This window comes from Sphaerodactylus townsendi, linkage group LG13, assembly GCF_021028975.2.
Source record: "Sphaerodactylus townsendi isolate TG3544 linkage group LG13, MPM_Stown_v2.3, whole genome shotgun sequence".
Lineage (NCBI taxonomy): Eukaryota > Metazoa > Chordata > Lepidosauria > Squamata > Sphaerodactylidae > Sphaerodactylus > Sphaerodactylus townsendi.
Window position 1 is genome coordinate 13350394 of NC_059437.1, and position 141382 is coordinate 13491775.

General features: G+C 53.3%; 4 protein-coding genes across 7 annotated transcripts; 1 reads left to right on the top strand and 3 right to left on the bottom strand.

The window, feature by feature from the left end:
- Positions 1 to 1082: 1082 nt before the first annotated feature.
- On the bottom strand, positions 1083 to 77626 carry F8 (coagulation factor VIII). Its single transcript, XM_048515065.1, has 26 exons — positions 77449 to 77626; positions 63386 to 63486; positions 61863 to 61985; positions 60039 to 60251; positions 58966 to 59037; positions 57529 to 57618; positions 56227 to 56448; positions 53956 to 54229; positions 50534 to 50708; positions 48315 to 48399; positions 44867 to 45078; positions 43341 to 43491; positions 40330 to 40539; positions 35260 to 38302; positions 33864 to 34029; positions 31455 to 31664; positions 28923 to 29151; positions 24000 to 24182; positions 21644 to 21760; positions 15699 to 15770; positions 10751 to 10836; positions 7633 to 7788; positions 5852 to 5996; positions 4963 to 5111; positions 3562 to 3738; positions 1083 to 1403 (listed from the first exon to the last, which is right to left on the bottom strand). Exons 1-26 carry the CDS (start codon positions 77583 to 77585, stop codon positions 1248 to 1250), a joined length of 6954 nt encoding a protein of 2317 aa, XP_048371022.1. The 5' UTR covers positions 77586 to 77626; the 3' UTR covers positions 1083 to 1247.
- Positions 77627 to 103723: 26097 nt separating this feature from the next.
- FUNDC2 (FUN14 domain containing 2) lies at positions 103724 to 113706 on the top strand. The gene is made up of 5 exons (XM_048513805.1): positions 103724 to 103886; positions 104911 to 105058; positions 105511 to 105586; positions 107312 to 107452; positions 108669 to 113706. The coding sequence occupies exons 1-5, from the start codon at positions 103724 to 103726 to the stop codon at positions 108744 to 108746; spliced, it is 606 nt and encodes a 201-aa protein (XP_048369762.1). The 3' UTR covers positions 108747 to 113706.
- A 1769-nt stretch (positions 113707 to 115475) lies between these two features.
- Positions 115476 to 120193, bottom strand: CMC4 (C-X9-C motif containing 4). Of its 3 annotated transcripts, none has more exons than XM_048513626.1 (3): positions 120144 to 120193; positions 118773 to 118840; positions 115476 to 116753 (listed from the first exon to the last, which is right to left on the bottom strand). In XM_048513626.1, the coding sequence occupies exons 2-3, from the start codon at positions 118828 to 118830 to the stop codon at positions 116584 to 116586; spliced, it is 228 nt and encodes a 75-aa protein (XP_048369583.1). In that variant the 5' UTR covers positions 118831 to 118840; positions 120144 to 120193; the 3' UTR covers positions 115476 to 116583. The 3 variants fall into 3 exon arrangements, with proteins under 3 accessions (XP_048369583.1, XP_048369584.1, XP_048369582.1); XM_048513627.1 differs by lacking the exon at positions 120144 to 120193 and adding an exon at positions 119862 to 119990; XM_048513625.1 differs by lacking the exon at positions 120144 to 120193 and having other exon boundaries at positions 118773 to 119841.
- On the bottom strand, positions 118778 to 121082 carry MTCP1 (mature T cell proliferation 1). 2 transcript variants are annotated; one of them, XM_048513628.1, is made up of 4 exons: positions 120569 to 121082; positions 120282 to 120452; positions 120144 to 120196; positions 118778 to 118840 (listed from the first exon to the last, which is right to left on the bottom strand). In XM_048513628.1, the coding sequence occupies exons 1-3, from the start codon at positions 120683 to 120685 to the stop codon at positions 120149 to 120151; spliced, it is 336 nt and encodes a 111-aa protein (XP_048369585.1). In that variant the 5' UTR covers positions 120686 to 121082; the 3' UTR covers positions 118778 to 118840; positions 120144 to 120148. The 2 variants fall into 2 exon arrangements, with proteins under 2 accessions (XP_048369585.1, XP_048369586.1); XM_048513629.1 differs by lacking the exon at positions 118778 to 118840 and adding an exon at positions 119929 to 120052.
- Between the last annotated feature and the right edge of the window lie 20300 nt (positions 121083 to 141382).

The following is a 141382-nucleotide window of genomic DNA, read 5'->3' on the forward strand; positions in this document are numbered from 1 at the left end:
CAGAACTGTCTTTTGCTGTGAGTCTCATGTCATCAATAAAATCCTTGAACCCATCAAGCGCGTTATTGTCTGAACGGGGAGCTTGACAACCACCCACTCTGAATGTTATGTACTTTCAGGCGTTTGAGCCATTTCGCCTCCCTCCTGCTCCCTCTTCAACCTCTCATCAGTGTGTGCCTCCTGCAGTACTCTCGGCCTTCGTGAGGCCATTCCCCCTCCCTTTAGTTTATTTATGCTTCTTGCTTCCCACAATAATTCCGAGGCAGTACTTGGAACTCTTAAGAGCTCATGGAAAATAACCATGAGTAATAGGCCGGCCTCGCTTGCTAATTAATTATTATCAGCTATTAATGCTGACTGTGTTCACCACGGGGACTTTCATGCTGAGGAAGCTCAGGAATCAGTCAAGGGAAGAAAAACAACAGGAGAAAGTACATACTGCAAGGAGACAAGAGCTCTTTAATTTCACAGCACTGCCCTCTGACAGCAGCACACAGATTTAAATCTGCCAGGCAGAGAAAGACATGGAAAATGTAATAACCTGAGGGAGATGGACATATCTTTGGCTGGAGGAAGATAATTGGAAAACAATGTTTGAGAGGATGAAATCTGCCATTACGAGGAAGCCGAGCGAAAGAAGGGAGAGGGTTTTTTCCTGCCATTGTGTATTCCAGTCATTCACACATTACATTTCAAAAGATTTCTCCTTGGCTTTCAATTCTGACCCTTGGATTGGTGAAATATCTTCTACCCTACACCCAGTAGTGGGATTCAAATGATTTAACAATCTGTTCCAGTGGTGGGATTCAAATAATTTAACAACTGGTTGTTTACAAGCACCATTTTAACAACCGGTTCTGCAGAAGTGGTGTGAACCTGCTGAATCCCACCACTGCCTACATCCTAGTTTGATGCATGTATTTTCAAATGTAAGCCCCATTGAATTCAGAGGGACTCCCAAGTACATGTGATTACGAGTGCAACCTAAGAATCAGAAAGCAGAAAAGACAAGTAAAGGCACAGACAGAGCAGGACCGTGACTAAGAAAATCAAGGATAGAACAATGTCCAGCAAGAGTGTTGTCATGTTTTGGGTCATTTTAATTCACAAAAGTCACAAACAGTTATCAAAAATATACAGGTTTTGGTTGAGTGTCAGCAATTTACGAATGTTGCAGTTGGCCCCACTGGAGGGCATTTCAGGTCCTGAGAAACTTCACCATCAAGGCAAAGGCAAGTCCATCTTTGCTAAACCATTTGCTGGGTGTCACAGCCTAAAAACTCTGTCCTCAGTGCAATGTGTTTATTCCAACGGAGCGGGTGTATTCTTAAATACCTGGCAAAGAGCGGGGGATCCAGGAGATTCACGACTGGGCTGAAGTAATCTTGATTGCCCTGGAAAATCTGAAAGTATGGAGACATGGTAATTCTTTATTTAGGTGTCCAAAGAAGTCAGGAAAAGAGTGGTTAGAAGGTTTTTCAGAATCCAAAGGAGATACAGAGACAATCAGTGGGAAAGAACAGTGCATATCACAGGAGGTGGTGATGGCCACTAACCTGGATGGCTTTAAAAAGGGCTTGGACAGATTTATGGAGGAGAAGTCGATCTCTGGCTACCAATCTTGATCCTCCTTGATCTCAGATTGCAAATGCCTTAGCAGACCAGGTGCTCAGGAGCAGCAGCAGCAGCAGAAGGCCATTGCTTTCACCTCCTGCATGTGAGCTCCCAAAGGCACCTGGTGGGCCACTGTGAGTAGCAGAGTGCTGGACTAGATGGACTCTGGTCTGATCCAGCAGGCTAGTTCTTATGTTCTTATATTTTGTATGCAGAGGTTCATCGGCTCACTTCCTAGCAACTCTAGTTGAAAGGCTGTCAGGAAGCTGGGATCTCAAAAACCCTTACCTGAGACCCTGGAGCAGTGGTGGCAAACCTATGGCACTCCAGATGTTCATGGACTACAATTCCCATCAGCCCCTGCCAGCATGGAGTGCCATAGGTTCGCCACCACGGCCCTGGAGCATTGTGCACAATTCCAACGCACACAATGCAGAGCTAGGTGGACTATGGCCAGCATGTTTTATGGCATAATCACAAGGCAGGACTTATGATTGTTCAAGTCCAAGATGCAGCGTGGTGATTAGAGTGTCAGACTAGGTCAGACAAGAGGAGTCCTAAGTTCAAGTCCCTTCTCAGCCATGAACTCACACGGTGACTGCGAATTCTGTGCTCAAGACAGACTACCAAGGCACAGAGGTCCCCAGTTTGGACAGCAGCCTCGTTGCAACAGGGTGAATGGATTTGTATGCCATTAATATGCTTGTGTTCCCTTCACATGGAACATATATTCCCTTTGGGTTGGATTTTCAGTTATGCACATCATGTTTCTCTCTTCAGAACTCACTGCACTGCAGATCTGAGAAGTCTCATGGTTTGTGAAAGCGGGCAAAGGGCAATTATTTCTGTATCTGTACCGGGAAAGCAAAGCAGACTAATACGTTCTTTGCTTTTTTTGGTTTTTTGACTCCTCCCCACCTTCCTCTGCCCATGCATGAGCAGTTCCCCACCCCCCATCCCCTGCCGGCATTTCTGGAGGATCAATGGGGCTTCTTTCCTTTAAAAGTTTTTAAAAATACTTTTGAGCTATCAAAGGAGTGCTGGATCATGAAAACAGCTTTAAAACAAAAACAGGCAGCAAATAACCTCCTGACCTGGTAGCAAAATAGAACTTAACAGGGCACCTCTTGATGTGTAAACAAAAAACAAGGGGGGACCCTACAGCGCAACACACAGCTGTGCCACGAACATTAAGTGCACAAAGGGCCATAGATTGGCATTCTGTTTCTAAGCTCTGCTAACCACGTTTCTTTGGGAAGTTCACAAGCTGGACATGTCATGAAGATGTACGCTTCACCCTGTCCCCAACATCTGGTCAAATAACCAGAGTTCGGAAGAAGAAGGCTCTCTGCTAATCATCCTTTCCATGCATCTTCCAAAATCCACTCAGTCTATCACAGCACTGCAGCAGGAATTCCATGCATTGATTATGCATGGCATGGCATGGCATGAGATATGCTTCCTATCATGTGCACACATGAATCCATGTACACATAAAAACAGAACAGCATGACTTCCATTTTTCCCTTGTGAAGAAGGCCCAGACTGTCTCAATGGGCCATTGAGGATGTGGGAGGTTATGACTCTATTCAGGGCGGGGCTGCCAGCCTGCCCATTCTCCCATTTGCTCTGCGGGAAATGGTTGAGGGATAAACTTGAACAGGGGTCTGCAACCTGCGGCTCTCCAGATGTTCATGGACTACAATTCCCATCAGCCCCTGCCAGCATGGCCAACTGGAGAGCCGCAGGTTGCAGACCCCTGAACTAGAAGCTTTGAATGGTCAGACACATGAAGTAGCCTTCCCTGCACAGACACCTGCTTAGGAGTAGACTAAGGAGTCATGACTGGGCACAGTAAAGTGGTGGGGTAAGAGGAATTCTGTGGGCTATTAAAAGCATAAACCTTTCCCATCAATGGCTTTAAGTTCTCTTGCAGTGTTTCCTTACCTTCTCCTTCCCATCTTGAAGAACGGGAGCCCAGTGCTTGCCATCCTGGCTGCTTGAGAGAGAAAACTCCTTCACATACATGTGGGTGAAGCCGCTCTTTGCCCCTTGAGTCACAATTCCCGTCACTCGCATGGTCTTCTGGAAGTTCACCTGAAGCCATTCCTTTGGGCTATTTCCCTGCGGAAGGGACAGAAACACCTCCAGCACAAGACATCCCTTCCTTTCCACCCCCCAGGACATTTTAAAACTACTCTTATATGTGTCATTTAGATGCCTTCTCAAGTTTATTTCCACTGCTATGTTGTGCGTTGACAGGCTGAAACGTACACAGAAACGTACCCATGCATGTTTCCTCTAATCAAACATTTCTTTCGGGCTTTGATGTTTTAAGAAATGCTCCACACTCTAAACATTGCTCAGAGAAGATAGGGAGATAGCTTCATGAGCAATACAGGTGCCAACCAATCAGGGCTGCGTGCAGCCAAGTCGGCTGCAAACCAGCAGAACTATTTCCCCATAATTTTGACCTGGGTGATGGCAGTTAGGAGAAGGAACAGCTTGGCTGCCATTTGCTTGCCTGCGCCCTGAATATGGCTGTGGCCACCACTGCTTCTAGCGGCCGTCACTGCTTGCTTGCTGGGCAGGTGAACAGCAGTGATGCCACCAAACGCCACAGTTGCTGCCACCTGGTTCCTCAGTTTAACCTTTAATGGCATAAAAGATTATTTACGTTTAGACATTTAAATATTGGTATTTAAAATGTTTTCCAAAAACTTAGCCACTGCCAAGGTAATCGATGGACTTCAGTCACTCAGCAAAAAACGAGTGGTCTGGAATTTAGAATAATGAAGCCTTGGAAGCAGCAAAGGATAAATTAAAATCATATGTGGGCTGTTATGAAGATGACATTCCAGGAGAATGTGGGATATGGTTTCAGGAGATCCACAACCACAATGGCATAGTCTCTGTTGTTTGGGGATCTGAAGGTATCTCCCAGAGGTTACCGCTGATGGGAAACTATTAAGACGTGCTAACATAAATAAACGACGTTGCTTAATGGATGACAGAGATGTGAGATATTTGGCTCTTTCTCTGTAGCATGGCTGTATTCCAAGGTAGCGGGGGCACCTGGTTCCTGTCGGGGTATGAAGGGGAAGGGAAACAAGGGGGAGGAGGAAGACAAGATGATAGCGATGGTGCTGCACAGAGCGAAGACTGGATCTTGCCCAAGATGCCCCCCACCCCCGCAAACGTAGAGCAGGCCTTGCCCATGGGATCGTAAACTGTCATCCGCTATGATGCGCACAGGCACACACCCATGCATACGGACCCCACAGTGATTCCACTGAGTAGAGAGCCAGCCATCCTCCTTTCCCCCACTTCCATACACACAGCAGTTACCTTAGGCCTCCACGCATTATTCCTCCCCTGCAGGTTAAGTCGGGCCAGAAAGGGAGGCCAAGAGGAGACAATGCTATCAATGTAGGAGGACGCTGAGAGCTGCTGGTTGGAGATAGCTTTGCTTTCCATTCCCAACGGCACAGAGCAACCTAGCAGAGAGAAAAGGAGAAGAGAAGTAACCCTCTGTGGTGAATTGTGGGTCTAAAGGCCCCCTGTTCAATATTATTTTCCCCATGTGGTTGGGTTTCGGTTCCTGTGGTCTTAAGGTAGCATTTTTGCATTGACTTAATGGAGGATTTTCCCTATGAAGGGAGAGACAACATTTCTCATTCTGTCTAGAGCTCCAGAGAAGTTTTGTGCTCAAGACTCGTTTCATAATGGCAAACCGTGGTTTGAGATTAGAAGAAGTGTTTTGATTTATACCCCACCTTTCTCTCCTGTAAGGAGACTCAAGGTGGCTTACAAGCTCTGTTCCCTTGCTCTCCCCACAACAGACACCTTGCGAGGTAGGTGGGACTGAGACAGTTCTGAAGAACTGTGACTAGCCCAAGGTCACCCAGCAGGAATGTAGGAGTGCAGAAACACATCTGGTTCACCAGATAAGCCTCTGCCACTCAGGTGGAGGAGTAAGGAATCAAACCTGGTTCTCCAGATTAGAATCCACCTGTTTTTAACCACTACACCACGCTGGCTCTCAAGATTAGGCTTGCACAACGCTGCTCGAAATAGCCAGTCTCACAGTAGCAGAGCAGGCTAGAAGCAACAGACACTTCACTAACAGTGAGATCCAAAGATTAACTCTAGTAGTTTTTTGAGGTTTCTGCCAGCTCTGCTCTCCTTGTTCCTAGCTACAGTGAATAGGAAAGATAAAAAGCCTTTGTTGCCGTACTGTTCAGGTCACAGCCGATGAGCTCCATGCGCAATGTAACACGTATGCTGTAATGTGTTGCGTGAAGGCGGATATAGCGGGCTATGATTGGGGGGTCAAAAACGTTGTGTTTCACACTGGCTGCATCTACGTTCCCAAAGAATATCTGCAGGCAGAAATAGAGAGAGAGAGATTCTAAGTAGCCTGTTTAATGCCTGGGGAGCAGAAAGGATGGCCAGGGTTAGTCAAATCATGCATGGGATCCCTGCTGTGGCGCAAAATGGACTCTGAAAAAGTCCAGACATTTCAGCAAGTCCAAAATGCAGCTGCCTGTCTTATTGTCACAAAGGGATATATCGTGCCCCTGTTGAAAGATATGCCCACTGACTGCCTGACTGCCTGTATCTGGTCACAATTCAGAGTTCTGCTTCCTCTTAATTTTCATATCAATAACCTGTAGACTTTTTTATGATTTGCTGCACTGTTTTTACTTTGTCAATTGCCTTGAGAAGGGTTTTTCAAAAATAAATAACGTTCATTGTTTTTACCAGTGAAAAAGATACAGAGAAGAAAAAACAAAACAAGCATATCAGTAATAACAATCTTCTCAATTAAAAAGTAATTAACACCTTTTATAAGTCACAATCAAAATGATCGATATCAAAATTAAGAATCAAATGGATCTGCATGCATAATCTTATTAATAAAAGACAAAACGAACATTTGCTGATATACTGGGTAAAAGTAGTTTTAACTGTCAGTCATTTGGACAACATAGTTCTATCTATAATTTTGTTCAGTATTATTAAAGATTGATTGATACATATTGTTGCACATATAAAGGGAAACATTACAATAATCTAATAAGTCTTTACGCTGGTCTAGCTATTAAAGTGCTATATATACTCAGTTTGATTAAAATATAAATGATATAATCGGTAATAATCAGGTAAATACATTAGTAAAACTTCCCATTGTGGCTTATTATTTAGGCAATATTGAATAATTTCTGAAACATAACTTCCATTTCTCATTGAATTCATGTTTTGGTCTCCTGTTTACAAGATAACAGCCAGATCCACGTTGCAGAGAGAGAAGAAGAAGAGTATGGATTTATACCCCACCTTTCTCTCCTGTAAGGAGACTCAAGATGGCTTACAAGCTCCTTTCCCCTCCTCTCCCCACAACAGACACCTGGTGAGGTAGGTGGGGCTGAGAGAGTTCTGAAGAACTGTGACTAGCCCAAGGTCACCCAGCAGGAATGTAGGAGTGCGGAAACACATCTGGTTCACCAGATAAGCCTCCGCCACTCAGGGGGAGGAATGGGGAATCAAACCCGATTCTCCAGATTAGAATTCACCTGCTCTTAACCACTATACCACGCTGGCTGTCATGCTGGAGGTGTGTGGTTGCGCTTATGTAGTAGTGCAGGGTTGTGCCGGCATTTTTACTGTCCGCCTCCCCAGCCCTCTGTAAGGGGTATCTCCACCAGCAAATGAGCTGGGGGTTGTCTGCTCCTCAGCTCTGTGGCAAGAGAACCCAGAACTCCTACCCGAGATCCTGGAAAGCCATTGCCATTGCCAAATAGCAAGTCTGAACTTGATAGTAGGAAGGTCTGGCTCAATATGAGTCACCTTTGCATCCCCACTCAGCTCCACTCAATATACATGTGGACAATACTGAATGTGAAATGGCTAAACATGCATTTTTAAAACAAGCCAGGAGTCAAATCTACTTTCCTTGGTGCCCCCATCCTTTCCCTTCTTCCTCAGTTTAAAGAGGTACGAAGAGAAAACACTCACCATTTGGGAGCTGGTGGCATTGCCCTTGTATTTTTTCCATTGTTGCCCATCCAGGCTGTGGAAGATGATGAACTGAGAGATGTAGAGGGTAGAGAGCTTTTGCCGGGCTCCTTGTGTCTTTATCCCATGGAGTAGCTTTGGGCGTAGGAGGTCCACCTGATCAATAGTACAAGAGGTGGGGAACTGTAGTAGGGTGGTCTAAGAGACTGCCCTTAGAGTCTAGGACAGTGATAGTGAACCTTTTTGAGACCGAGTGCCCAAATTGCAACCCAAAACCCACTTATTTATCGCAAAGTGCCAACACGGCAATTTAACCTGAATACTGAGGTTTTAGTTTAGAAAAAACGGTTGGCTCCGAGGCGTGTGTTACTCGGGAGTCAGCTTGGTGGTAGTCAGTGGCTTTGCTTTGAAGCAACCATGCAACTCTTCCAACGGGTGAATCACGACCCTAGGAGAAGCAAGCCCCATTGCCAGCAACTGAGCTTACTCCCAGGTAAAGCATCGTGCTTTAGTTCTTTGCATGAAAATCAGTGGGGTTTAACATCGCTTAACAGGGTTACCTACACTGCTTCCCCAAAACTGGGTCTTAGGTTTAATGCTAACAATCAAGCCCAGCGGCCCAGGCCAGCCTAGATGTGTGGGGGGGGGGATGGGGGCGACTCTGTTTGTGCGTGCCCACAGAGAGGGCTCTGAGTGCCACCTCTGGCACCCGTGCCATAGGTTTGCCACCACTGTCTAGGAAGTCTATTCCCAGGATTTCATTCACAGAAGGTTCAGAGGGCTTGGCACGCAGGAAGCCCCATGCTCAAAAGATCTCAGGAAACTAGTTCTCCAGTCTGAAAATCTGACTCTAACCCAGCATCTTGTCTCACACATAGACACCTTCTGCACATGCAGAATAATGCACTTTCAATCCACTTTGCAGTTGGATTTTCTATGTGGATTAGCAAAAATCCACTTGCAAACAATTGCAAGAGTGGATTGAAAGTGCATTATTCTGCATGTGCAGAAGGGACCTTAGAGTTGCCAGGTCCTCTCTGGCCACCAGTGGAATACTGAGGTGAGGGTAGGGTTTCCAGATCTAGGTTGGGAAACTCCTGGAGATTTGGGGATGGAACCTGAGGAGGAGCGGCATCTCAGTCGGGTAAAATGTCATAGAATCCCCCCTCCAAAGCATCCATTTTTCCCCAGGGGAACTGATCTCTGTAGTCTGGAGATGAGCTGTAATTCCAGGGGATCCCCAGGTTCTACCTGGAGGCTGGCATCCCTATTCACACAGTGGCCAGCTAGTTGCCCTGACGGGTCAATCAACAGGGCATAGAGGCAAAGGTGGGCCCCAGTGATGCCTCCCAGCACTCATATTCAGAGGCTTGCTGAGGCTGTGGAGGCCGGTTCCTCACTTTGGCTAGTAGCCATTCATGGATCCTTTCCTTCTTGATTCTGTCTAGAGCAGTGATGGTGAACCTTTTCGAGATCGAGTGCCCAAATTGCAACCCAAAACCCACTTATTTATCGCAAAGTGCCAACATGGCAATTTAACCCGAATGCTGAGGTTTTAGTTTAGAAAAAACAAGGCTCCAAGGCGTGTGTTGCTCAGGAGTAAGCTTGGTGGTAGTTGGTGGCTTTGCTTTGAAAGCAATCTCACAAAGTGCAAATCCTTCCCAATGGGTGGAATTCAATGCACCTTAGGAGGGTTTTACTTCCCAGGAAGCAAGCCCCATTTGCCAAAGTAACTGAGCTTTTACCCCTAGGTGCTGAAGTTCTTTGCATGGGAAAAATCTCAGGCGTGGGGGGCTTAAATGCCAGCACTCCTGGAACAGGGCTACTCTTGGCCACCGCTTCCCAAAAAACTAGGTCTTAGGCTTCTAATGCTAAGCCAATCGGCTCCAGTGGCCCAGGCCAGCCTGGATGTGTGTGTGTGTGTGGGGGGGCGCACTCTCAGAGCGCCCTGGGCAGAGGAGGGCTCTGAGTGCCACCCCTCTTGCACTCCTGTGCCAGAGGGCTCCTGCCACCACTGGCTCCAGGGAGCAGTGGTTCTCAACCTTCCTAATGCCATGACCCTTTAATATCGTTCCTCATGTTGTGGTGACCCCCAAGCCTAACATTTATCCATTTTACAGATGGAGAACACTGATGCAGAGAGTCTTAGGCGACCCCTGTGAAAGGGTCGTTCGAACCCCAAAGGGGTCGCAACCAGTGGTGGGATCCAAAAATTTTAGTAACAGGTTCCCATGGTGGTGGGATTCAAACTGTGGCATAGCGCCAATGGGACTGGGTGGGGCATGACGGGGGCATGGCCGGGCATGACGGGGGTGGGGCATTCCTGGGCAGGGCTGTGACAAAGACGCAGCCACTGCGCCAGTCCTTGGGCGGGAAACGAATGCACACAGGCGCTGGCTGCCACGCATGCCAGTGTACCTCTTGCTAGACTGCTTCAAGTTCTGCGCGCTACTGCTGAGAGGAGGGGCATAACTAAGGCAAAAATCATGTGGCAAAATCACCAATTAGTAACTCCCTCTTGGCACACACAAATAATTAGCAACCTGCTCTCGGGAACCTGTGAGAACCTGCTGGATCCCACCTCTGGTCGCGACCCACAGGTTGAGAACTGCTGGTCGAAAGCCATCTATGCTCATGGCCATCACTGGCAGTGAATTCCATAATTTAATTACTCATTTCAAGCAGTATTTCCTTCTGCCTTTCCTGAGCTCATTTCCCAACTCATTGGGTGTCCCTGAGTTGTGGTATTCAGGGATAGGTAGAAACATCTCCTTCTATCCACTTTTGCCATACCATGCATAATTTTATAAATGTCTATAATGTCTCCCTTCCCCCGCTTGTCTTTTTTCTAGATTGAAAAGTCTTAGGCCCCTTCCGCACACGCAAAATAATGCGTTTTCAAACCACTTTCACAACTGTTTGCAAGTGGATTTTGCTATTCCGCACAGCATCAAAGAGCACTGAAAGCAGTTTGAAAGTGCATTATTCTGCATGTGCGGAATGAGCCTTAGACTCTTCCGTCTTTGTCCTCACAGGAAAGGTCTCCCAGCCCCTCAACCATCTTGGTTGCTGTCATCTGTACTTTTCCTGCTGTACTTACTTACTGAAGGAAGCCTACCTGGATCCAGGAATTACCCCGCTCAGTGCTCCAGGCATTGATTGATCCTGATCTATCCAATCTGGCCAGACTGGGAACCCATTCACCTTGGAGAGAAGAATAGGAAATGTGTGACCGGAAAGGAAGCATCGTAGCACAAAAGGGTGAATGTCTCTCTGTCTCTCAGACATCCACCAGCCCGAGAAGAATTAAGAGATGAGATTGCTCAGATCCTCATAAAAAACACAGCTAAATGATTCAGTCATTTCAATGAAACCAATATGTATGTATTAGCAACAAATATAAGTAAGCCCCTTTTGGCATTGTGGGAAATGCGGGTTTAGCTACATTGATGGTCATGCGTATAGCATTTACCCTGTTTCCCCAAATATAAGACATCCCCTGAAAATAAGACGTAGTAGAGGTTTTGCTGAAATGTGAAATATAAGGCATCCCCTGAAAGTAAGACGTAGGAAAGTTTTTGTTTGGAAGCATGCCCAACGAACAGAACACAGAGAAATAAGACATCCCCTGAAAATAAGACATAGCGCATCTTTGGGAGCAAAAATTAATATAAGACACTGTCTTATTTTTGGGGAAACACGGTAGCTACGTGATTTGTTAGAACAGCCCTTCTGGGGCACGGCTATGTAAGCCAGTGTAAGTTTTTAATACTGCTTGTTAGGTTTAAGAGTAATAGCTTAGGCCCCTTCCGCACACGCAAAATAATGCGTTTTCAAACCACTTTCACAACTGTTTACAAGTGGATTTTGCCATTCCGTACATCTTCAAAGAGCACTGAAAGCAGTTTGAAAGTGCATTATTCTGCATGTGCGGAATTAGAGATGTTTTGAAGAAGCCTCTGTTTCGTAAAAAGCAACCTAACCAGGTTCAACTGTGCACAGACTGCAAAGCTCAGAAAGCGCTAAGAGAAATGCAAGTCATGAACTTTCGTGCCTGAACTTAAAACTCTACTGTTCAATAAACTCTGAATTTAAAGACTGTGTGGAGTCTGTTGATACTAAACTCAGAAGAGAAGCAAAGAGAAATGCCTCTCAGACAAGTAAAAAGCATACTTTTTATGCCCCTGTGAAGGGAGGCCAGCTTCCTTTCCTTTTTGCTCTTTAAATGGCACACACAAAGGACTCTAACCAAACTCTGATTTCCTAGACAGTTGAGTTCCATCATCCTGGTGGACCAACTGCCTTAAAATTATTTTTAGAGAGTTCTTCAGGCTACCTTACATATAAGCAATCATTCAGTGCTTTACAACCTAGTGTCATGATGCTAGGCAGAAGGCTGAGTAGCCTGCAAGCCACCAGGAAGATTCCCTTCCGCTCTTTGCATAAATATTTCAGCAGGCTTATAGTTCCCAAACACCTTTGGCAGCCTTATGATTTGGCTGGGGGGAAAAATGTTAGGAAAATCAGACTCACTCGTTGGTGAGGAGGTAGAGCCTAGATCAGTGATGGTGAACCTTTTTGAGACCGAGTGCCCAAACTGCAACCCAAAACCCACTTATTTATCACAAAGTGCCAACATGGCAATTTAACCTGAATACTGAGGTTTTAGTTTAGAAAAAACAGCTGGCTCCAAGGTACGTGTTACTCAGGAGTAACTTAGTGAAGCAACCGTACAACGCTTCAAATGGGTGAATCACGATCATAGGAGGGTTTACTCAGAAGCAAGCCCCATTGCCAGCAACCGAGCTCACTCCCAGGTAAAGGATCATGCCCAGGCCAGCCTAGATGTGTGTGTGTGTGGGGGGGTGATTTTCCAATCGCTCCCACATGATGAACTCTGCGCGCGAGTGCCCGCAGAGAGGGCTCTGAGTGCCACCTCTGGCACCCGTGCCATAGGTTCGCCACCACTGGCCTAGATAGAAAGCTTAATTCCCTGAAGCTGAGCAGTATTGAGGCTGCTTTTGGAGGGGAATTGTTGCCTTCCGGTGGGGTGAGTCGTGCCAACTGGAATCAGGCAGTGAAACTGATATAGAAACTAAGGCCCCTTCTGCACATGCAGTGTAATGCACTTTTAGTCCACTTCCAATCAGTGATGAAGCTGCAATGGGGCGGGGGAGGGAGGGCGCCGTGCCCCGGGCACACACCACTGGCATGACGTAGGGCAGAAAATCGCCCCAGACCTCCCCTCCCCAGGGGCGGGGCATGGGCAGGGCGTGGGCAAATCGGGGTGGGGTGCGTGCAAATCGTGCCCCGGGTGCAGTTCCCTCTCCCTTCACCCCTGTTTTCAATGCACTTTGCAGCTGGATTTTATTGTGCAGAACAGCAAAATCCACTTGCAAACAATTGTGAAAGTGGATTGAAAGTGCATTATTCTGCATGTGCGGAAGGGGTCTAAGTAAGGCTATTTATAACTTTTCTCAGTTTACCTAACATAGCATTTGTTTAATAAGCTCTCTTTGCATGTAGGGTTGTCAGCTCCGGGTGGGGGTTTATCTGGAGATTCTGGGGGTGGAGCCTGAGGAAGGCAGGTTTTGCGGAGGGGGGGGGGATCTCAGCAAGTATAATACTATAGAATCCAGCCTCCAAAGCAGCTGTTTTCTCCAGGGGAAACAGATCTTGGTCATTTGGAGATGATCTGTAATAGCAGGAAATCTCCAGGTGCCACCTAGTGGTTGGGAACCCTATCTGCATGGGCCCTTCGCACGTCATTATTTATGAATTTACTGAAATTGTATCCCATGTTTCTCCTCAATGGGGACTCAAAGTAGCTTACACCATTCTCTGTTTTATTCTCACAACAACCCTGAGAGGAAGTTCAGGCTGCGAATGTGACTGGCCTATGGTCACCCAGCCAGCTTCCATGGCAGAGTGGGGATTTGAAACCAGGTCTCCCAGATTTTTGGGGGAGGGGGGAGGGGGGTTCCTGTGGGCCTTTCTAGTAAAGTTCTAGAACCAGAGTGGTGTTCCCCTAGACCAGTGATGGCAAACCTATGGCACGGGTGCCAGAGGTGGCACTCATCCTCTGTGTGGGCACGCACACACAGAGTTAGACATGTGGGGGGTGGAAAATCACACACCCCCACACACACACCTAGGCTGGCCTGGGCCACTGAGCATGGCATGCGTGCACCATGGTGAGCAGGGAGGACTCGCCTGGCAGGCCTGGTGCCTGTGCTCTGGGTGGTTGCTACCCGAGGGGGGTGTGCAGAGAAGGCAGAGATGCTAGAGAGGCACAGAGCGGTGTGTGCAGGACTTGCTGGAGGCTAGAGCAGGCTGGCCCCTGCTCGAGCGGGTGGGGTGGAGGAAGAGGGAGCCAACCAGTTTTTTCTAAACTTAAACCTCAGCATTCAGGTTAAATTGCTGGATTGGCACTTTGAGATAAATAAGTGGGGTTTGGGTTGCAATTTGGGCACTCGGTCTTAATAAGGTTCACCATCACTGCCCTAGACCCCTTCCGCACATACAGAACAATGCACTTTCAATCCACTTTCACAATAGTTTGCAAGTGGATTTTGCTATTCCGCACAGTAAAATCTAGCTGCAAAGTGCATTGAAAGTGGATTGAAAGGGCATTATTCTGCATGTGTTGAAGGGGGCCCTAGAGCTGGATCCTCAGGGGGAAAAAATATGCATGACCAAATGTGCTAATGTAATTCCTAGAGCCACATGGCTCTTGTTTTTATGCACCATTAGCCTCTCCTGAAGGACACCCTGTGCTATTGATTTTGTACTGAATGTGATGGGCGAGAGACAGGGCCAAGGCAAAACAGCAAGTGAACACATTGTCCCTGACTGGGTGAAACGCGTGTGCGTAGCGTGAACGGTGATTAACAGCAACAAAACAGATGCCAATAATGTAAATGAAGTACTCTGGTGGAATTTGTCGCATGCTAAAATGCCCTTGTGGAACCTGCTTATCACACATCTGTAGATCTGTTGGAGTGAAAACCATGAGGTAGAAATGGGAGCTTCATTTTTGGGGATGCTTTGCAAATGGTCGGATTCAGGGACATATTTTTGCAGTGATTTCTGCCCATTCTTATAGCATCAGACGCTGAGGCCCTTCTTTTCAAAACAGAAGGCTGCCAGTCAGGGGCGTAATGAGGCAAACTGTAGCCCTGGGCAAAACCTGAGTTGGATGCCCCCCCCCCCGGGAAACTGTCCTGATGGGACCCCCCCCAAGTTTGGTGCAGTTTGGTTTAGGGGGTCCAAAGTTATGGACCCTCAAAGGGGGTGCCTCACCCCCCATTCTTTGCTAAGGAGATGGGGGCTACCCTTTTGAGGGTCCCCTGAACCAAACTGCACCAAACCTTGGGGGTGCCATCATGACAGCCTCCAGATGATACCCTGAAATGTTGGTGCTGATACATCTAAGAATGCCCTCCCTGCAAGAACATCCCGAAATTTGCCCAAGAATCTTTGTTCTGCATTGAGTTTTCTGCATTGATGTCAATGGGGTGGCAGGCTGGGGGGGGGGGGCACATTTCTGAAGGCACAGTCTCAAAGCTTTCAGGGTCTCATCAGGAGACTTCCCTAATAATGCCCCCCAGGTTTGGTGGAGTTTGGTTCAGGGGGGCCAAAGTTATGGACCCTCAAAACTGTAGCCCCCATCTTCTATTAGCTCCCATTGGAAACAATGGAGGATAGGGGCACCCCCTTTGGGAGTCCATAACTTTGGACTCCCTGAACCAAACCTCACCAAACTTGGGGAGTAGCATAAGGACAGTCTCCTGATGATACGCTGAAACTTTGGTGCCACTAGCATAAAAACTGCGCCCCCTGCAGGCCAAAAACGGAAAATCACTAAAAATACCCAAAAACGAACCCAGCATTTTGATGCCCCCCACAAGGTGATGCCCTGGGCAGCTGCCCACCTTGCCCAATGGGCATTATGCCAGTGCTGCCAGTGTGTTCTACAGAGATGACAACAACACCACTCTTAGCAACAGCTGCAAGGTGCAGCAGAGAACTGGATCCCATCAATGCCATAAGATTCTGGACCTTACCATAGTGATCTGAGGCTGTGATCTGAGAGTCAGCAATGGTCCCAGATGCTAGGCCCAGAGGAATCTGACACCCTGAGAACAAAAGTTGGGACAACATTTATTTTACTGGGAAGGTATGGAAGTGGGTTTTCATAGAATCATAGAGTTGGAATCATAGAGTTGGAAGTCCAACCCCCTGCAATGCAGGAACACACAATCAAAGCACTCCTGACAGATGGCCATCCAGCCTCTCTTTAAAAGCATCCAAAGAAGGAGACTCCACCACACTCTGAGGAAGTGCATTCTACTGTTGAACAGCCCTTACTGTCAGGAAGTTCTTCCTAATTTTTAGGTGGAATCTCTTTTGCACCCATTACTCTGTGTCCTAGTCTCGGGAGCAGCAGAAAACAAGCTGGCTACCTCACCAACATGATATCCCTTCAAATATCTAAACATGGCTATCATGCCACCTCTTAACCTTCTCTTCACCAAACTAAACATCCCCAGCTCCTTGTAGGGCATAGATTCCAGACCTTTTACCATTTTAGTTGCCCTCCTCTGGACCCGTTCCAGCTTGTCAATATCCTTCTTGAATTGCGGTGGCCAGAACTGTACACAATATTCCAGGTGAGGTCTAACCAATGCAGAATAGAGAGGTACAGTGATATCCCTCGATCGAGACACTACACTCCTTGTGATACAGCCCAGAATTGCATTGGCTTTCAAATGTTTGCTAAGCTTCAGGCATTAGCGGAGAAGCTGGCAATAGACTCTGCAATGTTATTTTGAATTTGACATTAAATTGCAGCTACAGTTGGATACCTTTCTAAGCCAGCAGCAGAGAATCATATCTCTGTGGAGAAAATGGATGCTGGATTATTGACTCACTGGGAATGACTTTTCCCAGCTCATACTTCCCAGCTCTTCTAGCGTGGCTTCCAAACTTTCAAATGGAGACCATTCTAAGTGTTTGTATTTGCAAGTATCTGTGGCAGCTCAGTTACTAAAGGGTTAACTGTTTGTATGTAAACAAGTTAGTGAGGTCACTTTTTTATGACCCAGTCTATTGATTAGCCATTGGTCAACTTGACTACCAGTGTCTGCGTGCTGAGAAGCATATACACCAGAAGATATAAAGTTATCTGAGTTTCTTTGTTTGAGTCCACTTGTTCAGAGTAAAAAGTTACAAGATGTAGCTTTCTACTGTAAACATGTAATAAAGAAAGTACAGCATTTATTCTTTTTATCCCATGTAACCCTTCCATTGAATAAGTAAAGTATTTTTATACAAAAGCAACTCGAAGCATCTCTGGCTATTCTTTCTGTTCCAACTTCCGCAATACTCTGCTATTAAGTATATCTATTTTTGGCACATCAAAATATCCTACACTTAGAAATTTCAGGGCTAAGAACCTTGAGCTACAAGCCTTGCACAAGCATTTAAAGCAGGGGTAGGGAACCTGCGGCTCGAGAGCCGCATGCGGCTCTTCTGCTCTTGCACTGTGGCTCCACGAGCCGAGCCGCCGGCCCCATCCTTGCCCACCCTGCAGGCAGCAGGGCGGACGCACCAACTGCCCACGGTCGGCTGGGCCGCACCGTGGGCTTCCCCTCTTGCCCGCCCCGTTGGAGCGGGGCGGGTTCTTTCCCGGCGGCCGGCGAGGCCAAGCCGCCGGCTTCATCCTTGCCTGCCCTGCAGGCAGCAGAGCGGGTGCATCCATGCGCTTCTCAGAATGAGCGGAGTAAAAGGTTAAAAAAAACCTATATATAGTGTTATCTTTATTTTAAATGTCAAAAATTATTTGCGGCTCCAAGTGTTTTCTTTTCTCGTGGAAAATGGGTCCAAATGGCTCTTTGAGTGTTAAAGGTTCCCTACCCCTGATTTAAAGGAAGTAGGGGGTACTGACAAGGAGTGATTCATCCCAACATGTTCTGCGAAGAGGGTCCTTATTTATATTCAGATTTTGATCGCTGTGACTCAATGTGTTTTATCTGATGAATAGTAATGTTCCTTAAGAATTGCTGAGATTCCCCTTGATGGCCTTTAAGGGTTCTTAAATAACCATCTGTTAAAATACTGAAGTTTGCAGATGATACAACAGTGATTGGTCTCATTCGAGACAACGATGAAACCGCATACAGACGGGAGGTTGAACAACTAGCCTCGTGGTGCCACTGGAACAATCTAGAACTGAACACACTTAAAACCGTAGAAATGGTGGTAGATTTCAGGAGAAACCCTCCCATCCTACCTCCTCTCACAATACTAGACAACACAGTATCAATAGTAGAGACCTTTAAATTTCTAGGCTCCATCATATCTCATGACCTAAAATGGTCACCTAATATCAAAAATGTCATCAAAAAAGCACAACAAAGAATGTTCTTTCTGCGCCAACTCAGGAAGCTCAAACTGCCCAAGGAGCTGCTGATACAGTTCTACAGAGGAATCATTGAGCTCTGTCATCTGCACCTCTATAACTGTGTGTGGTTTGGTTCTGCAACCCAACAAGATCGACACAGACTTCAGAGAATAATTAGAACTGTAGAAAAAACAATTGCTGCTAACCTGCCTTCCATTGAGGACCTGTATACTGCACGGGTCAAAAAAAGGGCTGTGAAAATATTTACTGACCCCTCAAGATCCTGGTCATAAAACTGTTTCAACTCTTACCTTCTAAACGTCGCTACAGAGCACTGCACACCAAGACAACTAGACATAAGAACAGTTTTTTTTCCGAACGCCATCACTCTGTTAAACAAATAATTTCCCTCGAGCATGTTAAACTATTTATTATATACTTATTATATAATTACTGCACTACTTTTTTCATCATTCTTATTACCCATCTCCTCCCACTTATGACTGTATGACTATAGCCTGTGCTGACATTTCATTTTAATTCATTTTATTTTATGATTTTACATTTTATGGTTTTGTTACTATTGATTGTTTCCTGATTGCTTACTAGACCTATATGACAATCATTAAGTGTTGTACCTTATGATTCTTGACAAATGTATTTTTCTTTTATGTACACTGAGAGCATATGCACCGGAGACAAATTCCTTGTGTGTCCAATCACACTTGGCCAATAAAGATTCTATTCTATTCTATTCTATTCTATTCTATCAGTGGTTGGGGAAGGGGACCCACCCCTTTAACTTCCTGGAGTAGGCAAATGTGTGTTGTGTGAAAAGGAAGAACAGTTTGGATTCAGAAAGAGGCACAGAGAGATGTACACAGACTCTGCAGAGAGTTGGCCAAAGCCCATTGATGGTTCAGACTCTCTCTCTCTCTCTCTCTCTCTCTCTCTCTCTCTCTCTCTCTCTCTGACCACCAGGCTGGTTCTTAGCTAAGCATTACAAAGCTGGGAGAGGGTGTCATGAGTGGCCGGTCACCTTAGGGAGAATTGTGAAGGAATTATGAGCAAAGTAGCAGTGGAGTCCTCTCAAAGGGACAAATAAAGCCATGAATTACCAGATCATGGAGGCTAAAGGCCCATTACACAAGAAATAAGCAACTCTGTACTTAATGAGGTTGTAACCCTGGATTTATTAGACTCATTTCACACAGAGGACTTTTAGGTGCGCAAGTCCCATTAGCACTAATAGGACGTGCACAATTAAAGCCCACAAGCAGTGAGAGATGAGTATCCCTCAGAACTGGTGGGAGCTGAACCACAAAAAGGCAAGAGGGGGACCCTGAGCTTTCTCCAGGAGAGCTGGGAATGTCAGTTTGTAGGGATCTCTTCCCCATGCCACACACCTTTCCTCATAGCTCCCAGAATGTGTACTCTTCCCCATTTCACACATGGAAACTGGATTGTTGTTGAGTCACCGCAACCTGTGATTCCACCTTCCCTCTATTTCTTCCAACTGAAGGGTCTAACTGTCCTGCTATTTACTCTGCAGTCATTTCTCTTTTTAGTAAATCGACCAGAACAATTTGCTTCTTTTTTTAAAAAAGCCCTTTAAAACATTTAACCACCTCAGAAACATGGCAACTTTAAACATACTCATGTTGCCTCAATAGGGGTCTTTGGAATAATGGAAAGAAACTTTTGCAATGGAATAATATGTGATTGCCTGATCTCTCAGATCGACTTCTAAGGTTCATTCTACCCTTACTCTTTTTCTGTGGATGAAGAGCTACATTTGAGAGAGACTTTTTTGTGTGTGTTAGCCTCTTGATTTAAATTGGGGGGGGGGGGGGTGTCTGCTTGTCCTATCTACTGGCAGAGAAATTCTAGTTATACCCTTCTAAGTCTGCTAAGGTCAATGGTCTCAGAACGGTGGTGGTGGAAAGTGTGGCCATGTCACAACCAACGTATAGTGACCCTACAGAAATTCTAGTCAAGGAGAGACAAATAGAGGTCATTTGCCAGTGCCTCCCTCTGGTGTAGCAACCTGGGACTTTCTTGGTGGTCTCCCATCCAAGTAACCACCAGGGTTGACCTAGCTTGCTTCCAAGATCTGACAAGATTGGGCTAGGCAGGGCTATACTGTCAGGGCCTTAGACAGGAGACCTTCAGTAAATAACTCTCTCAGCATAATTTGCCTCCGAAGGTTCTTGTGAGAATAAATGAAAAAGGAAATCTATGTATGTCACCCAGAGCTCCTTGAAGGATATATTATTGAATTAAATATTTGTTTCCCATCTTTCCTTTTTTGAGCCCAAGACGGCTTAGAACAATCTGCTCAAAGGTGTGATTTAACCTGTACATTAAATCATATATCTAATGTCCATGGATAGGTTCTCTGTGTGGGCAAGGCATTCAGACATACAAATCATTTAGAAGTGGAATTAAACAAAATGCAAAAAAAAATGGTAAAAACACTGAGATCTCATGCACTGCAATATATCAGTTCCCATGGTGGGTTGCTTAGGTAGCCTAAAACAACTTTTTTTTTGAGGCAAAGGAGGATTCAGGGGATTGGCTGGGAGAAGGGAGAGGAATCTTTATTCAGGAGTTCTCATTGGTCTTGCTTTTGTAGACTTCCAGACTCTCTCTCTCTCTCTCTCTCTCTCTCTCTCTCTCTCTCTCTCTCTCTCTCTCTCTCTCTGGAATCTGATCTAGGATGGGGAATTTGCTGTCATGTGAGGGGGCCTCTGCGTCTCCCCATGTACCTCTGCAAAGAAAGTAAAAAACTACAGAGACACTGGGAGCCTTCAGTTCTGATTCCTCCAAGGGGAAACAATTGAGGTAAACCCTAGCCCTAGAGCTTCTCACTACTTGGGGAGAACATAATACCTGCCTTTCTTCCATCATGGAATTCAAAGCTGCATCGCTGGGGCCCTCAGGTTAAGAAACAAGAACTGGATAGTTTCAGCACAGTGATGGTATAATAGACTCTCTAGTACAGTGATGGCGAACCTTTTCGAGACCGAGTGCCCAAATTGCAACCCAAAACCCACTTATTTATTGCAAAGTGCCAACACGGCCATTTAACTTGAATACTGAGGTTTCAATTTAGAAAAAACAGTTGGCTCCGAGGCACGTTACTTGGGAGTAAGCTTGGTGAAGCAACTGTCCAATGCTTTGAATGGGCGAATTACGACCCTAGGAGGGTTTACTCAGAAGCAAGCCCCATTGCCAGCAACCGAGCTTACTCCCAGGTAAAGGATCGTGCTTTAGTTCTTCGCATGAAAATCAGTGGGGCTTAACAGTGCTTAACAGGGTTACCTGCACTGCTTCCCCCAAAACTTGGTCTTAGGGTTTAATGCTAATAATCGAGTCCAGCTGCCTCAGGCCAGCCTAGGTGTTTGTGTGTGGGGGGGGACGGCATCCAAGGGCACAGGCCCACAGAGAGGGCTCTGAGTGCCACCTCTGGCACCCGTGCCATAGGTTCGCCACCACTGCTCTAGTATCATAGGCACTTTAACTTAGCAACAATGGCCTACTAGGCAGTAGAGCTAAGCATTGAGTAAATTTTGGGTTTGAGGATCAACATTCTGTGTTACTCACTCTGGTCATACACCAGGAAGAGGGCGCTCATTCCAGCCTGCTCGTGCTCACCAACCTCACATTCCACCCGCCAAATCCCAGGGTGGGACGGGTGCATTTCCACAGTCGCAAAAGCACCTGCAACAAGAAAGAGAGACTCGCTTTAGGGTGGCTGCGGGTGGAGACAGGAGTATTCCTAGAGTTCTGATCACCCAGAGCCTCTGAAAGCCAGACAAATCACGTGATTCAATTTTGTATGATGTTTGGATTGGATGCGAGCATATTTATAGGAGTCCAGAGGAATCTTTATTATGGTGAGGGGCCAGCTGGCTCCTTGTAGCCTTGATTTTCTTATCTTGATTGTCATTTTATAAGTTCTAGCACTGAGGCCAGGCTGTGGGGGACTGGATTTAATGGCTATGCCCACAGGAAGAGCCTGGTTGCTATCTCCCACCAGCAATGAAAGTGACTTTAGGGGAGTCCGTGTTCTTTTTGCCTTCCATCTGTAATACCAAGAATCATAGCAGATATGTGCACATCTGTTTCCATTTGCATTTTTGTGTCAATCTTGTCATTCAGTCTTATTATAATTTGCTTTCATTATTACATTCATTTAAGTCGGAAAGAAAATGTCAGTTTCATATCTCTTGCTTTCTCCTGACTGTCTCATCCTGCACCTGACCTTCTGAAACTCTCTTAACTAGACAGCTGGGGAAGGAACAGAAGTGAATGCAGTTCTCTAAGTTGTTAGAATTGTTTTTGTTATTGTAATGAGTATGACGAACGGGCTTGGAATATGCTGCCACAGGAGGTGGTGATGGCCACTAAACTGGATAGCTTTAAAAGGGGCTTGGGCAGATTTATGGAGGAGAAGTCGATCTATGGCTACCAATCTTGATCCTCCTTGATCTGAGATTGCAAATGCCTTAGCAGACCAGGTGCTCGGGAGCAGCAGCAGCAGCAGCAGAAGGCCATTGCTTTCACATCCTGCATGTGAGCTCCCAAAGGCATCTGGTGGGCCACTGCGAGTAGCAGAGTGCTCCTTGGCACCATTGTATCCAATGGGAAATTTCTGTGCAAGCTGCACATTTTTTAAGACAGAGGCACCAGACTTTCAAGGTGGCTCCAGGAGGCCCTCCTGGTAATAGCATCCAGGCTTGGTGAACTTTGCTTCTGGGGGTTCAATTTTATGGGCCCCCAAAAGGCTGAGCCCTCTGGGGGTAGGGCGGTTTATCAAATCGAATAAATAAATAAAAATAAATAAATAAATAAATTGTTTGCCTGCTCCTACATATGAAGCCTGCTGGCTGAGTTCTCTCAGAGCTCTCTCAACCCTCCCTCCCCCCCACTGCCCCCAGAAACAAAGTTCACCAAGCCTGGATGCTATTACCAGAAAGGCCTCCTGGAGCCACCTTGAAAGTCTGCCGCCTCTATCTTCAAAAATGTGCAGTCTGCTTACACACTCAGAAATTCCCCATTGGCTACAATGGAGTCAAGGAACTGTGGAGCAGAGAATCTGGGAAAATTTATTGGGGTGCCTGTCAGGGATGCATTTTTAAAGCTAGTGGCACCAAAATTTCAGGGTCTCATTTGGTGACTGTCCTGATGATACCAACTGAGTTTGGTAAAGTTTGGTTCAGGGGTGCCAAAGTTATGGACCCTCAAACAGGTAGCCACCATCTCCTGTTAACTTCCATTGGAAACAATGGCAGATGGGGCACCCACTAAAACAAACTTCACCAAACTTGGATGACATCATCAAGACCGTCTCTAGCTGATGCCCTGAAATTTTGGTGCTACTAGCTTTAAAATGCGCCCCCTACAGGTTGAAATGTGAAAACACCACAAAATACTCCAAAAAACCCAAATGCCTTGCATTTGGATTCGTTTATATTTGGGCAGGACATATTCAGGCCGATTTTAGCCCGAATATGCCCAAATGCACCCCAATTTCTTTTGATTTCACTAGATGCAAGCAGGCACCAAGAGACACATCAATTAGTACTATGGTGCCCACGGGCGCCATGTTGGGGATCCCTAGCTTTCTCTGAATCTGAATCCTCTGAATCCCTAGCTTTCATTAAAAAAAAGTATTGTGGAACTATAAGGGGTGCACTTTCTGGGGTGTGGAAGCAAGGAAAATGTAGGGGGAATGTGTGTGTATGCCCCATTGCATCTGCAAATGTCTCACAGCCAACAAGAACGACAAGGAGAATCATCACCACGTAGAAGCAGCCAAGGTATAAGGAAGCTTCCTATGTCCTTTGCTCCTATGACCAACCTGTCCTATCAGCCCACTGAGCCCATGTCTTGTAGTTCAAATACAACAAAGAGCTAGCAGCAAGAGGATGGTGAAGCCATTCATTTCCTGCCTTACCAGGATAGAGGTTGTAGACTCCCAGGCGGTATTCCTTGCCCATTCTGACAGTGAAGACCTGCCCATGGAAGTGGACTGAGTGGATGTCCTCAACTCCACCCACATTCATTAGGTGCCACCTGACCCTCTGGTGCTGGCCCATCACCAGCCCTGGCAGCGTGTCTCTGACATAGCCGTTGATAGCTAGAGGGGGTGAAACAAAAGAGAAATCAGAATGTAAAAAGGGGGCTCCTTATTGAATTGGTTTGTTTTGCATTTAATTTATGTTCTCTGCTCTGGCTTCCTAACCCCCATCCCCCTTGATGGGTTCCATCATGGTGGATGCTCAACCGCCTTAGTAATGGAGCAGAGTATTCTCCGTGGTGGCCCCTCTTGGAACTCTCTTTTTTTAATTGTATCATTTGAATTTTACAGTTTATAATAATTTCCTTCTTCATTGAATTTTCAAACAATACATTTTCCCCCTTTTCTCCCTCCCCCATTCCATCTTCCTCATAGTTTTGTCACACAAACAGCAGTAAGTTCATTCTCTGTAGCCTCTTCTCCCATATTTCTTCATTGACTCGAGCTTCTTTCATCCAGTCCACGTATATTATCCATATCTTCAAAGTTTTATTCTGTTTATCTTGCTACGTCTTATTTTTGGTTAATATATCGAAAATATCAAGTGTCACTTGTTCCCAGATATATTCTAGCCATTTCTGAAATGTCAATTTTTTCTTTTCTTTCCAGGCCAAGGCTATTGTTGCATGGGCTGCTTTAATCATTATTTTATACATATAACTATATTTTTTGGTCCACCCTTCTGTCTTCCATTACACCCGTCATTATTTAAATCAATATTAATCTTCACCAGTTTCTCCCCTCTTGGAACTCTCTATATCTGGTCATTGACTGTAAATAAAGTCTTCTTCTTCTTCTCTTGGAACTCTCTTCCTTCGCAGGTTCAGCAAGCGCCGCCTGCTTTTTTCTAACAGCCGAATGAAAACTTACCTTGCTGTCATTTTGCTTTTGGATTTTGGATTGGCCTGCGGTTTGTCACCACCACTTGGTTAAATTATTTTGTCCCTCAGATTTTTAAATTTCTTTTGTTTTTGGCTCAAATTATTTTAATTGTTTGTTTGTTTTTAATCATATACCTGTTTGGGAGCTGAAATGTAGCAGCAGAGCCATATCTAGCATATGTGGCATATCTCTAAGGCCAACCAGTGGCGCACAGGGACTGGGCGGTCAGTAGAAGCTAGCTAAGGTCAGCTTCACCCCTGGGTCTGCCCCTGGAATGTTCCCGGTCAAACTGGTGCAGCTTAGCTCACTGGAGCACCTGGGCAGGGATGGCAACTTCTGGGATGGGCACCGTGGAGCTGCGCAGCACCCAGTCACTAAGGTAATTCTGCCAACCACCAGCACATTTGTCCCTTGCATCGGTGGAGTGGACACCGGCTCCAGAGGTGGGTCCGGGCCCCCCACTTTGGATTGGGCTGGAAGACATGTTTGTAATGGCATAAAAGTGCTGTCAAGTCACATCTGGCCTTTGGCAACCCTTGGTGGGGTTTTCAATGCAAGAGACCTTTAGGGGTGGTTTGCCTTTGCCTGCCCTGCTGGGAGCAACCCATTCCCTCTTTCTCTTTGTGTTTTCCCTGTTCCTGCATCATTCTGCCTCCATCACCCAGCAGGGATTAAATCGATGCTGGTTTCGAGCACTCCATTGTCATTCTTGGTTCCCAGCCGCCTTGCTGGAACATTCTCCCTAAGGTGGAATAGTATGGCTAAGGTGCCATCTGTACATGTACAGAATGTGTTAGTTTAGTTTTATTATTTTTGTTATTGTTTAAACTTTGCATTGTATATGTTAGAATATTTGGCATATGTAGGGGTGAGCCAGCGAACCCAGCAGAGCCTCAGACAGAGCACAGGAATGCCTGCGCCATCTGTTGCCCTCTGGGCAAGCACGCTCACCTGTCACAAGACCCCCATGACTCACGGGTCACAAGATGTCCTGGACAAAGGGACAAAAGGTGCATACCCCCAGGTATGGATTAGGCCCAGACAGGAACGTTTCCTCCCGCACATACGCAGCCCCTATGAGTCATGTACTGTACAATATTCTCCCGCTCTCCCACCTTCCTGTAAACCCTAATAAAAGGTGCCAGGGACCCCAGATCGGCAGATTAGCCGCTGGCTTCTCTCCATCAGATGATATCGCTGCGTCTCGCCTATTCCTTGCGTCGACCGTAACGACTTCAGGCATACCTAGTGATTCTTTCAGTAAGTTCTTGCGGGAGCAAGATAGCTGCAATTTACTTGGTTGTTTCTGTTAATGCCGGGCAGGTGAGCTGCTAATAGGTTAATTTTTTGTGTGTGCATATAATGGTGCAGTTCTATTTGCTTCTTACTCCTCCCCCTCTTTTTTGCCTTCTTTACTTTATTCTCCTGCTGCTCTTTTCTCCTCATGCTGGTTTGTTGATGCTATTTTGCTGTTTGTTACTATGCAAGTTTGATTGCTTGCTTGTGCATTTTTGCCCATGATTATTTTGTTTGTCTTTCTCTTTCGGTTGTGTATATTTTGTAGCCTAATTTTGTTTTATAACCATAATCCGAATAAAAGATCATTCCTTTTTTAAAACTCTGCTGCACTTTTACTCTGCTGAGAACTGGGTAATTTCAATTCTATCAATATATTGCTGGGGGAGCATGAGATAAAAATAAAATAAAAACATAAAAAAGACTTCAAGCTTCACACGAAAGCAATATTTTTGTGAGACTGCTGTCCTGAATACTGTGCACTGATTGACCAAGACAAATTGTTGGATTTGCTTAAAGTTGAATGTTATGGGAATTTAAATGTTAACCCCCCTGAACAGTGTTACTTGAGGAGGAGCTAACTGTTGTTCTTATTCAAGAACACAGCTATAAGGAGATACCTCATTTCTGGTAAGGAGAGGGGACAGCAGATAAGAGAGAGGAGGAGTTCACATTGCAGCAGAGCCGTAGTGGCTAAGAGCAGGTGCACTCTGATCTGGAGGAACCGGGTTTGATTCCCATTTCTGCCACTTGAGCCGTGGAGGCTTATCTGGGGAATTCAGATTAGCCTGTGCACTCCCGCACACGCCAGCTGGGTGACCTTGGGCTAGTCACAGCTTTCCGGAGCTCTCTCAGCCCCACCTACCTCACAGGGTGTTTGTTGTGAGTGGGGAAGGGCAAGGAGATTGTAAGCCCCTTTGAGTCTCCTATAGGAGAGAAAGGGGGGATATAAATCCAAACTCTCTTCCTCCTCCTCCTCCTCAAGGCAAAACACTGTGGGTGCAGGGTCACTTTCTCCCTGTGGCTGTCCTGGGAAATAAGCCAACAATAATTCTGATTGGATGAGGTCCATGGTGCAAAGTGGTACGCTGCAGTACCGCAGTCAACGCTTTGCTCACGACCCAAGTTCGATCCTGACAGAAGTCAGTTTCAGGTGGCCAGCTCAAGGTTGACTCAGCTGTCCATCCTTCCGAGGTTGGTAAAATGAGTACCCAGTTTGACTAGGGATGGAAATGGCAAATTACCCCATGAACGAAAGGTCTGCCTAGAAAATGTTGTGATGTGATGTCAGTTCACGGGTCAGTAATGACCTGGTGTTTGCACAGGGGACGGCCTTTACCTAATTCTGATTGGACAGTTTTATAAATACAGCAAACAAGCAATCTACAAATTAAAGGGGAACTCCAATCTGAGACACAGACAACAAAGGTAAACCCCCAGGCATACCATATGCAAAACAGCTTCAATAAAATTACAAAAGCAAACACAATTCAGCAAAAATAGCAAACAAAATGATTTTCACTGAGCTCTAAAAGGTAGTCAGGCAGGAGTTCAATGAATGCATTTGGGGAAGGAGTTCCAGGGACAGAGAACCACCACAGAAAAGACCCTGTCTATTATAGATACTGGTCGAATCCCCACTACCGTCTTAGCCAGGTTTCAGAACACAAACTAACCAGGTTTGAGGGACGACCTCCCCATGGCTTGCGTGGCAGATTCCGTTTCTGGCGCTTGTTCTCCCCGTTAATCCGTGTTCTGGCAGGACCTGGTTGCAAGTGGCATAGACCCCATTAACACGGTTCAGAACTGATCCGAGGGGAGGGATGAGGGTTGGAACCCTGACTCGTTTCCTGCCCTGGAGTGTGACGCGGAATTCGGGCAAACAATCAGCACTGTGATGTACACGCAGCCTTTCCTTGGTTTTGTTTCCGCTTTTGCGATTGGCCAGCAGAAAGAAGGGGAAGTAAACGTTAAACAGTTGAACGTGTAACTTTGAATTTTTAATGGTTTACACAGGTAACGCTTGACTGTTTACACAGTTAAACAGTCAAATGTTAAACTTTCATACGTTGGTGTTTTTTTATCACGCCCCTACAAAGTATGTTTCCGCAGTGGGAAAAGGTCCCGCCCCATCAAGGCACGCCAGCCAATCAGGGGAGACCGGCAAAGCAAGCTTGCCTGGTAGTGGGGATTGCTAAGAGTTCTGCAACAGGGTGTGTTTGCTGTGTGCTTGCTGCGGTGGGGAGGGAGAAACTCCGATGAAGAGGACACGGTTTCACAACAAACAGGTTTGGATCTGTGTGCAAATTTCAAGTGGGGATTTGACCACTATCTCACTTCTGCAGCTGAGATCACCAGGAATAAGGCCTTTGCTGAAGATCATAGGCCTGAGCAGGTCAAAATGGGCCATCTCAGACAGCAGATTTGGGGGGCAATAATTTAAAAGGCTACAAATCACTTATTGAGTATTTATCAGTATTTCTGCCTTAGGCATCAAAATGCCACAGACTGTCTGTGGTCTGACACCACATAAGACACAACTAGCTCTTCTCTTCCTCATTCCTGCACTAGATTTAGTAGCATGGAAAGAGACGGTGCTAGAGATGAAAAGGAAATTCGTACCATAGAAAGAATTGCTCTTTTTAAAGGCAGGATCGTCCATTTGGATGTGACAGGGGGACGGACAATTCCTCTCTAGATTTTCAGCAAAATACCAGCTCTTTGTCTCATCAAAGATGGTGAAGAGTAGAGAGAATTCCTGGATGGTCAGCTGCCTTCCATGTGCAGTGCTGAGAACTCCGGGCTGGCAAATAATCAGAGGCCCGATAAGACCCGAATGCAAGTCTTTCTCCTGGACAGGGAGATAAAAGGATTAGTCAGAAGGGTTTGTTGCTGTGTCCCTTATTTATATCTATCTCGGCTAGTTTTGCTGATTATATTTTCTGAGCAAGGACATTTCTATAAGGAGGTTGTAAGAGGCAGGTGTTGGGCAAGACAAATCTGCAATCCTGACATTAAATATCACAGTATTTTCAGAAGTTAATGGGAAAATATGTCAGTCTCCGTGGGCACTCTCTCCCTCTCTCTGACTTGAAAGTCACCATCCTTCAACAAACGAACTTCGGCGAGGAATCTTCAGTGTGAAACTGCAGAGCGGGGGTTAATTAAAAGTTTTGGTCCTGCCATCCTCTGGTAAGAATCAAGAGTTAAGACATTTATCTCAGTATAACTGTGACTATCTGAACAAAACTGGTAACTCCTTACCCTTTATTATAACTGGTGAATGGTCTGTACTTTTTATTGACTAGATTTGAATCATTAGATTTTACTCTGTATTTCCTGCATTTCACGAGCTCTTGAACACGGGCTGTTGATTCTCTTGCAAACCTTCTGCACAAAATTAATGCAGACCGAGAAGCCATTTGCAACATCTGTAGAACTGGGGCTCCAGTCCTCAAAAGCTTCTAATGGAATGAAATGTTAGGCCCGAAGGTACTGTTGAATTCCTGTTTACTTTACCTGAGACCCTGGAGTGTCAGAGCAGGTGAGGAGAGGGGAAATATAACACAATTCCACATAACACAAATAAAATGTTTTGAGGCTATGATATAAAACGTTTCCTGCAAGAATTCCCCACAGTTTTTTGCTGAAAACGTTTGGGAAATATTTTATTTTCCCTCAAAACATTTTATTTTGAAAATGCTAAGAACACAAGGTTTTTTTTCTCCCTTGGAACGTTTTCAAAACATTTCCGGCTTGCTCTGCAGCATTTAGAAAATGTTTTCCCCTCCCTTTTAGAAGGTCTTACTTTCATTTTTGTTGTGCCTGCCATTTTCTGCCGCTTGAGAGTCTCAGTGCTGCTTGCAATTATCAGAATATTCCCACAGAAGTTTCCTCTGCTTGCAGCTCATCCACCTACCATTTCCATGTTAAAAGTACATGAATAAGAGCTCTAGTTGTGGGGGAGGGGAGGCTAAAAAAACTTTTCACTGGCAATGCTTTTCCCCCTGCTCCATGCGGACAAAAAAAGCCAAAACAGTTCTTAAAACGTCTGCAAGACATTTTATTATTATTGTGCTGAATGGACCACTGTTAAGCAGTGGCATATCTGCCTAGGGACAAGGGGTACCCCTTGTCCCTGGGCGCCACTCTTCTGATCAAGTAAAGCTTAAAATCAGCTCCCTTGACATCGTGATCAGGGAAGTCATAAGCTGTCTGCTTTCAGCTGCCTCGGCTCCCTGTCCAAGGCACGCAAAAACGATGAGACAGCAGGACTTCCTGCTGCCTCCAAGTGCCCCCCACCCTGGACTCCCCCCTCCTTCCCTCCCCCCCCCACGGCTGGGCTCCCAGCTGGCAGCCGGCAGGCCAGAAGAGACTGCAGTCCCGGCCTCGGAGACCTGCTTTTATAAGCACTGAGGCGGGGGGGGGGGGGCTTGGGAGCAGGAAGTCCCACCCCTTCCTGCTCTCCAAGCCCCACCCCCGGCATCAGTGCTTATAAAAGCAGGTCTCTGAGGCCGGGACTGCAGTCTCTTCTGGCCTGCCCGGAGGGGAGGTCTGAAGAGACTGCAGGCTGCCAGCTGGGAGCCCAGCCAGCAGGGGGAGTCTGGGGGGAGGTGGGCACCCTAGATCTAGCCCATGTCCATGGTGACATGGGTGGGGTCGAGGGCAGTGGGGGTGGAGCCTGGGGGCGTCCTGGAGACAATTTGTCTCCTGGTGCCATTTACCCTTGGTACGCCTCTGGTGTTAACCTAAAGGGATCAGTGGACCTCTGTATGCTCGAGGTACCTATTGTGCTTTGGGAAGTCTGCTGCCCTTCTGTAGTCTTGGAAATGACCTGATATATTTTATTTAAGTGACCCCATTAAAAGGTAAAGTTTCCCTTAAGCTTCGTCATCTCAGGCTCGTGTGGGGCAGTAGTATGTTTTCTTCCTCCCCAATGAAAAAAGAAACTTTCAGCACCAAGAAAAATTACATGTCAGGAAGAAAGCTGGGCTGAACTCTTTCCCCTACCATGCAGGATTTCTATGGGAAGAGAACTGTTCCAAGGGGGAGCACTCCCTGTGCATCTGAAGTGATAGAGTCCAGGAAAAGGACTTGATTCCGCTGCTTGTTTAAAGTCGGCTGCAGGCAATAGTCACGGACCTTTATACCTACCAGGTTAATGCTGGAGAAATACAACCATGCCTTGCATTCAAATTCTTCAGCTGTAGGAGCCATCTCTTGCTGGACTTTCAAGGTGTACTCGCGGACTTGGTTAGGCTGCACCTCTTCCGGGCGGAACTGTTTCTCTTCTCTTTTCCCCTCATAAGGCAGCAGGTTGGAATGGAAAGTGTAAGGCCGGGAAGCCAAGTTCTTAAAAGTCACCTGGGCAAGGAGAGGAAGTTCCACAAGAAAGAGAATAGTCGTTTAGGGAGTGATATTTAGGTTGCTTGTCAGGAACTAGCCCTGGATACCAAATATTTTTGGAACTTGTCTTCTGGTCAGTCATGGTCTGTGTTGCCAGTGCTCTCTTTTCCAAATTGAGCCCCCTTTACTCTAACTCAAGCAGAAGATAACTGTCACTTAGTGTACCTGGGGAACTCTAGGTGGGCTCGGAGGTCTCCCAAAATAAAAACTGACCCCCCAATTAACAAAGGTCTATTTCCCTGGAGAAAATGACATCTTTAGAGGGTAAACTGTATGCTATCAAATATCCCATAAGCTCCCTCCTCAAACTCTGCCCTTCCCACCTTCATACCCACTTTTCTCTCCAATGGGAATCCAAGGTGGCTTACGGAATTCTCCTCTCCTCCATGATATCCTCACAACAACTTATAAGGTAGGTTATGATGAGTGTGAGTGACTGACCCAAATTTACCCATTCACGACAGAGCAGAGATTCAAATCTGGGGTCTCAGGGCCTTTCCCCACTTTTTTTTTGATTCTCCCTTATGTCGCTAAAGCTTCCTTCTCAGCTGCATCCCAGGCGCTGTTCCCTGGCTTCTCCCTTTACTTCCCACGCTTCTTAAAGTGCGGGGTCTTCAAAAGGCTCTTTAAGAAGAGTGCTCTGGGATGCTTCAAGGCTGAGGGGGGGGGGGATCGCTTGACAGCGGCAGTGTCGGGGCAGCTGCGCTGTCACCGCCCCTGTCGTGCGGAGTGCCGGGGGACCCCGCGCTACTCTCCTCAAGTAGCGCGGGGCTTAAGGTAAGTGGAGAAAGGCCCTCAGATACCAGTTCAAAGCTAAAAGCATTGGAGATGCTTGATCCTTTTCCTGGTTGGCGCAAATGGTTTCTGAAGTTATCCTAGGAAAGGGGAAGACACTGGCCCTTTCCGCATAAACCTTTAAAAATGTTTTGAAACAGGGAATAAAATATTTCCTCCATGGAGTTCCACATTGTTCTTTCCCCCGTATGTCTGGAAAATATTTTATTTCTAGCTTCAAAACATTTTACATGAATCCCCCTTTAAAACAGCTCTTTGGCTGAAACATTTTCAAAACGTTTGTGCGATCTGTTTGCTACATTTCCCATGCCTCTGTGCCGTCCATGGACTTCCTCCTCGGCACTGTTTTATTGTATTGCTGAGCTCACTCCATTCCCCCTCCCCTGTTTCAACATTTTAAACATTTTGGTAAGTGTTTTTTTTTAATTGGGGACGTAAAATCTTTGAAGCATTGATTACATGAGCTAGAATTGCAGCAAGAAGCAATGAAGCATCAATTCAACAAATAACTCAAAAAAGGGAGAGGGGAATCTAATGGCAGCCATAAATTATTTTGAAGGGGTGAGTGTGAACAAACATTGGCCAAACCCACAGTCAATTAATTGCGTGATACTCATGCGAAATATCAAGGATTCGGGAAGAACTCCCCACTGCCTGATCGACGAACAAGGATTCATCCCGGTTCTGGCGCTCATTCTCCCCCTTATCCCGCGTCTTTGTCGAAACTGCTTGAAAGTACTACTTTTTCAAAATACACATCTTCGATCCAGTTTGGAGGGGAGGATCGGGGGCCTAATCTTGGTTCAAATTTCCCGCCGTGGAGTGTGATGCGAATGCCTTTCAACCAATCAGTGCGTGGCGGGTTCTCGAAGTGCAGTTCTCGTGAGAGCACGAGAGCACGATAACCAACCAGAAACTTGGGTGGGGGAGACGTGCTGATGCTCTGACATCATAGCGTGAGCACATTTTTGCGGGGGGGGGGGGAAGGTCCTGCCCCAACACGGCACAACAGCCAATCAGGAGAGACCTGCCAAGCCGAATCGTGTGGTAGTGGGGATTGTTACATTTCTGGAATCCGAGATAGGCCTAGATGTCTTCACTGGAAACATGCTGTGGTGGAGAGGTTGAAACCTCGATGAAAAGGTTAAAACCTCGATGAAAACATTTTATAAACATTTTGGGGGATTTGTGTGGGGAAGGCGTTAGTTCGATCTGATTTTGGCAGTTTTTTTTTACACTGGCTGTTACTGATTGACCAGCGTTCTCTTATTTTTAATCAAGCTGCTCATTTTGTTAATAATTGACAGTAGCTGTAGCAGGAGTTTAATGACCAAGATTTTTTTTTTAATCCCCCCATCTCACCATAATAACATCATCAATCTGTGCCCGAATGTATGGCCCCAAGATGCCCAAATGCTCATCTAACTCTCCACGGGTCAGCGGCTGAGTGAAAGAGCTGTCTAGGTACTCTCGGAAAACCACTTTCTTGTACTGCCTGAAGGGCTTCTTTGAGCTGCTCTTTGGACTCCTGCAAGAAACCAAGCGATACTGATGTGGCACAGGCTTCAGTAAAATCAGGAATGCATGACTCAAGCAATTACACAGGCTAGAATCACCCCTGACTGGAACTAAACGGACTGTATTGTGGAAATATGAAATGACAAGATTTTGCCCCGTGAGTTTCAGGATTTGGGATGTAGGCAATTTGGCAAAACACAAGAGATAAAGATCACCATTTCATTCTGAAGATAAAACAATAAATTGCAGCTTTGTGCGACCTCAAGTTGCCTCCAGGTTGTGCAGAGGAGGGAGCGGGGGTTAAACAACCTCCATTCTGTTTCACTATTTGAAATCTGGCTGCCTACATTGTTGTTAGCACCTTGTTAGGAAGGTCCATCTCTTGGAGCATCACCTAACCTAGCTGCCCTGATAATGCTAACCTGGCCCCTGATCAGAGTTGCAACCAATTGGGTATGAAGGTAAGCAATATCTGCTGAGTCAGCAGTGCTAACGTTTATGTACACACCACTGGTAAGCTCAAGATACACAATTCAACCACATTATTGAAAAGTGTCCACAGTACATGCATAAACACTTTAGTACTGTGCCAACAGTTAACAAAGGGCGTTTCCCCACTCTCCACGATCCCCCCTATGCCGCACACTGCTCTCAGCACGCGGCATCCCTGGCGGGCACCCGGGCGTCCCCACGACCCTGCGCTCTGCACGGAGTCATCACAAGGCGCCGTTTACAAGAGCACCAGGGATGCCGTGCGCTGAGGGGGCGCAACAGCAGCAGCATCGGGGCGGCTGCACTGTCGCTGCCCCTGCCGGGGGACCCCACACTACTCTCCTCAAGTAGCGCGGGGCTTAAGGTAAGTGGGGAAAGGCCCAAAGGCACCATTTTACATGTTTGACTACATGCATCTATCTGCAAAAGGCTAGATATTGTTAGGTGGCTAAGTCAGGTAGAAACACTCTTGTACCAATGTCACCTCTGCCATGAACTTACTGGTTGAGTTCGCCCATCTCATGAGCTGAGTAAAGGCACCATCCCTTAGTCTGAAATTTGCAACTGATACTTTTGCAATTTGCAATTTGCAATTTGATACTTTTGCATATCTTTCAGGGCTATAGCTCGGTTCTATGTGCTAACAACTTGATGGAAGATTCATGGCATTTCAAGTATGTGTCTCAGTCTAAAATGATGCTAGCAAAGGAATTTGCCAACTGTCCTCCTAGGCAGTGATGTAACTTACTTGTCTCTTAAATATGGAGAGGAAATCTGACTCCCATAATCCCACATCACCTCCTCGGCAGCAATGTAATATTGTCGGAGTTTCCCCGCAAAAGTACGAGGATCAAGATCGAATTCTCCATAGATATCAAATTCCTGATTCTCTACAGCAACACCGTAGTCATCATATTCGGAGGTCTCCTTCAGAGGCCTCAAGGAGCCTGTCTCTGATTTGTTGAGGCCAGAAGGTTTCACAGAGGCCTGAACATGGATAGGACCTGGTACCCTGCTTTCACCCCTGAGGAATTTCTGCATCGGGGTTCCCACCACTTCCTCCTTTTCTTTCCATTTAAATGTTTGTGTTATACCTTCTGAGGGAGCAAGGTTGCCTTTGCCATTAATTGCCTGTTTGCCAGTTTGCAGATGCTGCTTTCCTTGAAGGGTCCGATTGATGGTTAGGTCATCTTTAGGAGACACATCGTTTCCTGCCAGGGCCTGTTTTGCCTCCATCTCTGATGCAGCCTCCAAGGATTCATTCCCAAATGTCAGTTTCTGATCAATGCTGGTTTCCCTCAGCTGCCACTGCGAATGGGTTCCTGGGTCAACGTGCCTCATAACCGGAGCTTCTAGTGTTTCAGGAACTCCAGTCTCGTTCATCTGCCTGGTGGTCTTCTGTGGGAAAGAGCTAGCAATTGTGCTCTGTCCGGCCACGAAGGTGGTGGGAGTAAGTCCTACTTTGGCCGCTGCATGATTGTCCCTTGCTTTTGTTCCAGAATAACTAGGGATAGTAACGTTTCTTATATCCTTCACTTTTTGAGATGCTCTGCCTTGGCCTTCCCTCTGAGCACTTCTGTTTTGGGTGACCAGCTGGACCATTTCTGATTGAGAATCAAGGCTGCCCAGGTAATCTGGAACTGGACTGGACTGGATTACGCTTGATAAAGGAGTTGATGCTGTTGCTGCCCTGCCACGGCTGGTTGCTCCACGATTTCCTGCAGTCTCGTGTGTCAAAGGTGCCCTTGGGACAGAAGCCTTGGACTTATTGCTTAGCTTGAAGAGAGAAGCCCTGAGCCCTGATTGATCCCCTCCTTCCATTTTGCCCAAATCCTTTCCCCCCTTTACTGCAACACCACGGGTCTCTTCTGGTGTAGCTTGGCGTAATTTCAGGGACCTCTTCTCCAAGTTGAATTTCATCTTGAGCTTCACAAGCTCTTTAGAGCTAGTATCATTTCCCAAGTTAATTTGCTGGGGTGGAGGCAAACCCCCACGATGAAAAAAATCCTCCTTTTTTGAGAAGCTAACTTTGGGAAGCCTTGTGGTGATATCTTCAATTGGTTTATCTTGGATGACATTTTGTTCTCCAGATATATCCGTTATTCCATGGGACGTTGGAATATTCTTCCCGTCGTGTACAACATCAAATCTGGCCAAAATTCCATTCTGTGTCCCTGACGGTTCCTTGCCTTGGCCAGCTTTTAGATAACTTCCTTTAAGTGTTAAGCTGTCAGTGTCTTGGGCAGCGTGGAAGGGATGCACCGAGGAAATATCATTACTGTCCAGACTATCACTAGTATATACAGCTTTGTTTGTAACTCTTGGGTTGTCAGTTAATCTGTCTGAATCTGCTGCCACGTCATTCTGTGCCAACTGGGAACTATCTTCATTCAGGACAACTGGGTTCCTAGTGACTGTGTCTGTTCCGAGTTGCACAATAGTCTCTGTCTCATGGCTCTGAAAACTGTTTTGCAGAGGCCGGGACTTACTGTCCCGGGAGGCTGTGTGAGTAACGTTGTTGACAAGAAGGAAGCCTTCTTTCAAAGGTAACAAAGTCCCTTGATTTCCCATCATTGTGGAGGGTTTCTCTACTTGTGAGACTGTGGGAGTTTTTTCTGTTTGTAATGCTTCTCTGGCTATAAATGGGACATTGTCTTGGAGAGCAGCCTTGTGGAAAGGGGAATGGTTCGAAGCAGGAGAGGTTGGGTTGTTGCTTTGCAGTGCAAGGTCTTTGGCTCCAGGGCTGGTGTTGACTGGTGACAAATTAGTGCTTTGATTGTCCAGTGACCTATTGCTAATAACTAGCTTGCTCAGCAAGTCATCTGATGGCGATGTTGCTCCACTCATATTCAAAAAAGTGCTTCCCTCCACAGATGACATCATTTCTGACCCTACTGCCCCATCTGGTGTCAATGATGTAGTATTCCATTTTGGAGTGGTATCTAACTCTTCCAGTGATGCTTCTTCAGGGAACCTGGAATCCAGATGCACCATATGCAGGTCTGATAAATTATTGTCAACTTTAAGAGAGGATTTCTCTGCATTAAACTCCAGGTTTTTTGCAAAGTCCTTCACCTTTGGTTGAGAAGTTGAAACATGGACTTCAAAGAATCCCTCTATCCTTTCCAGAGGAGTGACGTTCTCTACTTTTTCCTGTTGCGTTGAGTTGACACGATCTATTACAACTTCTTGAGTTGGCCTGGACATTTTGAGCTCAGCAGTCTCAGCCTCCAGATTAGTTGTAGCCTCTAACAAACTCCCGTTGTTCTGTGCCTCTTCATTTACAAGAGGAGAGCTTCCTGAAACAGAAGCACCTTGGAAATGTTGCCCAGGCATGGCTGATGGTCCTTCTTCTGCTGGAAAGGAATTACCGGGCAAGACCATAAAGAGAGACTCTTGGGGAGGAGGGGAATAAATGTCATGTATGGACAGGGGTTCTTTTGGAGCCAATAATGGACTGGAAACATTCTCTGTGCTGTTTAACTTGAGAAGCTGGGGGAGTTCTTCAGAGCATGGAGGCCAGCTGTCTTTGGTCTTCGTTTCATTTGCTGAAGAGGAGGCATTGTTGTCCTGATGCTTCTTTATGCATGGTTTGGGTCGTCTTGTTTTCTTGGAGAAGCCTCTTGGTTGTAATTCATAATCTTCAACTGCATAGTAATCTGCTGTCTTACCATACTCATCATAATAGTCGTCAGGAATATCATTGTCCTCGACACACTTGGAAGTGGTGAATTTTGCTCTCATTCCTCTTCTTCTAAATTCAGGGTTCAGGCACCCCAACATCCAGATACCTGTCACAGGTAAGAGAGAAGAATCAAAGCAGAGGAAAAGATTAAATATTGCACCAGGTTCATTTTGCATGCATTGGAGCTGCACGCTCTGGTGTAACTTTAACTAAGACTACATATATCATAACCGTAGAAAACAAAGCATGGGTACTGACTACAGCCTTAAATAGGTTGAATACTCAATTGGCCATGCTGGCAGGGGCTGATGGGATTTGTAGTCCATTAACATCTAGAGAGCCGCAGGTTGCAGACCCCTGTTCTATGGGAAAGCCAGAGTGAACAGTGGTTCTGTGGTAGCTCCATTCTCTGGTAACTGAGGGCCAGTTCAAAGTGAGCTATGTGACTCTGATTAAGAACCAGGAAGGACAGATTCAAGTTAGGGAACCAGTGCCATGGTCCTGGAGTTAACACAGTAACACAGATCAATCATACTGGTGGTTTTGTAGCTTTCTCTGTGGAGAACCCCACTCAGATATGGAGCAGGGAAGCTTCTGAAAGTGGGGGAGTTATATATAGAGAGAACTGGAGCTTCCTGAGGGACAGCATCATCCTTCTATGAGAAGCACTTTGTGAGACAGACATTCTAATGTCTTAGAGTTAGTATTCAAGGAACCATCTGAGCAGGGGCAGAGCAAGGGGGAACAGCGCTCGGGGGATGCATGCACCCTGCCACCTCGCCACGCCCCTGCCACACCCCAGAACACCCTGCCACACCCCCGTACCAGTGTGCACCCAGGGCGTCCCACAACCACCACACCATTGGCATTACACCACTACATGTGAGTTATACTTACCTGAGGTTAGAAACTAAGGTTTTTAATCAAAGGGCTAGAAAGGCAAACAGAACCCTGTAACACCTATATGAGCATACCTAAATGTTTTGTCTAGAATTAAAGTGACTATAAGAATGGGAAGACACTCAGTTAAAACTTGTATCAGCTGTAAAAATTTACTTAAACAACTTGTAAATAGTAACCTCCCAGAAACCAGCTCCTTACATATATATTTATTTATTCCTTTGCCAGTAAATATCTTTCACTGGGTTCCTGTAAATAAAATCTTTTAATTTAATGTTTCAACATTACAAGCTTCTGGTGCCAGTTTATTATTTCCTGACAGAAACAGGTTATTTTAGTGTCCCTTCAGAGCTGCTCCTTTGCCTAATTGAAAAGTGCCCTTGATTAATATCTAAAGAATATTTAGACTGTTTAATAAAATGATAAATGTGGGAAAATTTAAAGAGTGATACAAACTCTCAAACACCCTCTCCACGTGACTAAAAGTCTGTTCTGACAGGGAAAAAAAACAAAACTGCTCAATCAGAGTTGCACTATCCATTAGTGTTCTTTTTGGAGAGAAAATCCTCTCAAGGCAATAGGCAGTGGGCAGAAGCTTTTGTATGGGTAAATGGGATAGTGGGTAAAGATTACACTACTAATATGTTAGTAGTGTAATCATAATGAGTGAAATCATGCAAGGATTGCTTTATTACCGTTCCTCTCTGCAAACTGGACAAGTTTCCTGTGTCTTTAACTGCTTCTTCAAAAAATAAACAGCTGTATTTTTCCACTATCACAATATATTCATATTTGTAGTAGGAACAGCTGCGCCTCTTCAGTATTTGCTTGATGAGTAACTGTTAAAGACACAGGAGCCTTCTTATGTGAGGGCATCCTTCTGCTCTGCTGGATAAACAGGAAGTAATCCTCCTTGTAGAGGGAAAGGACACTTTAGGTTGTACTTCTGCTTGACAGGCAGGAAGTACTCTTACTCCTGCTAGACAGTCAGAAAGCAGTCTTCTTTACAGAGGACACAGGTAATACTCGTGACTGTTGTCCAACTCCAGTAGTGCATGAATGAAGCAATGGACTCAGAATGTCAACATTTCTTTCAAGAGGAGCCCATACGCCTACGCTCTCTTCATATACTGCTTAGAAAAACAAGTGACTTAAATGTTCCTGATGATGAAGCCTGGATTCATGTCATTATTATGTAGAAAAAGGCACAGTGGCTGAAGCCATAACTCTAACCTGGATTCTCCATCACCATGAAGACTGTCTCCCCAGAGTGTGGAAAGAGTGTGAGGGTCTCCTCAAAGACCGTGTTGTGCTTAAAAATATTCCCAGAGAAGAAAACAGACAGGAACTCCGTTTGGGCACCCACACTGAGGACATACCAGTATACCACTTTATTCAAGCACAGATTCAGATGTAGGTTATCAAAGACGTAGCCATTGATACCTGAAAGATTCAAGAGATGGGAGAAGTTGTGTCAGTACTCAAGTCATTCACACACAGTGACTCAAACCAGTCAAGAGTTTCAAGAGTTTCAAAAAGTCAAGAGTTTCAAAAATCAAGAGTTTCAAAAAGTGGTAGAACCAGGCGCCTTCTGGATCAGACACCCCTCTCTATTTCTTTTGCTACCACTGATTAGAGCACAGGTGTCAAATTCGCGGCCCTCCAGATGTTATGGACTACAGTTCCCATAATCCCCTGCCAGCATGATTCTGGCAGGGGATTATGGGAACTGTAGTCCATAACATCTGGAAGGCTGCGAATTTGGCACCTATGGATTAGAGCAGTGGTGGCGAACCTATGGCACGGGTGCCCCAGAGGTGGCACTCAGAGCCCTTTTTGTGGGCACGGGTGCACAGAGTTCATCTGGGGGGGGGGGCAGAAAATCACCCCCACACATACACCTAGTCTGGCCTGGGCATGATCCTGGACCTGGAAATAAGCTCGGTTGCTGGCAATGGGGCTTGCTTCTGAGTAAACCCTCCTAGGGTAGTGATTCACCCATTCGAAGCGTTGCACGATTGCTTCACCAAGCTTACTCCCGAGTAACACGCGCCTTGGAGCCAGCTGTTTTTTCTAAACTAAAACCTCAGTATTCAGGTTAAATTGCCGGGTCAGCACTTTGCGAAAAATAAGTGGGTTTGGGGTTGCAATTTGGGCACTCAGTCTCGAAAAGGTTCGCCATCACTGGATTAGAGGATGGAACGACAGATAAATTAAGATGGGGATTAAAAACACTGCAGACCAGAATCCTCTTGGTCTTAGGAAACCAGTGAGCAACAAAAGCCCATGTCATTACTGGCTATAAAGCCCCAAAGTCTGCTGCATTCCCACCATCTCCGGCATAGGTGTCAAACTCGCGGCCCTCCAGATGTTATGGACTACAGTTCCCATCACCCCCTGCCAGCATCATGCTGGCAGGGGATGATGGGAACTGTAGTCCATAACATCTGGAGGGCCGTGAGTTTGACACCTGTGATCTAGGGGTAACTTATTTTAGAGGAAAGCCTGGGCTGGTATAAGGACAGCAGAGTGGATTGTGGAGCAGGGAACCAAGAGAGTCCACTGCAAAGCCCAGACTGATGATATCTCAGGCCCCAGCACTGATTATTGACTGATACTGGGATGGGGCACTGGTACCCACCCTCCAAAAATTCTGCAGCCAGCTCTGTTCACTAGGTTACCACTTAGAACCCCCATATTGCCCAATCACAGACCTCCTCTGCTTCAGGGCTTCCTGTCTGTCCAGCTATTGGAAATTGGCCCCTTGCAAACACTTGGATTTGGGTTAGGGTTGCCAGCTCCTTCTTGGCCAACTAGTTGAGTTGCCAGATCAAGGCTGGGAAACTCCTAGAGATTTGGGGGTGGAGCTTGGGGAGGACAGGGATCTCAGTGGGGCACAATGCCATAGGGTCCACCCTCCAAATCATCCATATTCTCCAGGGGATTGAACTCTGCAGTCTGGAGATGAGTTGTAATTCCAGGAGACACCCAGACCCCACCTCGTCTGGGCGGGCAAAATGGCAGATTGGATAGGTGCGGCTGGGGACCCTTCACAGTGGGAGTCTTCTCCCGCAACCAGAAAACCACAGGAAAACTACACTATGGAGCAAGCAGTCACACTGCAACCAATAGGTAGACAAAAGCCCATATACTCATTTTCCATCTTCTGGGCAAGGGTGATTTTATCAGTGTCACAGCCTGGACCCATCACTATACTCTGTTCAACATAAAGATTCAAGGAGGTGTGTGTTAAACCGCCACACCTTCCTGGACTTTCTTTATGTTAAATGCTTCTAATCAGATATGTGTTTGTCTTGTGTTTTCTCAGATAGTTCTTATCATCCCCTGCCAGCACCATGCTGGCAGGGGATGATGGGAACTGTAGTCCATAACATCTGGAGGGCCGTGAGTTTGACACCTGTGCTCTACCGGGTCCTGCTGTCTGCTGTCTCCCCACTTCTGATTCTCTGTTACTGTCACAGACTCTTATTTAAGCGCCACTTTTGCCAAAAACATTGCGTCCTGCACTGTGAAACATAGAGCATCTATAAAATAGCCTTTATATTGCCCCGGATGCCATTTCCTTTCCTGCAGCAGGGATAGGAAAGAAAATGGCAGGTACAACTTGACAAAAAGGCGAGCCTTGCTACAAGCCATCTGGGGCAATATAAATGCTATATCAAAACTCTGTGTGTCACAGTATTGTCAAAAGTTTTCATGGTGTGTAACAGACTTCTCTCTGACTCTGTGATACACCTCTGAAGATGCCAGCCACAGATGCAGGCGAAACGTTAGGAACAAGATCCACCAGACCATGGCCACACAGCCCGGAAAACCCACCACAACCAGTCTATGTTTCACAGTTCAGGGCATAACGTTTTTGATGAAAGCAGCACAAATAACAGTCTCGGACAGTAACAGAATCAGAAGGGGGGCAGCAGGCACTAATAGTAACTAATTTGACCTCCGGCTGTTCATGCTGCAACTTCTGCCACAGCATGCACAACTGCACTGAGAGATTTATGTTGAACAATGAACATAGCTGAGGGCGTGAAGTATAGCAGTGGAAAATAGGGTAAAGTTGGAGTGCAAACTGGTACAGTTTTGAAGCGGCTGCCAAAATTGAGCTCTTTATTCTTGTTCTGAGTAGGTTGGGTGAGAATAAAGGGGATACAGATGGCCAATTCTGGACTTTTGCCAGGGCTCCAAAATCACAAAAAGTGCTGCAGCCTGGAGTTACTCACTGTGCATGACATTGGAGGCATAGAACTCTGGATCCTGGGGGTTGATACCGGTGGCATCAACACAGAACTCTTTGATATTTCTCTGCAGGTACCAGCTCCGGTTCTCATCAAAGACCGAAAAAAGCACAAATTTTGCGTCATCTAACATTATCTGAGAGAGGGGGAAACCACAAAGATGGGATTTGGAGGTGAGTCAGTGGTGGAACAGCCCAGCTTACCTGGGCCCTTGAAAAATAAAGGTATGCGGGAAGAATGCCAACACTGCAGATTGCCCATTTCTATTTTGCATGACTCTAGCTTTGGGGTTCAATACTCTTAAGTTTTCACTCAGTTTTAACCTCCATTTTATTTTGCTGAATCCTCAGTATTATGTTGGCTCAGCACAGGGGTGAAACGAGGGAGAACTGCACCCAGGGAAGGGGTCGCCCTGTGCCCCTACCACGCCCCCACCTGTCCCCACCATGCCCCACCATGCCTATGCACTGGTGTGTACACCACCTGGCCCTCTGGGCACTACGTCACTGGGTCAGCACTTCTCACCCTGGAAATGACATTTTCCTGAATCACTGGTAAACACAAGATACAAACACCTCTACAGAGGAACTACTAAGTTCCTTCTCACAAATTCAGTCTCAGAGAAAAACACCAAGCAGAATCAAGACTATTCATTTCTTCCAAGACAGCCCAGAAGACATATTTGGAAGAAGCATAAATTGTATCTAGTGTGTTATAGTGCTTACAGTATTGATGTAAGATCTGAGAGTCCTGGGTTAACAATCCTACTCTGCTATGAAGCCTGCTGTCTCTCTTATAGGGTTATTGTGAGGAAAGAGATATGCCATTCTGGGTTCCTTGTAGGATGAATGTGATAAAAGTGGTGTTTTTGTATAGTAGTTAGAGCACTAGAATAGAATCTGGATTCAAACCCCTTCATGTCATGAAGTTTGTTTGTTTATATATTTATTTATATTTGGGGGTTTTTAGACTGCCCTCCCCCCAAAGGGCTCAGTTCTGTGGGTGACCTTGGACCAATTGCTTTCTCTTAGCCTAGCTTATTTCACAAGGTTATTGTGAGGATAACATGGAAGAGAGAATGCTGTATACCATGTTAAGGCCCTTGCAGGATAAAAGTCGAATAAAGTAAATAAATGTTCTAATGGGCATAAAGTCACACCACGGTGCTTATGTGACTGTTTTTTCTGTAGGCACACAAAGTTCAAAGAATCAGAGATCGAAAGAAAAATACAGGGTGTGGAAGTGTCAAAACCTGAGTTTTCTGCTCAAGAAAGTATATATGATGTTGGAATTCAGAGCCCCTCAATGTGGTGTTTGGATCTAAAAATCAACCAATGTACTACACAAGGTGGATCAGGGCAGGATGGGTGAGGAAAGAGAGATGAACTTTCCTGTCCCAAAGGGCTTTCCTTGAAAATGAGTAAAGCACCAAGATTCAAATATGTGCAGTTCGCTCATCACATCACTAGAGTATGTCAAAGCCTTCTGAGAAGATGCAGTGACCAGCCCACCTGGTTTCCCCGCTGGTCCATGGTCTCTTTGAAGCAGATCAGCAGAGGTCCAATAAGTCCAGAGGCTAAGTCCCGAACAGGTTTGAGGGAGCTATAATAGAAACGAGTTAGGCATCGGGCATCAGATTTAGTTGGGCTGTCTTCAGGCATTATATTCCACCGGTACTCAATCAGCTGGCCAGGACGAATGGCCAAGCGTTTCATATCTTTAGCTGGTAAGAAACAATCCACAAGATTATCTCATAACTACATGTGCACTCAGCCTTTGAAAATCTAGAAATATGCAGAAGATTTAGGTTCGTCCCCTTGAAGCAGAAGCCCCACCCACCCCGTCACATACTTGATTTAGGCTCCTCCCCGTAGACCTGGAGCCCCCCCCCCCCCTTGACTTTCACCACCTTCACGTACTGGGAAATGCAAGCTAAAGATCAGGGAGAAGGAAATGGGGAGGGAGTGACTTGAGTTAGAAATTAGAAGGGGATCCTTTAGTCAAGACAATTCTGAGATATATTCTGACATGAATTCCCCCATATTCCTGCATTTTGAATTGGAAACTAGAAGGGGACTGGTTGCTGCAGGCTTTCCAGGCTGTGTAGCTGTGGTCCAGTAGATCTTGTTCCTAACGTTTCGCCTACTGATGCAGGCAAAATGTTAAGAACAAGATCTACTGGACCACAGCTACACGCCCCAGAAAGCCCGCAACAACCAGTTGAGTCTGGCCGTGAAAGCCTTCGACAATACATAGAAGGGGACCCTTTCATCAAAACCAGAGCCACAACTGAGCTATACTCTGACATGTTGTCCCTTGATTGCAACATTTCCTGCCAGCACTTCTTCTGTCTATCTCTTCTGAAGCAGAATAACTTTATGGCAAGCTATCAGCTGTGCATAGTAGGTAAGGATTGTGATCTACAGGGATATGCAGCACTAGGGAAAGCTGCCCTATCCCCCCATCCCCTACCGGATTTTTTGACATTTGCTTTGCATAAGTGGTCTGCAGAATGAACCAGCTCCGGGTTTTGCTCCTGAGCAATCACGGCACGCAGCCTTCTCTTGCTTTCTTTGCTCTCCGGAAATGGCTGTTCAACTATCAGCTTTGTTACAGAACTCTTTCTAGACCTTTCTTGACGGAAGGGGGCGGCATTGGCCCTTCTTTGGGAGGCCAGATGACAGCAGCTGGGCAAAGACAGGAGGAAACCAGGCAACTGGAAGATACAGAAGGAAGTGAAGGACTGCGCCCAATCTCCTGCCCCGATGACAGAGGGGAACTGATCAGTGAGTCAGATAGATGGTGGAGTCAAGACACTGGGCATCTTTTCTCTACTGCTCTGACACTATAGGATTGATGTGTGGATCTCTGCTCTGAAGGAACTTCTTTTCTTCCTGCTTCTGCTCCATTCTTGCAAGCACGCTTCTCCATCCATGTGTGTAGAGATGCAGGTAGCTTCTCTTACCCTCCAGCTGGTTAATATAGAGAACCTCTCTCTTTACTTTCCTATCTAGAATGGAGCTCTCTAATAAAGACTCCTCCTGTTAGTTTGAACTATGAATTGGCTCTAAGTATTTTTTTTGTTCTCAGCGCGCACACACACACTCCTGGGTAAGTTCTGCCATGTTTTTGCCTCTGGCCCCTTCCGCACATCCAGAATAGTGCACATTCAATCCACTTTCACAATTGTTTGCAAGTGGATTTTGCTATTCTGCACAGTAAATCCAGCTGCAAAGTGCATTGAAAGTGGATTGAAAGTGCATTATTCTGCATGTGCGGAAGGGGCCTCTGTACACTCTGCTGCAGTGTAAAAAGGTATCTCTTACCAGAGGGAAATACCAACAATTACATGGCAAGCTCAGTTAGGGCTGAGAGTAGGGGCTATTTTCTCAACGAAAGACACCACAAAACAAACTAATGTACAATTGCCAACAGCTGGGTGAGATCTTGCGATCTCCTGGAATTGCAACTGATGTCCAGACTACAGAGATCAGTTCTCCTGGAAAAAAATAGCTGCTTGGGAGAGGGACTCTATGGTGGCATACCCTACTGAGAATCCCTTTCCCTGGCTCCACTCCCAAATTCCCAAGAATTTCCCAAGGCAATGCTAACAGTGGGATTAGCATACAAACCCAGCATTATCTGATGTCAGATCAGCTGAATCAACCCTGGTGATCAATGGGGTGACAGATGTCGCGCCAGATCGCCCTCACATCCATTATCTGATGTGTATGTGACACAATATATTCTTTGGAGATGTTCCCTTATCTTTAACAGTGTTATGAAATTGGTAATTTGTGAGTTTGCCTAAGGTCAAATGGCTTTGGTTTATTAGGAGACAACTAGACTAGAAGTTTTATTAAAGTTGCTTAATAAAACCTAAAGCCACATTAAAGTTGTTTGGTAAAACCCAAAGTCATATTAAAGTTGTTTTAAGACATCCCTCGTTGTGGTAGTCTTTATCCACAAAAGACCCAAGCTAAACATTACGCTTTCAACATGACTCCAAGATGCCAGAAGAGCAGCATTGTCAAGTATGCCAGGGCCCAGTATGGCTTGGGACTGCCTCACAGGGAAGAAGGGTGCTCAGCCTTCTCTCCCACCATTTCTCTGGGCTGAAACAGTGCCCCTACCTATTTTCCCTGCTTAGAATCATAGAGTTGGAGGAGACCACAAGGGCCATCAAGTCCAACCCCCTGCAACGCAGGAACACACCATCAAAGCACTCCCGGCATATGCTGATCCAGCCTTTGTTTAAAAACCTCCAAAGGAGGAGACTCCACCACTCTCTGAGGCAGTGAATTCGACTGTCGAACAGCCTTGACAGTCAGGAAGTTCTTCCTAATGTTTAGGTGGAATCTCTTTTCCTGCACCTTGAATCCAAGGTGCTCATGGGGAGGGTGCTACACATGCAGTAACTCGACTTGAACCAGGCCTAATCAATGGGGTCACAAGCTGGAATTTGCTAAGGGGAAGGCTTATTTCACAGTGCTTCAGCAAGCTGTTGGAGCAAATCCACTTTGGAGAAAATCCCCTTAGTGTTCTTTTTTGAAAAAATTAATCCGGATGGATAGGAAAACTCAAGTCAGAATGGTCTGTGTGTGCAGGCAGCCGAATCGCATCATGCGGGGGTCTGCAACCTGCGGCTCTCCAGATGTTCACGGACTACAATTCCCATCAGCTCCTGCCAGCATGGCCACTTGTTAAAAACTAACAGCAGCATTTGCTCCCCCCCCCCCCACCTGGTGACTTAAGCAGAGCCAGTTTTCACCAAACATTTGCAGGTAATTGATTGCATAATTATTTGATAGGACACAAAATTCCACTTTGATTGAATTTGAACTCCTTTGGCTCAGAATTCAGATTTTCTTTCTAAAATTCCAGAGTCTACATGGTCTTGCCCGTATCCAGCTAGCTCTGCTAGTTCTCTCCTGAGACAGCTTCCTCAGTCAGCCTTACTTTTGGTTGGTTGGTAGGAAGAGACGCTTGAGAGGCCATGAGGGTAAATGTTGTACGGTCGGCTGGCTAGATTCTTGAAGACGATCTGAAACGACAGTTTTCACAATGCGGTCAGGGTGGGTGTAGACCAGGGGTGTCCAACTCTGGCACTTCAGATGTTCATGGACTAGAATCCCCATCAGCCCCTACTGGCATGGCCAATTGGCAGGGGCTGATGGGAATTGTAGTTCATGAACATCTGAAGTGCCAGAGTTGGACACCTCTGGTGTAGACTCATGGGACCCACAAAACACACAAAATTGTATCCTTAACTAGGAACATGGTTTAGAAAATCTACACACTTGCAGACTCCTCCTCCCTTCAAAGGTATTTCATGGTGTATAAATGTTCACAGCTCAAAAACATGGGTGGATTTTATTAGTCTTTCCAGTCAGCAACAATTAAAATGCTGTCTGAGAAAAAGTTTCTCAGGAAGGTCTGGGACAGGGGTGTCAAACATACAGCCTGGGGGCAGCAGGAGATGTGCCCCCTAGAGAGGATTTATCCAGCCCATGAGCCAGCTGAGGCAACCCCTGCCCCTGCTCGTGATCTGGAGATTGGGAGTGGGGGCAGAGGTTGCCTCAACTGGCTTCACAGCCATGATAAATCCTCTTAAGCAGAGGTAGCCACCCCACCCCCAGTGCCAATCTGGGCTGAGGAGCCTGCTGGGACTCACCTTCACCAGCCCCTCCTGGAGGCAGTGCTCACCCAAAGAGCTCTCCCCAGCTCATCAGCCTCCAGTCCACTCCAGTCACATTCATTCATTCATTCATTCATTCATTCATTCATTCATTCATTCATTCATTCATTCATTCATTCATTCATTCATTCATTCATTTATTATTGCATTTATAAACTGCCCCATCCCCTGAGGGCTCTGGGCGGTGAACAACAGATATTATAAACAATATAGCAATAACATCAACCCTTGTAACATATATCAACCCTTGTAACATGACTTCAACACCCCTCGTCTAGGAAGTATCTGGGCATGATGAAAATGAGTCCAGCTGTTGCTTCATCTCCCTGTAATGGCCTCAGTGATAGAAGAAGCTGATACCTGCAGTGGTTGGACGGGAAAGTTTGTCCATTATTGCTCTACATCTACACTGATACCACTGGGAATCTTTCACACAACCAACCCAGCATGTGACAGATTGGCTGAATGTCAGCAAGAGTCTGCCATGAATTGGAACAATTGTGAAAGCGAGGTTTCAGGATCCCATGGAAGCGTTACCAAAATAAGTTGGAAGTAAATGGGGGGGGGGGAGGCTTGTGACTCAGCAATAGACTACAGACCTTGCGTGGAGAAGGATCTTGTGACTCCCCCCTACCCTTCCTCTGTCTCCCTTTCTGGGTTGTTGAGAGTGTCCCTTCAGGCAGAATGAGGGGCATACATTTTAAGACAGGGAACCTAGCGACATTTTTTCTCTTGTATATATAAGCTCAAGAGGCAGCGTGTCATAGTGGTTAAGAGCTCCAGACTCCAATCTGGAGAACCAGGTTCAATTCCTCAGTTCTCCCTATGAAGCCTGCGGAGTGACCTTAGCTCCATCACAGTTCTCTCAGAACTCTCTCGGCTCGAAAGGAGGCAGGCAATGGCAAGCCACCTCTGAAAGTCCCTTGACTTGAAATCTCTATGGGCTCAGCTTTTGTAATTACTCTAGACATGCTTCCTGTGGTCCCAATGTTTATTTATGTCAGAACAAGCATTCCTGAGTGAATGATTCTACTTCTAGGGTTGAGTAGATACAACTAAGTATCTGTACATCACTGTCTGTTGCAGAATCGATGCGCTATTGCAGTCATTCACAACTGTTAACTGTTTGGACAAGACAACCCAGTTAGGAATTATTCCTTTAGTGCAACCATGATGACATGATGATGATGACATGGGCGGGGTCGAGGGTGTTTGAAGACAAGAAGGCAGCAGAGTTCCAGGCGGGAGGGGGGCACCCGGAGACAATTTGTCTCCGGGCACCATTTACTCCAGGGCACCTCTGGCCTTAGGTCATTCAATTCTTTCCAAATGGAGCCCTTATCTCTGGTGGTTCATACGCCCACAGAAGGGCTACATGGGACACTCTGCCAATCACAAAAGACAACCCTGCTCCATTGATCTGACTTGGTCTAAGGCAGCTTCATGTGACCTCCATTTTCCAAGATGGAACTTCTCTTACCTTAAGCTCATCTCCAACTTCTCCTTTGAGGGCAGGTCCCAGGATTCCCATCTGAGGATCACGGGGCATCTTCCGCCTCTTGAAAGTCCGATCTTCATACTCTACATACATCACTTTCTTATACTTGGAGCCAATCCTTTGGGGGCCTTGTTCCAGGAACTGCCTGGTATATGTACTGTGGAGAAGAAAAGGGAACACGAAAGAGAACATGTTGCAGGAGAAAGGCCCTATGCTAGTGGTGGCGAACCTTTGGCACTCCAGATGTTATGGACTACAATTCCCATCAGCCCCTGCCAGCATGGCCATGTGCTAACTCTGGCTATCAGTCTAAAACGTCTTTGATTAATCATGTGTTACATTTTGATGCCTTTCTATTTTATTAGCTGCCACAAGGTTTTTCTGCCATTTTTCAATCTGTTGCTGCTTTTTTATTCCACTTCTCTGATAGTTTATATATATTTTTTCTCCATGAGCTTTTGGAGGCACTGACATGAATCATAAGCTCTCTCTCCCTTTGGCCGTTTCTGCACGGCCACGCTGGGGATTGGGTCAGGGTACATGACGCCAACCCAGCCCCCCTGGGACCGTTCGCACAATCGGTCCCAGTTGCGGTGGGGAAGACGGCACAGCCTCTGCGCAGGCTGCGCCGTCCCCCAAACTCCTCACCGTGTCCTCCGGCCTCCGGCGCGTCGCACAGGCCAGGGGACACACCTTCACCTGCCCTGAGTGACAGCTCGGAAGTCGCACGGCAGGGGGGGCGTGTCCCCTGGCCTGTGCGGCGTGCTGGAGGTTGGAGGACATGGTAAGGCGTTTGGGAAAGGGGGGAATGGCGCCTTCCAGCCGTTGGAAGCCGTTGTTTTCCAAAAACCTCGCTGGGGGAGCGAGGTTGGGAAACAGCGCTGTCCCTAGGGTGCTGTTATTGGCCCGTGCAGAAAGGGCCCTGGTGCTAGGTACTTATATTTGTGGAAGAGGAGAACAATTTTTGCCATTTGTCTCCTCTCACTCCAGCCCCGTCTTTGACCTGTATGGTTTTCTTGGGGGCCAACAACCCACAAGGGCACCATTTCAGGGATTATAATAGCAGGAAGTGGGAAAGTGGCCATTTGTGTAGAAGGAAATGGGAAAGTGGCCATTTGTGCACTGCAGTTCCACTTGGGCTGCAGAGATGTTATGCCATTGTTTTTAAGGATATACATATCGTTCTGGAGGCCTCATTTCAAAAAAGGTGTGGGCAGAATGGGGGGAGGAGTGCAGATGAGAGTGATGAGGATGATCAAGGGCCTGGAGACCAAGCCCTACGAGGAAAGGCTGAGGGACCTGGGAATGTTGAGGGGGGGACATGATTGCTCTCTTTCAGTATTTGAAAGAACGTCACTTAGAGGAGGGCAGGGAGCTGTTCCTATTGGCAGAGAAGAAGAAGAAGAGTTGGATTTATATCCCCATTTTCTCTCCTGTAAGGAGATTCAAAGGGGCTTACTTCCTTTCCCGTCCCCCCTCACAACAAACACCCTGTGAGGTAGATGAGGCTGAGAGAGCTCATAGAAGCTGTGACTAGCCCAAGGTCAAGCTGGCGTGTGTCGGAGTGTGCAGGCTAATCTGAATTCCCCAGATAAGCCTCCACAGCTCAAGCAGCAGAGGAGGGCATCAAACCCAGTTCCTCCAGATTAGAGTACACTTGCTCTTAACCACTACGCTACTGCTGCTCCTACATAGGACTCACAATAATAATTAGAAAGTATGGGTAGAAAGACCCAGGCTGGACAACAGGAACATTTTTTTTACAGTAAGAGTAGTTCAGTAGTGGAATCAGCTCCCTTCACTGGTAGTCTTCAAGCAGCAGCTGGACAAACATTTGTTAGAGATGCTGCAGTCTAGGTTGATCTTGCATTGAGGAGGAGGTTGGACTGGATGACCTCTTCCAACACTATAATTCTACACGAGCATGTTTTTTCAAGACTGCCAGTAGATTCTTCAAAGGAGCTCAGAGCAGCCTGCATGATTCTTCCTTCCCCATTGTATTTTCACAACAGCCTTGTGAGGTAGGTTAGTTTGAGCATATATGACTGTCCCAGCAAATTTCACGTCAGAATGGGGATTTGAACCCAAGTATCCAAAATCCTAGTTTGACATATTAACTGTTACCCTATATTAGCTGCCATTTTAAATGTGTGTACTTAAATTACCTACTTCTGAAATAGCTATCTTGCCTCATAACAGGCAAAAGTCTTCTTCTGACTTGCTACCCAAGTTTCTTCATCTACAAATCCCATGAACAGAATATATGACATTTCCATCCAAAGCCTGGAAATTTATCTTTATATGCTCAAGGTGGCAGAGCTGTACAAATTCTTCCAACGTGCATCAACCTTGGGTGACATTCATGATGAGTAAATTTTTGCAAGAGAAAATAAAATAGAATCATGCACTGGGGGAAAATATCGATTCAGCAATAGGGAAATCACCAGCACCAGAGGGAAACCATTTCTGTACTATACCCATCTAGGTGCACGTCATTGTCTCATTACAGATTTTGCAGCAATTTTAGAAAAACCAAAACTAAGAACAGGCATGCTACAAAAGGAACACATCTTAAAATCAAAGGCCCCTTCCGCACACACAAAATAATGCATTTTCAAACCACTTTCACAACTGTTTGCAAGTGGATTTTGCTATTCCGCACAGCTTCAAAGAGCATAAGAACATAAGAACATAAGAACAAGCCAGCTGGATCAGACCAAAGTCCATCTAGTCCAGCTCTCTGCTACTCGCAGTGGCCCACCAGGTGCCTTTGGGAGCTCACATGTAGGATGTGAACGCAATGGCCTTCTGCGGCTGTTGCTCCCGATCACCTGGTCTGTTAAGGCATTTGCAATCTCAGATCAAGGAGGATCAAGATTGGTAGCCATAAATCGACTTCTTCTTCATAAATCTGTCCAAGCCCCTTTTAAAGCTATCCAGGTTAGTGGCCATCACCACCTCCTGTGGCAGCATATTCCAAACACCAATCACACGTTGCGTGAAGAAGTGTTTCCTTTTATTAGTCCTAATTCTTCCCCCCAGCATTTTCAATGAATGCCCCCTGGTTCTAGTATTGTGAGAAAGAGAGAAAAAATTCTCTCTGTCAACATTTTCTACCCCATGCATAATTTTGTAGACTTCAATCCTATCCCCCCTCAGATGTCTCCTCTCCAAACTAAAGAGTCCCAAATGCTGCAGCCTCTCCTCATAGGGAAGGTGCTCCAGTCCCTCAATCATCCTTGTTGCCCTTCTCTGCACTTTTTCTATCTCCTCAATATCCTTTTTGAAAGCAGTCTGAAAGTGTATTATTCTGCATGTGTGGAATGAGCCAAAGTTTGGCCATTCTAAGGCCAGTCATGTTTTGTTAAAGGAGGGGCAGTGCCAGATGGCATGGGGACTGTTACCTGTTCAAATAAGTGGGCTGGACTGGGGCATAGTCCCATTCAATCTCTTCAGCCGCAATGTAATGCGTCCAGGTGACGGGCTGCTGCTTGGCAAAGCTACGGATATTGAGCCTGGGCCCAGAATCCTGCACATCCATGTTGATCACAATACTTTCCGTATCGTAATCTTCCTCATAGCTGTCGTAAAACTCGTTGGCCGCATGTTCTGCCAGCCGCATCTTCTTCTCAAGCTCCTCAGGACAGAATTCCACCTTGACATAAGTTTCCATGCCAGCTGGAGACAAAGAGCCACACGCTGGTGTTAATTTTAATCAGCTTACTCAGTGTTCCTTGGGCCAGAGGCCTAGCCCTGACGGCTCGTAGAGTTTCCTGACTGGAACGCCAGATGTGAAACTGGCCTCCAAAACCAGCAGTGAGGGGAAAACAGTTACCATTTGGAAATGTGGGAGAGATGAAGAATTCCCAGAATTTTGAAACCATGGTGGGGGTGTTTCAGAGGTGATGTAGATGTTCAACACTGTACTTTCTTATCAAACCTAAACTTAAGAAGAAGAAGAAGAAGAAGAAGAAGAAGAAGAAGAAGAAGAAGAAGAAGAAGAAGAAGAAGAAGAAGAAGAAGAAGAAGAAGAAGAAGAAGAAGAAGAAGAAGAAGAAGAAGAAGAAGAAGAAGAAGAAGAAGAAGAAGAAGAAGGGGGGAGGAGGAGGAAGAGGAGGAGGAGTTTGGATTTATATCCCCCCTTTCTCTCCTGTAGGAGACTCAAAAGGGCTTTCAATCTCCTTGCCCTTCTCCCCTCACGACAAACACCCTGTGAGGTGGGTGGGGCTGAGAGAGCTCTGTAGAGCTGTGACTAGCCCAAGGTCACCCAGCTGGCGTGTGTGGGAGTGCACAGGCTAACCTGAATTCCCCAGAGAAGCCTCCACAGCTCAGGCGGCAGAGTGGGGAATCAAACCCAGTTTCTCCAGATTAGAATGCGCCTGCTCTTAACCACTACGCCGCATAGCGCTTTAACCAATTAAACGGATTATCAGCGTCTTGGTGGGGCCAAATCTTTAGTAATTTCCCAAGCTAAACTCAGCAATCCTAGTATAAAACGCAGTATTTTCTAACAGTTGTCCTAGTACAACTTTTTCTTTGGTATATTTATAGCATTTTAAAATATAACAGCCCAGCCCAGTCCTGAGCCTTGGGGTGGCTAGGGATGGCGCTATTGTGGCACCACACTGCTGCCTCCAGAGGGCTTTTCGGCAGAGTGGGGAGGCAAAAAACAAACAATCCCCCCTCCCCACTACTGAAAAGTCCTCCACCAGGCTCAATGGACATACGCCACCAGAAAGGGTGACACAGGTCCAAACCCCAGGCCGCTGCATATCTGGCGGCAAAGCTGTGGTGAAAGCTGACGAAGGTCAGCTCCACTCCTGGCTATGCCTCTGAAAATGCCTCTACTATGCCAGCAGGGTGGCGGTGGCGAGACAGCACTGAGGCTGTGTGCTGTTCCACCTCCAGGCATTTTGTGGGCTGCAGCTGTCACCTGCTGGTGGATTTGCACCCCCCCCCCCCACACACACACACACACCAAGTGTCCAGGGGTGTGCAAATGCACCAGGGTATACCTGCACCCAGTGGTGGGATCCAAAAATTTTAGTAACAGGTTCCCATGGTGGTGGGATTCAAGCAGTGATGTAGTGCCAATGGGTCTGGGCGGGGCATGCCAGGGGCGTGGCCGGGCATTCCGGGGGTGGGGCATTCCTGGGCGGGGTTGTGGCAAGGACGCAGCCACTGCACCGGTCCTTGGGTGGGAAATGAATGCACGCAGGCACAGGCTGCCACGCACGACGGTGCTCCTCCTGCTAGACTGCTTCAAGTTCTGTGCTCTACTGCTGAGAGGAGGGGTGTAAATAAGGCAAAATCACGTGGCAAAATCACCAATTAGTAAGCCCCTCTCGGCACACATAAATAATTAGCAACCTACTCTCAGGAACCTGTGAGAACCTGCTGGATCCCACCTCTGCCTGCACCACGTCCCAACAGCAATTTCCCACCTTCCCTCTGGACTGGGTCGTAAATGTCTTCATTTCTGCAAGCAAACTCAAAGGAAAACCCACAGCAGCCAAAAGAGGCAACAGTTGTTATGATCTCTACACCATCATACTGCTTCTACGGGACAACTGGGCTGTAACTGTTTTTATAGAGACATTTTTCACTTGCTTGTGATGACCATCTTGAGTTCCTTCCATAAGAAAAGTGTTAATACGGAGTTGAATAAATATTACCTTGCTGGTGAGATGGTATTTGACAGAACATTTGAAATGTGCCGTTGGTGCTGGGCATGGTCTCTGCTGTGAAGAAAGTGAATGGGGAGATGTCCAGAGTGTTGTGCCGGTGATGCCTCACCAAGAAAGTGTGGCCCTCAAAGAAAATGGAGTGGACTTCTGGGCTGGTCCCCAGGCCTATGACATGCCAGTAGACTGGTTTCTTCTGGCAGACTTTTAGATCTGTGTGGGAAGAAAGAAGACGCTCCAGTGAGAAAGGGGCTTAGTGGTATTCAAGGCTGAGAATGACCACGCGATGTGTTCTAAATTTGTGCCTCACAAATGCTGGCAGCCCCAGCCATGTTTATATATTTATTTTGGTACCATTTTTTAGCACCACTGTTCCCAGGATGATTTCCATTTAATTCAGCAGTGTCCAACTCTGGTGCTTCAGATGTTCATGGACTAAAATTCCCATCAGCCCCGATGGGAATTGTAGTCCATGAACATCTTAAGCGCCAGAGTTGGATGCCTCTAATCTAATTAGTTAATTGCATATAAGATGACAGAACATTTTAATAGAATGATGCAGGGGAGGAAAACCAATGAAAAAGCATTTCCAGTGTAATCCCAAATGTCCAGCAGAATAGAAATGTTTCCACAGAACAGAAATGTTTCCACAGAAGGGCCTCTTGAGGAAATGTATTTTAAACATCCGGAACCACAAACCACAATACTTTTCTGCTGAAAAGATGGCAGTTGGGACAAAGCTGTATTAGCCAATCTTAAAAATATTATGGGGCTCGTGTGAGCGAACTGAAATTGTACTTAATCCCATATGAAGGTTAAATAGACCCCAAGCAGATTATAGAAATAAAACTGCTTAGAGGTTCCATTTAGCAAAGAAAAAAAATCTCTATACTGCATTCAATACTTTCCTTTTGGCAGTCCAGAAAACACAGGAACAAAGATACCAGGGAGAAGAGATACTTAAAAATTAAGAAAATATCCCAGTTTTATGGTGACAATTTTATTTTATTTATTACTTATACCCCACCCCCCTTTCCCACCTAAACCGGGCTTATGGCAGCTGACATTAATTTTTTTCACTGAATAATAGGCAGAATAAAAATGACACAGCCAATGTATATAGTGGGGCTGCCAATTTCTAGGTAGGGTCTGGAAATCTTTCAGAATTATAGCATCTCTGGACTACAGCAATCAGTTTTGCTTGAGGCCTATAGCTAAAGCATCACGTTCTATTTACTACTTTAGACACCCTTTCCCATTTCATTTTGAAGGAAAGGGAAGAAGGGCACTTACCAGGCAAGGAAGAATTTATGTACCCGTTGATAGTGTGCAGCTGAGGCCAAGTAGTTCCTAGACTGTTGGATTCAGAGTACCAACTTTTTCCTAAGAGGAAACGAAATATTTTTTGGAAAGAAAGATTGTTTTGATAGCACTGTGTCCGATAACAGCTCAAAGAGCAAATCACTGTGTGGACCCAATCCTTGGACACTGAAGCTCTACTCATGTGATATATCGAGGTGTTTATTTGTTCATGGCATTTAACACATGCATTAGTCACCTTTCTCCCTTGTGGAACTCAAGCTGGCTGATTATTAAAATAAATTCATAAAGCACAATGAAAACAATAACAAAAACATTTTGAGACAGGAAATAAAATGTTTCCTCTGAGGAGTTCTGCATAGTTTCCCCCCCCCCAAAAAAAAGTTTTATTTCCAGCCTCAAAATACATCCACTATTTTAGCTACTCTTTTGTTGAAATGTTTTCAAAACAGTTTGACTTGCTAAATGTATCTCCTGAAAACACTTCCCACCCTTCTTTAGCAGTCGCTGGACTTTCTCCTCATGTACACTACTGAAGGGAATCACTGCACGAGGCTTTGAACCCACCTAGCATCAAATCCACAGAGATTTTAAAAAACAAACAAACCCTGGAACAATCATCAAATGACGGCCAGGAATCATCTCAAGTGGGTGAGCGTGGCCCAACAGGGTAAACTGAAAATGTTTTGCAAACACTTTGCAAACATGTCAGGAATTTGTGCAGAAAGGGCCAAGTTATTGCTAAATGCTCCTGGCCTTCTTCATACTCTCTTCCACCTTTAGGACATACTGCCACAGCCTTTTTAAATGTAGCTGACTAAAATCTTGACATGTCTAAAAACGAATTAAACTGAATTCTTTGGATTCTGATGGATGTACTAGATGGGCAGACAAAAGCTGGAGTGGAGGCCACAATGCGGTGTGGAAAACTAAGAGGGAGCAAAGGAGAAGTAAATCCAACAGTAGGTTTTTAAAGGCAAGGTAATGATTCCAACAGGAAGGAAGAAACCATGAAAATGAACAGAATTTGGCTGCCAGTGTTGAAAAACTCTAGAATCAAGACAGTGACTGATCAGCTCCACACAAACACAGGACAACTATAGACTATAGCAATCAAAGGGAACAAAGACCAGGATACTTCTATTCAGATCCATCCACCTATTGACCTTGCTATCTTCATTGTTACTCCCATGCTACAGACTTCTCTGTGACTCACATGCCAGGCTACTCTATTCAGATGGCCTCACCTTTTGACCCCACAGTACATATACTCCACTTGCTTTCAGGAGAGAATGCTGCTAGAACACGGCCATACAGCCCGGAAACCACACAGCACCCCAGTGATTCCAACCCTGTTTACCTGCTCACCAAAAGATGGGCAACCCAACTATCCCCCTCACCAACTCTTACCTTCATCAAACACTGAAAAAAGCAGCACAAATTGCTGCAACCGGCTCGAAGTTCCTTCCCTTGCCAGGATTCCTAGAAGAAAGACACCAGAACCATTGGAAGAACCTGTGTCCCTCCCCATGAGATCTCGGAGAGGCAGCATGGTGTTGTGGTTAAGATGTCAAGCTTGGATCTGGGAGAGCTGGGTTCAGAACCTTTGAACCTTGCCAGGTGATCTCAGGCTGGTCCCTCTTGCTCTACGCCTAACCTACCGACTAGAGCTGTTGTGAAAATAAAATGAAGAAAGGGGAAAACAATGGGTGCCACCCTGAGCTACTAGGAGGAAGGGTGGGATAAAGGAAAATATAAGAAATAACTACTGAATTCTATCTCATCCCAATAAAACAAGTCCCTGTGTTGCATTAAGCCTTCCAACAAGGGCTGAGGCCACAGACTCCTAACGTGGTCCTCTTGACATGTTACTTTCACCATCTGTAATGGAGGGGGGTCTTTTCCTTCTCATTCAGATAACAAAACTGATTAGAAAATGAGATGCGGATTTGAACGTTTCAAATTCACTCCAGCCATGATATCTGTTGACGATTATTAAAGCATCTCTGTTGTTTGAATAGGGTGGCCACTAACCTGGATAGCTTTTTTGATAGCCACTAACCTGGATAGCTTTAAAAGGGGCTTGGACAGATTTATGGAGGAGAAGTCGATTTATGGCTACCAATCTTGATCCTCTTTGATCTGAGATTGCAAATGCCTTAACAGTCCAGGTGCTCGGGAGCAACAGCCACAGAAGGCCCTTGCTTTCACATCCTGCATGTGAGCTCCCAAAGGCACCTGGTGGGCCACTGCGAGTAGCAGAGAGCTGGACTAGATGGACTCTGGTCTGATCCAGCTGGCTTGTTCTTATGTTCTTATGTAGGGTGTATATTTTTCAAAAAGGCTTTGCCAAAAGACAGTTTCAGAAATTACTTGGAGGGGATTTTAATTAGACAGGACCTCTAATTATCCAGAGATTTGGACATATGTGGGTCAGAAAAGGGCTCTTTCATATGGAAGTTCCTCCCTCTCCCAAGCATTACCTGGCAGGCAAACTAGCAGTGCCCCAATCAGGCCAGAGTTGGTGTCCTTGACACTGTTGACCCGGGAAGAGTATGCGTAGGTCAAACACTGGGGGTCACTCTCTGTAGGCCCATTGGCTTCAAAGATTTCCCACACATAAGTGTAGGTCTGGCCAGGTCCAACGGCATCATCCTCTTTCTCTGCTGCGCTGGTTTGATCGTCATAGCCTGCTCCTAAAACCAAAGAAGCAGCAGCCTTTTCATCAGTGGATTCCCCACAACACAAATATAACGTCTTCAGGATATTTCATGTAGTGTTTTGGGGAAGAACTTCGAACAGGTCTGTTCCTCAGAACAACTCAGCCCCGTCATGTTTCTTTCAACCTGCGTTTTACAAAAAAAAAAAAAAAAACCTGCCAAACCAGTAATCTTTTTGCAAAATCTTGAGTTGAAGGTGCTCCCGCGCGAACACAACAGGCAGGAGACACTTTATTTTCCCCTCCCTTTCTCTCCTGTAAGGAGCATCAGTGGCGTAGTGGTTAAGAGCAGGTGCATTCTAATCTGGAGGAGCTGGGTTTGATTCCCTGCTCTGCCGCCTGAGCTGTGGAGGCTCATCTGGGGAATTCAGATTAGCTTGTGCACTCCAACAAAAGCCAGCTGGGTGACCTTGGAATAGTCACAGTTCTTCTGATCTCTCACAGCCCCACCTACCTCACAGGGTGTTTGTTGTGAGGGGGGAAGGGCAAGGAGATTGTCAGCCCCTTTGAGACTCATTCCGTACATGCAAAATAATGCACTTTCAAACTGCTTTCAGTGTTCTTTGAAGCTGTGCCGAGTAGCAAAATTCACTTGCAAACAGTTGTGAAAATGGTTTGAAAATGCATTATTTTGTGTGTGCGGAAGGGGCCTGAGTTTCCTACAGGAGAGAAAGGAGGGACATAAATTTAAACTACTACTCCTCTTCTTCCTCCTCCTCTTCTTCTCCTTCTCCTCCTCCTCCTTTTGCACCCTTTCATTTTAGCTTCTGCCGCTGTCCACCATTTCAGGAAGAATCTGCCCACTTGCCATGTTGTGCAGTTTGGTCAGTACATTATAGGCTGATTCTCTGAGTGCCTGCCATTTCACACGTCCTCCAAGCATGTTTTCTCCCCGTGGCAGCAAGTATGACTTCCACTGCACTCATAGATCTACCACATCTACCGCTAATGTTGACAATCAAGATCAAGTTTATTGCATTAGCCATTGGCCATTTTCTTCAATAGAACTGATCTCTGTAGCCTGGTGATGAGTTATAATTCTAGCTCCCCAGGCCTTGCCTGGATGTTGGCAACCCTATTGAGAGCCAGCATAGTGTAGTGGTTAAGAGCAGGTGGATTCTAATCTGGAGAACCAGGTTTGATTCCCCACTCCTCCACCTGAGTGACAGAGGCTTATCTGGTGAACCAGATGTGTTTCCGCACTCCTACATTCCTGCTGGGTGACCTTGGGCCAGTCACAGTTCTTCAGAACTCTCTCACCCCACCTGCCTCACAAGATGTCTGTTGTGGGGAGAGGAAGGGAAAGTAGCTTGTGAGCCACCTTGAGTCTCCTTACAGGAGAGAAAGGTGGGATATAAATCTTCTTCTTCTTCTTCTTCTTCTTCTTCTTCTTCTTCTTCTTCTTCTTCTTCTTCTTCTTATCTTCTTCTTCTTCTTCTTTTCTTCTTCTTCTTCTTCTTCAGTGGCCTGGATGGTTCAACATAAGCAAACTTTGAGCTCTGGCAGTGTGTAGGGATCCCTCCACAAATGGCCGGGATTTCGTTGACTTTGCGGAAAAAGCCACTATCTGCTTTAAGGCAAAACTCACCCTCTGAAGCCTTCCAGTAGGACACCCCGGTGGCATGGAGACTGAAAGGGTGGGAAGCCAGGTTTCTAAAAGTGACGACTACCGTGTCATGAACTTCTGCTTGGATGGTGGGGCCCAAAAGACCTGAGGGAGAGAAAGATGGAGGGATACCTCTTCAGACTGGGAAACGAAGGCAATGAGGGAATTGCATTTTATCTTACTTGCTTTCCGTTATGAACCTCTCAGAACTAAAAAACGGAAGTTCCATAAACCGGCCATTTTTTCCATGTTGCCCAATGCCCTGCTAAGAATGGCATAGACACCGCTCTAGCTTTCATCCAGATATTTTGGATGGCTGGTCGAGGATGGAGGCTGCTATTTTTTTTTCTTGACAGTTGCTCTGCAGCTTTGGCATATGTGACAGGCAGACATGGAACAGGTGCAGCTTCCTCCAACATGGAGACGCAATGAAGGGAATCTCTAATTCTAGGTACTTTTCACTTGGCCACACTTCCACCTATATCAGGGGTCTGTAACCTGCGGCTCTCCAGATGTCCATGGACTACAAGTCCCATCAGCCCCTACCAGCATGGCCAATTGGCCATGCTGGCAGGGGCTGATGGGATTTTTAGTCGATGAACATCTGGAGAGCCTCAGGTTGCAGACCCCTGAATATGCATCAGATAAAGAAAGTTACACCACTAAGTGGTTATATCCCACTTCCCTGACTTCACACCTGGTTTAGAGAAACCAATGGGATGTGGGGGATGTGGAATGTTTAGGTAGAATCTCTGTTCCTTCACTTTGAACCCATGACCCCTGGTCCTAGTCTCTGGAGCAGCAGAAAACAAGCTTGCTCCGTCACCAACATGACATCCCTTCAAATATCTAAACATGGCTATCATGTCACCACTTAAACTTCTCTTCACCAAACTAAACATCCCCAGCTCTCTAAGTCTCTCCTTGTAGGGCATGGATTTTAGACCTTCTACCATTTTGGTTGCCCTCAGACTGCCCGCTCTCAATTGCAGAGGATCTACACAGCTCTGACCCACACCTTTCTCTCAGCTCGTCACTTTCCACCTACTGTCACCCTTTCTGATGTTTCTGACCCTGACGGGCTTTCCTTGATTTAGTATATATATATTCTTTCCTCAGTATAGTATATAGCCAGATCTTGTCAGATCTTGGAAACCATCTCTGCTTCTCACTTGCCTTGAAAGTCATTTACAGGTGTCATTATAAGCTGGTTGAGGCTTGACAGCACTTTACACACACACAGGTGAGAGTGACCTATACTAATCTTATACTACCTTTTCAGGGCGGTTGCAAGAATTACAATTAGGTAATGGATGCAAAGCGCTTTGACCTCTGAAAGCACTCTATGAATGCTATGTGTTCACAGGATCTGATGTTCAGAGGCTAAACCATATAATCATCATATGAAACCATCATAAAAAAAAGTACAAGAAATGTTGTACTCATGTTCTAATGAATCACACCACAGTCACTTTGTCGTATTTACATGTCTAAAACCTGCTCACCCATCCAGGCAGGCCTGGGTTTCGCTTGTGTGAACGTCGAATCCACATATTCCAAAAACATGGCCTTCTTGTACCTAGTGGTGGAGGTAGAGGAGGCCACCCTGGGAAATTAAAAAAAATAAGTATGAAGATATTGGTCAACAGCTATACCAGGGGTCTGCAACCTGCGGCTCTCCAGATGTTCGTGGTCTACAATTCCCATCAGCCCCTGCCAGCACGGCCAATTGGCCATGCTGGCAGGGGCTGATGGGAATTGTAGTCCACGAACATCTGGAGAGCCGCAGGTTGCAGACCACTGAGCTATACCACCTGCATTTGTTTTGAGAACAGAGTTAGTCACCGATACATACCCTCTACAGATCAACCACAGAAGTAATGATTTTGATTGTTAATAACCCTACTATTCACTACACTGCACAACAGTCTGATCTGGCAAGATATTCAGACTTTCCGCTCTACTCTACACAGAAATATATCACTGCCCCTGCTCCTTACTTAACTTACCTGGATAACAAAGATCTAAGGAGAGCTTTTACTCTTGCAAGAAGTGCACATTTTACCTTCCGCCGTCTTAGAAGGGAAATATCAAAAGATACCTCATGCTGCAAGGTTATGTTCTTGCTCTCTGAATTCTATAGAAACTATAGCATGCCTTTGCCTGAATTACGACCTTCAGAAGAAGGGGAGATGGGGGCTGCAGCTTTTGCTGCCCAGGCCTTCCTGACATTTCCCTGCAGTGTCTTCCAGCTTCTGGCTTACTGGAGGTCCCTGCTTCTACTGGTAAATCCAAGGGTGGGGCTATCAGTTGTGAGGTGCATGTTTAGACAGCCCTTCAGATACATTTTCTTGTTTGAGATTGGCTGGTTTTGTTATCCCTGCTGTGCAAATTGAAAAAGAGAGTCTGACTAGAGCAGGGGTCGGCAATCTTTAGCACCCAAAGAGCCACTTGGACCCATTTTCCACGGAAAAGAAAACACTTGGAGCCACAGATTCTTTTTGACATCTAAAATGAAGATAACACTGCATAAGCTGACATCGTATTTCTCACCTGGACTCAGCCAGGCTGCAATCCACTAGGAAAGCCCTTGGAGCTCAGTGGGGTTGCTGGGCGGTCTGCAGCACAAGGTGGCACTGCTGGGGTCCCCCATGTGGTCCCACCCCCCAAGAAGGACCCAGGGAAGAGGGAAATGAGGCCACCCAAAGCAGGGTCGACCCCTGACCCCCATTCAAGGGGGGTGGACTGAGGTTAGGGGATTACGCCTGAAAATTCAAGGGCCCTGTAACTCCTCCTCCTTCCCCTGGCCCGCCGCCACATGTTCAAGAGGATCCACCAGCAGTGCTCCGCCCCCCGTCCTGCGCTGGCATCACCAGCATCAGCCAACCAGGCAGCTGGGACAGGGAAACCAGAAGTGGCTTGGGATAGCTTTGGGCTGTGCCTCTCTAGAAATGGGGACTCTTTCCCATTAACCTTTAGGCCGACTTAAGGTTATGCTTGAGAGGACTCAAGCCGCGGTGGGAGTCAGGCAGTGCAAGGGATCTAAAGAGCTTTTATGAGGTTCGGGAGCTCTGAGGGTTGCAGACCCCTGACTAGGAGCGCCCTGGAGTGAATCTGTGGGAGAGATATGATTTGTGCCAGAGGCCTCCCAGGGCACTGCTTCTTTGCTGCTGTGCTTCTCCAGGTCCCCACGTCCATGGGAAGACGCTTTGGGAAAGAGGCACACAGCAGAACGCACGTACGCTGCTGCCTTAACTCTGATGGTACGTGAGATCTTTTGGAGGCCCTCAAGCATCCACCCAAGGGCAAGAATTATCCCACCTTCCATGAACTGATTTGGCAGGCGAGAGATTAAGGCGTTCGAATCATTTTTCCTTAGCATGACTCAGCCTGGCCAAGGAAATCCGGGATTTGGTCACCGGGAGAAAAACAAGCAAGTGGAGCTTGTTTTTGATTTCGCATGTCTGGGAATCGGGGACACATGACGCAGCAATCGTTCCAGATCCAGTAGAGAGCCTGGCCTTTAAATGGTGGCGAGAGGGCTCGAGATCGGTGATTCCGAGAATAGCTAAATGGGCATTCTGCGACTGACTGCCTCATTCCCATATAGCTTCTCAGGGAGAGGGACGTGAGCTTCAGATCAAATCCTTGGCGATGTTTGGAGGGAGAGAGACAGATAAAACCATTGTTAGGACTTTCAGCCTGGCAGGGTCAGGGCGAAAGTCCCACCCAAAAAGCCAAGGCACAAAGATAACATTGCAGAAGCCTGGAACATTCTTGTCAAGAGTCATTAGGCACCTCTGCTTGCAAAGGAATACAAAGAAAGCCAAAGAAAACAGGCCCTGCCATTGTGTTCAAGATTCCAAACACCCTCTGGCTCCCGCTTGGCAAGGAAGCAGAGCTACGACCTTCCAGCTTGAGGATAGAGCTGCTACTGCCCCATCAAAAAACGGGCCGCTGTGTTGCATACAAGGCGTTTGGTCAAAACTGGAATTAAGATTATTGCGGCAATAAAACTTAACATGCTAGTAGTGCTTGAGAGTATATCAGTATATGAAGATCAGTATCATTATCCTCCAGACAGCAAATGATTGGCTGAGAAACAGGCTTTCTAGTCACGACAGAGGAATTAGAAATTTTCTACATTCATAGCTCAGTTTATTAACTACTCTGGCTATATGGCAGGCTGTCCTTTAAAAAAGAAGAAAATTCTGTTCTAAGAATGTCAAGATTCTGAGGTTTGAATAAATTATGCAAATGAAGCCCCTGTGCAGCTATTGGTTGGTTTTGGATGATAGCCTAGAGACATCAACATATCAGGAAAAGCCTCCAGTTTAACTTTACTGTGATATGCACGTAGGCTAGCCCGATCTCATCAGATCTGGGAAGCTTATCAGGGTTGGCCTTGGACAGTATTGGGATTGGAGACCGCCAAAAGATGCCAGTGTTGCAACATAGAGGAAGGTAATGACAAACCACCTCCATCTCTTGCCTTGAAAACCCTACCCAGTTGCCATAAATCAGCTGTGACTTGACAGAAAAAAATAAAATAAAAATAAATTCACAAGGTAGTCAAGGGTCTAAAATTATATTCCCCTTTCCGCTGGAGATCTTGCTTTTTTTTCTCCCCCAATTTGACCAGCTGTTGCCTCTTTGCCTCTCTTGAAAAACTTGCTTTTAAAAAATTACCAGTGAGGTTCAGATTCCTCAGAATAAACAAATCAGCTCCTGAGAACTGATTCCACAATGGGAAAAGGGAATACCAAGCCCTGCTTAAGAATATAAGAAAGAGCCTGCTGGATCAGACCAGAGTCCATCTAGTCCAGCACTCTGCTACTCGCAGTGGCCCACCAGATGCCTTTGGGAGCTCGCGTGCAGGATGGGAAAGCAATGGCCTTCTGCTGCTGCTGCTGCTCCCGAGCACCTGGTCTGCTAAGGCATTTGCAATCTGAGATCAAGGAGGATCAAGATTGGTAGCCATAGATCGACTTCTCCTCCATAAATCTGTCCAAGCTCCTTTTAAAGGTATCCAGGTTAGTGGCCATCACCACCTCCTGTGGCAGCATGTGTGACTCTGCTTGTGTGACTCTGAGCTGAATGAGTTTACTGAAATACTGAATGTCTAAGCATATCATCATTATTAATCAACAGTCATGTGGTTTGTGCATACACCCAAATACTATTTATGGCAGATTTGTCTCTCGTCCCAGATCTGCCCTTCAGTTTTAGCCTGTTAAAATACCATGAGACTTCCACCTACTTTAACACATGCTCCATTCCTGCTACAGTTTTGCATAGTAAAATAGGGACATTCTTGAACACCATTCTTGAGAGTGACCTTGAGTGGTTAGTGTTAGATTAGGATCTGGAAAATCCAGATTCAAATCCCCATTCTGCCAAGGTAGCTTGCTGGGTGGCCTTGGGCCAGTCACATATTCCCAGCCCAACCTACCTCACAGGGTTGTTGTGAGGATAAAAATAATGGTGAAGAGAGCAATCTAAGCTACTTTTGGTCCCCACTAGGGGAAAAGATGGGGTGTAAATTAAAGACATGAATGACAAAATTCCCTTATTTTCGTTCCAAGGATCACTACCAGGGCTGTTCCCTCTTCAGGTATGTACTCAGGATAGTTGCAGAGATTACATATCTCTCAGCATGGTGTAGTGGTTAAGAGCGGTGTACTATAATCTGGAGAACCAGGTTTGATTCCCCCTTCCTCCACATGAGCTTCACTGCCAAGTGACCTCGGGGCCAGTCACAGTTCTCTCAGAACCCTCTCAGCCCCACTCACTTCACAAGGTGTCTGTTGTGGGGAGAGAAAAAGAAGGAGTTTGTAAGCCACTTAGAAATTCCTTACAGGACAGAAAGGCAGGGTATAAATCCAAATTCCTCTTCTTTTTCCTAGTGCAGGGGTAGGGAACCTGCGGCTCTCCAGATGTTCAGGAACTACAATTCCCATCAGCCCCTACCAGCATGGCCAATTGGCCATGCTGACAGAGGCTGATGGGAATTGTAGTTCCTGAACTTCTGGAGAGCCGCAGGTTCCCTACCCCTGTCCTAGTGCATTGATTAGTTCTATTTACATTTGTTAATATGTGTTATTTTAAAGTATCTGTTTTAATCTATGATATTTGTAGTAATGCACTGCTGACCCAGCAGCACCGTGGTAGAACGTTGGGACGCCAACGGACCTACGGCCTTCTGGTCGCATCACATTCCCCACTACCTCATCCCCCCCTATGAGTCAACCAGGTCATGAACTGTCTGGCTCAAATCACAGGCGGCCATAGGGACAATGTGTCTCGCTTACCCCCAGGTGAGGATTAGGCTCCAGACGCTTTACGCCTCTCTCCTCAAGACTGCAGAAGCCAGGTGAGATCATGCATCACATGAGTGATCTCCTCCCCGACTCTCCTCGCCTCCCGGCCTCCTCGAACTCCTCCGGTCCTCCCTCCTACCACCACCACCTTGATAGAGTAACAATAAAAGGTGCCAGGAACCAGCACGCTGGACTCGGGCTTAGGAACCACGGACCTCCGGGCTCCCGCTGCTGGCGCATCTCCACCAGATGTTATCTCCGCAAATCTCGTCTTACCGCTCTTAACAGCCTGACCACGCGGAGTGCGACTACATGCTGGTGCCGAAACCCGGGAATCCTCGAACCTCCCACCTCTGCTCACCGCCGCCTGGGAAGGGCCGCGGTACCGAAGTCCGCTGGATCGGGCGCAGATCCAGGGACCACCGTTTCGGTATCGGCTTCGTCCCACTCTGGATCGGGCGATCCAGGAGACATCGCCAGTCCTACTGAGACACTCTCTCGTCCGACGGAACACCGGTGAGTATGGGAGCTTGCAAAAGCAGGCCGGCTTATGACAAGCACGCTTGACGAACCGAAAGCCGTTAGCGAAATGCGGCAGGGTCCCCAGTAAAGAGAAGGGAGCTGCGCAAATTGGTTGAGGAGATTGAAGCTCAGTGTCCATGGTACCCAGAGGGGGGACATTGAATCTTAAGGACTGGGAAAACATCGGGCGACTCTTCGCGACAGAGCCTCGCGCGCCGATGTCGCTGCTACTGACGTGGAGACAATGTTTTGTCGCCATCAGCCTGCAGACCTATGGCTCCCTTGCTGTAGGCCGCCCTCCTTTCGATCTTTCACCTTCAATTTCAACCCCGGAATTTTCTCTATCCACTAAATTGGACGCCTGTCCTCCTTCTGCCCCCCTTGCTCCTTCACCCATTTCAAACTCTCCTCAGCGGCTCAGCCGCCCCTCCCCTTGCTCCGCCTTCATTTTCCGAAGCCACTGCACCTCCGTCAGCCATCGTAATGGCGCGGGTTTCAAAACTCTCGCAGAACGTATTAGCCACGATCTGCAGAAGAAAGAAACCCTGACGGAAGACGCATGCCGAGATTCTTGCATTGTGCCCCGGCCCATTTCACAGATACTGAAGGGGAGGGTGGCGTCATTCGGCGGGTTGTCGAGTACCGCCCTTTAAACTATAACATCCTCACTGAGCTCCGCAAAGCGATGCGAGACGTAGGAATCACTAGCCCCTACGTGAGAGGCATGCTGGAGGCAATCGCGAGGAATCACCTAATGGTTCCGGACGACTGGAAAACCACCTTTCGCGATGCTCCTGAGCCCAGCACAATTTGTGATCTGGGAAAGCGAAGTTCCGCCAGCAATGCATCAGCAGGGGAGCGCCTCCGCGGCGCCTACACAGCCAGCTTTACGGTTTCGATGCTTTTGCCAATCCCCCCGATCCGATTGTCCTGCCTGAGGCCTCCCTTACTTCCGCCTCTGAGTGCGCCTATAAGGCATTTATCAAAGTCCCCAATGCCGGCCAACCAACCCAGAGTTTCTCCTCCATCCGGCAAAAACCCCAAGAGCCCTATGCCGAATTTGTGAACAGGCTCCAGGAAGCGCTCAAGAGGCAGGTAGATAGCGAAGAGGCCCAAAACGAGCTCCTCATGCGCCTCGCAAAGGAGAACGCCTCCACGGAGTGCCGCAGGGCAAGCACGGGCCTGGGCAAAAATCCTGAACTGGCCGACATGCTTAAGGCTTGCCAGGACATCGGATCCTCCGCCCACCAAGCTAGCCTCCTCGCCGCAGCACTCTCTACCGGCGGGAGGCAGCCTCAGGATGACTGCTTTAACTGCGGCAGACCCGGACACTTCCGACGGGAGTGTAGGCAGCCCGGTGGGGGGGCCTCCAACCCCGGGAGCGGAGGAGCGTCCTCCCCCAGCAGGAGAAGGCCACCTAAAACCCCGGTGCCCACGTTCCCAGAAAGGCTCCCACTGGAGAAACGACTGCCCGACGGGAAACGCCGGCCCGGGGGCCTCTCCAGCCCAGGATCAAGGAGGAGAATACTAGAGCAGACCCAAACACCAAGGCCCCTGCCAAAACCACCCCTCTCGTGGCATCTCGCCGCATGCACCCAGCCCATCTCCTTTAAGTTCCCCTTACCAGGTTCTTGTCGTCAACCCAGTATGACGAGCCCATCCCTACCGGGACTATTGGGCTAGTGCTGCCAAAGGCCTCTGCCGCTGAACAGGGACTGTTCATCGTCCCCGGAGTGATCGACTCCACGCACCAAGGACCCATCCATCTCCAAGTCTGGACAAACATCCCACAGGAGTTGCCTGCCGGAGCCAGCTGCGCTCAGTTGATTCTCTTGCCCCATGCGCTGCCCGCTGCCGACCCAATAAAGGCTACAAGCCCCAGCAGCCAACATGGCGCCCTACACCACCGTCGCAGCGGTGGAGACGCCTATCGGGAGCTCCCGCCCATACCTGGAGCTCGCCATAGAAGGATGTAAGTTCAAGGGCCTGGTGGACACCGGCGCTGATGTTACCGTCATCAGAGCAGCCGAGTGGCCCGACCAGTGGCCGACCGAGGCTTGCCCGCGCATCTGGGGTGGGGGAGACAAACCAGAGACGGAGCATCCGCCCGCTCACGGTCAACAGCCCAGGGCTCGAGCGGCAGCTCACAGTCCGCCCCATCGTTTTAGACATCCATGTCAATCTCTGGGGAAGGGACCTCATGAGTCAGGTTAAAACGACTCTGGTCTGGGATGGGTAAAGCCGTCACAGATCGTTGATCCCAATCGTGCCTTCCGAAAATTACCTTCTAATTTCCGTAAGAAAACTGTTTCCCTCTCCCCTCCTCTTCTCTTTCTGTTTTTCGACCAGTAAAGGCGGGAGGGCCAATTGGCTGACTGGCCCTCCCTGGATTAAAATCTGGGCCCGTCCTGATACCGCAGCACTGTCAGGATAGGCCCCAGTTTAAAAAGGGGCTGCCGCCATTATGCCCCTAATACCCAAACCTGTTTGGGTTATGGCTGCCCAGCGCCTGGCAACTTTATCAGTACCACGTTAAAGGCCAGGCGCCAGCCTAAACCGCCTCTTAAGGAGCGGTCTCGGCGGGCGGCAATTCCCCGAGATAATTCGATCACAAAATTTTAGCACCATCCAGCTTCCTGCGTTAGCCACCAAGGTCACGGTAAGTGCAAATCCCTTGCAAAGAACCCCCCCCCTTTTCTTTTCCTTTGTGTGTGCGAGGAATCCGCCTCTAATCGCCTTATTGCTTCATTCCCCGGATGCACCCATCCCCCCAAAAGGCGCCTCCAAAGCCCCCTTTATGTTGCTGATTAAGCATGCATACCCACAATCCCCCCAGGACCCGCCTGCTCCCTCCCCCCTCGAGGCTCGGACCCTCGCCTTGACGCACCCTGATGACGCTCTGAAGCCAATTCCCACCAGGGTCGCCTACCTCCTGCCCTCCCTGTCAAACAACTAAAGAAAGAGGAGTAGGCGGCCCCCAGGAGGATTGCATTAAAAGCAACCTTCACAGGCTGCAAAACAAGCCTTCTCTAACCCCAACTCAAACAAAAACCCGATCTCCCGCCATCCGCTCTAGAACTGAGCCTGGCGGGACCCGGCCCCCCCCCATAACCCGGGAAAAGGGGGTGTGTTTCAGTCCCTCTTCCTACAGGTCCCTGAGGACTCCGACTCGCCATGACAGGCCAGCCCATGGAATGGCGCCAGGAGGAAACCAACCCCATCCCGGAGATGGAACACATCTCTCTAAAGGATCCCGCCCAGCGGTCTCAACAGGAACGCCGTCGCCAACGCCCAAAGACCCGAATGACCTGGGGAGACGTCAAGGCGACCACCAGCCAAGCCCTAGAGCTGCTGCGCCAGCAAGACCACCCCGCGACACCCGAGCCCCTCCCTGCCGCTCTCTTTGCGTTCATCACCGCCAACTCAGCGACCACCATCCTTTGCCTGCTCTGCTGCCTCCTGCCGATGGCAATCGGCCACCCCGTGACGAGCTTTCACCAGACCAACATCTGGGAGCAGTTTGCTGCCGCTGCAAACGCCTCATCTTTCTGCCTGGGCCAGTACCTAGGAGTCGGGAGCCTGCTAAGCTCCTGCCTGCTCCCCGTCTGCAAAGCACCCGGAGACTTCCTAGCGGAGTCCGGGCTAAGCCCCTTCATGAATGCCTCATCCATCAGATACTCCATGAGCGCCGACTGGGGACCCGTCGTCCAAACCCTCCCGGCTGGCGCTCTCTCCCTTGTCACCAAGACTGTCGCTAACCACGAATCCAACACCTGCGCCCGCATCACCGGCGCAGCCAAACGGGGAACCGACCCGGGCCCATTCGTCGGCTCGGCCAATTGGAACTGCACACACATGGAGGACATTCCCCCCGTGTTCGGAAACATCCTGCTCCCCAGGGGCTGGTTCTGGACCTGCGGGGAGAGAACGTTTAATTACATTCCCGCCACTCCCTGCCGGAACTCTTTGTTGCCTCAGTCGCCACCATCGCTCTACCCCAGGCTCCACCCCGGGAGCCCGGACGACGCCGCCGCCAGCCCGCCTGCCTTTCGACCCCTCCTGTCGGAGCGACGCGGTCGCCCTCTCCGGGCGGAGTTCATCTCCCTCGCAACTTCTCTAGTGGGAGTCGCCGGTCTCGCTTCTTACAATGCTAAGACTATTGGCCGGCTGGCCTGTGCCCATGCGAAGTCCATCAACTCTACCCCCACCGCTTCTGGATGCCCTGGCCTCCGAGCAGCAGGAACTTCGTCAAGCGACCCTAGACAATCGTGCCGCTATTGATTACTTATTGTTATTACATCACCAAGGTTGTGAGAATGTACATAATATGTGTTGTTTTAATCTTTCTGATAATTCCCAATTGATTCATATGAAAGTACGTGAGCTGCAAGAAGTTGTATCTAATCTGAAGTATGATGTTTTGCCCCATTGGTGGTCAGCCCTCTGGAGCTGGCTGCCGGGAGGATGGTTGAGTGCTATTGTACAGCTCTGCATTGGTTTAATTGTGTGCCTCATTATCGGATCTTGTTTCGTTCAATGTGTGTCTAATATTGCCTGTAACGTGTGTAAGAAGCCCCTCGAATTTCCCTTACCCCGCAACCAAGTTCTAATGTTACACAAGCAGCTCGGTCAGCTTGACCAGACGGCGGAGGAGACAAGCGTCCCTTTAAATCGCCCCTTAGCATTTCGGTCACCCTCTTTCTAAAATGTAAAAAAGGAGGAGATGTAGTAATGCACTGCTGACCCAGCAGCACCGTGGTAGAACGTTGGGACGCCAACGGACCTACGGCCTTCTGGTCGCACCGCACCCCCACTCCTCATCCCCCATGAGTCACGGGTCATGAACTGTCTGGCTCAATCACCGGGCGCAGGGACAATGGTCTTGCCCCCAGGTGAGGATTAGGCTCAGACGCTTACGCTCCTCTCCGCACGTAGCCAGGTGAGATCATGCATCACATGATGATCTCCCGACCTCCCGCCTCCCGCTCTCCCGGAACTCCCCCCGGTCCTCCCTCCTACACGCCCCCGATAGAGTAACAATAAAAGGTGCCAGGAACCAGCACGCGGGAGACTCGCTAGGAACACGGACCTCCGGGCTCCCGCTGCTGGCGATCTCCACCAGATGTTATCTCCGCGTCTCGTCTCGTTCTTACGCTGACCACGTGGGTCGACTACAATATTATCACATTTTTAAAGTATTTGTTTTAATCTATGATATTATCACATTTTTAAAGTATCTGTTTTAATCTATGATATTATCACATTTTTAAAGTATTTGTTTTAATCTATGATATTATCACATTTTTAAAGTATCTGTTTTAATCTATGATATTATCACATTTTTAAAGTATTTGTTTTAATCTATGATATTATCACATTTTTAAAGTATCTGTTTTAATCTATGATATTATCACATTTTTAAAGTATTTGTTTTAATCTATGATATTATCACATTTTTAAAGTATCTGTTTTAATCTATGATATTATCACATTTTTAAAGTATTTGTTTTAATCTATGATATTATCACTTTTTTGGAAATTTGGGGGAAATGCCTTCTTGGACAACTGTTTTGACGATGGCAGAATGTTGGAAGTTTATTTGCATCTTTTTTAATTTTTAAAGCTTTATTGAGAAATTTAAGAAAACACATGAATTAATACACATTAATGCATGTTGGTATAATATATAAGAACACACAGGAAAAAAAAGAAATCTTGTTCAGAAAGGGTTTACGAACATATATATAATATTACATATTACTTTAATCTTATTACATTCCTTAATGTCCTTAATGTTCTGACTATCTAATAAACCCATTCTGGTTACATGGTAAATTCTGTAGGAGAAGAAGACAAAAAGAGTAAATATAACAAGCAAAAAAGACAGAAAAGACGAGAAGATAAAGAGAGAGTAAGTGAGGTAGGATTATATTCTGGTATTACTATTACTATATTCTAGTATTACTATTATAAGTTGTATACAACATTACTTCCACCACGGTTGCAATCCTTCTGAGTCTAAACTTCTTACCTAAGGTAATATTATTATAACATTTTTTGTATAACACTATTTTAGTAGTGGGGTTGTGTTGGTTTTATTGTATTGTTTTATAGTGATCTGTATTCTATTTTAACTGTATTTATAATTGATTGTTGTTCACCACCCTAAGCCCTTTTGGGGAGGGCGGTCTATAAGTTAAATAAATAAAACAAACAAATAAATAAAATTATTATATCACTACGTTTAATAATAAATTCAATTATTGCAATAGATTCCATAAATTCAAATTAAGTTATTTAACCATTACTATCATTGCAGTCTTTCCGTTTGTTTTATAACTTTTCTTTTATTTGTATCTTTTAAGGAAGTTATTTGTTTAAGGAAGGAGCTCAGCAAGCAAAAACAAAGTCTTTAGTTCTCGTAAACATTCTTGCCATTAGCAATTCAAAGTGGCTCAGATCAACACGGGGCCGCTTGAACATGCCAACAGGATTATAAAATTTCCTGTTGCTTATGAGAACAATCACTTTGGTTCTGTTGATTTCTTTGAAGCCCCATATGGAAATGAGACAGCCCCGCCTACTCTGTTGTATAATACTATGGCTTCTCCCTCACATTCATGCATATCCATTGGTAGTTGTATCCTGTGCACAGATGAAAACAAAACAGTGTTTATTCTTTCGATTAAAGAGAGAGGATATGACTTAGGAAAAAGCTATCATGCCATAAAGCATGCAGAATGAGTTTCCCGAGCTGCATTGCCTGCGTTAGGAGGCGACGGCTCAAATGGAGAGAAGACAGAGCTTGGGACAAGATGCATCTTGTCAATTCCATGAAATTCCAAGTCAATAAAATGTAAGCTGCATGTTTGTGCTGTCTCAATTTGTCTTCGGAGCATGTATGGAACATATGAGGGGTTTAACACTTCAACGTCTGCTTGAGACATCTATTTGACTGGGCTCCTTATTTGACTGTTCGTGTTTTACCCTGTTTCCCCAAATATAAGACATCCCCTGAAAATAAGACGTAGTAGAGGTTTTGCTGAAGTGCGAAATATAAGGCATCCCCCGAAAGTAAGATGTAGCAAAGTTTTTGTTTAGAAGCATGCCCGACGAACAGAACACAGAAAAATAAGACATCCCCTGAAAATAAGACATAGCGCATCTTTGGGAGCAAAAATTAATATAAGACACTGTCTTATTTTTGGGAAAACACGGTAGATGGGATGGGATGTGGAATGTCAATAATATAACTCAATCTCCTCAGGACTTGAAAGCTAAGCAGAGTCAGTATTTAGATGGGAGACCAATGATGAAGGTTTTGCAAAGGAAGGCAATGACAAACCACTTCTGCTTAATCGCTTACCTTGAAACCCCTAGGGGGCACCATAAGTTGACTGTGACAGCACTTTATACACATACATTTTAGAGGGGAAAAGATGTTCTTTTATACATTTTTTCCTTGAAGATGCTAAAATTAAAGCAGGGAGCTCTTTTTCCGATAGTGAAATTAGAAGTAGAAGTAGAAGTTAAAGATTTAAATTCCCCTTCTGTTCCCTGCTTGAAACAAAGCAAACTGAGGCTGCATTGGCCTGCAGTGTGCATTTTATGGGTGGAACAAGGTGTGGAATCATTGCCTCAGATGCTTGTATATGCATGTATGTCCATGTGCACTGGAGTCAATGTGCATCAACCTCCCCCATTCAGAGGTGTAACTCCTAGAGACTTAGGAGGATTCCCCACTTTACCGGCTTCAACCTGAGTTCGACCTAGATTCGCTGAAAAAGTTGTACCTCCCCGGTGGAGTCGGAAATTTGACAGTTAGAAGGGGCGAAGCTGGGAAGGAACCTCGTCAAACTCGGCGGCTGTGGGGAGTACCTAGGTCGAACCTATGTCGAACCTAGGTCGACTCTGCCAGTGGGGAATCGACCTTAGGGAGAGATCTAAAGGAACATCAGCCCTAGAGTATGCATGTGTGATACCTTTAAAAAGCATCTCCAAAAGATAAAACAGGCACAATTATTTATCAAGGATGCACACCACGGTGTAAGCACCACATCTAGTAAACCTGGATCCTGCAACTGACTTCTGGGACTAGAAGGGATCCTGGAGGTCATCCAGCCTTCACAGTGCCCACCACAGTACAGCTGCTTTGTCATAATGTCAGACAGAATGAGAAAACACTTACCTGAGCAGTTCTCTTCTGCAAGTGCCCTATTCCCAGCACTCCTTTCCACCCTGCTTGCCGAAATGCTCCTTCGCCAACGAAAAGCTGGCCGGGCCATGACAAGGCACCGTGTTCACGACCCACCTAGAATCCCGCATTCTCACCATTGCCAACACACAATTAGGGTTGCCAACTTTTTTTTTACTTTTAAAAAATGCTGGCCCGCTTGGCATAGCCGGTGGAGAAGTCCCCGGATGAACCAGAGGGTAGAAGTTGAGGGTGACCAAGAGCAGCCCCTGTCTGCTTAGGGGTCTATTCAGGACAGAATCCAATGATCCACAGAGAAACCTGCAACTCGTGGACGGATTCTGGCAGGTTCGGATCCAGAGCAAAAACATTTCTGTTAGGCTCTGAAGTGGCCAGCTTGTCCAATTCCATCCCTTTTTACTCACCATAAAGTGGCTCAGCTTCTCAAACCAGTAAAAGAAAGCAACTCTGGACACAAACACCACCTATCAAAGCCACAAAGCCTCTTGGGCAACGTGGTGCTACTGCTTACCCCTTCTGGTTGCCAGCCACATAATCCCAGTCTCTCTCCACTGCTCCAATGTAATATCTCCTAATGATGCCCAGAGTCTCTTCCAAGAAGGAGCACAGAATGAAGCAGCAGAAGAACACCCTCCGCATGGTCCTCATCAACCAAACGAGCCCAGGAAGCAAAAGGCAGATCTGAATGAAAGAAGAAGGTGGGGGACCTATTCAGCCTTTTCCATCTTCTCCTAGAGAAGGGGAGAGTGACTAAGTAACTACAGGTCTGGGTGAAGAACTGGCATGCTTTCGATATGTCACCCGGCAGGGAATCATGGTCATGTTATCAGTGTTCTGGGATGTGTGAGTGAGCGACGGGGCGGAGAGCAACAGGATGGAGAGGGGAAAGGGAAAGCAAGAGAGGCTGAGTTTAAGGTTTAACCTTTTCTGCACTGCAATCCCAGGACCAGTTTATGAATGTAAGAATTGCTGGATCGGTCATCTGAGCCAGCATTCTGTTTCCAACAATTCAGAAGCAAGGAAGGCATGATACTGATAGCCACCTGGTTCCTGTTTCTTGCCATCCCACCGTCCAGTGCCTGAAATGTAAAGCACACTGCTTCTGTACAAGGAGGTTTCGTTTAGTTATTGAGACCAAAATATTATGTTTCCTGCTCCTGCATGATTTAATTAATCCTTTTCAAATAAGAATGAAAGCAAATGAGAGCATATTTCCCAAAGATATGTATTTTGAGAGGTCCACAAAAAATTGAGGAAATGAAACTGAGAAAGATACTAGGGGAAGTGAGCTGTCCCAAAGTGCCTGTCCTCTGAGAAAGGAGCAAGCAGCACTGTTGATTAAAAGTTCATGATCTTTCTTTGTATTCAAAATGATAATAATAATGATAATAATTATAATAATAATAATGAAAACAACAACAACAAGAACAACAAGAACAACAACAACAACAAGAACAACAAGAACAACAAGAACAAGAACAACAAGAACAACAAGAACAACAAGAACAACAACAACAACAACAACAATAACAACAACAACAACAACAACAACAACAACAACAACAACAACAATAAACATGTTTGGATCATCGATGTTGCTGTGCCAGTTGACAGCAGGGTAGAGGACAAAGAGCTGGAAAAGATCACAAAATACAAGGACCTACAAATTGAAGTTGAACGATTGTGGCAAAAAAGAACAACAGTAATCCCACTAGTAGTCGGTGCTCTAGGAGGAATCCCAAGAAATCTTGAAAAACATCTGGAAAGCCTAAACTTGGACAGAACATCAGTCCACATGCTGCAGAAAGCAGCACTTTGTGAAACTGCACATTATTCTACGCTAGAAACACCTCTAATATCCTAGGTCCTTGGGAAGGACTCGATATTCAGAGATGAATTCCAGACACTTGTGCTGTGTTGTTATGTGTATAATAATAATAATAATAATAATAATAATAATAATAATAATAATAATAATAATAATAATGAAGAGGAGGAGGAGGAGGAGGAGGAAGAGGAGGAGGAGGAGTTTGGATTTATATCCCCCTTTCTGTCCTATAAGGAGACTCAAAAGGGCTTACAAACTCCTTTCCCTTCCCCCCTCACAACAAACACCCTGTGAGGTAGGTGGAGCTGAGAGAGCTCTGAAGAACTGTGACTAGCCCAAGGTCACCCAGCTGGCATGTGTTGGAGTGCACATGCTAATCTGGTTCCCCATATAAGCCTCCACAGCTCAAGTGACAGAGTGGGGAATCAGACCCAGTTCCTCCAGATTAGAGTACACCTGCTCTTAACCACTACGCCACTGCTGTTCTCTTTACCATCAATTCATTCCCCAACACAGTAAAATGAAAAGACAAGCCTTGAAAGAAGAGAATGGATGCAAATTTTTCTACATTTATCAAGTTTACAAGATTTTACTATCTTGGCAGAGGACCCAGATTACACCGATGCAGACTTCTGATCTGATCTGATTGCTCGCCCAACCTTGATCTACTCTGCGCGACTAAACTGGTAGTCCTCAACATTTTAGACCTATTTTGATCCCATACTATAGCATGGGACCTACTCCCATTGCATCTCCCCCACGTCTACCTGTTTTTCTCCTCCTTGTTTTAGAATGGCGACATCCCAAAGTTCTAAATTTCGAATAGCTGTAGTAATAGAACAGAAAATTTGGGCTAGTGTAACTTCTCCTGCATGGGTGTCCATGGGATGCCTCTTCTTCAGAACTGCGGTGAAGCAACTGCACCCATTTTTGCATCTGCCCTGACTTTTCTTTATGATTCTCTCATTCTCTTTCAAATGAAACCCAAACTCAAGGGTTCATTCCGCACATGCAGAATAATGCACTTTCAAACTGCTTTCAGTGCTCTTTGAAGCTGTGCAGAATGGCAAAATCCACTTGCAAACAGTTGTGAAAGTGGTTTGAAAACGCATTATTTTGCATGTGCGGAAGGGGCCTAAGAAAGGAAATGGTGGTGTGCCATTTTTGCAACTCACCTTTGGTGCAGGCAAAGTGCATAAGAACAAAGGCAAGGTGAGATATCCCTGCAGTCCAGCTTCCTGTGTCCTAGAGTGCCGAAACAGGTGCTTTTGGGAAGCCCCCAGGAAGATTATGAAGGAAATAACCAGTGCTTTAGCAACTGGTGCTCAGAGGTATTGTAATTCTGAGCATGGACCTCTGTTTTTATGTGGTTGATCACTTTTGCTAGATAGGCACATTTCAGTCCACTCATCATCATTGGATATTGTGCTATTGTTATACTGGGTCATTTGCAAAGGGGTTGGCTTGTTCACACATCTGCAAATAACACTATTGCGTAACAATTCTGCAATAGCCAGTCATGAATTGACACAGCTCAATCTATTTACCTAATAGATCTGTCTGCAGATACCTAAATCTGCAGACTGAGGCCACACTGACCTTAAACATTTTTCCTTCATATTTGCGGAACACCTTCCCCCCCCCCCCCCCCCCACTGGGCAGTGAAGATAGAATCTGGTGTTGGGATTCCACAGATATGGGGGACTTTTACAGAGAGACTCATGATTGATCCAGAATGGCTACCAGTTCCTCCCCCAAACCTCGAGCTGTCAAGATAGATGGCTGGAGTGATTTGGTGGCTTAGACAGACCATAGATTGCTCTGTGCTCTGAGCTATAGGCTTTGCAAACTGAACTTGTTACAAAATGGTGAGTGGCATACTCTGTCCACAAAATCCATCCCAAACTTCAGTGAGATGGCATAAATAAATAGTAAAAATGCACAGTAGCCCGATTTTCTATTGACAATTGTTTTAGGGAACGAGGGAATGAACGTGCTATTTGTTCCAGCTTCATTCTTACTTATTGAAGCAGCGGTATATTCATTCATAAAACTGTCAGAATACCTACAATTATGACAATGGGGGAAATGACATTTGGTGGGAATTCGGGCCACTTCCCCCCATCCCAAGTTTAGGCCAAAAAAAAAACCCCTCTTGAAGAAATAATGCAGAAATAATCCCTTCTAATTTGTCTACATCTTCCCAAGACCTCCCAGTGATGTTGCTTCCTAGCACTGATATTCTGAGGTATACTGCTTCTGGGTGTGGAGGTTCGCTTTAGTCATCGTGGCCAGATGGATCTATTATCTGTGAACTCTTGATGAATTTAGGCCAGCTTTTACAAATTACTTCATTGTTTTGAAGCCAAGCACAGACCGATCGTTTCATACAGCAATCTGTTACACTATTTCCCCTGGTTTCAAGGTTAGACCGACCTGTTTGCAGCTTCCTGGATACTGCTTTCTCCACTCTTTGGCGACATCAGAGGTTCCAAGAATTCATCCACAAGTTCTTTTCATACTCAAGCATGCAATTCATTCATCTGAGAAGACTCATTTCAGGTATTGCCTGGCCAGCTCCTTCTCAGTCTTGAACTGTGATCTTGACCCCTTGCCCATGTTCTTAGTTATACTCAGTTCCACTTTGGGGAGAAGACAGAGGCAAAATAGGCGTTACGCAATTCTGTCTTCTCTGTGCTACCCGTCAACATTTCACCATCCTTACTGAGCAGCGGGTCTGGCCGTTTCCTTCCTCTTCCTTCAGCCATACCTGAAATCTCCTCAATCTCCCTTCCCAGTCTCAGATGATTTTGAACTCTTATCTGTCCTGACATTTTCCCTCCAAGTCCTCCAGGGCATTTGTCACTTCGGTTGTATCGATATTTTTGTGGTTGTATATGTAGCAGCTGCCTTTTTTGGGAAGGGTGGGGGAGTAATAAAGAATACCAGGGGGGTGATATGGGGGCAGGTGATGGCAAACCACCTCTGAATATTTCTGGATCCTACAGGGTTACTATAAATCAGATGTGATTTGATGGCAATTTTTTAAAAAAATCTGCTTTTTTATTATTTTTGAGCTGTTTTGTTGGATCTTGGCCAATTGGCTTTTGGCCCAAAGATGTGGCCCTGGTTCTTTCTCAGAGGCAACTTCTGGTGCATTTCTGGGCGGGTTCCCTTCCCCACAGCCTCTGGCTGGGCTGCCTGCCCCAGCAGCACCTTGACGAGGTTGTCCTCTGTCGGTGTCTCCTCAAGAAGAAGAAGAAGAAGAAGAAGAAGAAGAAGAAGAAGAAGAAGAAGAAGAAGAAGAAGAAGAAGAAGAAGAGTTTGGATTTCTATCCCCCCTTTCTCTCCTGCAGGAGACTCAAAGAGGCTTACAATCTCCTTGTCCTTCCCCCCCTCACAACAAACACTCTGTGAGGTAGGTGGGGCTGAGAGAGCTCCGAGAAGCTGTGACTAGCCCAAGGTCACCCAGCTGGCGTGTGTGGGAGTGCGCAGGCTAACCTGAATTCCCCAGATAAGCCTCCACAGCTCAGGCGGCAGAGCTGGGAATCAAACCCAGTTCCTCCAGATTAGATACACAAGCTCTTAACCTCCTACGCCACTGCTGCTCCTTGAGCAGGAGAATGCAGTGGTGGAGCTGCCACCCTTGGGCAGGTAGCTCAGGCTGAGAGAGAATTACTAGCGTAGGGTCAACCAGTGAATTTCCATGGCAGAGTGGGATTCAAAAACCTGGGGTCTCCCAAATCCTGGTCTGACACTGCGATCACTACATACCCTGATCCGAATTAGCCACTTGTCCTCCCCCCAAGAAAACACACACACACACACACACACACACACACACAAACCACTTGTCCCTTCTCCAAAAAAATCACGCCAAAGTATCCAGCAAACATTCATACAGAAATTAAAATTATGAACAAAGTTGAATAAAATAATACCTCAAAAACAACAAAGAATAACTTAGATGAAGAGATGTTTTTATATCTTGCTTTTCTCTCCTGTAAGGAGTCTCAAAGTAGCCTACAATCGGCTTCCTTTCCCCTCCCCACAACAGGCACCTTGCGAGGTAGCTGGGGCTGAGAGAGTTCTGAGAGAACTATGACTGGCCCAAGGTCACTCAGCAGGCTTCATGTGGAGGAACAGGGAAACAAACCCCATTTTCCAGATTAGAGTCCACTGCTCTTAACCACTACACCACGCTGATTCTCTTAAAATCACTCTTAAAAGACCTCTTAAGCCAAGAGTAATTTAAATGAAAGCGGCTTCATTGCGGTATTTTGAATAAGTAAATACTTTATGTTAAAGCAATTTATCAGCATCAAAGAACAAGCATCCATCTATCCAAAGGCACAAAACGAAAAAAAACAGTGACGCTGAGCCAGCCCCACAGAATTAACTGAAAAGTTGTACAGATAAAAAGTTTTCCCCTAAAACTTAAATGGCCACATGCCCTAACCAGCCCCATTCACTCCCACCTGTCCAAACTGAGCTGCTGCTTTTGATTCAGAAATGTTGTGGGGAACTTGGAATTAACGGTCTCTGACTCAAGCTACTGACAGAAAAGAAGAGACCTGAGGAATTTCCCCCGCAAGCTCTATTCACTTTCTTCGTGGTCAGAACAAGATTTCTCCCTCCCTCTGGCTCTATAAAGAACTGACGAGAGATGATTCACCCAAATGTTTTATGCAAATCCCTCGTATTTTTGTGTTCAGTTATTAAAGTGTTTTTAAAAGATTCCTTGAGTCAACGCAATTTCTTTAGGAAATTACTAACCTTGCCTGCCTCTGCAAAATAAGTTGTGTGAGAACTTTCCCTGCCTTATGTCTCCCGAGGAGTTTCAGTCTTTCTACCCTGATAATATTCGCGTTTTACAGATGGGAAAAGGGGAAGGTAGAGCTTTAGGTAGTTCTTTCTTTTTCCCCCTCTATGACTTTGACAGTTGTGTGACAAGCAGAAATCCAGCATGTAGTGGAGGTACAGTTTACTAGCCGCATTTTCTTCACAGCCCTACCACAAGGGCTCACAGCCGTACCACAAGGGCATGTGGGTATAACCCTCTGCAATGTATCAATTTCTCAATGGATGCAACGTTAACAACTCCAAACAACAAACGCGCTGCATCAACCGCTACTTTATCAATTGCGCTAAGCCCACATATAAAGTGCAATACATAAAGTGCAACCAGTGAAAAGTGCAAACAACATCAGAGCCTAGACTCTTACAATACTACACATATCACATCACCCGCCTACAACATAGTCAAGGTGACTAAACGATGTCTTCTTCACTCAGTCCTATGTCTTCGTCCGTATAGGTACTTGGACGGGACCTCTTCTTTGAAGATAATCAATCACTTATCAATAGCTGCATATACTGCATTCCAGTCAATAGAAGTAGGTCTATATGGCAATGCGGACCGGTCTGAGCCAAATCCGTCAATTAAATATCCAATAATAAACGGGTTGCGCTACTGTAACCATTTTCGATAGATTCTTCTTCAGATTACAATTCTTCAATCTTAATCGGGATAATTACTCAAGGTGACTTCCTCACATCCATTCAGTTTCCCTCTGCACCCTGGGAAGATAATTTGTTTGAATCTAATGAGGACTTTGCTTTGACACATGGATGGGAGGGATTTATCATTTGCTATTTTGTGTAAGCACTCTCCAGGTGAGATTCAAAGAATATCCCCTTCAGGGATAAGGCGGAATATAAATCCAACAATAAAAATATGTTTAAAATGAGCTGTAAACTTCTGACTTCAGCACAAAAAGATCAGCCAAACGAATGGCTCAGCCAAAAAAATTGAGAAAAATTCGAGGTGGCATGTAACTTCACTAAACAAATTCCTTGACTATATTAATTAGGCTTCAGTTACGCAATTTACGAGAATACCCCAGGTCCCTTTTTTAATTTGCTGTTACACCAGCTATCCTGCAGTGCTGTGGCGATGAAGGCAGATTTTAATTAAGAAGATCAACAATTGCAAACCACGGGCTTTTTGCACTCTCAAAGGACAAATGTCCAGATCTGGTAATGTGACAATTTAGAATTGGGCAGTTAGCAGTAAACCTCTGTTGAACTTCAGGTGCCTTCAGGAAATTTCCCCAAGAAAACGTGTTGCAGCTAACAGGTTTCTGTTCAATATCTTCCTCGGAGAATTCATTCAGCTTATCTGAAATCACTTTATTCTGCATCAGTAATCTTTCTTTTCATATCTCATATTCTAGTAGTCTTACTGTGCTACTGTTTGATTTCTAGCTGTTCATATAACAGGAGCTTTTTTATTATTGGCCTTAGCAATATTCTCCTCAAATTCTTTTTGTTTTGCATTACTAATTGTCATTTGCATTTTCCCCCCCAGGATTGGAGCACCTTTTCATTCTTTTCATTTGTGCCAGTCTTATATTTCTTCAAGGGGTCCCTTTTATAGTTTCCTTGACTTTGCCCAGTAGCCATTCTCACATCCTTTTACCTTTTAAAACCAGCCCTGTACCTTTTATCTGACCTTCTATTAGGATAGTTGGTTGCAGAATTCTGTAGGAAGGGCACTTTCTATAAAGGCATTAGAGTTCTGTTTTGTTTTGGTTTTTACTTTATTTATACCCCATCTTTCTCACTGAGACTCAAGAAGAAGAAGAAGAAGAGTTTGGATTTATATTCCCCCTTTCTCTCCTGCAGGAGACTCAAAGGGGCTTACAATCTCCTTGCCCTTCCCCCCTCACAACAAACACCCTGTGAGGTAGGTGGGGCTGAGAGAGCTCCCAGAAGCTGTGACTTGCCCAAGGTCACCCAGCTGGCGTGTGTGGGAGTGTACAGGCTAATCTAAATTCCCCAGATAAGCCTCCACAGCTCAGGCGGCAGAGCTGGGAATCAAACCCGGTTCCTCCAAATTAGATACACGAGCTCTTAACCTCCTACGCCACTGCTGCTCCTCCTGCTGCTCCAAGGTGGATTGTGTGTGTATTAAGGGCCATCAAATTGCTTCCAACTCATGATTACCCTATGAATTAATGTCCTCCAAAATCTTTAACAGCCTTGCTCAGGTCTGTAAAACAGTTAAGTCAAACAGCAAAATACAATAGGGCTAGGACTGCAAAGAGGATTGCAGACATATCAGACATTAAAATGTTGGGCGGTTTTTCTTTCTCCCCCCTTTACACTGTATTGTTTATTGGATGTATTATACTGGCATTATTATATGGTTTCAGTTGCAAAGTCCAGTATTTTATCCTCACGATGATATCCAGTTTAAGGAATGTCTCATGTTGCTTTTAGATCATTGTTCTTTAATTATGTAATCCAGTTTTATCACATTGTTCTTTGTGTGTATTCTACTGGTCCTCGGTGCATTGCTTTAAGAAGTCTAATCCATCTCGATTGTTAATGAGAAAGGCAGGCACTAGATCAGGGGTAGGGAACCTGCGGCTCGAGAGCCGCATGCGGCTCTTCTGCCCTTGCACTGCGGCTCCACGAGCCGAGCCGCTGGCCCCATCTCCACGAGCCGAGCCACTGGCCGCAGGCAGCAGGGCGGACACATCCATGCACTTCTCAGAATGAGCAGAGTAAAAGGTTAAAAAAACCCAATATATACAGTGTTATCTTTATTTTAAATGTCAAACATTATTTGCAGCTCCAAGTGTTTTCTTTTCCCATGGAAAACAGGTCCAAATGGCTCTTTGAGTGTTAAAGGTTCCCTACCCTGCACTAGATGAAGTACCGTAAATAAATGGGCATTGCTTCGAAGTGCTAAGCAGGTATAGCTGTTTTGCACAGGTCGCAGCCCAGCTGAAACTGTGCAAAATCCCTCAGGTAAGTTATTTTGTCAGCATCATGTTTAAACCAGGGCTCAGACTTCAGGGTATGAAGGCTCGGGAGCTGTTCAGTTGTGCTAGAAAAGCTGGGAAAGGGTCAGCTGCCTAGAGGTCAATGGAAAGTTCTGAGCAGAAGAGCAGCTCTCTCGGTAGTTGCAAAGTAGCTGGAGCTGGTCCCAGTTATACTGGCCACTTGCACAGGGTACAGCCTGCATAACTGACTCGTTTTTTTCTAGTGAATTAGTAGAGTATCCTAATCCTGACAAAAAGCAAATCTTCCTCTTTCTGAGTAGCCCCATGCAATGGTGTAGCTACCACGGGACTGGGTGGGGACAAATGCCCCGGGCGGGCCCCCGTTTGGTCACATGGGGGTGGAAAATCACCCCCACATCCCTTCCCCTTCCCCATTTGGCCAGCCACTGCCCCCCAGGCCACTCCTTCAGCTGGCGGAGGCTGAAGAGGTGGCCTAGCAGAACCGCCGCAGGGCGTCCCTCAGCCCCACTCCGTCAGGCCCCGCCAGGCTGCCAAGGATCACTGCCGGCTCAAGTAACTAGGGTCCGGGGGGCACGAGGGGGGGCATTTTGTCCCGGGCACCATTTTCCCCTGCTACGCCTCTTGTCCCATGTGCATCTCATCTTCCAAACCGGGGTTGCCAGTTCTGGGTTGGGAAATAGCTGGAGATTCTGGAGGCAGAGCCTGGGGATGATGTGGTCTGGAGAGGGGAGGGACCTCATCATGGTACAGAACCATGGAGTCTGCCCTCCAAAGCTGCCATCTCCTCCTAGGGAAGAGATCTTGCTCATGGAGACCAACTAATAGTGGGAGATCTCTTGGAGTTTGGCAACCATATTCCAAACTAGGTTTCCATTTGTGCTTGTTGCCCTCTTTGCTCCAGAAATGCCAAGATGGAGAGTTTGGGGTCTTGAGGTAGATGTTCCAGTTGGGGTTCACCAGGTTCCCTGGTTCTTCAGGTCCTCTGAGTGGATTTTTCTCTGGGTGATTGTTTTAGGAGGTAACTTTGAGTGTTGTGAGTCTCCAACGTATGTAGTGGAATAAGTGGGCTTCTCATCCTATTCTGGTTCTGGACATGGGAAGTCCCAACACAAATACTTTAGAATAGAAAGGCTGGGACATTGGCCATTTAAATAAACAAATTCAGTGAACCCTCTCATCAAATCCTCAGCACGACTCAGAATGAAGTCAAGGGCACTTCCCCGCTAGTCAGCTCCATGACTAACAGTTCTACAAAACAGTCATTTGATCATACCAAGAAATGTTGTCTCTTTGTCGTGACTTGAATGTTCATATACTCAGTTCATGAGGGAGTAGTTGATCTCATTCGTTATTCTACTTTTTTCTTTGGTTGTCCCCCCTCCCCACACACACTCCATCTCAAGATCACCCTCTGAGTTTTGGTTGGGTGGGAGAAAGAAGCATCATACACCCCCCCACCCCCCCACCCCCCAAACACACACACACACTATATTACATCTTGGGCCTAGTATTTCCATCCCTTCTGATTCTCTGACCTCGTTCCTATTAAATGTTCTAGTTTACTGGACTCTGTGCCCTTTGATGTATATAGCAACCCATGTACTCTTTCCCGTCTTTTGATAGATTTTTTTTGGTCTACCGATAACTCTTAGTGCTATCTTAAGCAGTTACACCCTTCTAAGCCCATCTCACTGATTCTCATAATTGCAACAGGATTCTAATAATTAATTTGATGTTCCAGTTACTCCAGTGTGGCTTGGAGGTTTTGGGTGTCCATTTGTTGGGTTTCTTAATTTAATCTTTAGCAGAGTAGCAGAAGAAGAGACCATCAGACAGTTGCTCATTTTATATAAATGAGTTTACTTTCTGTTAGGCAGGGTTTTCATGGAAGAAAATAAAGAACAGCTTTCTATTCTAAAACTAACTTGGTTACATAGCTCAGCACCATGGGATCCCGCATGGTGCCTACCTAGCAAGGCAAAGGTTCTGCTTCGTGTGGGTCACCTCGTGTGGTTCAAACAAAGAAACATACTTTACTTTATAACTTCTGTCTACATGACTAGTCTCACATAGGCAATGCTGGGGTTAGCTGACCAATAGCTTAATCAATGGACTGGCCATAAAACTCTCTTCATTTAATTTCACATTTAATTTATATCCCGCCCTCCCCTGGAGGCAGTGGTGGGATCCAAAAATTTTAGTAACAGGTTCCCACGGTGGTGGGATTCAAACTGTGGCATAGCACCAATGGGGCTGGGCGGGGCATGACGGGGGCGTGGCCGGGCATTCTGGGGGCGGGGCATTCCTGGGCGGGGCTGTGGCAAGGATGCAGCCGCTGCGCCGGTCCTTCGGCGGGAAACGAATGCACGCAGGCGCAGGCTGCCACCCACACCGGTGCACCTCCTGCTAGACTGCTTCAAGTTCTGCGCGCTACTGCTGAGGAGCGGAGGAGGGGCGTAACTAAGGCAAAAATCACATGGCAAAATCACCAATTAGTAACCCCCTCTCAGCACACACAATTACTTAGTAACCTACTCTCGGGAACCTATGAGAACCTGCTGGATCCCACCTCTGCCTGGAGGGCTCAGGGCAGCAAACAACAGTAGTGAACAAACAATAAAGCATAGCATAAACAGCAACAACAATAAATCATAATTCAACAATATCAACAGCATAATAATGCATCACAATGATATACTATAAAGAATAACCAATTATATCAGCTAACCCCCAAATCACATTTCCCACAACTACAAAAGCTAAAATACAGTGAACTAGCATAGAGTCTGCTCCATCAACCTTCCCCAAACAGTCCCTGAACGGGTTGTGCCCTTCGGCCGCTGCCCAAGTCAGCTGCCTTGGGCTGCTGGTAGAACTCCTGTTGTAGCTGCCAGACCCCACCCCCTGCAGGTGTTTCCAATGGGGTGGGTGGGGAAGGACTCTAACTCCTTCCCATGGACAGCAGGTGGCAGCTCACCAGGCGGACTTCTGCTTGGCTGGCAGGCAGGCAAACCAACAGGGAGGATCTGTCCCAGGCAGGGCTGAATAGGCTGGCTCTGACCTCAGTAGCTAATTAGCATGCACACAGTGAACCCCTTCATGTCTGAATTGCGACAGACACTTGCAAATACCAACACCGTGGTACTTGTTACCATGTTCTGCCCGGTTCCACTCTGAAGGCCTGAGACATCCACACCCTCGCTCCTAAAAGATTAATTGTGCTGGAAGCTCCAGCAGCGGACACCTGTCAGGTATCCCAGCCTGCTCTGCAGCAGGGGCGGAGCCAGGGAAAAAGCCGGGATTAAGCCAGGACATCCCACAAATCCCATCGTTATGATCAACTGCATGGTAAATAAGTCAACCTCCGAGTTTGGTTTCAGACTCTGCCTTGATGGACCCTAAATAACCAGATAAAGTTGCTGTTGGTAGAGAGCTAAACATCTTTGCCCTGATCACCATAGGATGAGGACATCGTAGAAAAATATATGACAGGGTCTCTATTTCCGCCATCTCATATGTGCAGAGCTTATCAATTCATTGTATTTTCTTTTATCCAGGGGCGAAGCTACAAGGAGGTCAGGGGGTGCGTGGTGCACCGGGCGCGTGCCTGGGGGTGCAAAAATTCAGGTGTTTTTTGTATTTTTCACTTTTGGCCTGCACGGGGCACAGTTTTTAGGCTAGCAGCACCACAATTTCAGGGTATCTTTAGGAAACTCTCTTGATGATACCACCCAGGTTTGGTTCAGGGGGTCCAAAGTTATGGACTCCCAAAGGGGGTGCCCCCATCCCCCATTGTTTCCAATGGGACCTAATAGAGATGGGGCTGCACATTTGAGGGTCCATAACTTTGGACCCCCTGAACCAAACTTTACCAAACCAGGGTGGTATCATCACGAGAGTCTCCTAAAGATAACCCGAAATTTTGGTGCTGCTATCCTAAAAACTGTGCCCCCTGCAGGCCACAAACTGAAAAAACACTAAAAAATAAAAAACCACAAACATGGGGGGGGGGGGCAAAAGTCAGATTTTGCACCAGGCTCCATTTTCCCTAGCTGCGCCTCTGCTTGTATCTACCATTGCAGATGGAAGGGCATCACATCTAGTGCATGTAAAAGCTCTCCTAAGTGACTAAATATCCAGATCGTAAAGATAAGGTGAGGGACTCAAGATATATTTACGTGATGCCTTAAGACTGAAATTAGGGAGCGCTGCTACATCTTGTTGGTGGGCCATGTCTTGCACTCTCTGCTTAACAGCACTTTTAGGCGTAGATAGATCTTGACTTAAGAGTGTGCTTAGCCAGAACTCTCTCTTATTCAGGTCTTCCCTGACCTCTCACATCCATCTGGGTTGAAAAGGATCTTGTGCTATTACAGGCCAAAGTCCTTTGCTATTTAGATATACATTCAGCCATTGATAAGCTGTGAAAAGAAAAAAAAATCCCTTCAACTTTCATTTGTCCAGGCTCTAATCCATAGGTGTCAAACTCGCGCCCCTCCAGATGTCATGGACTACAGTTCCCATCATCCTCTGCCAGCATCATGCTGGCAGGGGATGATGGGAACTATAGTCCATAACATCTGGAGGGCCGCAAGTTTGACACCTGTGCTCTAATCTATGAAAAGTGTTTGGAATGCCAGGTGGAGGCTGAGAGAGTATATAACTTACTTACCCATGGTAACTCAGTAAGCTGCAGGGGATTTGAGCAAGAATTCAAACCTAGGGTTCTCTATTCATAACCTCTCTAACCACTTCACCACGTTGCCTCTGTGTTGCCTGTCCTGTTAAGTCCATGGAAGTTAAGTTACATGACACATATTTACGATGTGTGTATTTTATTTTTATTATTCAACTGCATGTGGCAGCACCTTTGCTGGTTCTTTTCCTAGCAGAACTTTCTCTCTGGACATGACTGAATTATGCTTGGAAGTCACGGGCAGGGGGGGGGGGGGGAATTGCCTGAGGCACTGAGCTCATCTTACGGGGTTCCCAAAAAGGGGGACAGTTTTATTCTAGGGACTCTCCCGTCTGAGTAATCAGAAACCCCAAATCTTTCAGGCCACCTACTCCTTCCTTCTTGTTATCTGGGGAAATGACACCAGCACCAATTGTCGAGAGGGAGAAGGCCCGGGTAAGGCTATCTTGTCCTGAATGTGACACAAGAACCGGATGAATAAACATGATGTTTCCTGACAACGCTGTTAATTTTAAAAAAAACAAACCTCTTTCCACTCACGCTTAAGGGAATTTAGTTGGTTTCATTAAACTGCTTGCAGGAACTCGTCAAGATTCGGTGAATGGTAAAATGGGTTAGCAGACAGCCAAACAGTTACCTTGGTAAGGCCAAGGGGCCGAAGAAGCAGACACCAAATTTTCTATTTACATATTTTTAAATACATCACCATATGCAAAATGTGGCAGCCTGCTAGTTGACTGGGATGCATTAGGTGCATAGGGTGCCTCTTTTAAAACAGCTTAGCTTCCAGTTTGCTTCTGCTCTCAGTTCAAGGTGTTGGGGACCTGCCCTGAAAGGCCTTCGTGGTCTGCGGGCAGAGGTGGGATCCAGCAGGTTCTCACAGGTTCCCGAGAGTAGGTTACTAATTATTTGTGTGTGCCGAGAGGGGGTTACTAATTGGTGATTTTGCCACGTGGTTTTTGCCTTAGTTACGCCCCTCCTCTCAGCAGTAGCGCGCAGAACTTGAAGCAGTCTAGTAGGAGGTGCACTGGCGTGCGTGGCAGCCTGCGTGCATTCGTTTCCCGCCCAAGGACTGGCGCAGCGGCTGCGTCCTTGCCACAGCCTGCCCAGGAATGCCCAGCCACACCCCCATCGTGCCCCGCCCAGCCCCATTGGCGCTACGGCACTATTTGAATCCCACCACCATGGGAACCTGTTACTAAAATTTTTTGATTCCACCACTGTCTGCGGGCTCCCGTATTGCTGAAGAAACATCTCTCTCCCCCACACCTGCCATTACATCTGGCTTGCTTATGTACCATTTGTTCAAGATACTTCTCCCCACCCAGTTGGTTCATCTCCTGGAGGCAGTGCAAAACGTGCCTTCCCCCTCAGCTTCTAGAAGGGTACGCACATCAGATTGGTAATTATTTCATCTTGTTTTTATTGTAAACTGCATTGAATTCCTGGGAGGACAGGACAGAAAAGCTGATGGTTGGACGGACGGACGGACGGACGGACGGACGGACGGACGGACGGACGGACAGATCGATAAAAACACAGCAGTTCATTTCTTAAATTTTTTATATGAGACCTTACAAGCTGTAATGCAAGAAAGTTGACGTGAGTCGGTACGTAGTATTGTTAAGAAAGTGGCCAAAACAATGTCTCCCATCTTCCACTTCAAACCCCCAGAAAGAGATGGTGCAAATTAAGGTTACTTTTTATCCCTGCTTGCAAAGGCCGTGATCTTTTGGCAAACAGTCCCCAGTCACGCACTGTTTCCTGCTAGGAGCCTGACGACTCCAGAAGTTTGCAATCCCAGGTGGAGAGGGTACATGAAGCTACATTACTGTGAGAGAGACTCTTGGTTCCTCTATGTCTTCTCAGGTCAGCAGCAACTCTCCAGGGTTTCAGGCAGAGAAAAGCCTTTCTTAACCCCTGATGAGCCATAGGATTGATCCAGGAAGCTTCTGCCTGAAAAGCATGGGTTCTCCCCCCGCCCCCATCCCCTGAACGATGGCCCTTCCACTCCAAGTAGGTTTGTATTCCTGGTTCACATCTGCCCAGCGGTGGGATCCAGCAGGTTCTCACAGGTTCCCGAGAGTAGGTTACTAATTATTTGTGTGTGCCGAGAGGGGGTTACTAATGGGTGATTTTGCCACGTGGTTTTTGCCTTAGTTACGCCCCTCCTCTCAGCAGTAGCACGCAGAACTTGAAGCAGTCTAGCAGGAGGTGCATCGGCGTGCATGGCAGCCTGCGCCTGCGTGCATTCATTTCCCTCCCAAGGTCCGGCGCAGCAGCTGCATCCTTGCCACAGCCCTGCCCAGGAATGCCCCGCCCACGGAATGCCTGGCCACACCCCTGTCGTGCCCCACCCAGCCCCATTGGCGCTACACTACAGTTTGAATCCCACCACCATGGGAACCTGTTACTAAAATTTTTGGATCCCACCCCCTGTTTCCCAATGCTGGGGTTCCCAAAAAAGGTTCCAACAGACCATCTATGGTGGCCCCCTCCATTTGCCTAATGGCAGGGCTGCCCCCTTACAGGTCTTTTCTCTTCACCAGCATAGGATAGCTCCGCCATATAAATGACATGGGAATAGGACACCATTGTTGCTGAGTCCACGCTAGCCCTGACATAGAACGCAATGCAGCCTGGGTTTTTTTTCCATCTGAAAAAAGCCCTACATGCAGAGGCAAAGTCATCGCGTGTATGTCAGTGGGTGTGGGGGGGGGCGGGGGGGACACAGCTGCAAGAAGGAGGTAGGAGCCCCGGAGGGATCTTCAAAGCCAGCTCATTTCCCCACAGTTCAACCCATTCTCGAGGCAGAGGTGAGTCAATTCACAGGCCACAGCTTAACTTGCTTCTGGGTATGTCGTCAGTGAGTCACTGGGAGCATTTCTGAAATAAGTGGAACGGCCACCTTGTGCCAAAGAACCTCCCTTCCCAGCAAAAGGATGCTCTGAAGCTTTTCACAGAGGCATATGTGGGCCTCTTCTGAGGGATAACGGCAGCTGGAGGTGGTTTCCCAGAAGTACGAGGGCTGGTGCCCAGAGTTCAAACATAATTTCCTCTCAGCTTGGTACAAACTTGTCATATGGACCACCGCCCCTTTCCTGACCACCCCCCCCATACATACAGTCTCATGAGTCATGAAAGAAAGAATAGCCGGCATCCCCATAGCTCCATGCTTAGGCTTTGATGCGTCTTATTTCCCACAATGTGGACTCCAAGCTCTGTCTCATCCCTCCTATCCCATCACCATATACTCATGTTTGGATGGAAAAGTCACTTTGGGGACTTCTACTCAGCTGACATGACTTCGCCTGTCTCCGTCTAGCACAAATGTTGGTCCTCTGGCCATACTGAGTCAGGCCACAGTCACCTCGAGGCTGGACTACTGCAATACATTTTACATGGGTCTGCCCTTGAAGACCATTTGGAAATTTCAGCTGGTGCCAAAAGCTGTAGCTTATCTACAGAAAAGAGCAATGTAGAGTCACAGAACCATAGAGTTGGAAGGGGCCATGCAGTCCAACCCCCTCTTCAATGGAGAATCGGCCTAAAAACCATCCCTAGCCAGTGTTTGGCCAACTGCTGCTTGCTGTCGGCCAGTGAGGGAGGGAGCTTGCATGTGTTCTGGAGGCAGCTGATTCTACTACAGAACTACTCTTGCTGTTAAAAAAAGTCCTGATCTCCAGCAGGTACTTTTCCACCCCTAATTTAAACCCATTATTTCAAGTCCTACCCTCTCCTGCCAACAGGAATGGTGCCCTTCCCTCCTCTAATGGGCTTTCCCCACTACAGAAGGGAGCTAAGGTCCACTCGGTTCCCTTCAGTGGAGGGTGATTCCAGGCTGTCCCCACAGCAACTGAGTTGGCCCCTTGGAACTGAGCTAAGTGGGCGGGATCATCTTGGTGCCTGTTTTGCTCCTCAATCGTGATTGGCGCTTGTGTTACGGCGGGAAACGGGAGCGTTCTTTTTTTTTTTACAGTTTTTACAGTTTACAGTTACATGCGCTTTCTGCCCGCCACGACTTTCCCATTCTGCGCATGCCACAAAAGCGGTTTGTGATTGGTTGAACGGATGAGGTGCTGTTTCGATGCTTCCCCACTTCGAAGCTTTGAAGTGGTATCAACCTTGTTCTGGCAGAAAAGTGTAGTTCATAACTGCGACAAGGATGTCGCAGTTCTGAGGGGCGGGGGGGAACCTGAGACAAAACAATGTTGAGCTCAGGGGCAGTGGGGATTCACTGAGGCGAACCTAGGTAAAAACCAGTTCAACTCTGTCAGTGCGGAAAGCCCCTAAGTGAAAGTCCTTCAAATACTTAAACGAGAACAATTATGTCCCCCTCAGTCTCTTCTCTTGGATGAGCATTTCCAAATCTCTCAGCCTTTCCCAACAGGGCTTGGTCTCTACATCCCTGATCATTCTCATGACTCTCTTTAGTACTCCATTTTGTCCACATCCTTTTAACGTGTCGCATCCAGAACAGCACACAATACTCCAAATGCAGGCTGACCAATGTAGTATACAGCAAGACTATGATGTCTTGTGATTTGGATGTTCTGCCTCTGCTGATACACTCATATTGCTGACCTCTCATATTGAGTTTACAGTCTACCTGTAACACACACTGCTACCCAGAAGTGTATCCCCCATCCAGTATGCATGTTTCTCATTTTGTTATCCTTCGTGGTGTAGTGGTTAAGAGCCGGTGGATTCTAATCTGGAGAACCGGGTTTGATTCCCCACTCCTCCACCTGAGTGGCAGAGGCTTATCTGGTGAACCAGATGTGTTTCCGCACTCCTACATTCCTGCTGGGTGACCTTGGGCTAGTCCAGGGGTAGGGAACCTGCGGCTCTCCAGATGTTCAGGAACTACAATTCCCATCAGCCTCTGTCAGCATGGCCAATTGGCCATGCTGGTAGGGGCTGATGGGAATTGTAGTTCCTGAACATCTGGAGAGCCGCAGGTTCCCTACCCCTGGGCTAGTCACAGCTCATTCAGAACTCTCTCAGCCCAACCTACCTCACAAGATGTCTGTTGTAAGAAAAGGAAGGGAAAGGAGCTTGTAAGCCACCTTGAGACTCCTTACAGGAAAGGTGGGATATAAATCCAAACTATTATTGTTGTTGTTGTTGTTGAGCTCAGGGGGAGTGGGGATTCACTGAGGCGAACCTAGGTAAAAACCAGTTCAACTCTGTCAGTGGGGAAAGCCCCTAAGTGAAAGTCCTTCAAATACTTAAACGAGAACAATTATGTCCCCCTCAGTGTTGTTGTTGTTGTATTGATACAAAAACAGTTATACACAGCAAACAAGATGATGATGATGATGATGATGATGATGATGATGATGATGATGATGATGATGATGATGATGATGATGATGATTATACACATAACAACACAGCACAAGTGTCTGGAATTCATCTCTGAATATCGAGTCCTTCCCAAGGACCTAGGATATTAGAGATATTTGCGTAGAATATGTGCAGTTCCTAGAAGTGCTGCTTTCTGCAGCATGTGGACTGATGTTCTGTCCAAGTTTAGGCTTTCCAGATGTTTTTCAAGATTTCTTGGGATTCCTCCTAGAGCACCGACTACTAGTGGGATTATTGTTGTTCTTTTTTGCCACAATCGTTCAACTTCAATTTGTAGGTCCTTGTATTTTGTGATCTTTTCCATTATTATTATTATTATTTTACTACAAAATACACGGCAGCCAGGTATCACTGTTGGTGTTGCTCTATGTCACCATCGAGCCCCAGCCAGGGGCCTAGGATGTTGTGACGTATCAGCAAAAGATGTTTGCAGAGCCCAGCAGCATGGCTTTTTGAAGTTGACAGATGTTGATTTTGTCGATGTTAATTTGTTTCAAGTGCTGGGTCTTTTGGGACAGCACCCAGCGCGCCGATGACCACTGGCACCACTGCTGCTGGTTTGTGCCAAAGATGTTGGATCTCGATCTTTGGATCCAGGTATTTCGCGATCTTTTCATGTTGTTTTTTGTTGACCCTACTGTTGTTGGGTATCGCGATATCAATGATCCACAACTTTTCTAGTTCAACTATGACAATGTCGGGTGTGTTATGCTGCAGGACTTTGTCTTTTTGTATAAGAAAGTCCCACAGTATCTTGGCTTGCTGATTTTGGAGGACTTTTATTATTGTTGTTGTTGTTGTTGTTATTGAATTGCATCCTGTTCATATCCTCCCACTTTTCCATTCTGTTCAGATCTCATTGAATTCTATCTCAATCTTCTAGTGCACAGGTGTCAAACTTGTGGACCTCCAGATGCTATGGACTACAGTTCCCATCATCCCCTGCCAGCATGATGCTAGCAGGGGATGATGGGAACTGTAGACCATAACATCTGGAGGGCTGCGAGTTTGACATCTGTGTTCTGGTGTGTTCGCTGCTCCTCCCAATTTGGTATCATCCTACACATTCAATGAGTAATCCCTCCACACTCTCATCCAGATCGTTTATAAAAAATATTGACAAGTCCTGGGCCCAGAACCGAGCCCTGTGCCACCTCACTGGACATTCCCCTCCAATCAGATGAAACATCATTGAAAACTACTCCTTTTCTAAACTCTGTAACCTGCCACAAGTCTCAATATGAAAGTTAAATAAATAAATAAACAAAGCTTTGAATTTCCCCTCCACGATTTAATATTTGCTTCCATTCTACGGCATGTCAGTATCTGAGCCATGTTTCACTCAAATAAAGCCACTGCGCACAGCTGTTTGGCTGCAAGATTGGAGGAACAGACGTTGGCATGGAAATCCAGGACAAGCTACTGTATCTGAGAGATGGCAATACTGGTTGGTCCAAAGCTACTCAGACTGTGACGTCAGAACTGATGGCACAAATTTTTGCATCCCATCCTATGTGCTGATGTGGCACGTGATCAAGCTGAGCAAAGATAAAAGTTTCTAAACAGCCATTTTTTGTACTCCATTTGGACCAAGGTCCAGATGTACAGAGAGAGGAATCTTTGAGCAGCACTTGCGATCACTGCCCAGTGAAAGTCCCTGGGCTATGTGAGACTGAAGCATGCTTTATTTCCAGAAAATGAAAGGAGGGAGGGACAGGGGGATAAAACCGAGAGAGAGAGAGAGAGAGAGAGAGAGAGAGAGAGAGAGAGAGAGAGAGGAGGAAAAAACCCCAACGGGTTTCTCTTCCTCGGTCTGCAAATTTCAATTTCATGTGTCTCAAAAGTGCTCTGCTAGCAGCCGCAACGTAGGGACTGTCCCTCCTGGGATGAGTAACGAGAATAGAAAGGCCCCACTGAAAAAGGGGAATTCACTAACTGTTGGCAAAGCTACTAATAGCCGGGGTGACGGCAGCATCGTAGTCACAAGAGCCACCTGCCTCCAGAGCATTGAGGGACCCAGCCTAGAAGGGATGCATCAGCAGGAAGATTTTCCTTTTGTCGGGTGTAGGCAGAAAGCTCACCTGCCAATGGACTGGCAGGAACCACCCTAAACTCCTCGGCAAGAACTTCACACGCTCCAAGGATGGCTTGACTTTTTGATGCCTGGTTATTTTAACACCTCGTGGATGGCGTACCACGGCTACTGGATGAGGTTAGAGAAGGACGCAGACTGTTGTATTAGCTCACCATCTGAAAGATGCAGACTGAAGGCATGTTCTGGGTTGCCCTATAAGCCTTGTTTGGTTGCTCTGCAGTCAGGGAAGTGCGGGCTGTGTGCATATTTGTATGAAGCCAGCCTCTGGCCTCTCTCTTCCCCCAGCACAAGAAAGTCCAGGTGGCTTGCGATCATACGGCTCTCTCATGATGCAGCAGGAAGGAAGGCGCAACCACACTGCGCGAGAGGCTGTGCGACTCTGCATTTGGGCACTCAGGTGCTCTAAAACTTCCTCTCTCAGTCACATTGCGCCAAGTGAGGCATATATGTGACCTTCAACTGGAAGTTCCTGATTGAGGCTGTTGCAGAAAACAGTGGCTTGTACCTGTATAGTGGTCCTTCTGTGGAGCAGAATAAGAGCAAATGGGATTGTGGCACAAATTGCTGATGGATCTGTCTTGCTAACAGCCAGAGGCATGGATTTGCGGCTCACAGATGGGCACATTGGGGGAGGCCTGGCAGCATCGGACATACTAGAGCACTTGAGAAGTATCCTCTCTTGAATCTCTGTCAGAGAGCTTTCTTAACTGAAGCAATGGCATGATAAGAGTAGAGCAGAATACAGGCTCATGCCATGTTAGCAACCTGGGGAAACAGCTCAGGGTCAGGAGAAAAATTTCCTTTAAGATTTTAAGCAAAGTGGAGCGCAGGGTGGTATGCTGCTTGCTAGCCAGCCTGGATGCTTTAGAGACGAGCAGTATCTATTTCATCTTCCCAAAGCAGAGTTTTCAGCACCAACTTTTGGGGGGGGGGGGTGCAGAAAGGGTCTGTGTTCCTTTAACATGCTCGGCCATGCTAGCACAGCAGGAAAGTATGCAATAAAGATTTTTTTTCCAGCATAGTAACTCATGGGGAAAGGTTTACCTGTGGAGTTTCTGCTGATCAGGCAGAAATCTATGTCCAGTCTGCCTTCTCACAGCAATCAAAACGCACCTTGAGAAGCAGTTTGCTCCTTAGTACACTGTCGCTCTTTTCCAAATGCAAACGCTTTTTGTTCTTTTACGTGATGAGGTCAGTTTCTCCCTATGTTGCATTCCCCTAATCCCTTTAAACATCTGGGACCTCTCCTAGCCAAGAAATGGACAGAAGCATTCAAGATCTGATGTACACAGGCTGCTCAGTAGTCGGTGTAGGATCTGTCTGACCACACCAACAGCTACATCTGATTACTGGGTCTCCTGCGGCATCACAATCAACAGTCCCTGGAGCCTTTCTGATGAGAAGACTGGAACAGCGGCAAGCCCAGCCAGGTATGGCTTTATACTTACATAACCCAGGTGCCCGCTAGAAATCAATTGGTTCTGGTAGCTGATTGCAGCCTGATCCTTATGCAAGTTTACTTGGAAGCAAAGTCTCCTCCAGTTTCCAAGAAGACTGTACATTACAACCTTCCAATATATTTGTCAAAAGCAGTTAAGCCAATCAATACTAACAATTAATACTTAATAAATATTGGTACACTTGGAGAAGGGTTGTATTCATTGGAGAAGGACTGTATTCATTGCATTGTCGAAGGCTTTCACGGCCAGATTCAACTGGTTCTGGTGGGTTTCCCGGGCTGTGTGGCTGTGGTCTGGTGGATTCATTGCTTTTAGCAATGTCATTGCAATTCAAGGGAACTGTGCTAAACTAGAGAAGAAAAAGGGAACACAGTTGAAATACAGCCGTATTTTCAGGACTACCACCCACCCACCCACCCCCTGCTGCCGCCGCCGCCACCTGAGAATTGGTTGCTTTTGCTGGGCAAGAAAGACCAGTTTCCAGTAACATGTCAGAAAACATATTTTCAGTTTTTAAAAATGTAATCTGCTTTCAATCCTTACAAATGCGGGGAGCAGAATGTTATGCAAATATGAATGAACGAACGAATGAATATAGAAACGTCACACACTGCCGTTTGCACTGACAGCAATGCTGTCTGGCAAGGAGAGGACTGCATTTGAAAGCCAGAGGCGCTGTATGTAGGACTATTTAGATCATTGCCTCACACACTTGCACACACACACACACACACTTTACAAAACAACCAGCAATGGAGCTTTTCAGTCATGAGTCTTCTGTGCAAAATTGAACACTGAAATAATGTTCTATATGTTAGCGTTGCCAATTTTTTCTTAGAATTGCCATTGTGCCTTTCATAGCTGCATGCCATGTTGAAATTGAGCATGAAAAGCTTTCTGAATCACTGTAATTTTCATGGTTTCATGCTAGGGAGAACTTTGTCCCACCAAACTGGAAAAGGCTACACACCAGACAGTGGTTAAAGGCTTAGGAGCCTTGCCAGGAAAAAAATGAAGCCAGTGAGTCCTACATACTGGCCTGTAGGTTGTTCCAAAGTGGTGCAATAGCAACGGGGATCCAAAATAGATGAGTTTGCCACATTTTCTGAAGTAAAAAAAAAACCCTAGTAACTGACATAATAATGTGCCATTATATTAATATGCCAATTGCAGACAAGGGCAGAGGAAACTCTGTGAACCGAACAAACAAAATCCAGATCTTCCCATCCACATGGCAGCCAGTTTAGCTTAGCTGCTATCTTTCCCAAAACATCATGGCAAAGCAGGTATGGAGGTAAATTGCAAAAAAGTCGAGGGAAACCCATGTGGTGCACAGAAGCTGCAGAAAAGTGTGGGGGTGGGAGGGGCTGTTTCCAAAAGCATCAAACCTGGGGCAGCCCACCAGTGGAGAAATTGTCACCTGCACTATCTAGGCCCTACCTTAAAACCAGCTGGCCAGAATGTCATCTTCTTGGGTATTTTCTAGAACATTAAGACAAATAGTATTGTTACCGGCTGCCCTGGTAACTTTTATAGTGATTTCAAGTGATTCCAGCTTTAGCTGCAATGAATGAACGCAGAGGCGAAGATCGTCCAACAGGGATTCTTTATTCTTACGCGAGGCTCTTTCCAGGCAATACTGCGATGGGCAGAGCAAAACACACACCTTTTAAACAGGTTTCACCAAAGGAAAGGGGGAAGGGGGGAGTCCCCAACCTCATACTACAAGCAAGGAAGGGGGCAGTCCCCTGCCATATAATTCAAAAACAATCCAAAACAAAGAGGAGGAAGACAGTCTTTTACTTGTGCTGATGAGATTAAGTCCCCCCCCCAAAAAAGGCTGAACCTTCTTGCCTGAGGCTTGTTCCTTGGGATTCTGTCAAAGGAAAAATTCAAATAGTCCAATGGGCCTTGAGATTCTGCCAGTGGAAAGTTCAAATAATCCAATGGGAAGTAGAGTGACAAGTGGCAAGAGGGCGTTGTTCAAACTGTATTTCCTTGTTGGCTCCTAAAAACCCTGCTTTAAGCAACACTAATGTAATACCAAGGAATCTACAACCTATTTAAATGTATACATATATCAAAAATAAAGAAGAAAGTTAAATAAGTAATATTCTTATTTTCTATACCTACCTCAGCACTTACATTCTCCCTGGCAAATGCATGGGTTGGCTGCATGGGAAACTTAAACAAATCCTTTATTAAATACAAAACGCCTACACGTCTATATATATAAAAAGGGTCAGGGTCAACTAAAATATATTTTAATAAATCCTGGGGGTTCATCGGTTACAGTATGTTGATAACAGTACAATATAGTACACATGTAGAGAGATCGGAATACACAGAGATCAAAATATAAACTAGCAGTCTAAAATCTTTTGTTAAATTGGCTAAAATTTTGTTAAATTTATTAATCTCTAATTTTCCTTTCCACTGTCCTAAACAGCAGTATTCTATATTACTTTATTGATTGATTGATTGATTGATTTGATAAACCGCCCTACCCCCAGAGGGCTCAGAGCATTAGATCTTATAGTTTCCCTGTATCAAAAATAAAGACCAGTTTTTGAAGAAAAGAAACTGACCATGTTCAAGGACTTTTTAGATTTCTAATTTAACAAATATTTAAGTCTGTTCAGAGGTATTGTGTTCTTAACACAGCCTCTTTAGAGATTTTAAAAACACATCACATGATCAAATATACTGTGGCCTTGGAGGATATATGCTTATGGTTCTTAATACTCTGCAAAAGTGAAAGATCGCGATAGTTGTAGGGTTTATTTTAAAAATGCTAAACCTATGACCATAGCAATTTCAAAACACTTCTTATTTGTTTAAAATATTTATATACTGTAATCCTGTCACACAATCCAAACAGTTTCCAGAGCTACAAATAATATTATAAAACATCCAAACCTGCTGCTAGACAAACCAATGGTGCCTTATGTTCAGAGGCAATTGATTCTTAGTGTTTCAACTCTATGCATGCCCAGAGGCACTGTGCTCTTTAGCTTTTGAACAATACATGTCCAGAAGCATAGCATTCTTAGGTGTACATTCGGAAGTTTTACACTCTGATCAGGATCACCACGTTCTTGGGTGTTTGAACGCTACCCATGCTCAGAGGCACGTTTTGCCCAGGATCCCCATCAAATCCTGCTTCATCACTACGCGTATGACAACTTTGGACTTCAAAACCACCGCAGATGACTCATGACTGGTGCTCATATTAATAGAGCCCCGGCGCCATCGCAAACCACCCGCCTCCTCTCAGGGGTCAGGCAGCGTCTCGCGGTCTGGCCCACCTTCCCTTTCCCACTCGGCGGTTTCCATGGTGATCAACAATCAAGTCCCGCCACGCCCACTGAGCCTGCGTCACGAGAGGGGAGGGGCAAGCCCCTTGTGGCACTTTGTTAGGCGGAGGAGGATGCGTGACCTCGCACGCCTCCTTCTCGCAACCCCCTCCCAGTACATCCAGGAACACGCATGCGCATGGCAAGGGAGGGCGGGCCAACTCATGATGGAGGAGGAGGAGGAGGAGAAGGAGGAGGAGTCACCAGTAGTGACGCCATACCCGGTCGACGTCTATTCGTGCAGCTCTCTGATCCGCCTGGAGCAAGAGGCCAAGCGCGAGTGGCACGCGCGGGTGCAGCGGGAGCAGCGCAAGGGTGACGCCATGCCAGGTGAGGGGCGCGATCGGGTCCCCCCCCTCGAATTCGAAAGGGGCGGGGCATCACGCCCGCGGTCGCGTGACGTCACCACAGTCGTATGCGGTGGGCTTGCAGTAAGCCCCGCCCCCACTAAAAAGCCTCCATAGTTAATAGCAGCTCGGTTCATAGGCATGTTTCCTCGAAAGTAAATCCTGTTGAGTTCAATTTATGTTTACTTCAGTGTAACTGTGCATAGGAATACATTCCCTGTAGGAATGCATAGCCAAGATATTAGAGCCTGTGCTGAGTGAGCAATACCAGGTCCTTGTTGAGTCCTCAGAAAGGAGGAGGTCAATAGTTTTGAATTTACTAATGATTTCTAATTAAGCGGTTTCCTGTCAGTGCAAATGTCTCTAGTTTGAATCTATTATCCAGCAACAGGTTTGGACATTTGATGGCATTATTTATTTATCAGGAAACATGGAGTGATTAAGGTGTCACAGATGTAAATAATTTGGCATGCTTATTGGGCAAATCTTGTAACTAATGGGGGGGGTCCAACTGTCCCCAATGTTTTTGAGCCTGTGGGCACATTTCAAATTCTGACACAGTATGGTAGGTGCAGCCACAACATGGTTACCACAGCTTCACTTCAGTAACGCACTGCAGGGCCTTGTGTTGTGGTGGCCCCTGCTGCCAAAGCAACATCTTAAAAGTCTGCACAGCCAATCAGATCTCCAGTAGTCAAGTCAGAAGCCTTGCTGAGCGAAAGCCCTTACCTAGCCCCACCCATCTCTTTAAAATACTCTGCAGGCACCAGAAAAGGTGTTGGCAGGCACCGTGGCACCCATTGGTGCCATACTGGGGACCCCTGCTCTAAGTAGCCATCCTCAAACTTAAGTGGCTTTTCCAATGATGGAGATGATGCTTAAATTGGAGAAAGACTTTACATTTGAGCCAAAATGAACAACAGGGCAAAAAAGTTGTATTAAATAATAATAATTAACCACGAGCATGGTTTTAATTTCTCTCCTTGCCTCTTTGCACCAATCTGCAGGAAAGAAGATCAGCGATGAGGTGCTGGACCTGGCTGAGTACACGAAGAACCAGCCCTGGTGGCGCAAGCTGTGCGGGCCCAGCTCCGGTTCCAGCACAGAAAAGTACAACGTAGCAACCCAGCTGGCTATTGGAGGTGTCACAGGATGGTGAGCAGCAACAAGGCACATTGGCATGGCATGTAAGGGAAGGCAAGGGACCTCTGAGTGCCATTGACCCCAAGCATCAAGAGGGGTTTCCTTTTAGGGCATCTAGACAGTGAATATTGTTTGCATGCAGTCTCCCAGCGTGGTGTTGTAGTTGAGAGCAGGTGGACTCTAATCTGGAGAACTGGGTTTGATTCCCCACTCCTCCACATGAGTGGAGGACTCTTATCTGGTGAACTGGATTTGTTTCCCTGCTCTTACATGTGAGGCCTGCAGGGTAACCTTGAGCTAGTCACAGTTCTCTCAGAACTCTCTGAACCTCACCTAAGCACACAAGGCGTCTGTTGTGGGGAGAGGAAGCGAAGGAGAGGAAGCAAAGCCTCCTTGAATCTTCTTACAGTAGAGAAAGATGGATTATAAATACAAACTCTTCTTTTTCTTCTCCTGATTTCCAGGTGCACTGGCTTCATCTTTCAAAAGGTTGGAAAACTGGCCGCAACAGCCGTGGGAGGTGGCTTCTTCCTGCTTCAGGTTGGTACTTCCTGTCAAGGGAGAATACATTTTGTTTGCTGCAAGGCCTACTAAAAATCCTTTTCCTTTTCCCGCGAACTCAAAAAGTTCAGAAGACCAGTGAGTTTAATTGGGAATGAGTGTACTGTCTCTCCCTGGTCTTAGCACTTGTGCAGGGTATGAAATCGTCTTAATTAATTACAACCAACTGGGACAGGACAGAGTCTTTCTGGTCAAGGTGTACCCTGGTTGATTAATCAGTGATCGCTTGATGTGGCCAGCCTAAACTGTAAATCAGTTCTATCACTGTTGGCAGTTATTAAGAACATAAGAAAGAGCCTGCTGGATCAGACCAGAGTCCATCTAGTCCAGCACTTTGCTACTCGCAGTGGCCCACCAGGGCCTTTGGGAGCTCACGTGCAGGATGTGAAAGCAATGGCCTGCTGCTGCTGCTGCTGCTGCTCCTGAGCACCTGGTCTGCTAAGGTATTTGCAACCTCAGATCAAGGAGGATCAAGATTGGTAGCCATATTCCTACTTACTGGGTCTTTACTTTGCCCTCCATTCTGCTTGAAAATTCCATTGGAACTTTGTACATATACAGAAGGCACCTAATACCTTGTGCCTGCAAGTATTTATTTCTGGTGTATAGACTCTAGTTTTTGTTTTTGTGTAACTGATTTGCACCTTGATTTTTGTATTCACTGTCATGTTTTTAAACTGACGTTTTACTACTTTTCTGTAATAAAAGTTTAAAAATATATATTTTTGTCTGGAGTTTTGGTTCAGAGTCCACAGCTCAGGGTTGCTACCACCCCCAAGGCCAGGTCAGGTCTTTGACACCGCCTCCTTGAGGCATGAGAGCAGCTGGCAACAGGGTGAGGTTCTGGGTTTTCTGAGGGTACTAAATGATATTGTGAGCAATGTTTGTGTTTTTACTTGATCAGTGTTTCAATTGGATGTTTCTCCCTGGTTCAGGCAGCATCTACAAACCAGCCCCAACCTGGTCCGGCATCTTTTTTTTTTTAATTGGCTGTGGAACAGATGGACGCCTGAGCAGTTTTAAAGCTTTTGTGGAGCACAAGGTCTTTGGTAAAAGTGTTGCAGCTCAGCAACAGAGCTCCTGGTTTGCATGCAAAAGATATTAGGTGCAGTTTCTGGCATCTCTAGTTAAAAGGTCTCAAGTATTTACTGGCGGTTATTTGTTTAAGATCTTAATCTTCTGCCTGTCTATATAATAGGGCAGCTTACAATCTAAATCAGTAAAACAACAAAATACTACAATAGTAACACAGAAGAGAAGAAGAAGAAGAAGAGTTTGGATTTATATCCCCCCTTTCTCTCCTGCAGGAGACTCAAAGGGGCTTACAATCTCCTTACCCTTTCCCCCTCACAACAAACACCCTGTGAGGTGGGTGGGGCTGAGAGAGCTCCGAGAAGCTGTGACTAGCCCAAGGTCACCCAGCTGGCGTGTGCGGGAGTGTATAGGCTAATCTGAATTCCCCAGAAAAGCCTCCACAGCTCAGGCGGCAGAGCTGTGTTTTTAATCATTTGCCACTTAGAGTTTCCCAGAGTCCCTAGTCTGACACTTCCGCCATTGCACTTTACTGACTGTGGGTCAAAGGCTGTGTCTCTTGAGCTTTTTCCATGAGCTGCAGTGAAAGTAATCGGCTACTGAGGCTGAGCAGGCTAGTCGGGAAGGCCTGGAGCCACGCAGGGCTTTTCATCCACTCTTTTTGTGACCCAGATCGCAAACCACACGGGATACATCAAAGTCGACTGGCAGATGGTGGAGCGGGACATGAGCAAAGCCAAAGAGCAGCTGAAGTTTCACAGCAGCAGCAGCACCAACCAGCTGGGACCAGAGGTCAAGACCAAAGTGGATGAGGTGAGACTATCAGAGTCCTAACTCTTGGCTGGGGAAACCACTGGGCGCGTCAGTGTAGCTGTGCCCAAGAGGTGCAGAAACCTCTGGGAGGTCGGCAGAAGCAGTCAGGGCAAGGCAGAGCTGGCTGGCCAGTCTTGCAAAGTGCAGCTTGCAGAACTGGAAGGGTGGATTGAAGGTCCTCAAACAGAGACATTGGGGTTCCTCTCTGGGCAACTTCAACTCTGAGAAAGCTGTGAACCTGTGGCTTAAAGGTCTGGACGAATGGTTTAGAGGTGGCCTGTGTGGCTTCAAGTCTTCAAACAGAATGTGGGCCACCAAACACGTTCAGAGGGCCACTGAGGATACTAGGGGTTTCCTGTATTTTCTGTCTGTTCAGGACTTCAAGGACAAGGGAATTATCAAATCCGAGGAAAAGCCTGACGCGTGCCTGTAATTTGATCTTTACTTGGCAAGAGATCCACCGCCTGCTTGCCCACTAAGTCACTCACACAAACACACAAACACATTTTTATCCACACAACTCAGGGCAGCATACACAGATTCCTGTATTCTCGCAACAACGCTGTGAAGTAGGGTAGGCTAGGAAAAATGTGTGGCCTGTGGTGAATTTTGTGGCTTAGGGAAGATTCGTGCCTGGATCTCACTGGTTCCCATTTGACACACTGAACAGCTACATCATGTTGGCTTTCTCACTTCTCCAGCGAGGATGTTGCTGTGATCTGTAGTCTGTGTTCCCTGCAGGTCATGGAGGGAGGGATGGGGGGAGTAGTGGGTAGAGCAGATCAGGAATTGTGTTGGGTAAGTGGACTTTTGAACTACCAACGTTACGGGTGCCATTTCTGGCCATGATTGTTTCATTCGTCCTCACCCAAATTGTCATGCCAGGGATCATATTTATTTACCTAAGTGTTTGCATTCTGCTGTTCTCCCTGATGGGCAGCCAAAGTGAGGCACAGCACTGTTCCCCCTTCATTTTATGCTGGTAACAACAGCCTTGCAAGGTAAGGCTGAGAGAGTGTGTGTGTGATCCAGTACTAACCAGGGTCCAAGCCTTGCTCTCCCAGTTTGTAGCCTAACCGTTACACTGGTTACCAGTTGCCTTTTGCTGTTCCGTCAAAGGGATGCTGAATGGTTGTCATGGTTAATTTCAATTTTAGAAACCATAGGAGCCTTGGGGGTGTCTCCTGTCTGATCTTCTCTCTTTCCCGCTGCCCAGGTGATCTCCTTTCTGAAGAAGAATGTTCTCCTAACCGGTGGGTTTGTCGGCGGGTTTCTGCTCGGAATGGCCTCTTAGGAGACACCCAGATCTCCCTCAGAGCTCCCTGTACTGCGTTCATCTCCCGCTCAGTGTTTGCTGGATTGCTCATTTGGCTGACTTGGAACATTGTCCCTCCTGACCGGTTCTCCGCTCCATTTGTGAATCATGACCTCCAGAAATGCCGCCATGAGCTCCTGTGTTCCTCCTGTTTTTATTTGATGCGCTTGAGATTGGCTGGTCGGAGGTGGATTCGGTCTGAAAGCTGGCAGCTGCTGGGCCGAGTGATGTGCCCCCTTCTTGAGAACTTGGGCTCTGTAGAATCCCCCTCCCCTATTTAATTTTATTCAGCCAGATGATCTAGGCATAGGGCCGTGCCTCGGGGTCGATCCCGTTGCCAAGATAGGAGTTTCCTTCTCCATGAATGCTCCATCTTGACTGTTTTGTATTCCTTCTTGAGTAACTGTGGTGCTGCCGGTGCTTCCAGCTGGTGAGATCAGATGAATTCTCTGGCTTCGCACAGCGTGCAGAGGCTGTGCCAGGGCGTGTCCCAAAATAACTGGGGCCTCGGACTGGCTCTTTCTGCTGCAGGCATGCTCTTTCTCGAGTCCTGACATTTGCTAGGACACCGTATACAAACATATCCCTTCTGACGTCTCTTAGGTTGTTATTTATATATCTGGTGCTGGAGCTGCACAGCTGGAACTTCGTATGGAAACTCTGTCTGTTATGTAGGATTCTTTGCTGAGGATGCCTGAAAGACTTCCAAATGTCACTGTTCTGAGGAAACGTCTCTTGTATGCTTAACTGTCACAGACCTGTAATATAAATGGTTCGAGCAAGACTTTGATTGGAATGACTGGAGCCAGCAAGCTCTTTGGGAGCGTCTGGGTTCTCTTGTGGGGTAGCATTTGTTGCTGCAGTGGAGAATGGAGGTACACACTGTGCTGCGGGAACCTCATCTTGTACAGACCTCCAGCTGGCTAACTGGAATGTACGGATAGCAGAAGATTGTAGAATCTGGATCTTCACTTGATAAGCATCTGTTGCAGTGATGCAGAATGGGGTGCATTGTGCCGCTGGATCTACATCTCAACCAGAGATCCAGTGATCTGGGATATGCAAACAGCAGGAGCTTGGAGAATCTGGGTCTTCTCAGCAGCACCTGTTGCCGTGATGGGGACTGGAGGTGTGGGTTGTTCAACTGGAACTTCTTGTATGGATCTTCTACTACCTGGGATGAATGAAAGGAGAGAGGGTGCAGTGTTGTTGCTTTAGGATCTCTTGTTGTTGAAGGTGGATGAGGAGGGAAGAGATGCAACTCTTGTCCAAAGCAAAAGTTAACAAAGGCTCATTCCACACATGCAGAATAATGCACTTTCAAACTGCTTTCAGTGCTCTTTGAAGCTGTGTGGAATAGCAAAATCCACTTGCAAACAGTTGTGGAAGTGGTTTGAAAACGCATTATTTTGTGTGTGCGGAAGGGGACAAAAGGAATGGAGGGAAATTGGCCTCTGCAGTAATTGCCCATTCTTGGAGAAAACTAGCGGGCGTTGCTGCTGTTCTTCGTGCTCTTCCGGTTGCGTGCGTGCAAAGGCATTTGGCTAAACCCTGGTATAGCTTAGTAGCTAAGAGATTTACAGATCCGGAAATCCCTTGTGAGATTCTTAGGCCTTTCCTTCTGTTCCTGGACTCACCCAACAATATGGGAAGCAGCGCAACCAATCCGCCTTCTGAGATGACTATAAGAATTACAAGCAAACACTGTCTGTGAGGCCACTGGAACACTTTAAAACCTCTTCATCGATGCTGAGTAGGATTTAAGTATTCCAGAGGGCAGGGACCTGGTTTTGTCTGTGCTTTCGGATTGAAATGGGCAGATTGATAATCTTGCTATTCAAGCCATTAGCGTTGAAAAGCCAGCATGCTCCCAAGCCACAACTCTGCAGGATGTTTTGGACTCCGATCAAACACAAAAGGATAAAAAAAAATTGGCCCATTTTAGGAGAAACGTGCAGTCTGGGCATATTCCTTGGCCTTGCTCTTTCCTCACTGGGTTTGCCTTGCTGAGCATTTTCAGAAGGTCCTTGTTGTGTCTGCAAAGCGGTGGGAAAGCACAGCCTTGGTCCAGGAAACGGTTATCAGCCCAGCCTGCCAGGAAAGCTGAGGGGTCTCTGTAGGTTAACCAAAAAAACATTCAGTAGACCCTTGAGTGTTGACTGAATATTTGGCTCGCAGCCCTTCCCTTTGCCCTGTAAACAAGCAAGGGTGAGAACACTGAGGGCCAACTAAGGCATCCACTTTTTAAAAAGAACTGAGTCCAGATTTCCCACGGCTCCGCAGCAGCTGCAGGCAATGACTATTAAAGAAATTAAGCCAAGCATATTTAGGCTTATAATGCCATCACGGGGGGAGGGAGGGCTCTCGTTTCCCTCCCCCAGTCGTCTTCAGTAACAGAACAGTGTTGGGTCTAGTTATTTATTTGGTTTTTTGCTGTTGCATGAAGCAGGGAGTAACAAAACAGAACACACACACACACCCCGTTTCACAGCAGAAAATGGCGGCAGGTTGGGGGAAGAGGTCTTCTTCCCCTCGCTGTGGCGTTCTGAGTCTCTATGGGCTCCACTTTATTTTTTTAAGAAAGCTGTTCCCTGCAGCTGTTGTGTGGATTTGAGGAACCCCAATGGAGCTCTGGTATTTGCTTAAAAGCCTCTAAGATCCTGGCCAACCTCATTTGTTGCCCTGGGAGTGGGGGAGACTTACCTAGCATCTGTTGCCTAGAATTCTGATGCGTGGTCGTATTTTAACCCTGACCTTGCCACAGTCCAGTGTTCCTAAAACAAAACATCAAAAGGGGGAGCCCCCACCTGCTTCCAAAAGCTTGCTCATCTGTGCTGCCCACCTTACTCTTAGTTGTTTTAGATCTGTGTTGAGGGGGGCTTTTTATTGTTTGGGATCCTCAGGATTGCTTTGGGACTGAAGTAATCTTGACAAAGGTCGCAGATCACCGTGTTGAACTGCACGGGCCAGTTTTCTACAGTGATTAGAGTATTGGACTGGGGAGATCCAGGTTCGAATTCCCAATTCAAATGAAACTTTTTTGAATGGTCTTAGGCCAATAATTCTTTCTGCCAGCCTCACAGATGGACTTTATGTGAGGGTAAAAAGAAGGGAGAAGAACTGTGCCTGCTTCCTTGAGTTCTTTGGAGGAAAGTTGGGATAAAAGTGGAATAAATAAATATTAGGGGAAAATATAAAACTATATAATGGGGCAGCCCACTAAAGTGTTACAGCAGCAGTTAGCAAGCTTTTTGAGTTCTCCAGAGCATTTTAAAGAGAAAAAGATTGTTTTTTTAAGGACATTTCCCTTTTCAAGTGCTAATAATGGAGGGGAGCCCAGGGTCCTTAAGTAAAATTGGCTGCGGGTTGATTTGTTAAAACGTCTTCTGTTTTCCCTGCATAGCCCTAAGATAAATTTAGGATACACATTACTGCAGATTGCTTTTTATAGACCCAGGGGGGATAGATGTGGAAGTGTCTCCAGTCTACCTTTGTCTGGGCCTGGCAGTCTTTGGGGGTTTTTTGCAACTAGCATATTTAGTTAAATTGCCATATTCACAGCAAATCAGGGTTTGTGAAACAACACTGCTTACATCTTTTTCTGTCTTCTGTGTGGTTTTTGTTTCTCTCGTCACCCAGACCGGTCAACGTCCAGTCCCCTCAGCTGCTTGCAATGGTGTGATATGTTCTTGATGATCACGGGTGTTTTTGGATTTTCTCAGGAAAACAGGCATCCCTGCACCATCCCCTGTGAGATCTCAGTGGAACAAAACCAGCCTCTCACTAGGCATCCAGGTGATCACTTTTAGTTCAGGAACAACTGTGCACAAACCCAGCCTTCACAAACCAAGCTCACGTGCTTCCCTGTGTGGAGGGAGTTATATTTAATTGTGAATCTCGACATTGGGGCAACCCGCTGCATTCCTGCGTGTTTTTCTTTTGCCTTAAAAGGGGATGTGTGGATGCAGACTTGGGGTGCAGTTGGAGAGTTTTGCCTGAGCCCAAACCCCATGTACAGCACTGGTCTATTTTGAGATCAGCAAAGCACGTTTTCACCAGGTTCATCAACTTCAAAGGATGTTCTCTGTTCCGTGGATGAAATGTCTCCTTAGCCCATTAGCTAACAGGATTTGCAGCAGGAGGCAATTTCTTCCCCACCCCCACTTTGCCACGTCCAAAATCTTCAACCTGCCCCCCTTCCTGGTTTTTTTAACATTGAGGAGGAACTGAGCTACATGCCTAAGAAACTGTTTTGCTTTCCCTCCTGTGCTCCGGTTAGCAGCTTTGGGCAGAGAAGCTAGCAAGCTCTCAGTAGGCTTTGGCCCTCCACAGGAAGCTACTGCCGTCAATCCGTACCAGGTTCATTAATCTCATTTACCCAAAAAGGCTTTGTCAGGATTTGGTTGAATATAGACACTGGGTAAGTGTCAGTAAGGAGGAGATGAAACACATTAACTGGACTTCCTTTTTTAAAACAGGAAAAGCCCCTGAGGTGTGTGTGTATAAAGTGCTTTCAAGTTGTGGCTGACTGTGGCGACTCTTAAGAGTTTTCAAGGCAAGAGACATTCAGAGGTGGGTCGCCGTGGTCTTCCTGCACACAGCAGCCCTGGAATTGCTTGGCGATCTCCCAACCAAACATTAACCAGGGCCGACCCTACTTAGCTTCTGAGATCTGACAAGATCGGGCTAGATTGGCCCATAGGGATCTCCCGGCCAAAGTTCTCCCCCACCCACAAAACCCTGGACTTCAGAAAGCATGGTCACCAATGGAGACCTAAGCCTAGAAATGAAAGATGCTCTTAAGGGAAGAGGGGAGGTTGCTAGAATCCAATTAGCCCCACCCTCACTGCGCTTAGAAGAGCATTAAGGTTTTTGGCATGTTTTTATATGGTACTTAAATATTTGAAGTGCAAGGTTAAAATAAACTGTCTTTGCTGTATTTCTGGTCATTGTGTTGTTGGTTTGTGCCCAGTGTTTGGTATTATTAAGCCTGACAGGAGCACTACATGATGCCAAGTTATGCTAAACCAGTGACTAGTGGCTGTTATCAGGTCGGGTGGATGGGAATGCATGTTCTTTTATTTTCTAGTCGTGTTCCCCTGTTTGGTTAAAGAGGTATTGTTCGTTTGCCTCTCTGTGTGGTGTGTGTCCTTCAATTTAACACATGGGCTTTTTGTCCTCTCCTGTCCAGCAGAAACTCCTCTTCCTTTCTTTCAGTTACTCATGGCCCTCACCCCGCCTTTCATCTTCCTGATGTCATGAGCCAAGACAGCCTTATGGCCGCCTGAACTTCTGTTCTAAGATTCCTTTTTGCCTTGGTACTGCTGATGTCTGGGACTGAAACAGTGATCTTCAGATTTTCCAGGCTAGAGACTGGACAGCGAGAGTATGATATTAAAGAGGGAGCAGATATATGTCACACACCCAGAGGGAAAATGTAGCCTGGTACAAAATCTGAGTTTTCCGGCCTCCCCTGTACCCCCCCCCCCCCCCCCATGGGCAGCCACCCTCCCCGACCACACAACTTTTTTTGCACCAGATCTTGAAGTCAGTGTATTGACCCCGGGGGAGGGGGAGGAGGAGGGGTGTGAGGGCAATTTCCTCCCCCCCCCCCACGTGACTAAATGGCTGTAGCCCGGGAACATTTGACCCCATATGTCCCCCTAGGCGGTACGCCCCTGCACACACGCACACACCCCGCATCAACATCATCTCTCTGAATAACTTAGATTTGAAACTTCTGACTGTACTCCTTGCTGTCAGCAAAAAAATGACAATTTGCTGTTTGTTGAAGGAAGTGCAGTGTGATATTTACACAGCAGGTTAAGCGCAATTCAAGTACATCCTATGTTCTCAATAAGACTTATGGGATAGTGCAGAAAATGTCTGACTTGTATCAGGTGCACATCCCTTGCTTAAGCATGAAGTTTATTCCCAAAGCAAGCTTTGGACGCAGCCAAGCTCAAATACCTCCCCCTCTGCTCACATACAATCTGCTGCAAGGACAAACCAGGAAGTTTTCAACCTCTGAGCCATATGCAAGGTTCAACACCTCAGTGCAGTCACTATTGGCCTAACTTACCTCGCTGGGTTGTTAAGGGAAGTGGAAGTAAACCTCTTATAAAACAAAACCCCAGTGGCAGCTTACAGACAGCATGAAAGACAGCTTGTCTTTCAATTCGAGTTTTTGTGAGTTGCAGCTTACTACCCTAAGATCGTACAAGGAAAAATGGGGCAAAATGAATGTTGTAGTAGTAGTAGAAGGAGTCGGAAGAAGAAGAAGAAGAATTGGATTTATATCCCCCCTTTCTCTCCTATAAGACTCAAAGGAGCTTACAAATTCCTCTCCCTTCCCCCCCCCCCCTCACAACAAAGGTGAGATTGAGAGAGCTCAAAAGAACTGTGACGGGTGCACAGGCTAATCTGAATTCCCCAGATAAGCCTCCACAGCTCAAGCGGCAGAGCGGGGAATCAAACCCGTTCCTTCAGATGGGAGTACACCTGCTCTTAACCACTACGCCACTGCTGGGAGAGAGGTTGAAAGTCAAGCAATTAATTAACAGCATAAGTGCGGTTTGGACCAGGACTCTCTTCGACCCTTTAGAGTTCCATATAAAACAAGCTGCCCTCTTGCAAAAGTAAGACAAACTACAAGGGAGCAGAGCCACCGTTTGTGCGCCCAAGACCCAAGTGATCACACATGCATCATTTTTAAAAATTGTTCAGATCATGTATTTTTGCAGCATGGTATTTCAAGAGACTTAGCACAGATGTAATTGTTCCACCACCTTTGGTGATGCCTGCCTAGAATATACATGGGACTTTGCAGTGGTCTTGAAATTACAGCAACACTGGGAAATGAATATGGAGAAGCTGCTAAAAATCCCTTGAAGGCAGGCAGGAGGGGTGCTCAGCAGGGTCTCACTGGGGGAAGAGGGATGCTACAAGCCGCATTCAGTTGCTTTCATTGAAATGGGGCTTTGCACACACAAGTCTCCAAGTGGGAACTTCTTCAAAAAAATACATCTCTCTCTTGTTTTCTGTAAAGTGACTATTGCTTAAAAAAAAAAAAACACCACACCGTACGTTTCCCTGAAAATTGCTGCTTTCACAAACAGCGTTCACATACTCAGTATTGTGCAATTGGATTCAAGTGCTAACAAATCTACAGCTTGGAGGGCAGGCGATCTTCCCATTTCCGAGACGAGGAAACTGAGGCACACAGGTAATTTCACTAAGGTGTATTGCCCGGCGGAAAGGGTCAGCCTCTGCCTCCTGAGGCTTTTTGATACCAGAATATCTTACATCTGCACTGCAAACAGCAGAGGAGGGGTTCTGAACAGGCTGGGAGGTGCTGACTCGGTGGGACTAAGAGTTTCTTCTCCAGCTCGAACAAGAGACTTATTTACATACCACGTCTAAAGTTATTGTCTTAAAAACTCAACTCCCAACACATTATCCTGCACACGCACACACACACACACACAAAGGCTGCTCAGGTTTCACCTTGCAGTGGAATATTGCTACTCCTGACAATAGATTAGGTTACAGTGAACACAAAACACCAGATTAGCCTACTTGGACATCATTCACTATAAGGCTACAGAATTGACACGTTTTGATGGCAGAAGTGCTAGCAGATGGGCTGTTGTTTTCTGGCTTCCTCCAGTGTCTGGGAGAGAAGTCACCTGCCGTGTTTTGTTTCTTGAAGCAAATTCCAGGGCAACAGCACTTCTGAGGTATAGCTCCAGAGAGCCGGGGCAGATGTCTTGAATTTTCGGGAAAAGATCTACGCTCTGTCAAAGGTCAGTGCGGCTTAGGCGGGTGGGCCGGGAGTTCCTTGGGAAGTTGATTTCTGCTTCTGCCTCTCTTTCTCCTCGATCTCAAACCCAGAGCAACAGATGGATCTGCCCGGGGGATACCGGCCACAGCATCTTCTCATCTCCTGGAAAACGGCTTCACATTTGGACTCCAAGTAATTGTTGGCTGGCAAGAGCAAAAGAGTAGTGAGTGAAACAAGAATAGTGAGTGAAATGCAAAAAAAACCCCTAATAAGCACAATCCCTCTGGCTCTGTAGGCTGCATTTTAAGATCTGTTTCTTTCTGGGGTGTGTATTTACATCCTACTTTTCTCCCCAATTGGGATCCAAAGTGGCTTACAATAGCACTCTCCTATCCTCCATTTTATCCTTACAACCACTATCCTATGTGGTAGGAGTAGCCGTGGCTGGCCCAAGGTCACTCAGCTATCTTTCATTTGAACCTGGGTCTCCCAGCCCCTAGTCCAGTGGTGGCAAACCTATGGCACGCATGCCAGAGGTGGCACTCAGCCCTCTTTGTGGGCTCGCGTGCCACCGCTCCAGTTTGGGCACTCGGCAGTGGCACAGTGCCAAGGGGGTGAGGGGTGCGCGATCCACTGGGTGCGCACCCCTGTGGGGGTGTGGCAAGGGCATTCTGGGGGCATGGTGGTGGTGTTTCAGGGCATTCCAGGGGCATTCCAGGGCAGGGCGGGGCAGACAGGCATGACAGGGGCTCAGGGCGCACGCGTGCCCCGGGTGCAATTTCCCCTTGCTCCGCCCCTGGCACTCGGTCTCTAAAAGGTTTGCCATCACTGCTCTAGTCTGATACACTAAGCACAGCACCAAATCTCTGGCCCACTCCCCCAGCCTGATTCCTAAACCTCCCTCTCACATTCCATGATTGCAGAAGGAGCAATTCAACCCCTTGCACACACTGACAGCTTACTGACTATTAGAAAGGTACACTCAAATGCAAGCACTACCAAACATGCATTAGAAAGGTACACTCAAATGCAAGCACTACCTCTCAGCTCTGACATTTTAGAGAAGTCCAGTCATGTCATCTCAACCCATTCGCTAGTGTGAAGCTCTCTCCCTGTCAATCTCTCAGCCAAATTATTCCAAGGTCACTACCACCTGGCAGTCATCAGGGCCAGCTCTGCTCTCTAACGGCAAGTCATTTTCCAGCATGAAGTCCTGCTAACAGTAATTCTAACCTTTCAATTAGCTCACTACCCACTGCCTCTTGGTAACCTATAGCAGAGCTTGACTCTCTCTCTCTCTGGATGTTCACAGACTATTAAAGTTCCAGGTAAACATATCTAAGGCCTTGAGAAATTTCCTCCACAATTCTCTGCCTACAGGGTACCTGAGCTGTCACAATGACTCGCCGAAGGGAGGTGACTGTTGCTGTGTGCCACAAAATGGCTCAAGCTACTTTCCCGGCTACATCCTAGTCAGTGTAGGTGGGTTCCAAGTGCTTGCAAACAAAGGCAAAAGCCTACAGTTCCTGAACTTGAAAATGAGCTCCATTTGCTTCAACAATGTCTTACTCTGAAGTCAACTTTTTTTGGGGGGGGGGGTTGCAGTGATGGCAAAAGCAATGGCTTTTTATGCACTTGTGGTGTGCCTCGAATTAAGCACACATTCCCTTGGGGTTGGATTCTTGATTATGCGCTCATTTTGGACTCTTTGGAAGTCACTGTGCTGTCAGATCACAGAAGCTCTGCAGTTCCCGAAACCGGGTAAAGTGTGACTTTACGCTTCCTTCAGGTCTTCCAGCTCCTCCTGACCTTCCCCACCCACACAACAGCTCTTCTGGCCAGAATCAAAAGGGCTGGTTTTATTTATTTTCGTGCTGGAGCAATAGACCCATGAAATTGACATACCTATTGCATTATCGGTAGACGCAAGCCAGCACCACACACACAACACACAAAAAAGGCAGCAGGCAACTTCCCAAGAGCAAATGAAACGGACGAGCAGGTCGGGCAAAATGGCAGATCAGATTGGCGCCGCTGGGGACAATTTGCAGTAGGAACCTTCCTCTGCAATCAGAAAACTGCGGGAAAACTATGCTGTGAAGCAAACGGCTGCATGCACAAAAGGCCAAGTTCACTCTTGCTTAAAAAAATAGCCATGCCTTGATTTCTTGATATACAAGGAAGGGGTAAACAGAAGCAAAGCCAAAGGACACGTGGCATACCTTGCAAACATTTCTGGATTTCACAGGCTTGTTTCTGACAGGGATCTTTCTGAGGCATGTCGAGAGAGCTAAAAGAACAGGGGGGAAAACCACTATGGTCAGATCCTGGAGAATGGGGGAGAACAAATTGGACTTCTAATGCAATCCTTATAAAGCCAGTGAAAGTTTGTCCCAGATTCTGAGAGTGTGGGATGAAGCCCTTCAGTCTCCTCACTGTCCCCATCCCAATTTTCTTGCACGAGAAGTTCCCTTTCAAAACCACCCTCAGGCAAGCAGCCACCTGGAGAGATTCCTGTGGCTTGAGCAGAGCTGGTGTGACACGAATGCCTTCCCCGAGCCCCCTTCCCCAGATTAAGTCACGCAAAGAGATAACTCATTTGGGAAGAAAAATCTTGCAGGTCTCCTCTTCTTGATTTGGTTTTGGCTTGGTGCTTTCCCATCTGGCAAATCCTCTTTGTGTTGCTTTACTGCACATACCCCCTCTTTCCCCCATAACTCTGGAATGACGCTCAGAAGAACACCGCAGTCTAGTGGACAGTTTTCCCAGTAGAAAAGTATCAGTGCCTGCTCTTGTATGGTGGGAAGCCTAGCACAATAGGGGGACTGCTTATGTCAAACAAGTTTATTAGGATTGAGAAATGTTCTTCATGATGTATGAACTGTGCCGTCTTGGAAGCAAATTGGGGAAAAGGATCTACAAAGGGAGATGGTCAAGGCAAGCTTTGCTACTTGTTGGAAGGGAAATGAAGAGACGGAGCTCTCTCCTCTGAGTGAGTAAAAAAAGTTAGGTCTCCATAAAACTTTGGAAGGGACAATGTAACTCCTGTGGAAACCTGCAACAGATGTATAGGATAACAAGCCAAATTTATCACACACTCGGCCATTAAATCTGCAAAAAGATCAGAACACATTTTCTGGACCAGACCAAGAGGCCCAAACTTCCATCTTCACAAAATCAATGGCCAAAGCTTCCGAGAATATCACAAACAGGACATGCTGATGACTACTCTCCCCTGCTCTTGACTCCCCCAAGCAACTGGTATCCTGACCAGCTTTCCAATTGGGGAGGGGGGATTCCATTCTGCCTACCTAAAGCTCCCTCTGTGATTTCAACTGGGCCAGGGATCTCTTCTGCTACTGCCTGTCCTAAGCCCTTAGATGGTGTGGCGTGAGCCCCGACAAGAAATGCCTGCCACACTCCGCCTCTAAGGCAGCGGCATTTTGGTGCTGGGAGTGACCACATAAAAACAAACGGGAACATCATCCTAGAGTCACAGCTCCTGAAAGACAAAAACCAGCATTAAAAGAACCACTGTGAGGGAAAAGGGGAGCACAAGGCAAGGGCGGCAAGCGGGAAACAAGGCCACTCACCAGATTTAATCACTTGGCAGAAGTTTCAGCAACAGCTCCTCCACTCCCATGATCTGTGAGAGACAGAAAATCAGTGAGGTGCTGGTTATCTGCTGATTTAAAGCAAAGGAAGGAACCACTGTCTTCCTGCAGCCTTACTTGCAAATGGTGTTCAATGTCCCAGATGCGGGAGTTGCTGTCCCTGTACTGCTGCCCCTCTGAAAGCTGCCACATGTGGGGCAGCTGTGATTCAGGCAGGCGGCTGGGACGTATCCCCACACCTAAGGGGACCGGGACTCTTCTGATCCGGGCTTTTAGCATGCCTGCCTCCTGTGGGAGAATCCCAAAACAAAGTGGACAATGTGAGGGCCTGCTTTTTTTTATACAAAAGGGTAACAGTCTCCAAATAATCAAAAAGACAATTGCGAAGAATGTTTCTTACTTGCCTCTTCGGTTGCCACCAGCCATGTTTTCTGGGTTTCGTCGCAATAGACACCTGTCCGTCGCACCCAGAGGCGGACAGGTGGGGCTCTGGTATCACCACCTTCCTCTCCTTCTGCCATGCCCTGATATCTTGCTACGATGGCCCTCCCTTGGCTCCCATTCTACACATGGCCCCCTTTGCCTCTGAACAAAGACATGGAAGGAACTGTTAGTCCTGCAAAGAACCAGTGATGGCCATGGAGGTACACAGTGTTGCCAGTGCTGTGGAAAGAATTTTTAAACATCAGATTTAAAGGGGGGGAAGTGATCTTGTGTCGGTTCTCAAAATGAAGTGCGCCTGAAAGACACCTGGTCATTTGGAGGGAGAAAAGGTGCTAGACTACAAGGAGCTCTTGGTTTGGCCCATGAAAATTCTCTTTGGTGGCTATCCCATGTGATTGGCAGCAAGAGCCTGCGGCTTTGTGGAGAGTTGGCAACTGGCAGCGCATGAGAGAAATCTGATCTGCACAATTCCAACTCGTCCAGGGGTCTGCAACCTGTGGCTCTCCAGATGTTTGTGGACTACAATTCCCATCAGCCCCTGCCAGCACCCCCCCCCCCCCCTCCCCCCCCCGCCCTCCCATCCCACCCCCCCCCCCCTCCCCCCCCCTCCCCCACCGCCCTCCCCCCCCCCCGCCCCCCCCCGCCCGCCCCCCCCCCCCCCCCCCCCCCCCCCCCCCCCCCCTCCCCGGCCCCCCCCCCCCCCCCCCCCCGCCCCCCCCCCCCCCCCCCCCCCCCCCCCCCCCCCCCAACCCACGCCCACCCCCCCCCCCCCCCCCCCCCCCCCCCCCCCCCCCCCCCCCCCCCCCCCCCCCCCCCCCCCCCACCCCCCCCCCCCCCCACCCCCCCCCCCCCCCACCCCCCCCCCCCCCCACCCCCCCCCCCCCCCACCCCCCCCCCCCCCCACCCCCCCCCCCCCCCACCCCCCCCCCCCCCCACCCCCCCCCCCCCCCACCCCCCCCCCCCCCCACCCCCCCCCCCCCCCACCCCCCCCCCCCCCCACCCCCCCCCCCCCCCACCCCCCCCCCCCCCCACCCCCCCCCCCCCCCACCCCCCCCCCCCCCCACCCCCCCCCCCCCCCACCCCCCCCCCCCCCCACCCCCCCCCCCCCCCACCCCCCCCCCCCCCCACCCCCCCCCCCCCCCACCCCCCCCCCCCCCCACCCCCCCCCCCCCCCACCCCCCCCCCCCCCCACCCCCCCCCCCCCCCACCCCCCCCCCCCCCCACCCCCCCCCCCCCCCACCCCCCCCCCCCCCCACCCCCCCCCCCCCCCACCCCCCCCCCCCCCCACCCCCCCCCCCCCCCACCCCCCCCCCCCCCCACCCCCCCCCCCCCCCACCCCCCCCCCCCCCCACCCCCCCCCCCCCCCACCCCCCCCCCCCCCCACCCCCCCCCCCCCCCACCCCCCCCCCCCCCCACCCCCCCCCCCCCCCACCCCCCCCCCCCCCCACCCCCCCCCCCCCCCACCCCCCCCCCCCCCCACCCCCCCCCCCCCCCACCCCCCCCCCCCCCCACCCCCCCCCCCCCCCACCCCCCCCCCCCCCCACCCCCCCCCCCCCCCACCCCCCCCCCCCCCCACCCCCCCCCCCCCCCACCCCCCCCCCCCCCCACCCCCCCCCCCCCCCACCCCCCCCCCCCCCCACCCCCCCCCCCCCCCACCCCCCCCCCCCCCCACCCCCCCCCCCCCCCACCCCCCCCCCCCCCCACCCCCCCCCCCCCCCACCCCCCCCCCCCCCCACCCCCCCCCCCCCCCACCCCCCCCCCCCCCCACCCCCCCCCCCCCCCACCCCCCCCCCCCCCCACCCCCCCCCCCCCCCACCCCCCCCCCCCCCCACCCCCCCCCCCCCCCACCCCCCCCCCCCCCCACCCCCCCCCCCCCCCACCCCCCCCCCCCCCCACCCCCCCCCCCCCCCACCCCCCCCCCCCCCCACCCCCCCCCCCCCCCACCCCCCCCCCCCCCCACCCCCCCCCCCCCCCACCCCCCCCCCCCCCCACCCCCCCCCCCCCCCACCCCCCCCCCCCCCCACCCCCCCCCCCCCCCACCCCCCCCCCCCCCCACCCCCCCCCCCCCCCACCCCCCCCCCCCCCCACCCCCCCCCCCCCCCACCCCCCCCCCCCCCCACCCCCCCCCCCCCCCACCCCCCCCCCCCCCCACCCCCCCCCCCCCCCACCCCCCCCCCCCCCCACCCCCCCCCCCCCCCACCCCCCCCCCCCCCCACCCCCCCCCCCCCCCACCCCCCCCCCCCCCCACCCCCCCCCCCCCCCACCCCCCCCCCCCCCCACCCCCCCCCCCCCCCACCCCCCCCCCCCCCCACCCCCCCCCCCCCCCACCCCCCCCCCCCCCCACCCCCCCCCCCCCCCACCCCCCCCCCCCCCCACCCCCCCCCCCCCCCACCCCCCCCCCCCCCCACCCCCCCCCCCCCCCACCCCCCCCCCCCCCCACCCCCCCCCCCCCCCACCCCCCCCCCCCCCCACCCCCCCCCCCCCCCACCCCCCCCCCCCCCCACCCCCCCCCCCCCCCACCCCCCCCCCCCCCCACCCCCCCCCCCCCCCACCCCCCCCCCCCCCCACCCCCCCCCCCCCCCACCCCCCCCCCCCCCCACCCCCCCCCCCCCCCACCCCCCCCCCCCCCCACCCCCCCCCCCCCCCACCCCCCCCCCCCCCCACCCCCCCCCCCCCCCACCCCCCCCCCCCCCCACCCCCCCCCCCCCCCACCCCCCCCCCCCCCCACCCCCCCCCCCCCCCACCCCCCCCCCCCCCCACCCCCCCCCCCCCCCACCCCCCCCCCCCCCCACCCCCCCCCCCCCCCACCCCCCCCCCCCCCCACCCCCCCCCCCCCCCACCCCCCCCCCCCCCCACCCCCCCCCCCCCCCACCCCCCCCCCCCCCCACCCCCCCCCCCCCCCACCCCCCCCCCCCCCCACCCCCCCCCCCCCCCACCCCCCCCCCCCCCCACCCCCCCCCCCCCCCACCCCCCCCCCCCCCCACCCCCCCCCCCCCCCACCCCCCCCCCCCCCCACCCCCCCCCCCCCCCACCCCCCCCCCCCCCCACCCCCCCCCCCCCCCACCCCCCCCCCCCCCCACCCCCCCCCCCCCCCACCCCCCCCCCCCCCCACCCCCCCCCCCCCCCACCCCCCCCCCCCCCCACCCCCCCCCCCCCCCACCCCCCCCCCCCCCCACCCCCCCCCCCCCCCACCCCCCCCCCCCCCCACCCCCCCCCCCCCCCACCCCCCCCCCCCCCCACCCCCCCCCCCCCCCACCCCCCCCCCCCCCCACCCCCCCCCCCCCCCACCCCCCCCCCCCCCCACCCCCCCCCCCCCCCACCCCCCCCCCCCCCCACCCCCCCCCCCCCCCACCCCCCCCCCCCCCCACCCCCCCCCCCCCCCACCCCCCCCCCCCCCCACCCCCCCCCCCCCCCACCCCCCCCCCCCCCCACCCCCCCCCCCCCCCACCCCCCCCCCCCCCCACCCCCCCCCCCCCCCACCCCCCCCCCCCCCCACCCCCCCCCCCCCCCACCCCCCCCCCCCCCCACCCCCCCCCCCCCCCACCCCCCCCCCCCCCCACCCCCCCCCCCCCCCACCCCCCCCCCCCCCCACCCCCCCCCCCCCCCACCCCCCCCCCCCCCCACCCCCCCCCCCCCCCACCCCCCCCCCCCCCCACCCCCCCCCCCCCCCACCCCCCCCCCCCCCCACCCCCCCCCCCCCCCACCCCCCCCCCCCCCCACCCCCCCCCCCCCCCACCCCCCCCCCCCCCCACCCCCCCCCCCCCCCACCCCCCCCCCCCCCCACCCCCCCCCCCCCCCACCCCCCCCCCCCCCCACCCCCCCCCCCCCCCACCCCCCCCCCCCCCCACCCCCCCCCCCCCCCACCCCCCCCCCCCCCCACCCCCCCCCCCCCCCACCCCCCCCCCCCCCCACCCCCCCCCCCCCCCACCCCCCCCCCCCCCCACCCCCCCCCCCCCCCACCCCCCCCCCCCCCCACCCCCCCCCCCCCCCACCCCCCCCCCCCCCCACCCCCCCCCCCCCCCACCCCCCCCCCCCCCCACCCCCCCCCCCCCCCACCCCCCCCCCCCCCCACCCCCCCCCCCCCCCACCCCCCCCCCCCCCCACCCCCCCCCCCCCCCACCCCCCCCCCCCCCCACCCCCCCCCCCCCCCACCCCCCCCCCCCCCCACCCCCCCCCCCCCCCACCCCCCCCCCCCCCCACCCCCCCCCCCCCCCACCCCCCCCCCCCCCCACCCCCCCCCCCCCCCACCCCCCCCCCCCCCCACCCCCCCCCCCCCCCACCCCCCCCCCCCCCCACCCCCCCCCCCCCCCACCCCCCCCCCCCCCCACCCCCCCCCCCCCCCACCCCCCCCCCCCCCCACCCCCCCCCCCCCCCACCCCCCCCCCCCCCCACCCCCCCCCCCCCCCACCCCCCCCCCCCCCCACCCCCCCCCCCCCCCACCCCCCCCCCCCCCCACCCCCCCCCCCCCCCACCCCCCCCCCCCCCCACCCCCCCCCCCCCCCACCCCCCCCCCCCCCCACCCCCCCCCCCCCCCACCCCCCCCCCCCCCCACCCCCCCCCCCCCCCACCCCCCCCCCCCCCCACCCCCCCCCCCCCCCACCCCCCCCCCCCCCCACCCCCCCCCCCCCCCACCCCCCCCCCCCCCCACCCCCCCCCCCCCCCACCCCCCCCCCCCCCCACCCCCCCCCCCCCCCACCCCCCCCCCCCCCCACCCCCCCCCCCCCCCACCCCCCCCCCCCCCCACCCCCCCCCCCCCCCACCCCCCCCCCCCCCCACCCCCCCCCCCCCCCACCCCCCCCCCCCCCCACCCCCCCCCCCCCCCACCCCCCCCCCCCCCCACCCCCCCCCCCCCCCACCCCCCCCCCCCCCCACCCCCCCCCCCCCCCACCCCCCCCCCCCCCCACCCCCCCCCCCCCCCACCCCCCCCCCCCCCCACCCCCCCCCCCCCCCACCCCCCCCCCCCCCCACCCCCCCCCCCCCCCACCCCCCCCCCCCCCCACCCCCCCCCCCCCCCACCCCCCCCCCCCCCCACCCCCCCCCCCCCCCACCCCCCCCCCCCCCCACCCCCCCCCCCCCCCACCCCCCCCCCCCCCCACCCCCCCCCCCCCCCACCCCCCCCCCCCCCCACCCCCCCCCCCCCCCACCCCCCCCCCCCCCCACCCCCCCCCCCCCCCACCCCCCCCCCCCCCCACCCCCCCCCCCCCCCACCCCCCCCCCCCCCCACCCCCCCCCCCCCCCACCCCCCCCCCCCCCCACCCCCCCCCCCCCCCACCCCCCCCCCCCCCCACCCCCCCCCCCCCCCACCCCCCCCCCCCCCCACCCCCCCCCCCCCCCACCCCCCCCCCCCCCCACCCCCCCCCCCCCCCACCCCCCCCCCCCCCCACCCCCCCCCCCCCCCACCCCCCCCCCCCCCCACCCCCCCCCCCCCCCACCCCCCCCCCCCCCCACCCCCCCCCCCCCCCACCCCCCCCCCCCCCCACCCCCCCCCCCCCCCACCCCCCCCCCCCCCCACCCCCCCCCCCCCCCACCCCCCCCCCCCCCCACCCCCCCCCCCCCCCACCCCCCCCCCCCCCCACCCCCCCCCCCCCCCACCCCCCCCCCCCCCCACCCCCCCCCCCCCCCACCCCCCCCCCCCCCCACCCCCCCCCCCCCCCACCCCCCCCCCCCCCCACCCCCCCCCCCCCCCACCCCCCCCCCCCCCCACCCCCCCCCCCCCCCACCCCCCCCCCCCCCCACCCCCCCCCCCCCCCACCCCCCCCCCCCCCCACCCCCCCCCCCCCCCACCCCCCCCCCCCCCCACCCCCCCCCCCCCCCACCCCCCCCCCCCCCCACCCCCCCCCCCCCCCACCCCCCCCCCCCCCCACCCCCCCCCCCCCCCACCCCCCCCCCCCCCCACCCCCCCCCCCCCCCACCCCCCCCCCCCCCCACCCCCCCCCCCCCCCACCCCCCCCCCCCCCCACCCCCCCCCCCCCCCACCCCCCCCCCCCCCCACCCCCCCCCCCCCCCACCCCCCCCCCCCCCCACCCCCCCCCCCCCCCACCCCCCCCCCCCCCCACCCCCCCCCCCCCCCACCCCCCCCCCCCCCCACCCCCCCCCCCCCCCACCCCCCCCCCCCCCCACCCCCCCCCCCCCCCACCCCCCCCCCCCCCCACCCCCCCCCCCCCCCACCCCCCCCCCCCCCCACCCCCCCCCCCCCCCACCCCCCCCCCCCCCCACCCCCCCCCCCCCCCACCCCCCCCCCCCCCCACCCCCCCCCCCCCCCACCCCCCCCCCCCCCCACCCCCCCCCCCCCCCACCCCCCCCCCCCCCCACCCCCCCCCCCCCCCACCCCCCCCCCCCCCCACCCCCCCCCCCCCCCACCCCCCCCCCCCCCCACCCCCCCCCCCCCCCACCCCCCCCCCCCCCCACCCCCCCCCCCCCCCACCCCCCCCCCCCCCCACCCCCCCCCCCCCCCACCCCCCCCCCCCCCCACCCCCCCCCCCCCCCACCCCCCCCCCCCCCCACCCCCCCCCCCCCCCACCCCCCCCCCCCCCCACCCCCCCCCCCCCCCACCCCCCCCCCCCCCCACCCCCCCCCCCCCCCACCCCCCCCCCCCCCCACCCCCCCCCCCCCCCACCCCCCCCCCCCCCCACCCCCCCCCCCCCCCACCCCCCCCCCCCCCCACCCCCCCCCCCCCCCACCCCCCCCCCCCCCCACCCCCCCCCCCCCCCACCCCCCCCCCCCCCCACCCCCCCCCCCCCCCACCCCCCCCCCCCCCCACCCCCCCCCCCCCCCACCCCCCCCCCCCCCCACCCCCCCCCCCCCCCACCCCCCCCCCCCCCCACCCCCCCCCCCCCCCACCCCCCCCCCCCCCCACCCCCCCCCCCCCCCACCCCCCCCCCCCCCCACCCCCCCCCCCCCCCACCCCCCCCCCCCCCCACCCCCCCCCCCCCCCACCCCCCCCCCCCCCCACCCCCCCCCCCCCCCACCCCCCCCCCCCCCCACCCCCCCCCCCCCCCACCCCCCCCCCCCCCCACCCCCCCCCCCCCCCACCCCCCCCCCCCCCCACCCCCCCCCCCCCCCACCCCCCCCCCCCCCCACCCCCCCCCCCCCCCACCCCCCCCCCCCCCCACCCCCCCCCCCCCCCACCCCCCCCCCCCCCCACCCCCCCCCCCCCCCACCCCCCCCCCCCCCCACCCCCCCCCCCCCCCACCCCCCCCCCCCCCCACCCCCCCCCCCCCCCACCCCCCCCCCCCCCCACCCCCCCCCCCCCCCACCCCCCCCCCCCCCCACCCCCCCCCCCCCCCACCCCCCCCCCCCCCCACCCCCCCCCCCCCCCACCCCCCCCCCCCCCCACCCCCCCCCCCCCCCACCCCCCCCCCCCCCCACCCCCCCCCCCCCCCACCCCCCCCCCCCCCCACCCCCCCCCCCCCCCACCCCCCCCCCCCCCCACCCCCCCCCCCCCCCACCCCCCCCCCCCCCCACCCCCCCCCCCCCCCACCCCCCCCCCCCCCCACCCCCCCCCCCCCCCACCCCCCCCCCCCCCCACCCCCCCCCCCCCCCACCCCCCCCCCCCCCCACCCCCCCCCCCCCCCACCCCCCCCCCCCCCCACCCCCCCCCCCCCCCACCCCCCCCCCCCCCCACCCCCCCCCCCCCCCACCCCCCCCCCCCCCCACCCCCCCCCCCCCCCACCCCCCCCCCCCCCCACCCCCCCCCCCCCCCACCCCCCCCCCCCCCCACCCCCCCCCCCCCCCACCCCCCCCCCCCCCCACCCCCCCCCCCCCCCACCCCCCCCCCCCCCCACCCCCCCCCCCCCCCACCCCCCCCCCCCCCCACCCCCCCCCCCCCCCACCCCCCCCCCCCCCCACCCCCCCCCCCCCCCACCCCCCCCCCCCCCCACCCCCCCCCCCCCCCACCCCCCCCCCCCCCCACCCCCCCCCCCCCCCACCCCCCCCCCCCCCCACCCCCCCCCCCCCCCACCCCCCCCCCCCCCCACCCCCCCCCCCCCCCACCCCCCCCCCCCCCCACCCCCCCCCCCCCCCACCCCCCCCCCCCCCCACCCCCCCCCCCCCCCACCCCCCCCCCCCCCCACCCCCCCCCCCCCCCACCCCCCCCCCCCCCCACCCCCCCCCCCCCCCACCCCCCCCCCCCCCCACCCCCCCCCCCCCCCACCCCCCCCCCCCCCCACCCCCCCCCCCCCCCACCCCCCCCCCCCCCCACCCCCCCCCCCCCCCACCCCCCCCCCCCCCCACCCCCCCCCCCCCCCACCCCCCCCCCCCCCCACCCCCCCCCCCCCCCACCCCCCCCCCCCCCCACCCCCCCCCCCCCCCACCCCCCCCCCCCCCCACCCCCCCCCCCCCCCACCCCCCCCCCCCCCCACCCCCCCCCCCCCCCACCCCCCCCCCCCCCCACCCCCCCCCCCCCCCACCCCCCCCCCCCCCCACCCCCCCCCCCCCCCACCCCCCCCCCCCCCCACCCCCCCCCCCCCCCACCCCCCCCCCCCCCCACCCCCCCCCCCCCCCACCCCCCCCCCCCCCCACCCCCCCCCCCCCCCACCCCCCCCCCCCCCCACCCCCCCCCCCCCCCACCCCCCCCCCCCCCCACCCCCCCCCCCCCCCACCCCCCCCCCCCCCCACCCCCCCCCCCCCCCACCCCCCCCCCCCCCCACCCCCCCCCCCCCCCACCCCCCCCCCCCCCCACCCCCCCCCCCCCCCACCCCCCCCCCCCCCCACCCCCCCCCCCCCCCACCCCCCCCCCCCCCCACCCCCCCCCCCCCCCACCCCCCCCCCCCCCCACCCCCCCCCCCCCCCACCCCCCCCCCCCCCCACCCCCCCCCCCCCCCACCCCCCCCCCCCCCCACCCCCCCCCCCCCCCACCCCCCCCCCCCCCCACCCCCCCCCCCCCCCACCCCCCCCCCCCCCCACCCCCCCCCCCCCCCACCCCCCCCCCCCCCCACCCCCCCCCCCCCCCACCCCCCCCCCCCCCCACCCCCCCCCCCCCCCACCCCCCCCCCCCCCCACCCCCCCCCCCCCCCACCCCCCCCCCCCCCCACCCCCCCCCCCCCCCACCCCCCCCCCCCCCCACCCCCCCCCCCCCCCACCCCCCCCCCCCCCCACCCCCCCCCCCCCCCACCCCCCCCCCCCCCCACCCCCCCCCCCCCCCACCCCCCCCCCCCCCCACCCCCCCCCCCCCCCACCCCCCCCCCCCCCCACCCCCCCCCCCCCCCACCCCCCCCCCCCCCCACCCCCCCCCCCCCCCACCCCCCCCCCCCCCCACCCCCCCCCCCCCCCACCCCCCCCCCCCCCCACCCCCCCCCCCCCCCACCCCCCCCCCCCCCCACCCCCCCCCCCCCCCACCCCCCCCCCCCCCCACCCCCCCCCCCCCCCACCCCCCCCCCCCCCCACCCCCCCCCCCCCCCACCCCCCCCCCCCCCCACCCCCCCCCCCCCCCACCCCCCCCCCCCCCCACCCCCCCCCCCCCCCACCCCCCCCCCCCCCCACCCCCCCCCCCCCCCACCCCCCCCCCCCCCCACCCCCCCCCCCCCCCACCCCCCCCCCCCCCCACCCCCCCCCCCCCCCACCCCCCCCCCCCCCCACCCCCCCCCCCCCCCACCCCCCCCCCCCCCCACCCCCCCCCCCCCCCACCCCCCCCCCCCCCCACCCCCCCCCCCCCCCACCCCCCCCCCCCCCCACCCCCCCCCCCCCCCACCCCCCCCCCCCCCCACCCCCCCCCCCCCCCACCCCCCCCCCCCCCCACCCCCCCCCCCCCCCACCCCCCCCCCCCCCCACCCCCCCCCCCCCCCACCCCCCCCCCCCCCCACCCCCCCCCCCCCCCACCCCCCCCCCCCCCCACCCCCCCCCCCCCCCACCCCCCCCCCCCCCCACCCCCCCCCCCCCCCACCCCCCCCCCCCCCCACCCCCCCCCCCCCCCACCCCCCCCCCCCCCCACCCCCCCCCCCCCCCACCCCCCCCCCCCCCCACCCCCCCCCCCCCCCACCCCCCCCCCCCCCCACCCCCCCCCCCCCCCACCCCCCCCCCCCCCCACCCCCCCCCCCCCCCACCCCCCCCCCCCCCCACCCCCCCCCCCCCCCACCCCCCCCCCCCCCCACCCCCCCCCCCCCCCACCCCCCCCCCCCCCCACCCCCCCCCCCCCCCACCCCCCCCCCCCCCCACCCCCCCCCCCCCCCACCCCCCCCCCCCCCCACCCCCCCCCCCCCCCACCCCCCCCCCCCCCCACCCCCCCCCCCCCCCACCCCCCCCCCCCCCCACCCCCCCCCCCCCCCACCCCCCCCCCCCCCCACCCCCCCCCCCCCCCACCCCCCCCCCCCCCCACCCCCCCCCCCCCCCACCCCCCCCCCCCCCCACCCCCCCCCCCCCCCACCCCCCCCCCCCCCCACCCCCCCCCCCCCCCACCCCCCCCCCCCCCCACCCCCCCCCCCCCCCACCCCCCCCCCCCCCCACCCCCCCCCCCCCCCACCCCCCCCCCCCCCCACCCCCCCCCCCCCCCACCCCCCCCCCCCCCCACCCCCCCCCCCCCCCACCCCCCCCCCCCCCCACCCCCCCCCCCCCCCACCCCCCCCCCCCCCCACCCCCCCCCCCCCCCACCCCCCCCCCCCCCCACCCCCCCCCCCCCCCACCCCCCCCCCCCCCCACCCCCCCCCCCCCCCACCCCCCCCCCCCCCCACCCCCCCCCCCCCCCACCCCCCCCCCCCCCCACCCCCCCCCCCCCCCACCCCCCCCCCCCCCCACCCCCCCCCCCCCCCACCCCCCCCCCCCCCCACCCCCCCCCCCCCCCACCCCCCCCCCCCCCCACCCCCCCCCCCCCCCACCCCCCCCCCCCCCCACCCCCCCCCCCCCCCACCCCCCCCCCCCCCCACCCCCCCCCCCCCCCACCCCCCCCCCCCCCCACCCCCCCCCCCCCCCACCCCCCCCCCCCCCCACCCCCCCCCCCCCCCACCCCCCCCCCCCCCCACCCCCCCCCCCCCCCACCCCCCCCCCCCCCCACCCCCCCCCCCCCCCACCCCCCCCCCCCCCCACCCCCCCCCCCCCCCACCCCCCCCCCCCCCCACCCCCCCCCCCCCCCACCCCCCCCCCCCCCCACCCCCCCCCCCCCCCACCCCCCCCCCCCCCCACCCCCCCCCCCCCCCACCCCCCCCCCCCCCCACCCCCCCCCCCCCCCACCCCCCCCCCCCCCCACCCCCCCCCCCCCCCACCCCCCCCCCCCCCCACCCCCCCCCCCCCCCACCCCCCCCCCCCCCCACCCCCCCCCCCCCCCACCCCCCCCCCCCCCCACCCCCCCCCCCCCCCACCCCCCCCCCCCCCCACCCCCCCCCCCCCCCACCCCCCCCCCCCCCCACCCCCCCCCCCCCCCACCCCCCCCCCCCCCCACCCCCCCCCCCCCCCACCCCCCCCCCCCCCCACCCCCCCCCCCCCCCACCCCCCCCCCCCCCCACCCCCCCCCCCCCCCACCCCCCCCCCCCCCCACCCCCCCCCCCCCCCACCCCCCCCCCCCCCCACCCCCCCCCCCCCCCACCCCCCCCCCCCCCCACCCCCCCCCCCCCCCACCCCCCCCCCCCCCCACCCCCCCCCCCCCCCACCCCCCCCCCCCCCCACCCCCCCCCCCCCCCACCCCCCCCCCCCCCCACCCCCCCCCCCCCCCACCCCCCCCCCCCCCCACCCCCCCCCCCCCCCACCCCCCCCCCCCCCCACCCCCCCCCCCCCCCACCCCCCCCCCCCCCCACCCCCCCCCCCCCCCACCCCCCCCCCCCCCCACCCCCCCCCCCCCCCACCCCCCCCCCCCCCCACCCCCCCCCCCCCCCACCCCCCCCCCCCCCCACCCCCCCCCCCCCCCACCCCCCCCCCCCCCCACCCCCCCCCCCCCCCACCCCCCCCCCCCCCCACCCCCCCCCCCCCCCACCCCCCCCCCCCCCCACCCCCCCCCCCCCCCACCCCCCCCCCCCCCCACCCCCCCCCCCCCCCACCCCCCCCCCCCCCCACCCCCCCCCCCCCCCACCCCCCCCCCCCCCCACCCCCCCCCCCCCCCACCCCCCCCCCCCCCCACCCCCCCCCCCCCCCACCCCCCCCCCCCCCCACCCCCCCCCCCCCCCACCCCCCCCCCCCCCCACCCCCCCCCCCCCCCACCCCCCCCCCCCCCCACCCCCCCCCCCCCCCACCCCCCCCCCCCCCCACCCCCCCCCCCCCCCACCCCCCCCCCCCCCCACCCCCCCCCCCCCCCACCCCCCCCCCCCCCCACCCCCCCCCCCCCCCACCCCCCCCCCCCCCCACCCCCCCCCCCCCCCACCCCCCCCCCCCCCCACCCCCCCCCCCCCCCACCCCCCCCCCCCCCCACCCCCCCCCCCCCCCACCCCCCCCCCCCCCCACCCCCCCCCCCCCCCACCCCCCCCCCCCCCCACCCCCCCCCCCCCCCACCCCCCCCCCCCCCCACCCCCCCCCCCCCCCACCCCCCCCCCCCCCCACCCCCCCCCCCCCCCACCCCCCCCCCCCCCCACCCCCCCCCCCCCCCACCCCCCCCCCCCCCCACCCCCCCCCCCCCCCACCCCCCCCCCCCCCCACCCCCCCCCCCCCCCACCCCCCCCCCCCCCCACCCCCCCCCCCCCCCACCCCCCCCCCCCCCCACCCCCCCCCCCCCCCACCCCCCCCCCCCCCCACCCCCCCCCCCCCCCACCCCCCCCCCCCCCCACCCCCCCCCCCCCCCACCCCCCCCCCCCCCCACCCCCCCCCCCCCCCACCCCCCCCCCCCCCCACCCCCCCCCCCCCCCACCCCCCCCCCCCCCCACCCCCCCCCCCCCCCACCCCCCCCCCCCCCCACCCCCCCCCCCCCCCACCCCCCCCCCCCCCCACCCCCCCCCCCCCCCACCCCCCCCCCCCCCCACCCCCCCCCCCCCCCACCCCCCCCCCCCCCCACCCCCCCCCCCCCCCACCCCCCCCCCCCCCCACCCCCCCCCCCCCCCACCCCCCCCCCCCCCCACCCCCCCCCCCCCCCACCCCCCCCCCCCCCCACCCCCCCCCCCCCCCACCCCCCCCCCCCCCCACCCCCCCCCCCCCCCACCCCCCCCCCCCCCCACCCCCCCCCCCCCCCACCCCCCCCCCCCCCCACCCCCCCCCCCCCCCACCCCCCCCCCCCCCCACCCCCCCCCCCCCCCACCCCCCCCCCCCCCCACCCCCCCCCCCCCCCACCCCCCCCCCCCCCCACCCCCCCCCCCCCCCACCCCCCCCCCCCCCCACCCCCCCCCCCCCCCACCCCCCCCCCCCCCCACCCCCCCCCCCCCCCACCCCCCCCCCCCCCCACCCCCCCCCCCCCCCACCCCCCCCCCCCCCCACCCCCCCCCCCCCCCACCCCCCCCCCCCCCCACCCCCCCCCCCCCCCACCCCCCCCCCCCCCCACCCCCCCCCCCCCCCACCCCCCCCCCCCCCCACCCCCCCCCCCCCCCACCCCCCCCCCCCCCCACCCCCCCCCCCCCCCACCCCCCCCCCCCCCCACCCCCCCCCCCCCCCACCCCCCCCCCCCCCCACCCCCCCCCCCCCCCACCCCCCCCCCCCCCCACCCCCCCCCCCCCCCACCCCCCCCCCCCCCCACCCCCCCCCCCCCCCACCCCCCCCCCCCCCCACCCCCCCCCCCCCCCACCCCCCCCCCCCCCCACCCCCCCCCCCCCCCACCCCCCCCCCCCCCCACCCCCCCCCCCCCCCACCCCCCCCCCCCCCCACCCCCCCCCCCCCCCACCCCCCCCCCCCCCCACCCCCCCCCCCCCCCACCCCCCCCCCCCCCCACCCCCCCCCCCCCCCACCCCCCCCCCCCCCCACCCCCCCCCCCCCCCACCCCCCCCCCCCCCCACCCCCCCCCCCCCCCACCCCCCCCCCCCCCCACCCCCCCCCCCCCCCACCCCCCCCCCCCCCCACCCCCCCCCCCCCCCACCCCCCCCCCCCCCCACCCCCCCCCCCCCCCACCCCCCCCCCCCCCCACCCCCCCCCCCCCCCACCCCCCCCCCCCCCCACCCCCCCCCCCCCCCACCCCCCCCCCCCCCCACCCCCCCCCCCCCCCACCCCCCCCCCCCCCCACCCCCCCCCCCCCCCACCCCCCCCCCCCCCCACCCCCCCCCCCCCCCACCCCCCCCCCCCCCCACCCCCCCCCCCCCCCACCCCCCCCCCCCCCCACCCCCCCCCCCCCCCACCCCCCCCCCCCCCCACCCCCCCCCCCCCCCACCCCCCCCCCCCCCCACCCCCCCCCCCCCCCACCCCCCCCCCCCCCCACCCCCCCCCCCCCCCACCCCCCCCCCCCCCCACCCCCCCCCCCCCCCACCCCCCCCCCCCCCCACCCCCCCCCCCCCCCACCCCCCCCCCCCCCCACCCCCCCCCCCCCCCACCCCCCCCCCCCCCCACCCCCCCCCCCCCCCACCCCCCCCCCCCCCCACCCCCCCCCCCCCCCACCCCCCCCCCCCCCCACCCCCCCCCCCCCCCACCCCCCCCCCCCCCCACCCCCCCCCCCCCCCACCCCCCCCCCCCCCCACCCCCCCCCCCCCCCACCCCCCCCCCCCCCCACCCCCCCCCCCCCCCACCCCCCCCCCCCCCCACCCCCCCCCCCCCCCACCCCCCCCCCCCCCCACCCCCCCCCCCCCCCACCCCCCCCCCCCCCCACCCCCCCCCCCCCCCACCCCCCCCCCCCCCCACCCCCCCCCCCCCCCACCCCCCCCCCCCCCCACCCCCCCCCCCCCCCACCCCCCCCCCCCCCCACCCCCCCCCCCCCCCACCCCCCCCCCCCCCCACCCCCCCCCCCCCCCACCCCCCCCCCCCCCCACCCCCCCCCCCCCCCACCCCCCCCCCCCCCCACCCCCCCCCCCCCCCACCCCCCCCCCCCCCCACCCCCCCCCCCCCCCACCCCCCCCCCCCCCCACCCCCCCCCCCCCCCACCCCCCCCCCCCCCCACCCCCCCCCCCCCCCACCCCCCCCCCCCCCCACCCCCCCCCCCCCCCACCCCCCCCCCCCCCCACCCCCCCCCCCCCCCACCCCCCCCCCCCCCCACCCCCCCCCCCCCCCACCCCCCCCCCCCCCCACCCCCCCCCCCCCCCACCCCCCCCCCCCCCCACCCCCCCCCCCCCCCACCCCCCCCCCCCCCCACCCCCCCCCCCCCCCACCCCCCCCCCCCCCCACCCCCCCCCCCCCCCACCCCCCCCCCCCCCCACCCCCCCCCCCCCCCACCCCCCCCCCCCCCCACCCCCCCCCCCCCCCACCCCCCCCCCCCCCCACCCCCCCCCCCCCCCACCCCCCCCCCCCCCCACCCCCCCCCCCCCCCACCCCCCCCCCCCCCCACCCCCCCCCCCCCCCACCCCCCCCCCCCCCCACCCCCCCCCCCCCCCACCCCCCCCCCCCCCCACCCCCCCCCCCCCCCACCCCCCCCCCCCCCCACCCCCCCCCCCCCCCACCCCCCCCCCCCCCCACCCCCCCCCCCCCCCACCCCCCCCCCCCCCCACCCCCCCCCCCCCCCACCCCCCCCCCCCCCCACCCCCCCCCCCCCCCACCCCCCCCCCCCCCCACCCCCCCCCCCCCCCACCCCCCCCCCCCCCCACCCCCCCCCCCCCCCACCCCCCCCCCCCCCCACCCCCCCCCCCCCCCACCCCCCCCCCCCCCCACCCCCCCCCCCCCCCACCCCCCCCCCCCCCCACCCCCCCCCCCCCCCACCCCCCCCCCCCCCCACCCCCCCCCCCCCCCACCCCCCCCCCCCCCCACCCCCCCCCCCCCCCACCCCCCCCCCCCCCCACCCCCCCCCCCCCCCACCCCCCCCCCCCCCCACCCCCCCCCCCCCCCACCCCCCCCCCCCCCCACCCCCCCCCCCCCCCACCCCCCCCCCCCCCCACCCCCCCCCCCCCCCACCCCCCCCCCCCCCCACCCCCCCCCCCCCCCACCCCCCCCCCCCCCCACCCCCCCCCCCCCCCACCCCCCCCCCCCCCCACCCCCCCCCCCCCCCACCCCCCCCCCCCCCCACCCCCCCCCCCCCCCACCCCCCCCCCCCCCCACCCCCCCCCCCCCCCACCCCCCCCCCCCCCCACCCCCCCCCCCCCCCACCCCCCCCCCCCCCCACCCCCCCCCCCCCCCACCCCCCCCCCCCCCCACCCCCCCCCCCCCCCACCCCCCCCCCCCCCCACCCCCCCCCCCCCCCACCCCCCCCCCCCCCCACCCCCCCCCCCCCCCACCCCCCCCCCCCCCCACCCCCCCCCCCCCCCACCCCCCCCCCCCCCCACCCCCCCCCCCCCCCACCCCCCCCCCCCCCCACCCCCCCCCCCCCCCACCCCCCCCCCCCCCCACCCCCCCCCCCCCCCACCCCCCCCCCCCCCCACCCCCCCCCCCCCCCACCCCCCCCCCCCCCCACCCCCCCCCCCCCCCACCCCCCCCCCCCCCCACCCCCCCCCCCCCCCACCCCCCCCCCCCCCCACCCCCCCCCCCCCCCACCCCCCCCCCCCCCCACCCCCCCCCCCCCCCACCCCCCCCCCCCCCCACCCCCCCCCCCCCCCACCCCCCCCCCCCCCCACCCCCCCCCCCCCCCACCCCCCCCCCCCCCCACCCCCCCCCCCCCCCACCCCCCCCCCCCCCCACCCCCCCCCCCCCCCACCCCCCCCCCCCCCCACCCCCCCCCCCCCCCACCCCCCCCCCCCCCCACCCCCCCCCCCCCCCACCCCCCCCCCCCCCCACCCCCCCCCCCCCCCACCCCCCCCCCCCCCCACCCCCCCCCCCCCCCACCCCCCCCCCCCCCCACCCCCCCCCCCCCCCACCCCCCCCCCCCCCCACCCCCCCCCCCCCCCACCCCCCCCCCCCCCCACCCCCCCCCCCCCCCACCCCCCCCCCCCCCCACCCCCCCCCCCCCCCACCCCCCCCCCCCCCCACCCCCCCCCCCCCCCACCCCCCCCCCCCCCCACCCCCCCCCCCCCCCACCCCCCCCCCCCCCCACCCCCCCCCCCCCCCACCCCCCCCCCCCCCCACCCCCCCCCCCCCCCACCCCCCCCCCCCCCCACCCCCCCCCCCCCCCACCCCCCCCCCCCCCCACCCCCCCCCCCCCCCACCCCCCCCCCCCCCCACCCCCCCCCCCCCCCACCCCCCCCCCCCCCCACCCCCCCCCCCCCCCACCCCCCCCCCCCCCCACCCCCCCCCCCCCCCACCCCCCCCCCCCCCCACCCCCCCCCCCCCCCACCCCCCCCCCCCCCCACCCCCCCCCCCCCCCACCCCCCCCCCCCCCCACCCCCCCCCCCCCCCACCCCCCCCCCCCCCCACCCCCCCCCCCCCCCACCCCCCCCCCCCCCCACCCCCCCCCCCCCCCACCCCCCCCCCCCCCCACCCCCCCCCCCCCCCACCCCCCCCCCCCCCCACCCCCCCCCCCCCCCACCCCCCCCCCCCCCCACCCCCCCCCCCCCCCACCCCCCCCCCCCCCCACCCCCCCCCCCCCCCACCCCCCCCCCCCCCCACCCCCCCCCCCCCCCACCCCCCCCCCCCCCCACCCCCCCCCCCCCCCACCCCCCCCCCCCCCCACCCCCCCCCCCCCCCACCCCCCCCCCCCCCCACCCCCCCCCCCCCCCACCCCCCCCCCCCCCCACCCCCCCCCCCCCCCACCCCCCCCCCCCCCCACCCCCCCCCCCCCCCACCCCCCCCCCCCCCCACCCCCCCCCCCCCCCACCCCCCCCCCCCCCCACCCCCCCCCCCCCCCACCCCCCCCCCCCCCCACCCCCCCCCCCCCCCACCCCCCCCCCCCCCCACCCCCCCCCCCCCCCACCCCCCCCCCCCCCCACCCCCCCCCCCCCCCACCCCCCCCCCCCCCCACCCCCCCCCCCCCCCACCCCCCCCCCCCCCCACCCCCCCCCCCCCCCACCCCCCCCCCCCCCCACCCCCCCCCCCCCCCACCCCCCCCCCCCCCCACCCCCCCCCCCCCCCACCCCCCCCCCCCCCCACCCCCCCCCCCCCCCACCCCCCCCCCCCCCCACCCCCCCCCCCCCCCACCCCCCCCCCCCCCCACCCCCCCCCCCCCCCACCCCCCCCCCCCCCCACCCCCCCCCCCCCCCACCCCCCCCCCCCCCCACCCCCCCCCCCCCCCACCCCCCCCCCCCCCCACCCCCCCCCCCCCCCACCCCCCCCCCCCCCCACCCCCCCCCCCCCCCACCCCCCCCCCCCCCCACCCCCCCCCCCCCCCACCCCCCCCCCCCCCCACCCCCCCCCCCCCCCACCCCCCCCCCCCCCCACCCCCCCCCCCCCCCACCCCCCCCCCCCCCCACCCCCCCCCCCCCCCACCCCCCCCCCCCCCCACCCCCCCCCCCCCCCACCCCCCCCCCCCCCCACCCCCCCCCCCCCCCACCCCCCCCCCCCCCCACCCCCCCCCCCCCCCACCCCCCCCCCCCCCCACCCCCCCCCCCCCCCACCCCCCCCCCCCCCCACCCCCCCCCCCCCCCACCCCCCCCCCCCCCCACCCCCCCCCCCCCCCACCCCCCCCCCCCCCCACCCCCCCCCCCCCCCACCCCCCCCCCCCCCCACCCCCCCCCCCCCCCACCCCCCCCCCCCCCCACCCCCCCCCCCCCCCACCCCCCCCCCCCCCCACCCCCCCCCCCCCCCACCCCCCCCCCCCCCCACCCCCCCCCCCCCCCACCCCCCCCCCCCCCCACCCCCCCCCCCCCCCACCCCCCCCCCCCCCCACCCCCCCCCCCCCCCACCCCCCCCCCCCCCCACCCCCCCCCCCCCCCACCCCCCCCCCCCCCCACCCCCCCCCCCCCCCACCCCCCCCCCCCCCCACCCCCCCCCCCCCCCACCCCCCCCCCCCCCCACCCCCCCCCCCCCCCACCCCCCCCCCCCCCCACCCCCCCCCCCCCCCACCCCCCCCCCCCCCCACCCCCCCCCCCCCCCACCCCCCCCCCCCCCCACCCCCCCCCCCCCCCACCCCCCCCCCCCCCCACCCCCCCCCCCCCCCACCCCCCCCCCCCCCCACCCCCCCCCCCCCCCACCCCCCCCCCCCCCCACCCCCCCCCCCCCCCACCCCCCCCCCCCCCCACCCCCCCCCCCCCCCACCCCCCCCCCCCCCCACCCCCCCCCCCCCCCACCCCCCCCCCCCCCCACCCCCCCCCCCCCCCACCCCCCCCCCCCCCCACCCCCCCCCCCCCCCACCCCCCCCCCCCCCCACCCCCCCCCCCCCCCACCCCCCCCCCCCCCCACCCCCCCCCCCCCCCACCCCCCCCCCCCCCCACCCCCCCCCCCCCCCACCCCCCCCCCCCCCCACCCCCCCCCCCCCCCACCCCCCCCCCCCCCCACCCCCCCCCCCCCCCACCCCCCCCCCCCCCCACCCCCCCCCCCCCCCACCCCCCCCCCCCCCCACCCCCCCCCCCCCCCACCCCCCCCCCCCCCCACCCCCCCCCCCCCCCACCCCCCCCCCCCCCCACCCCCCCCCCCCCCCACCCCCCCCCCCCCCCACCCCCCCCCCCCCCCACCCCCCCCCCCCCCCACCCCCCCCCCCCCCCACCCCCCCCCCCCCCCACCCCCCCCCCCCCCCACCCCCCCCCCCCCCCACCCCCCCCCCCCCCCACCCCCCCCCCCCCCCACCCCCCCCCCCCCCCACCCCCCCCCCCCCCCACCCCCCCCCCCCCCCACCCCCCCCCCCCCCCACCCCCCCCCCCCCCCACCCCCCCCCCCCCCCACCCCCCCCCCCCCCCACCCCCCCCCCCCCCCACCCCCCCCCCCCCCCACCCCCCCCCCCCCCCACCCCCCCCCCCCCCCACCCCCCCCCCCCCCCACCCCCCCCCCCCCCCACCCCCCCCCCCCCCCACCCCCCCCCCCCCCCACCCCCCCCCCCCCCCACCCCCCCCCCCCCCCACCCCCCCCCCCCCCCACCCCCCCCCCCCCCCACCCCCCCCCCCCCCCACCCCCCCCCCCCCCCACCCCCCCCCCCCCCCACCCCCCCCCCCCCCCACCCCCCCCCCCCCCCACCCCCCCCCCCCCCCACCCCCCCCCCCCCCCACCCCCCCCCCCCCCCACCCCCCCCCCCCCCCACCCCCCCCCCCCCCCACCCCCCCCCCCCCCCACCCCCCCCCCCCCCCACCCCCCCCCCCCCCCACCCCCCCCCCCCCCCACCCCCCCCCCCCCCCACCCCCCCCCCCCCCCACCCCCCCCCCCCCCCACCCCCCCCCCCCCCCACCCCCCCCCCCCCCCACCCCCCCCCCCCCCCACCCCCCCCCCCCCCCACCCCCCCCCCCCCCCACCCCCCCCCCCCCCCACCCCCCCCCCCCCCCACCCCCCCCCCCCCCCACCCCCCCCCCCCCCCACCCCCCCCCCCCCCCACCCCCCCCCCCCCCCACCCCCCCCCCCCCCCACCCCCCCCCCCCCCCACCCCCCCCCCCCCCCACCCCCCCCCCCCCCCACCCCCCCCCCCCCCCACCCCCCCCCCCCCCCACCCCCCCCCCCCCCCACCCCCCCCCCCCCCCACCCCCCCCCCCCCCCACCCCCCCCCCCCCCCACCCCCCCCCCCCCCCACCCCCCCCCCCCCCCACCCCCCCCCCCCCCCACCCCCCCCCCCCCCCACCCCCCCCCCCCCCCATCCAAGCAGAATGGCTGCCGTACTCGGGAGCCTCCCAGGCGCTGTGCTCCCAACAGATCTGTGTGAAAGGAACTGGGAAGGGATGAGGTTGCCAATCTAACGATGTTTAGTTGCCTGAATGTTTCACACTGCTGCTTCCCTGATTAGAATTTATGTTTACTGCACTCATCCCATCTTTTGCACCCAGTCTGTGTGGATTTGTTACCACTTTCATTGTGCCTTT

What these genes read in the sequence shown, in the direction of transcription:
- MTCP1 (XM_048513628.1), bottom strand. Translation starts at nt 120,685, where the DNA reads ATGGCAGAAGGAGAGGAAGGTGGTGATACCAGAGCCCCACCTGTCCGC. An exon ending in GGCTGGTGGCAACCGAAGAG is followed by an intron (nt 120,453 to 120,568) that starts GCAAGTAAGAAA and finishes ATTCTCCCACAG; the next exon opens with GAGGCAGGCATGCTAAAAGC. An exon ending in ACATTGAACACCATTTGCAA is followed by an intron (nt 120,197 to 120,281) that starts GTAAGGCTGCAG and finishes TGTCTCTCACAG; the next exon opens with ATCATGGGAGTGGAGGAGCT.
- F8 (XM_048515065.1), bottom strand. Translation starts at nt 77,585, where the DNA reads ATGAGGACCATGCGGAGGGTGTTCTTCTGCTGCTTCATTCTGTGCTCC. An exon ending in ACTGCTAGTTTGCCTGCCAG is followed by an intron (nt 59,038 to 60,038) that starts GTAATGCTTGGG and finishes TCTTTCTTCTAG; the next exon opens with GAATCCTGGCAAGGGAAGGA. An exon ending in ATGCCACCAGCTCCCAAATG is followed by an intron (nt 5,997 to 7,632) that starts GTGAGTGTTTTC and finishes TTCTGCCTGCAG; the next exon opens with ATATTCTTTGGGAACGTAGA.
- FUNDC2 (XM_048513805.1), top strand. Translation starts at nt 103,724, where the DNA reads ATGGAGGAGGAGGAGGAGGAGAAGGAGGAGGAGTCACCAGTAGTGACG. An exon ending in CAAGGGTGACGCCATGCCAG is followed by an intron (nt 103,887 to 104,910) that starts GTGAGGGGCGCG and finishes ACCAATCTGCAG; the next exon opens with GAAAGAAGATCAGCGATGAG. An exon ending in TCAAGACCAAAGTGGATGAG is followed by an intron (nt 107,453 to 108,668) that starts GTGAGACTATCA and finishes CCCGCTGCCCAG; the next exon opens with GTGATCTCCTTTCTGAAGAA.
- CMC4 (XM_048513625.1), bottom strand. Translation starts at nt 118,995, where the DNA reads ATGGGGACAGTGAGGAGACTGAAGGGCTTCATCCCACACTCTCAGAAT. An exon ending in AATCCAGAAATGTTTGCAAG is followed by an intron (nt 116,754 to 118,772) that starts GTATGCCACGTG and finishes TGCTCTTGCCAG; the next exon opens with CCAACAATTACTTGGAGTCC.